The sequence below is a fragment of the Hemiscyllium ocellatum genome, chromosome 22 (genome assembly GCF_020745735.1).
Source record: "Hemiscyllium ocellatum isolate sHemOce1 chromosome 22, sHemOce1.pat.X.cur, whole genome shotgun sequence".
Taxonomy (NCBI): domain Eukaryota; kingdom Metazoa; phylum Chordata; class Chondrichthyes; order Orectolobiformes; family Hemiscylliidae; genus Hemiscyllium; species Hemiscyllium ocellatum.
In genome coordinates, this window is record NC_083422.1 from 2,832,437 (window position 1) to 2,961,649 (window position 129,213).

Genomic DNA, 129,213 nt, shown 5'->3' on the forward strand with positions numbered 1-129,213 from the left:
CCTACCCTTCATAAAACATGTTGACTATCCCTAACCAACTTATTTCTAAATGGTTATAAATCCCATCTCTTATAACCTTTTCCAACACTTTACCCAAAACTGAAGTAAGGTTCACTCGTCTGTAATTACTAGGGCTGTCTCTACTCTCCTTCTTGGATATGGGGGCAATATTTGCTATCCTCGAGTATTCTGGCACTATTCCTGTAGACAGTGATGACATAAAGGTCAAAGCCAAAAGCTCTGCAATCTCCTCCCTGGCTTCCTAGAGAATCCTAGGATAAATCCCATCCGGCCCAGGGGACTTTTCTCTTTGTGAAAATCAATCCTGTCAAGTCTAGTAGCCTGTATCTCAGTATTCTCGACAAAAATGTCTTTTTCCAGTGTGAATACTAACAAAAAATATTCATTTAGCTTTTCTCCTGTCTCCTCGGACTCCACACATATCTTTCCACTACTGTCTTTGATTGGCCTGAATCTTACTCTAGGAGAAAGTGAGGACTGCAGATGCTGGAGATCAGAGCTGAAAATGTGTTGCTGGAAAAGCGCAGCAGGTCAGGCAGCATCCAAGAAACAGGAGATTCGATGTTTCGGGCATAAGCCCTTCTTCAGGAATGCTTCATTCCTGAAGAAGGGCTTATGCCCGAAACGTCGAATCTCCTGTTCCTTGGATGCTGCCTGACCTGCTGCGCTTTTCCAGCAACACATTTTCAGCTCTGAATCTTACTCTAGTCATTCTTTTATTCCTGATATACCTATAGAAAGCTTTAGGGTTTTCCTTGATCCTAGCTGCCAATGACTTCTCATGGCCCCTCCTGCCTCTTCTGAGCTCTTTTTTTTAAATGTCCTTCCTGGCTAACTTGTAACTCTCAAGTACCCTAACTGAGCCTTCACATCTCATCCTTACATATGTCTTCTTTTTCCTCTTTACAAGAGATTCACCTTTTAAGTAAACCATGTCTCCCTTGCTTGACCACTTATTCCATGCCTGACAGGTACATACTTATAAAGGACATGCAGTAGCTGTTCCTTGAATAAGCTCCACATTTTAATCGTGCCCACCCCCTGTCATTTCCTTCCCCATCCTATGCATCCTAAATCCTGCCTCATCACATCATAATTGCTTTTCCCCCAGCTATAACTCTTGTCCTGCGGTATATACCAATCCCTTTTGATCACTAAAGTAAACATAACTGAATTGTGGTCACTATCACCAAGTGCTCACCTACCTCCAAATCTGGCTTGGTTCATTACCCAGTACCAAATCCAATGTAGCCTTGCCCCTTGTTGGCCTGTCTACACAATGTGTCAGGAAACCATCCTGCACACACTGGACAAAAATTGACCCGTCTAAAGTACTCAAACAACTATATATTTACAGTCATTAAAAAAGTTCAGGTCTCCCATAACAACTACTCTGTTACCATCACTCCTATCCAGAATCATCTTTGCTATCCTTTCCTCCACATCACTGGAACTATTCAGAAGCCTACAGAAAACTCTCAACAGGGTGACCTCTCCTTTCCCGTTTCTAACCTCAATCCATACGACCTCAGCAGATGTATCCTCAAACATCCTTTGTGCCACCATAATACTGTCCTTGACGAACAATATCACACCTTCCCCTCTTTTACCACCTTCTCTGTTCTTACTGAAACATCTAAACCCATGAATCTGCAACAACCATTCCTGTCCCTGCTCTACCAATGTCTCCGAAATAGCCACAACATCGAAGTCTCAGTTGCCAACCTATGCTGCAAGTTCACCCACTCTATTTTGGATGCTCTGGCACTGAAGTAGACACACTTCAAACTACCTTTCTGCTTCCTATTGCACTCCTGCGACCTCGAAACCTTATTTCTGACCTCACTATACTCAACCTCCTGGACACTGGAGCTACAATTTAGGTTCCCATCCGCCTACTGAATTATTTTAAACCCTCCCAAACAGCATTAGTAAACTACCCCCCACACCCAAGGATATTGGTACCCTTTTAGGGTGTAGGTTTGCTCGCTGAGCTGTAGGTTTGATATCCAGATGTTTCATACCTGGCTAGGTAACATCATCAGTGGCGACCTCCAAGTGATGCGAAACTGTTGTCTCCTGCTTTCTATTTATATCTTTCTCCTGGATGGGGTTCCTGGGGTTTGTGGTGATGTCATTTCCTGAGGGGTTGCTAGATGGCATCTAGATCTATGCGTCTGTTTATGGCGTTGTGGTTGGATTGCCAGGCCTCTAGAAATTCTCTGGCATGTCTTTGCTTAGCCTGTCCCAGGATAGATGTGTTGTCCCAGTCGAAATGGTGGTTTTTTTCATCTGTGTGTAGGGCTACAAGGGAGAGAGGGCCGTGTCTTTTTGTGGCTAGCAGTCCTTGCATGGAATTTTGTAGGTGACGTTGGTTTTGCCCATGGGTTGTACTGGGTCTTTTAAGTTTGTTAGTTTTTGTTCGAGAGTGTTGGTGGGCTGTGTGCTACTAAGAATCCGAGGGGTCTTAGTAGTCTGGCTGTCATTTCTGAAACTTCTTTGATGTATGGTAAGGTGGTTAGAGTTTGCATTGGTATCCCTCTGGTTCAGGTGTAGACCATCCTGTTTGTAGAGGTCCCACCTACCCAAGAATGAGCCCCAATTATCCAGATATGAAATCTCTCTCTCTTGCACCATCCCTGTCGCAACATGTTGAACTCCTCTCTCTCCCTATTACTCACCTCGCTAGTATGTGGTACAGAACAAACCAGAGATAACGACTCTTTGTTCTAGCTCTAAGCTTCCACTCTTGCTCCATGAATGTCTGCCTTAAATCCCCTTCCTTTTTCCTACCTATATCATAGGTCCCTATGTGGACCACGACTTTTGGCTGCTCCCCCTCCCACTTAAGGATCCTGAAAACACGACTGAAATCATCATGAACCCTGGCACCTAAGAGACAACACACGAACAGTGAGCCTCTCTTGTTCCCACAGAACATATCTGTCCCCCTAACTATGGAATCCCCAATCACGAATGTTCTGCTTCTCTCCCCCTACTCTTCTGAGCAACAGGAAGAGGTATCCTATGGCTTACCCCTGGTAAGTACACCCCCCACCCCCCCAAACATGGAAGCATCAACACGAATTTATGAAGGGATGTCCTGCTTATCAAATCCATTAGTTTTCTGAAAATATAACTATCATTCAGAGAAGGAACAATTAGTGAATGTGATGCATTTATATTTTCTAAATACTTTCAGTAGGATCCCACACAAGAGGTCAGTAAATATTGGATTTAGGGAAATGCATTAGCAAAGACTGAGAACTGAGCAGTGGTCAGAAAAGTGACAGTAGAATTAAATGGGCCATTTTTGGGTTGACAATTAACTAGTTGCTTCGAGGATCAATGCTTGATTGTAGCTATAACCAACCCATATCAATGTTTTGGATGTTGGGATTAAATGTAATATTTCAAAGTTTGCAGGTGACATGGAACGGGATGCGAATGAGTTGTGGGGAGGTGCATAGTCTCTTGAAATCTCCTTGAAGTATCTATGTGTAGAAATGTGACCTTATTATCCACTCTAGAAAACCTAATTACAAATTACTTTCTTACAAACTGGAAAATGTTCATCTTGAAGAAGACCTGTTCTTGAAAAGGTGTCCTTGTTCATTGGTCACAAAGTAAATGTGCTGGTTTCACACACAATTAAGGTAAACAGTATGTAGGCTTTATCACAAGAGGATTTGAGTAAAGATGTCTTACTGCAATACATATTAACTTAGTGCTACTATATGTAAGATACTGTGTGCAGCTTTGGTATTCTTACCCAAGGAAAGATAAGCTTGCCATACAGCGGGTGAAACAAAGGTTAATCAAACTATTTCCTGGTAATGGAGGAAAAATTAAATAGAACTGTGTGAAAGCAGGCCATTCGGCCCATCAAATCCACATCAACCCCTCCAAAGAGCATCCTACCATACCCTGTAACCCACATTTACCAAGGCTAACCCACCTAACTAGCACATCTCCGGACTGTAAAAGAAAACCCAGAGGAAACCCATGTAGACAGTCGCCTGAGGGTGGTATCAAACTCAGGGTCCTGGTGCTGTGAGCCTGGATCTTTATTCTCTAGAGTTTTGAAGAATTTCATTCAAATTTACAGGATTCTTCCAAGTATCGATAGGGTAGGGCAGGAAAGATATTTCCCCTGACTTCCATCTAGAACCAGGGACAGTGTCAGAATAAGCAGCAAGCCATTTATGACACAGATAAGCAGGAATTCTTTCATGCACAGGTGGTAAATCTTTGGAATTCACCACTCCAGAGGGCTGTCGTGGCTCAGTTGTCAGCTACGTTCAAGACAGAGATTAATAGATTTCAACACACCTAGAAGGATATCTGGACGGTGGAGGAAAATAGTGTTGAGAGTGGATGCTTTAGCCACCATCGGTCTAAAGGTATACGTGAAACCATTTGGGACTTTGATGAGGAGAAATGTCTTCACCCTAGGGTCCTAGGATAAGGTCCTAGGGAGTGTTGCTGAACAAACAGACCTTGGAGTGCAGGTTCATAACTCCTTGAAAGTGGAGTTGCAGGTAGATAGGTTAGTGAAGAAGGTGTTTGGTATGCTTTCATTTATTGGTCAGAGTATTGAGTACAGGAGTTGGGAGGTCATATTGCGGCTGTACAGGACATTGGTTAGCCCACTGTTGGAATACTGCATGCAATTCTGGTCTCCTTCCTATCGGAAAGATGTTGTGAAACTTGAAAGAGTTCAGAAAAGATTTACAAGGATGTTGCCATGGTTGGAGGATCTGAGCTACAGGGAAAGGCTGAACAAGCTGGGTGTATTTTCCCTGGAGCGTCGGAGGCTGAGGGGTAACCTTACAGAGGTTTACAAAATTATGAGGGGCATGGATAGGATAAATAGGCAAAGTCTTTTCCCTGGGGTCGGGGAGTCCAGACCTAGAGGGCATAGGTTTAGGGCGAGAGGGGAAAGGTATAAAAGAGACCTAAGTGGCAACTTTTTCATGCAGAGGGTGGTACGTGCATGGAATGAGCTGCCAGAGAATGTGGTGGAGGCTGGTACAATTGCAACATTTAAGAGGCATTTGGATGGAGATATGAATAGGAAGGGTTTGGAGGGATATGGGCCGGGTGCTGGCAGGTGGGTCTAGATTGTGTTGGGATATCTGGTCAGCTTGGACCGAAGGGTCTGCTTCCATGCTGTACATCTCTATGACTCTATAACATCCTTTTCCCAACCATAACAATAATAAGCAGGGTAAATTAGTAACCTCACAATAACTGATTACCACGTTATTTTTGTGAAAGCAACCCTGTACTAAATTTCATTCTGAACACTAACCACCTGGAAATCCCGTTCATACCATTCCCTAATCCAAAACATTGTTTGCAACTATTCTGCTGTTTGTCACTCAGCAGTTTTGTATCCATTTTGCTATTGGCTCTTTTATTAAATGAGTTGTAATTTAGCTAAAAGCTTACTACATGGCACTATATCAAATGCCTCTTGGATGTCCATCATTTACAATGTTATCCACGCTACACACCATGTTACTAATCAAAAAACTCAAGCATGTTAGTTAAACAGCATTTGACAGGAACAAATTCTTGATGGGTTTTCTTAGGTAGACCCTATTTGTCAACATCACTATTAATTTTGTCCAAAACCATTGCTTTCACCTCTGCTGACTGACCTGTAGTCAATGGGCTTAATCCTTAAACCCATTTTGAAACAAAAATTTTGAAAATTTGAAACTCTCCAATCCTCTACTGCCACCTATTTCCAGAAGGATTAATCTAAAAACAAAGAGGAAGAGTTGGCTTCAGAAACATAACACATTAAAATATTTTTCCTCGTGCAAAAAGTAAGTTTTTTTTTCCCCCATGAGCATCCAAAGAGGGTAGGCCCAGGAGGAGAGAGGTAAGGTCCACCTTAATCCTGGCCCTCAAGACCCTCTTAAATCCTGCCACAGAACTCCAATGTGTGTGCAGCCTGTGGCAGGACCATAAACAATAAGTGAGAGTTCCAATGTTTAATCTTACACTGAGTACAAAAAGGGGGATGCTCCCACCTTGAGAGCCAGTCTGGGGCCAGATGGACACTATGCAAAATCTTTAGCTGCACGGCAATGGGTCTCATCACAAATCGAAATATTCCTCCCATTCCTATAAAATGTCCCCCATGCCTCCATAACAATCTCAACCTCTAATTCTCTCTCCCAAAACCTGCAAAGCCGCTTAACATCTTCCGAAGGATCTCCCCCAGCATATGATAAAGTATACCAATAGAGAGAGTACTTTTAGCATAAAGTACCCTCTTCTCCATCATAGATCTGCAGGGGTTAGACAAAAGCATGGTCCCTTTCTGAAAAGAGCAGCAAGGTTTTTGCTAACTAGACCACATATACGAATAGTTTGGTTAAAGGACATCATTTTTTCACCTTGAAATAAACCACCCGAACAGGAGGTTCCCTAGTTGCCAAGAACCTCATCCAGGGTCCATCACCCCTGGTTCAAAACCTGGCATATCTGCTATAGTGCTAAGAAATGACGTTTTGGACATATTACCCTCCCTCTGCCGCATGATCCTCTTTGCCTTAACAGTATTAAAAACAATCGGATTATGGCAATTCCATGAACATCTTCATTTTATCTATGAATAAAAGGCTGATGAGGGCACATTTTGCCGGGGAGGCCTCAATATTTCGCCACATCGATGCCGGGTCTTTACAGGCCCAATCCTAACAAACGATAGAAGAAAATTTAATCGGTATCTTCTAATATCCAGGAAATCCACTCCCCCCTCCAAACCATGAGACAACTGTAGTTTAGACACCATGATAAGAGGCTGCCTACAGCACCAAGTAAAAGAACTAAACCATCCATTAAGTCTCTGGAATATTTGCCTTGGGAAAATCAAAGGGGAGTATTTGTATAGGATAGAGCAAACAGGGGAAAACATTCAATCTGATGAGATACCCGGCCTAGTCAGGATATTGGAAGCATCGATTTAAGCTTTCCTGATGAAGGTCACTTGCCCAAAACATCAATTCACCTGCTTCTCAGATGCTGTCTGACCTGCTGTGCTTTTCCAGCACCCCACTCAACTCTGATCACCAACATCTGCAGTCCTGACTTTTCTCTTATTGGAAGTGCTTCCCATTGCTGAAAACCTTGCTTAATCCTGTCAAGCAAGTGGGCAAAATTGGCCTTAAACAACCGATCAAAAGACAGGAGTAATAAAGATGCCTACAGAAAAACCTTCCTCTGACCTTTAAATCTCCACCTCAGATAATCTCCTAAGACCCCACATAGGCATAGCCTCCAATTTTGAGAAATTAATCTTGTAGCCCGAAAAGAAGCCAAATGAGTTCATGCATTGTATAAAATGGAACACAGAAATCTTTGGATTTGACAGAAAAACCGGAACATCTGCACATAACGAGATGTTATGCAATTTAGATCCTACTTTTGGGCAACTATATTAGGATCCTTACGGATCGCTGCTGCTAGCGGCTCAATCACCAATATGGAAAGTAATGGCAAAAGCGGACAGCCTTGCCAACTGCCCCTACAAATAACAAAATTACTAGACCTCACTTCATTGGTGAGAGCCACCGCCAGAGAATCAGCATAAAGAACCCTCACCCACTTAATTAAAAATTCCACTAATCCAATTCATTCAAGGATGTAAAAAGGCCACTCGACCAAACCAAATGCTTTTTCTGCGTCTAAGGAGACCACTAATCCCTGAACCGGATGTTACGACAAGCTTGAATCATATTCAGCAACCTCCTGACATCATTAGTAATGGAAGACAGCACAGTTTCCAATCTTAAAGCTAAAGCCTTGGACAGAATTTTGAAATCAAGAGTTCAGAACTGATATGGGCCTATAAGAGGCACATTCCTCTGGAGTCTTCCACTTCTTAAGAATGAGAGAAATATTAGCCCCTCTCAGGGATGGAGAGAGATGATCATGGCTAAACAAGTCATTATACATGTCCAACAACGGTCCTGACAATGTACTTATAAATTCCTTATAGAACTCACTGGAGAGATGATCAGGGCCAGGTGCTTCCCACTGTGCATCTGTCTCACAGCCTCCTGTACTTTTAAAGGAATGTTGAAAAAGGATACTTGTTCAGGAGTGATTCTTGGAAGATCCAAGTTCTCAAAGAAAGACTCCATCTTAGCCCAAGCATCCTCACAATGCTCAGACTGGTACAACTCAAAACAGAATTTCCAAAATGCTGCAGTGATTTTTAGAGGTCATAGGTGACTATCCCATTCCCATCCCTGAATGAGGTATGGGATTGGGGTGCATTCCTGCTCCTAGGAAGATATGCTAGATACCTGCCCAGCTTCTCACCTTGTTCAAACAGTCACTGTTTAGCAAAGGAGAGTTCATTCCTTGCTGTCTGTGTAAGGGCTTTTGCCCGAAACGTTGAATTTCCTGTTCCTTGGATGCTGCCCGACCTGCTGCGTTTTAATCAGCAACACATTTTCAGCTCGTGTCTGCGTAAGCACAGAGTTCAAGGTGGACCGAAGAGCCATAACCCACTGCAGCTTAACCAATGACGGCTTATCAATATACACCTTCTCAACAGTCTATATCTGCACCTCAAGCAGGCGTTGTTGGTCTCACTTCTGTCCTTTCTGACTGGCAGAATAATGATTATCCCCCTTGCATGGGGAGGGGTTTACTCCTCAGAGGGTTGGTGTGGACTTGTTGGGCCGAAAGGCCTGTTTCCACACTGTAGGGAATCTAATCTAATCTAAAATATTCAGTGAACTTACTATCCATAAGAATAAAGGGATCCATTCGCCAATGTTGACAGCTTACCACACTGCCCTTAACCTCACTCTCTAAATAGACTGCCACATGATCTGAAATAGTGAAATTTCCAATTACACAGGATGTTTCCAAATCCAAGGATAATGCAGGGGTTAGAAAAAGATCAATCCTGGTATGACATTTATGTGGATTAGAAAAGAACGTAAAGTCCCTAACCACAGGGTGGAATGCCTCCAAACATCCATCAATCTGAATTCCGCACATCAACTCCATCACCTGTTTAGACTGTGGAGAATGTGTAGAGGGGCCTCTAGGCATTCTTTCCACCGTGGGGTCCATAAGGCAATTAAAGTCTCCCCCTATAATAAACTGCCGCAGTGTAAGAGCCATCATGTTAGAGAAATCTAACAGGGTGCGACGGTGGGGGGGGAACAATACACATTCAAGATGCCATACTCTTCTCCATGTATTGAGATCTTAAGAATGACAAATCACCCATACTCATCTTTAATCTGTTCTAGCAACTTAGATGGAAGATTCTTCCTGAGGAGTATGGCCACTCTCCTGCTCCTAGTATTAAAGGAAGAGAAATATCCCCGATCAAACCCATTCTGCTGCAATTTCAAATGTTCATTATTGAGATGAGTCTCCTGCAGAAAGGCAATGTCCACCTTCTCCTTTCGGAGACTGAAAAATACCTTTCTCCTTTTAATTGGTAAAGGAATCCCTCTAACATTCCAGATACACCATTTAAAGGTCAGAATTAGCCATGGCCCCTTGTAACATTATTCAATCTCCAAAAAGGAAAAACCTGACTTATCAGCTGCTGACCAAAGAAAGTTTACAAAACTTAAAAAATACATAAACTAAAACCACTACGTCTAACATCCTAATAGCTACATCTACAAAAAAACCCAATTTAAACCAAATCCAAAACACTTAACAATGAGTTCTACCCCCTGCCCACAGGGATACTTACAGATCTCAAAAACACCTTTGTACTTCCTTCTAGCTTGAGCTGCATCCCAGACTCAGGCCAGGAAAAAGGAGAGAAAGATAATTATCTTAACAAGGAAATTAAAAGTAAACACTACCCATCCCCAAAGATACATTAACAATTAATATAAAAATAAGGTTCAGCAACTCCCTTGCAAACAAACAAGGAAGTGAAGATGAGGGGAAAAAAAAAGGAACAGTATTCACCACGTCCTTTCAGTTATCCAATCTATTTTATTGTGTCCAAAAAGTTTTTTTCTTTATCTGGGGAGTCAAAAGAACATGCAGACCCACGTGCAGAACGTAAAGCAAAGCACCAGACGGTGCCGTAGGGAATACTGGATGCCAAGGTCCCTCAGTCTTCTCTTAGTTTCATCAAAGGTCTTCCTTTTCTGGATTACAACTGCAGAGAGGTCCTGAAAGAATATAATCTTAGAATCTTGGTTGATTAAGGCCTGTGGATCTTTTCCCTTTATTCTGGAGCTTTCCATAATTTTATCTCTAGGATGGAGGATCTCGGAGACTAGGATTTCCTAGCCGCACTAGGACATGGTGAGGGCGCTGTTCCAAGCTGGGTCTGTGCATACCAACTCGATGGGCCATTTCAACTTTTACCTGGTCAGACACTGCCAATAGGGCCAGGAATCAAAGCAGCCAACTTTCGAAGAAGCTCGCTGGCTGGTCATTTTCTTCACCCTCCGGCAGCCCAACAACACATTTTTCCTCCTGTCTCTGTTGTAGAGGTCATCGACCTGCTCTATCAGTACCTATTTCTTCAGTATTCAAATTCTTTCCTTTACAGAATGAAATCTTGGTCTCCGAAGCCGCAGTCCTCCTTTCAACTTCTTCTGTTCTTCACCCTAGGCCTTCCAGCTGTTCCTCCTGTTTCTGCAGACTGGTTGCGACCGGATCCAGTCTAGTGCGGAACTCCTCTTTGATCGATGCCTTGATCATCTTTCACTGCTTTGCAAACTGGTAAGAGAACGACTCTGAAGGACTACTGGAGGGAGCTACAGCTGCAGCCATGGAGGTACCTGACTTCTCAGGTTAGTGTCCCGAGTGCTGGGACTTCCTGGAGCCTTTACCTTTAGTCATTGTTTTTTGATAAAAGAAACTTTATAAAAGAAATTATGTAGGATATATGGATTTAAAAGATCAAATCATAGAAATGGTTTAAGTGGGGAGGTGAGAATGCTATTTTGCCTGAACTGAGATGCAGAGCTCAGCAAAGCAGTCCCCTCCAATCCCTGCCATTTTGGATCCTGCCCATCTGCCTTCTAAATAACTGTTTCAACTGCAGACCAACCTTTTCTGATTCATGCGCAAGGACACCCAAGTCCCTCTGCACAGCAGCATGCTGTAATTTTTTTTAAACCATTCAAGTAATAGTCCTACCAACATGGATGACATTGCATTTATCAACATTGTACTCCATTTGCCAGACCTTTGCCCGCTACTTAAACTATTTCCCTCTGCAAAGTTTCATAGACCTCTGGACACTCATCTTCATGTCATCCGCAAACTTTGAATCACTACACGTGGTCCCCAACTCAAAATCATCTATGTAAATTGTGAATAATTGCAGTAGTCATTGATTACCAAGTAGAAAAGCCCTCATTTATCCCCACCCTTTGCTTTCTGTTAGTTAGTTAACCAATTCTCTGTTCATGCTAATACATTGCCCGTTACACCCTGCATCTTTATCTTATGCAGCAACTTTTTTGTGTAGCACCTTGTCGAATACCTTTTGGAACTCTAGTACACTGGATCTTACTGGGTCCCCACTGTCACTGTCATAATGGAATGGATGATAGCAATGTTTTAAGGAAGGGTTTTTTAATTCAGCCCATTAAGTCCACAGCAACCCCTGCAAAGAGCAGAGGACACGCAGGTCCTGGGCCTCCTCTATCGCCTCCGCTTACCATTCGACACCTGGAGGAAGAACACCTCATCTTGCACCTTAGGGCCCTCCAACCCCATGGCAATGTGGATTTCACTAGTTTCCTCACTTCCCCTCCCCCCACCTTACCTTTCAGCTAACCACCATCCTCATGACCTGTGCCATCTGTCCACCTTCCTTCCCACCTGTCTGCCCCAACCTTCCCATCAGACCTATCATCTTTACTCCCACTTTCATACACCTATTGCACTCTTAGCTATCTTTCCCCTGCTCCACCCCTCCCCCTCCCATTCATCTCTCCACCCCATGCCTGAAGGACTTTTGCCCAAAATCCAATTTTCCAGCTCCTCAGATGCTGTGCTTTTCCAGCACCACACTCTTGACTCCCTTCAAAGAGCATCCCACCCAGACTCACCCCTCTGCCATATCCCTGTAATCCATATTTACCACAACTAATCAACGTAAAGTGCACATCCCTGAACACTGTGGGTAATTAAGTAAAGCCATTCTACCTAACTGCACATCTCTAGACTATAGGAGGGAACTGGTGCACCCAGAGGAAAGCCACATAGGCAATCACCCAAGGATGGTATCAAACTCAGGTTTCTGATGCTGTGAAGTAGCAGTGCTAACAACACAGAACCACATATATCATCCAATCTTGGTGTTTTATCACGTTTTAGCCTATCTCAACTCTTTCACTATGATTTGGGCAACATCTTCATCAGTATACCTCAGGTATACCCTCTGCCTTTGTGCACTTAGTTCTACATTAACCTCAACCCTTTTACCACAGTTTCTATTTATATATCTGGGAAAGTTACCAAATTAATTCCACTATTCAAGAGAGAAAAGAAAACTGAGATTAGTTAGCTCAAAGATAACCATCAGCGTAAGCTTTAACTACCACCCATTCCTCCAATTCTCTCTCTCGTCTTCCATTTTGTTCTCCTCTCCCTTTCCCTCTATTTTGGGGTCCAAACTTGTTTAAAATCTACTACATCTAAAACAAAAGATCGTCACTCTAAACCATAAATTCCGTTTCACTTTCTACACGCCAGACGAATATTTCTAGAAATTTCTTTCGCATCCCCAGTTTCACCAGGGGGCAGGAAAAGCCTGATTGACAAGCTTTTAACCAATCCTCGATGAGGATAGCAAAGCGCTCAGGGGCCAGCGGGTTTTGAGCCAATGTCCTAGGTACACACGCGGATGATTGACAGACTGTAAACCAATGACCATGCAATATTAAAGAAATTGGCAGACTCTTGACCAATGAGTAACAAACGGCTTGCCGCGGTGCTTGGTAGGTAAATTCTCGCGAAGCTTGGCAGTCGGCGGGTAGGAGCTAGCGCCATTTTGTTGTGTCGCTGGGTGCGGTTGTTAGAGGGATACTGGTGGTGCCAACGTATTCTGTTTGTGTTCTGAGTACTCAGGTCGGAACAATTCGATACGATGGCACAGGAGGACGGTAGTCAGCACCGAGATGTTTTCAGTGCTGGAGAGGAGTGCGGCTCCGGGCCTTGTTCCCCGGGCTTTTCTTCCGGTTTGTGAGCGTCCTGCGTTTCGCGGCCCAACGAGTCTTTGGGATGTGTTTGGTGTTTTGGGGGAGGGCAGGAGCGTTGGTGTTTGGGGGCGGGGGGAGGGGTTGGTGGTTGGAGAGGAGATGGGAAGGGAGAGCGGCGATGCTGGTGGTGGGGGATGAGGAGGAGTGGAGAGCGGGCCCTCAGCCAGGCTGAGGCCTGTGTGCACGCGTGTCCTCAGCACTCGTTTCTTTCTCTCCCCCCCTCCCCCCCCCCCCCCCCCCGTGTTACCCTACTCTGAGACATCTGTAGCCTGGGATCAGTAACCAACTTGCGGTTTGAGAAATAAGAATCGGCACCTTCAACCGGTCCGAGCGCCCTCGGACTTCGGAGAACTACACAGAAGGAGAAAAAAAATTGCGGGATCGGTGATCCGCACTGGCACTGACCCTCTTCTGCCCCCCCGCCCCCCCAAACTACCTCTTGGTAGGGTAACGCTGCCTTGGGACTGCGCTGGAGTATTATATATGCTCGAGAAATTAACGACTGGAGATCAGAGTCGAGTGTGTGGTGCTGGAAAAGCACAGCGAGGCAGGAGAATTTTGTTATTTCAAATATGTACCTTTATTCGTAGAAAATAAGTCTTTGGTACATGGATAGTTAATAAACTCGCTCAGATTTATAATCCGAGGAGCAGGAGAATCGACATTTTGGATATCCAGAATGAGGCGTGAGACGCAGGGGCTGGGGACCCAGGTAGTTTGGAATGTGATAGGTAGATGAAGGTGGGGGTGAAAGTGATAGGTTGGGAAGAGTGGAATGGCTAGATTGGAAACAAGATGGACAGGTCAAGGGGGGTGGTGCCAAGTGGGAGGCTTGGGACTAGGATAATGGAGGGGGGGGGGTGAAGGAAGTGAGGAAACTGGTGAAATCCACCTTGATTCTGTGTGGTTGGAGAGTCCTGAGGCAGAAGATGAGGATTCTTTCTCCTGGTGTTGTATGGTTAGGATTTGGAGAGGGAGGAGGCCCAGGACCTAAATGTCCTTGGTGGAGTGGGAGGGGGAGTTGAAGTGTTCAGCCAAGGGGAGGTGGGGTTGGTTGGTGCAGGTGCACGTGATGTCTCTGCATTGGGGAGACAGGATACCAACTTGTGGATCATTTCAGAGAACATCTCGGAAACCTCCACCCGTCTTATCCCATTCCCAAGCCTTCAACTTGGCACTGCCCCCTTGACCTGTCATACGTGTCTAGCTTGCTTCCCACCTATCTACTTCACCCTCCCCTTCAACCTATGACTTTCATCCATACCTTCATCTACTCCCATTTACCCCTCAGACCCTGGCCCGTAAGCTTCGTTCCTGATGAAAGGCTTATGCCTGAAATGTCGATTTTTCTTTCTTATCGGATGCTGACTGACCTGCTGTGCTTTTTCAGCACTACACTCTTGACTATATGCTCACTGTCCTGCTGTGCAATTTGAGGTCTTCAGAGAATTTTAAAGCCTACAGTTGAGCTGAGCATACTTGAAGAGTGCTCTTTCTGTTTGAAATTCAGATCAGTCACATTTGCCATTCGAAACCAGGATCAGCTTTGCTGGAGTGCTCTGGGTGTGCTTGTTGTGCAGAGACAGTAACCTATCTTATTGCAACTTTAATGAATTAAGACACTGAAAGTGTACCTTCATTAAATAATTTGCTGATCCCCTAATAAAAGTATTTAAAGCCTGATACAAAATGTTAAGGATCTGGAGCTCAAATAATTTGTTCATTAAGTTTTACATCTCAGCAGAATTAATCAAACATGTTTGTTTCGCAGAAATCTTTACCAACTTGGAGCCAGCAGTTGAAGGTAGGTATTGACTTAATTTGTGCTAAATAGTATTGTTTGATCTCAGCTTTCGGGTATGTGCTATTCAGTGTTTGTGATTGCAGAGAAAGAGCCAGAGATTCCCACAAAAGAAGAGGATTACGTTGTCAGAGTCCGTGGCCTGCCGTGGTCATGTACGCCAGAAGAAGTGACGCGGTTCTTTTCAGGTAATCATCTCAAGTGATGAGACTGATTTCAGTTGCTACTGAAGGCACTGCATGTTGCACTATTACATGCTTTGTGCTCTTTTTGTTGTAGAGTGTGATATTCGAAATGGTGTGAACGGAGTGCAGTTTACCACTTCCAAAGAGGGCCGTCCAAGTGGTGAAGCATATGTACATCTGACTAATGCCGAAGATTTCAAAAAGGCTTTGGCAAAAGATCGGAAGTATATGGGCCACAGATATATTGAAGGTCAGTAATTATCACTCGACACTGAATAGTGTTTCAGATGCAACAAGATCAACTTTGTAACTGAATAATGGGTCAGTGTGCTGCTTGTGCTGGTGCTTCTGCACATTCCAGTAAGTTGCTGCTAACGGAAGTGATACACACCAGGCAACAGCTAAAGTTGGAAGGACAGAAGACTCGCTCATCACTGAAGGCAATATCACCATTCTTGGAGTCCATCTTCAGGAAGTGTCTGCTTAGCTAGTTTTTAGATGTATCTTGCTGGCTATGTAATCACATCTGTCCCTGTCTCCCCTACTTAGGTTGAACACCTAATCGAAACACAATGTTTTATTATGTTGTGCACCATTTAAAGCTGTACATTTCCAAGTCAGATACAATAGATTCTGTTATGAGGATGTGATACTAGTCATTGGAAGGTAATGAAGAACCAGATGTGCAGCCTAACAGATGGATTGCTGAACCTGGTATTGAGCCAGTAAGTTGAAAGCTGTTGTTTGTTGCTTCCAGATCAGACACTTGTGCATACGTTATTGAAGCTGTTGTCAATGCAGACCATACTAGAAATGTTCAGCTGGTCAGGCATCATCTAGAAAGAGAGATGCTGTTAATGTTTTAAGTTTGTAGTCTTTCATCAGAACTGGAATTTGTTTCAGGCTTTATGCAGGGAATCTGGGAACAGTGGGGAAAAGCAAAAGAAATAAACAGAAGATCTGTGGAGGGTTGGAGTGATCCTTGACGTTGGAAACGAGAGTATTCTTTTCACAAAGGTGTTCTCCAGTCTCATTTCTGAATTGTTTGGGATTGATTTCTTAACTGAATTTTTCTGAATATACGTTTCTCCCTAAATAATATGTCTATTTATAGCTTTGAGTGAGTCAAAGATTTCTTTTCCAGTTGCTAAATGAGCCTATCAGAATTGCAGTGATTATGTTTTCTTGTCAGGGATTGTCTTTTTGTTGGGATATTTGGGCTGCAGTTCATTTTTCTTTCCTGAGACTGTATATGGGAAAAATAATGGAAGTGGCTACAAAAAGTCCTAATGTTTCTTTCAAGATTGCTTTGGTGATGGTTCTCCAAGGTAAACCACCTTGGGATTGAGCCAAGGACTCACCTGGCATTGTAAACCCTAGGTTGCCATCCAACAATCCATTGAGGTGACTATTTAGATAGTTCTGGTCCAGGTTTTATGAGACAGGCAGTAACATGCTAAAGCTAACTTTCATCAGTCGGTCTGTTATGCCTCAGCAATAATGATACTTTGACCGCAGTATTACTCAAGTCTGAGAGCAGATTACTGCAAATGTAAGCATCTGCTGGGAACAAAACATGCTGGAGGTCATAACAGGTCAGACAGCATCCATGAAAAGCCAATGTTTCTAGTCTAGATTACTCTTTTGGTCCATATTCCACCAAACCTTTCCTATTTCAATATTTATTGAAATGTTACTTTAAATTTCTAATTGTACCTGCATTCACCACTACTTCTGATAGTTTGTTCCAAACTGTTTTTATAAAAAAAAGTCCGTTTTTTAAAAATCTTTCTCCTTCCCCTTAAAAATGTATTTCCAGCTTTGAATTCTAAGGAAAAGACACCTGCCATTCACCTTATCTATACCCATCATGATCTTTTTATAAACCTTTGAGGTTACCTATCAACCTCATACACTCCTGCGGAAAAATGTCCCAGTCCATCTAGTCTATTAATCTAACTCCTGTCAGTGCTCCATGCTAAACTTTTTCTCCTCAGACTGTGACTCCTGGTTCTGGACTCTTCCACCTCTGGAAACATCCTTTCTGCATCTACCCTGTCTAGTCTTGTCAGAATTTTATGTTTCTATGAGATCTCCCTCATTCTCAAATTCAGCAAATACAGTCTTAACAGATGCAACATCTCCTTGTATGTTAGTCCTGTTATCCCAGCAATCGGCCTAGTAACATTTGCTTCACTCCTCTCTACAGCAAAACCATCCTTCCTCAGGTAAGGAGACCAAAATTGTAAACAATATTGAAATAAAGAGGTGTGCAGGAAATATGATCAGTGTTTCCAGTGAAAATTGGTGGCATGTTAAATAGTGGGGAGAATAACTTTATTACAGGAATATATAGAAAGGCTGCTCAGATGACCTGAAATGGAACTTAATGCTGAAAGTTTGAGGTGATGCATTTTGAGAGGACTAATAGGTAAGGAAGCTGCTTTGAATGGTAGGACCCTGGGAAGTGCAGACTATCAGAGACTTTGGTGTGGACACCATTGATTCTTGAAGGTAACCAGTGTACAAGGTGATGACAAAGATATGTGGAATTCTTGCATATTAGTCAAGGCATTGAATACAAGAGCAAGGTGGTTATGGTGGAGCCATGTTGATGTTCATAACTGCCTGAAAGTGGCCAGGCAAGTTGATAGGGTGGTGAAGGCGGCATATGGCATGCTTGCCTTCATTGGTTGGGGAATTGAGTACAAGAGTCAAGATGTCACATTACAGTTTTAGAAGAATTTAGTTGGGTTGCACTCAAGTGTACTGCATTCATTTCTGGTCACCACATTAAAAGAAGGATGTGGAGATTTTGGTGAGGGTGCAGAACTGGTTAACCAGGATAATGCCTGGATTAGAGGGATAAAGTACAAGAAAAGTCTAGAAAAATCTGGGTTTTCTCCAGAGTGGTGGAGGCTGAGGGGAGACTTGATGATCAATGAGATGTATTGTTGATGGTCAGAATTCGGCCCCCCCCCCCCCAAAAAAAGAGTTGAAATGCTTGAAACTGGGAGTTTTGCATTTCAGGGGGAGAGTGGTGGGAGTGTGGAATGTTGGGTGGTGGTGATTGGCAGATACAACAGGGGCGTTTAAGAGCGAGCACATGAAGAATGTGAAAGGTTATGAACCAAGAGCAGGCAGAAGGGATTATTTTAGTTTGGTATCGTGTTCAGCATAACATTCTTGTGCTGTATAGTTCTACGTTCTATCTGTTGTAAGAATGTTTGACTCGAATCATCATTTCTCCCATCGCTTCCCAAAGTAGGCAGTAGGAACCCCAACTGTTGGAAAAAGTTTGGGAAGCATTGCTTTATCCATTGAAGCGTTAGGTAGTCCAATCTTTAATTGCAGTTTAACAGATGGGGTCCAGACATTTTTCTCTTTGTTCCTTCTAAAGCAAATGTACCCTTCCTCGAGTGAACCAGTCCAAGTGGGGATCTAAGCATCAAGACAGCCAGTGTCAACTCCTACTCTTCTCCCATCTTTCGTTGAGTCATCCCTGATGGTTTTCAGGGCTTGAAATGGGGTCACATTGTGGATAAACCTTGCAAAACACTGAAGTGTACTGTTTTCCCCATAGTTTTCAAATCTAATGGCAGTGAGATGGATTGGGTTCTGAAACATAGCGGTACCACCCATACTGATACTTCCAACGATGGTACAGTACGACTCCGCGGGCTTCCATTTGGCTGCAGCAAAGAGGAAATTGTTCAGTTTTTCACAGGTATTTTTCATTCGTTCACCTAATTAGATCAACTTTTTATTTTGTTAAAATTTCTAGTGGGTAAATGCTTTCAACGTTGTCATCTGAAATGTTAACTGCTGATACTTGTTTGTAATGTAAATTTAAAGTCTTAGCAACATTAACGGAAGCTGCAAATTAAACTGGAATTAATATTGGTTCTAGTTAAAAGTCTAAAGCAACAACAGTACTGTGTCTTTATGTTTGTGACATGTACCTAAATATAACTTCAGCAGAATGTTTCCATTCTGACTTGTGTATATAATACTTATTCATGTGATATAGTTGGATTTCAAAAATGTTTGTTTCCAACGTTTACTGCGTGTACCAGAGCAGTCCAGTTTTTGAGTTGTAATTCAAATGAGTTTTAAAGCTGAAATCTATTCTTTAATTATGTAGAAGTTGAACACTGAGAAATCAGTTTGCAAGTTGGGTCACTAACATAAAGTTGTTTTTAAACTGTCTTGAAGTTTTACATATAGATCATAAGCATTTTACATTTTATCTGTTGGTAACTGGGCTTTTAATCTTTTATATATTTGTAGATATTGTTGGGAATTGTGCATCATTTAATATTGTTCCCCTTGATGGGGTTATTTTGTCCTTGGGTTAAAGGGTTGGAAATCGTGCCAAATGGGATAACTTTGCCGATGGACTACCAGGGGAGAAGCACAGGGGAGGCCTTCGTGCAGTTTGCTTCAAAGGAGATAGCAGAAAAAGCACTGGGGAAACACAAGGAAAGAATAGGGCACAGGTGGGGATGGACGGACGGGTTGGTTATTCATCTTAAAGTCAAGTTTAAACGCTGGGTGCTGGTATATGACAATGAGGCTGGGACTACACACTGATCTTGCACTCAGTTAAGAACAATGTTCATACACAAATGAAAGATGGTCTTTATAGAGCTGTTCTATTATCCTAAGTTTCCTTGGTAAAAGCTACACATGTAGCTTGATTTGAGTTGTGCCAATTAAAGTAGTGATATGTGATGAATAAATTCAAGTAAATTGGTTTATCAAAAAACATTCAGCAAAATGATTAAATGTTTTGCCTATTTCTAAGTTTCACGGCTGCCTCAAATTCTAGGTGGCTTGTGATTTTTGTATCCTAGTAAAAGTCATATTTGGAGTGCTGTGTAAATCTTGTATGGCTGAGGTGGTTGAGCCGTTTTTAAAAATTGTGCATTGGCAATAAAAATTTCACCACCCCCACCGCTGATGCCCTGCCATCATTGCCAGCACGATGCTTGGTCACTTATGTAACTTTGTGCTTAGCACCTTCTTGTTACTGAACTGTATGTTTTGCTGCCTAACAATGTCCCTTCCCTTACTGTCACTGCAACCTTTGGTTGACTTTGCTGAGTGTGTCCCTCTCCAGTTTCACTCCCAGGCATTACCTGGAGCTCCCTTCAATTTTTCAAGCTGCAGATCAGTGAATGCCCAAGATGATCCATAATGCTTTATTGTAACTACAATGGTTGCGATTGTTTTGCTAAGCCATGTTTTCGTGCATTAGAACCCAATCTATTGTTGGTCTCCAAGCTTTGAGGAAATTACTTAACAGAAGAATGGTATAAATGTTAATCTATCAAAATAGTAATTTTGATTTTAAACAGTATGCTTGAGAAATCATTGTTTAAAATAAAGCATATGTAGGAATAATTGTTAAATTGTGTAGTGTTGGTGTGCACTAGAAACTGCTATAGATTGTTGTAAAGTAATCTAATATTAAATATTTTACATTCAGTTTCTTTATTGTTGTCCAAAGTTTTTTTTAAACAAGTTTTTGTCCTGAATAGTAATCAGTCCTCATTTGTGGTGTAGGTATATTGAGATCTTTAAAAGCAGCAGAGGTGAGGTCAGAGCGTACTATGATCCACCAAAGAGGCTGATGGGACAGAGACCAGGTCCCTATGACCGGCCAATGGGGCGAGGTGGCTATTTCGGCGCTGGTCCCCAGCGAGGGGGTGTTTATGACCGAATGCGACGTGGAGCTGGAGGATATGGTGGTGGTAAGTATTGGTTAAATGGGAATTTGTGCTTCTTAATGTGATTGGAATATCTATGATGTCTGTTGTATGTTTGTGCATATATACCACTGTGCTGGTTGAAACTCTTTAAAGTTGCTTTACTTTTGTCTAAAACTATGGTTATGAAATTCTTGGTTAGAGGCCCTTTGTGTATTAGTAAGGCACGCCCTGGATCAGAATTAACCACTAGTAACAGAACTGAGGTGGAGAATACAGAAATCAGAGATAAGAAAAAGGCTTCAGGATGAATCAATCCGATTACACAAACTTCCATTCTGGCAATCATATATTCTTAGTATATTTAGTCTGAATGTCAAGTTTCTGACATTGAAATTCTTTCAGCAGCACTGAAAATATTGTAACGCGGAAGGCCTGTGAATTTTATTTTTGTGTCTCTCAGACCAACATTCAAAAAGAACTGTCATTAAAATGGAATAAATGAGATTTCCACTAAAATTCTTGAAGTTTTGGTGTTAAGAGGTGCTGAAACTTGACTGGGCTCGAATTATACAGTCTACTCCTCATATCTACATCTCATTTCATCGCTACTAAAACTACCTTTTGAATATACCTTTTTGTCTTTCTCATTCAGATGATTTCACTGCAAAGTCTAGAGTCATCTTTAAACTTCTTTCCAACTTGAGAATGATTGATTTAAGCAACCGTTTTCTTTTACGTTAATAATTGGAAGAAGTAAAGATTTAAATACTTCTGTGTCCACCACATAAAACAAATGTAAAAGTTGAGGCTGTATGATGTAGGTGAGTTGGGATCATGGTGGGACTGTGGTATGTGCAACCTACAGATTGTAGAATTATGTAGTGTAGAAGGAACCTATTGTTCTTTCAAAACAGTGGTACAGATACAATCCATCCTACAGCTGTGCTATTCTCCTGTAAGTGTTTTTCTCTTCCAAATTCCTTTTTGAACCAGCTGGTTCAGCTTCCTTTTCTGGCCACATTAATTTTCCAAAATACATCAAAGGTAATGAACTTCCAGTTTCTCCCAAAAGCTATCTTTTTATATTTGAATTTGTTATATTTGCCATTTTAGAGATGTTTTGCAATTAACTGATCACAGAATTGAATTCTATGAGCAGTATGTGACTGACTAGTTTTAATGGTTTCTTTGCAGGGTATGGTGGGTATGATGATTACAATGGATACGATAACTACGGCTATGGCAGTGATGACTACGATTGTCCTGGGGCAATGAGAGGTGGCAGAGGTATGTATTTTTTAGAGATGAAGGGGCAAACTCAACTAATGGAGGGGGAGATAATGAGTGTAGGCAGGTTTTCTAGTGGTGTTGGCATAAAATGTGGGGCAGAGTTGCATGCATATTTCATATGTTTCTCCCTGATGTAACTTATGTTTTCCTCCCTCAGCCTCTGAGCTCAGCAACTCATCCTTGGTTATTTGAACCCCCCATCTCAATTTATCATGTTTGCTTACTCAAGCTCATTTTCTGCTCATCCTCTATAAATCTTAACTTTCGTGAAATTTCTTGCTCAAACTCATATTCACAGAATCCTCTAGACTTTGTCATCTCATGTAGGCTTGCAAGGCTCATCAGTGGACGACTTTTTTTTCCTCTCTCTCACATTTCATCCTAATGTAGTTTCAGGGCTGAGTACCTGTCCCCAGTTCACTTACTATCTAGCCTTTGGCTCTCCACCATTGATTTGTGCAACCATTGTCCCATCTTCAGCTTCTTACTGTTACTAAAAGAAAAAGACTGCAGATGCTGGAAATCTGAAACAAAAACAAATTGTTGGGCAAACTTCAGTCTGGCAGCATCTGTGGAAAGACAGCAGAGTTAGCATTTTGAGTCCAGTGACTCTTCTGATGCTGCCAGACCTGCTGAGTTTCTTTCAAACAAGAACAGGCATTGTTGAACTTATTCCTGCCTCTCTGGCTGTGTTCTCAATGCAATTGTCTCCTCTCCCTGTAGTCTCAGGGATGTTGAAGTGAGATTTAGCTTGAATATTCCCATGTACTTTGATATATGGCTGTATGTCACCACATCACTCAACTCCTACACTAAATTTACAGAATTGTCTAATGGAAGTTTTGGATGAGCAGAAGTTACCTCCAATTAAATATTTGGAAAACTCAGCCCATTTTTGGTCTTTGTTACTCAGTCCTTGGTTTAAGTTTTTTTTTATCATGCATCAACTCTTATTACTGAGACCACTCCTTGGAGTTGTGCATTAAACACCTGCCTGTTTGGTTGGGCTTTTGGTATCTAGAAGACCGTAAGATATAGGAGCAGAATTCGGCCATTTACCCATTGAGTTGTCTGCTGTTCGACTATAGACTGTTTATCCTACTTTGTTTTGTTGCTGTGTTGTTTATCTATTGTTTATAGAGTTAAAGGTCTATAAATCTGTGTTTTGAAAGGTATGAGTAACCATGGATATGGAGGAGCTGGAGATGCCAGCTCAGGCTATATGAGTGGACATTTTGTACACATGCGGGGTCTGCCATTCCGGGCAAGAGAAGATGATGTTGCTCATGTAAGTTCTCAGTAATAAATCACATCTACTTGTAAACTGTATGACTGTGTTTCTTTCTTTCTTGCACTTATTAAAATATCCTCTGTTACTTCAGTTGAAACCAGTGGAGTAATTTTGCCATCTTGTTCCTCTTGTAGTTCTTTTCTCCCCTGAATCCTCTACGTATCCACCTGGAATATGGAAGTGATGGTCGAGCTACAGGGGAGGCCGATGTTGAGTTTGCAACACATGAGGATGCAGTCGCAGCAATGTCTAAGGATAAAGCTCACATGCGTAAGTTTGTAGCATTAATGCTGTCATCTGCAACCGTTGAGATTTTGGGTAGCTGAATCGCATGGAAGAAGTTTCTAGGCTTTCTCACCGTTTCTGCTGAGTTTGGTTTTCTTTGTTCCATTGGGGGATCCAGAATTGTCTTCCATTCCTTAGTTGCAGATGTAGCCAAGGGATCTGTACTATCTGAAATCCAATAGACAACTGTGGGTGCTCTTGTACTAGGTGTGCATAGCTGTTCATATTATCTGATCTCGTGTGAGAGTAATGGCCACCCAGGTATTGTAGAATAAGTACCTGTTGAAGATTGAAGGAGAAATTCTTCCAGAACAATTTTATAACAATATGACCAGCTAGCGAGAAACCGGGTGGGACTTGGACAGGAAGATTACCTGGAATTGAAATGATTTAATCAAACTGAAGATTTTTTGTATTTGATAACCACTACCCAACTCATGCATCTGGAAGTGAATCCAGTGCCAAATCACGAAATGTTCTGACTCCCACTGTAAATTAATTTGCGTTCTAATCTATATATTATATAATAAAGACCTACAGATGCTGAAGATGTTAAAAAACCTGCTGGAGAAACTCAGCAAGTCTGGCAGCATCTGTGGAGAGAAAGTAAAGTAAATGTTTCATGACCAATGACACTTAGGGTCAGAGATATACAGCATAGAAACAGACCTTTCGGTCCAACTCTGCCAGCACCCAGGCCCGTATCCCTCCAAACCCTTTCTATTCATATACACATCAAGATGCCTTTTAAATGTTGCAATTGTACTAGCCTCTACCACTTCCTCTAGGAGAAAGTGAGGACTACAGATGCTGGAAAGCAGAGCTGAAAATGTGTTGCTGGAAAGGCGGAGCAGGAGAATCGATGTTTCGGGCATGAGCCCTTCTTCAGGAATGATTCCTGAAGAAGGGCTCATGCCCGAAATGTCGATTTTCCCCTGCTCCTTGGATTCTGCCTGACCTGTGCCTTTCTAGCAACACGTTTTCAGCTCTACCACTTCCTTTGTATACATGTACCACCCTCTGCGTGAAAAAGTTGTCCCATAGGTGTCTCATATCTTCCCATCTCTCCCTAAACCTATGCCCTCTAGTTCTAGGCTCCCTGACCCCAGGGAAAAGACTTTGCCTATTTATCCTATTCATGCCCCTCATGTTTTTATAAACCTCTAAGGTCACCCCTCAGCCTCCCGACGCTCCAGGGAAACAGTCCTATTCATCCTCTTAATAGCTCAAATCCTCCAACCCTGGCAACATCCTTAAATCTTTTCTGAACCCTTTCTAGTTTCACAACATCTTTTTCTGGCAGGAAGGAGACCAGAATTGGTTAGGCCGAGGTTGGAATATTGCGTGCAGTGTCCTGTACAGCTGTAACATGACCTCCCAACTCCTGTACTCGATACTCTGACCAATAAAGGAAAGCATACCACATGCCGCCTTCACCTATCCTATCTACCCAGGTGGGGGGTGTCCAGAACTAGAGGGAAAGGTTTAGGGTGAGGTGGAACGATGTAAAAGAGACCTAAAGGGCAACTTTTTCACACAGAGGGTGGTAGGCGTATGGAATGAGCTGCCAGAGGCAGTGGTGGAGGCTAGTGCAATTGCAACATTTAAAAGACATTTGGATGGGTATATGAATAAGAAGGGTTTGGACGAATATGGGCCTGATGCTGGCAGGTGGGTCTAGATACTCTGACCAATAAAGGAAAGCATACCAAATGCCACTTTCACTATCCTATCTGTTAGGAGTTTTCTACAGGCCTCCCAATAGTCCGAGAGAAGTAGAGGAAAGTATTGCGAGGATGATTCAGGAGAAGAGTGAAAGTAGCAGGGTGGTTGTTATGGGGGACTTTAATTTCCCAGATATAGACTGGGAAAGCTATAGCTCGAGTTCGTTAGATGGGTCGGTGTTTGTCCAATGTGTGCAGGAGGGTTTCCTGACACATTATGTAGACAGGCCAACAAGAGGTGAGGCTATACTGGATTTGGTTCTAGGTAATGAACCAGGCCAGGTGTTAGACTTGGACGTAGGTGAGCACTTCGGGGACAGTGACCACAACTCGGTGACTCTTACTTTAGTGATGGAGAGGGATAAGTGTGCACTGCAGGGCAAGAGTTATAGCTGGGGGCAGGGAAATTATGATGCGGTGAGGCATGACTTAGGATGCGTGGATTGGAAAAATAGGCTTCAAGGGAAGAACACAAATGATATGTGGAGATTGTTCAAGGAACACCTATTGGGTGTCCTTGTTAAGTATGTACCAGTCAGGCAGGGAGTAAAGGGTCTTGTGAGGGAGCCGTGGTTTAATAAAGAATTGGAATCCCTTGTGAAAGGGAAGAGGGCGGCCTATGTAAAGATGAGGCGTGAAGGTTCAGTTGGGGCGATTGAGAGTTATAACTCAATGCGAGAAGGGGACATGAAAAGTCTTTAGTTGGTCGGATTAGGGAAACCCAAAGGCTTTCTATAGGTATGTCAGGAATAAAAGGATGACTAGGGTAGGTATCGGTCCAGTCAAGGATAGTAGTGGGAAGTTGTGCGTGGAGGCGGAGGAGGTTGGAGAGACACTAAATCAATACTTTTTGTCAGTATTCACTCAGGAACAGGACACTATTGCTGATGTGAATATTGAGTCACAAGTGATTAGAATGGATGGCCTTGAGGTATGTAGGGAAGAGGTCTGGGGAATACTGGAAAGGATGAAAATAGATAAGTCCCCTGGGCCTGATGGCATTTATCCTAGGATCCTCTGGGAAGCTAGGGAGGAGATTGCGGAGCCATTGGCCTTGATTTTTATGTCGTCATTGTCTACGGGAATAGTGCCAGAAGACTGGAGGATAGCGAATGTGGTCCCCTTGTTCAAGAAGGGGAGTAGGGATAGCCCGAGTAACTATAGGCCAGTGAGTCTCACTTCTGTTGTGGGCAAAGTCTTAGAGAGAATTGTAAGGGATAGGATTTATGAACATCTGGATAGGAATAATGTGATCAAGGATAGTCAGCATGGTTTTGTGAAGGGCAGGTCGTGCCTCAAACCTTGAATTCTTTGAGAAGGTGACTAAGGAGGTGGACGAGGGTAAAGCAGTAGATGTGGTGTGTATGGATTTTAGCAAGGCGTTCGATAAGGTACCCCATGGTAGGCTCATGCAAAAACTACGGAGGTATGGCATTGAGGGTGCATTAGAGGTTTGGATTAGGAATTGGCTGGCTGGAAGGAGACAGAGGGTAGTAGTTGATGGAATAGGTTCATCTTGGAGTGCAGTTACTAGCGGTGTTCCACAAGGATCTGTTTTGGGACCATTGTTGTTTGTCATCTTTTATAAATGATCTAGAGGAGGGGCTTGAAAGCTGGGTAAGCAAGTTTGCGGATGACACGAAAGTCGGTGGAGTTGTGGATAGCGAAGAAGGATGTGGCAGGTTACAGCGGGATATAGATATGTTGCAGAGCTGGGCAGAAAGGTGGCAAATGGAGTTCAATGTAGCTAAGTGTGAAGTCATTCACTTTGGTAGGAGTAACAAGAAGATGGATTACTGGGCTAATGGTAGGCTACTTGCTAGTGTGGATGAGCAGAGGGATCTTGGTGTCCATGTACACAGATCTCTGAAAGTTGCCACCCAGGTAAATAGTGCTGTGAAGAAGGCATATGGTGTACTGGGCTTTATTGGTAGAGGAATTGAGTTCCAGATTCCTGAGGTCATGTTGCAGTTGTATAAGACTCTGGTGCGGCCTCATCTGGAGTATTGTGTGCAGTTTTGGTCGCCATACTATAGGAAGGATGTGGAGGCATTGGAATGAGTGCAGAGGAGGTTTACCAGGATGTTGCCTGGCATGGTAGGAAGATCGTATGAGGAAAGGCTGAGGCACTTGGGGCTGTTCTCATTGGAGAAAAGAAGGTTTAGGGGAGATTTGATAGAGGTGTACAAGATGATTAGGGGTTTAGATAGGGTTGACAGTGAGAACCTTTTTCCGCTAATGGAGTCAGCTGTTACTAGGGGACACAGCTTTAAATTAAGGGGTGGTAGGTATAGGACAGATGTTAGGGGTAGATTCTTTACTCAGCGGGTTGTGAGTTCGTGGAATGCCCTGCCAGTAGCAGTGGTGAACTCTCCCTCTTTATGGTCATTTAAGCGGGCATTGGATAAGCATATGGAGGTTATTGGGCTAGTGTAGGTTAGGTAGACTTTGGTCGGCGCAACATCGAGGGCCGAAGGGCCTGTACTGCGCTGTATTTTTCTATGTTCTATCTACTGTGATTCTACTTTCAAGGAGCTAAGAATGTGTGCTCCAAGGTCACTTCGTTCAGCAACACTCCCCAGGACCTTACCATTAAGTGTATAAGTCCTACTAAGATTTACCTTCCCAAAATATAGCACCTCGCATTCATCTAAATTAAACTCCATCTGCCACTTCTCAGCCAATTGGCCCATCTGATCAAGATCCAGTTGCGATCTAAGGTAACCTCCTTTGCTGTCCAATTCTGGTGTCATCTGCAAACTTACTAACTATACCTCTTAAGCTCACATCCAAATCATTTATATAAATGACAAAAAGTAGTGGGCCCAGAACTGATCCTTGTGGCACTTCACTGGTCACAGGCCTCCAGTCTGAAAAGCAAGCCTCCATCACCATCCTCTGTCTTCTATCTTTGAGCCAATTCTGTATCCAAATGGCAAGTTCTCCCTGTGTTCCATGAGATCTAACTTTGCCACCCAGTCTCCCATGGGGAACCTTGTCAGGTCCATATAGATCATGTCCACTGCTCTACTCTCATCAATTCCCTTGTTACTTTTTCAAAAACTCAATCAAATTTGTGAAACACTATTTCCCACATTGATTGTCCTTGCCTTTCCAAATACATGTGCATTCTGTCCCTCAGGATTCCCTTCAACAACTTGCCCACCACTGACATCAGGCTCACTGGTCTATAGTTCCTTGGATTGTCTTTACCACTTTTCTTAAATATTGGCTCCACATTAGCCAACCTCCAGTCTTCCGGCACCTCACCTGCTTCAGAACGGTTCTGGAGAAAGGTCACTGGACTTGAAACTGTACTAAATTTCTAGGAGCTATAAATCATTTCTCGGCTATTCCAAAGGATTGTTCAGAAAAACTGCATTATGGTACCTCTGGAGCAGCATATAGGTCATCTTCATATGGTTTTCTTCTTTTAAAGGGTTTTATAAACCAGGTGAGTTTATAAGTCAACACTTCAGTGTTTTTCATTGATATTAGGCATTTATTCAGTTTAACTTATTTTCAAAATTAAGGAATGTGATTTAATCTCTCGATTACTGGTCCACTAACTATATTGCTGTATCTTCAAAATTAACATTTTACGTCTAATGGATATTTTAAATGCCTGAAAAAGTACATGGGAAAATGCTGTGTAGTTTAGGTAGCTAACAGGATGTTTTACCTACTGCAAATTGTTGAGGGGAACCTTCCTGATCGAAGCTATAATTTAAGATGCCGATTCTGTTTCAGAGCATCGATACATTGAGCTGTTTTTAAACTCCACTGCTGGAGGAGGATCTGGTGGTTATGGCAGTAACTATGGAGGCCATGCAATGGGTGAGTTGAATTTCAAGCTTGGTCTGTCTGACTTGAAAAACAAATGTCCATGCATAAACCTAAAGGCCCTTTGTCTTCTGCAGGGAACCAGGGAGGCTATGGGAGCTCAGGGAACCATGGAATGTCCGGTTATGCTGGTTACGGTGGTCAGAGCAATATGGGCTCTTATGGTAAGGAAAGTTGCAGTCTATTATTTCAACTTGATGTGTTCATAATGTAATTAACTGCCATTGGATACTGTTGTTCTGCAAACAAGTTCTTCTCCCACATCCTCCAACTGTGGCTGAAATGAGTGGTCGAGCCGGTTTTGTCAACACTACTTATAGAGCACGGATACAGGCCCATTGACCCAACCCATCAATGCTGACCAGGTTTCCTAAATTGGACTATTCCCACTTGCTGTGTTTGGCTCACAACCCCTCTAAATCTATCTTATCCAAATGTCTCTTAAATGTTGTGTACCTGGCTCGACCACTCCTGTGGCAGCTCATTCTGTATATGCACCACTCTCTCTGCATGAAAAATTTCTCCCTTGGATCCCTTTTAAATTTTTTCCCTCATTTTTAAACCTATGCCCTCCTAGTTTTGGACTTCCTTACCCTGAGGAAAAGACTGGCTGTTTACCTTATGATTTTATAAATATCTGTAAGGTTACCCATCAGTCTTTTTTTGAAGTGGAGGAAGAAGGGGAAGGAATGTCCCAGTCTTTCCAGCCTCTCCTTTTTATAACGCAAACTTTCGTCTCTTCTAACATACCTTTTTAAATCTTTTTGCACTCTTTCCAGTTTAATAACATGTTTCTTAACCATAATTTTACACAGTACTCAATGTGGCCTTGTTTAGCTGTAATGACATCCCAACTCTCCTGTACTCAGTGCTCTGACCAGTGAAGGCAAGCCTGCCAAATGCCATCTTCACCACCATGACTACTGTGATGCCACCTTCAAGAAGCCATATAGCTGCACCGCAGGTCTCTCTTTGATAATATGGTAGGATAAGGGTCCTTCCATTAACTGTGCAAGTCCTGGCCTTGTTTGTTTTACTAAAATGCAACACCTCATTTATCTGAATGAAACGACTGCTCCCATTGCCCAGTTAATCAAATGCTGCTGTACCACCAATTTCAGTGTCATCCATTAATTATATTCTCACCTAAATTGTTCATATAATGATGAGCAACAGTAGACCCAGGACTGAACCTTGCTGCATACTGCTGGTCATAAGCCTCCAGCCTGAACAATAACCCTCTATCACTAACTTCTGTCTCCTAGCTTCAGGCCAATTTTGAATCCAATTGGCTAGCTCTCCCTGGGTCCCATGTGATTGAACCTTCCAAATTGCTTTCTGGAGCTAGCAGTCATTCGTGTATTTGGTGTCCTTAGGACTGTTCCACAGCTCAGTGCAGATTCAAGATATTTCTTCTATTTAAAATTTTATTCAAGGTAGTCTCCAGTTAATGAGAGCACTGGTTGTTCAGATCAATCAGCAACTTTTAAAAGGGGAGGGTGAGAAAAGAGAGATCGAGGGAGTAGATATTAATGTTCTAGTCTGACTCCAATAGACAATTGCCTTTGCTTCTTTCCTAGTGAGCCCAAATGATCAGTTTGTGGCGGATCCCCTGCTGTAAGATTGTCCATTGTATGAGTTAACAGATAAACATGTAGATCAGTTGGCAGATTTAGAATGCTGTGCAGTTCCATCATGTAGTTGTGATTGGTGGTAATCATCAGTAAGCATGAAGAAGGCTCCACAAATATTCCCATTGTCAGTTACAGATCAATACAAAAGATTAGACTAGACTAGCTGATTAAACTGTTGAAGATCACTTTTTCACTGCTGTTTAGTCAAATTCCAGAACTCCCTAACAGCAACTGAGGGTGTACCTTCAGCAATTCAAGAAGGCAATTCACCACTAGCTTAACAACTGGAATGGGCAGCAAACCATTCTTTAAAAGCAGAGGTCACCTTAAACACTATTATTAATCAATATCTCTAAATATTGATTCAATTTTAAAATATTTTGTATATTAGTTGTAAATTTTCATTCCTACAATTGTTCCAGTTCTATATAATTTGGCAGACGATTAATTGCAAACAAGGCTTTATGATTTAATTTTTCTTTCTAGGTCGTCACGGTGGAAACAGCAACGGTGCCGGGGGATACTACGGCAACTCTGGAGGCATGGGAATGGGGAGTAACATGGGAGGAATGGGGAGCATGGGTGGGAGTGGAGCCTGGCGGATGTACCAGTAGTTGTACACAGCCCTAAGGCAACTCTGGCCACGTGTAGACATTTTGTTTTAATAATCTGCAGGACGTACCGTTCTGAGTCAATACCCCTGTTCTGTTGCTATAATGGGATCTGTACACAATAGTTTGTTTGTGATAATGTTCCTTCAGATTTCATTTTTGACTTCAATTTCCTTTTTAGTGTAAGAAGAAAATTCTCAAATATTCAAGTGTAATAAAAGTTTTAAAACCTATGCCATGGTTCTATAGTTTGTAGGTACTGAGCTTATGATCGAGGTACACTAGTCACTGTATAAAACATGCCTATTGCTTAATGTAAAACTCAAGAATACCTGAGCATAGCAGTTTCTACTGTACACACATCTTAGTTGGGCTGCTGCAACATTCAGCAATCTTTTTTAGTTCTGAAAAAGCTAATACTTGTTGCTTTTGTTTAGATGTTTCCTGGACTAAATGTCTAGCCAGCAAGCATAACGAAATAATGTTTTGAGCCTGGCTTTTTAAAATTGTGCCAAAAATTAAACTAGCAACCACAATTGTCCAATGTTGAATGTTCTAAAATTTGCAAGTGTAGTCAGTGATGTGCTGTTTGATTAAATCACTGGAACGTAAGGTTCAGCAGAAAGTGTCCAGCAGGCTAAGATAAAAGGTAGAGAGGAGGGACTGGACACACTTTCTTCATTCCTGAAGGAGGGCTCATGCCCAAAACGTCAATTCTTCTGCTCTTTGGATGCTGCCTGACCTGTGCTTTTACAGCAACACATTCTTTCAGCTGAATGGTAATACATGAGTTGCTACAATTCAGTATACTTAAATGCACAGTTATGCACTGTAATGTGAAAACAAGTGAAGAATTTAAATGATTAAAAAGTATGGATGTCCTTGTGTACCAGTCAGTGAAGGTAGGTCCAGCAAATAGTTAAGCTAAATGGTAGAGTGGACCTTTACGTCTGCACTCATCCTTTTGCAACATAGGCATTGCAGTTAGATGGCTTTGTTGAAATCACACCTGCAGTTTTGGTCTTTCTATTTGCCAATGGGGAGACAAGAGATTGGTACTGGAGATGGGATGACTGACTACAGGCCTGGTCAAACCAGAGTTTACAGGGGGAGGGGAGAGAATCTGATTTAAATACAAGTTTTTCAACATGACTGGTTTAGCTGAGGACCCTAGTTTAGAAGCAGCAGTTAGTGTCAAGACAGTTTGATTGTGGAATCCTCTATGTGAAGAAATTCCCTAGCACAAATCTGTGCAGGCTAAGTTATTGTGCTAGAGGACAAATTTCTAAATTAAGTGTCATGGTGGGGGGGGGGGTGAAATATCACAATTGGAGGATTAACTAGGACTTTTTTTCCCCAACTGCCCCATAATTTTGAAGCCTGTTAGTGATTAGAACCAGATACTAGTAGTGTTTACAGTACAGCATATCTGATTCAATTATGGGTTCTAATTGCAAATTGGGTCAGTTTAGGAAAATAAGTTGCACAGCTGTGGAGAACAAGTGCTGCTTTTAGAGACTTGCACAGATATCAGCCTAAAGAAGGAGACTGATCAATTATCCTGCTCACAGGTTTGAGAATTTCTAATACATCTTCCTGTGAAGAGCAGTTTAGCTGTGAAAGCAGTATGCCTGCTGGATTTCAGATCAAATATTGTAGTTAATGAGCTGATGTGCTTTTAGAGTTGACAGTTGTAAAGGGTTTTCTAGTGGATTTCACAATCTGTTATGTGCATCCTCTTCTTTCTTGCCCATTATTTAACATTCCAAATTCAAAATCAATGTAAACAAAATTGGATTAGAATCCAAGTTCTCAGCCTCTGTTCACTCAGAAACATATCTCACCTTTGTTTGAGTGGAGTAATGGTTTTTGCTACATACTTCATATGGTCAGTTAAAGAGATCATAACCAGCAAAAACTCACCTTTGCCTTCAGTCTGTACTTGGAAAACTAGTGCTGTTGTGTATTTGAGTTTTTTTGAACAGGCAGATTTTAATATAAAATCACTTGCCACAACATTAATACACACATCACTTTCCACTTATGCTGTGATGTTAAACAACCAAATGAATCCAGAAGTGAAAAGAAATATTCTACCCTATTACCTGTGCCTCAGTGCAGTCAGAAAGGCAGTTTGACTTCTCAAGCAAACACTGAATTGGTGATTTAATTACAGTAATTATACTCATTGACAATTCCAAGCAGCAGTCTGCAATAATTTTCATTTAACAGTCTGTTTTGGAGGAGTGCAGCACTGCCCAATAACTTGAAGTATACTGGTATAAAACTATTAAACCAACAATATCAAACAAACTCATACAGGAATGTTGATCATTTCAAGCCCATGAAGAACTCTTACATTAAATGTCAGATGTACATATCATTTCAATCATGGTCTCTTGCAGTGTCTAGGCAGTATCCCCAGGTCACAGATTAGAGCCAGGGGAACAAATGAGAATACAGTACAGTTCCCCAACAACTCCATCTTGCTCACACCAGCACCTTAAAATTCAAAACATGAATGACCATTTCCAGCCACGGGCTATGTAAGAAACTGAATGAAACAGCCAGAGAGAGAGAGACCTGGCACGAGTTGCTAGTTACTGACAGCAACATAATTCTCCATTTCAATTTTCTTGTGGATAGGAGAACATCCAGTATTTGTACTTCACTAGAGGTGAAAGAGGTTCCATTAATAATGCTTGGTTGTTTTTAGCAGGTCAGTCTACAACAGTTTACACAAAAACAACAGCTCTGCCTACTTATTATTAGTTGCACAGCATTTCTGATGGGAAATGACAGGCATTTGTAGGAAAAAAGGTTATCTAAAGATGTAAATTCTGTCTAGCAGCACAAGGTTGGGCCTGGACGTTCACGTGGTGGAGGAACATCGTTGTAAGAGCAACGCATGGCAGGTGTCACACACACGCACAGGTTTTGGTGAGGAAGGTAGAGGGAGCTCATTGTCGGAGCAGGCGTTGCAGAAGATTTCCCCACAGTTTCTGCAGTGATGCTAAAGTTAGGATAAAGACAAATCACATTAATAGTGTTACAATTACATACTGAATATACATTAAGAAATCAAAGCTTTCACCTCATCAGCAACATTAGCCATCATAGTCAAAGCAGCAAACAGTTGGAAAAGTGTGGTCAGATAACAGTGGTTTAGATACAGCATTTTAGGGATAGATGATGTTCAATCAACCATATTGTATAGAATGGTGGGGTAGGCTCAACTGGGCCACTCCTGATTCTATTTTCTGATAATGCTGTACCAATATAAATTTACAGAGATGGTGAAATTGAGGGAGGAAATTCATATATTTAGGGCTTTTAGTAGTGGTAGTGGCAGGAATTAGCAATGGATCAGAGGCCAGGATTTGAAGGAAGCAGAATTGTGTAAGACTGCAGCATATTGTAGAGGTAAAAGGAAATATGACTGTGTTCAAATTGTAAAATGAAGATAATTTTACATTTTAGAGCAATAGGTCAGCCAGATCAGAGATGTTAGGTGAAGAGGGTTAATATGAAATAAAGACATTGCAGAACACTATTGAAATAGTTCAAAGCATGAATGAGGGGTTCAATAGCAGCTGATGTGGGACAGAGTTGGCAATGTGGTCATATTGGATGATTATAACATATGAAAGTGCAAGTTCATCTCAGCATCAAATATGACAATGTTAATTCAACCTCAGGCAATTTCCAAGAGTTGCATGGAGTCAGCTGGTAGGGAATGGAGCTAAAGTGACTTCAGTTTTGACAAAAATTAGTTGAATATTTTTACAAAACCAATCTAATGTCAGACAAATCACAGATACTACCATGGATGAAATGCTGGGGTCTCTTATGTGTACATGTGGAAAGGGAAGTGATTACTAATTATATTGATTTATAACATTGATAATGGACGTTTCAGAATTTAGGTGGGGAAGGGAACAATTGAAGGGATTCAAAAGAAAGTCTCAGACAGGATCGGTACAGATTCCAGAACTTGAGAGGATGGGGAGACAACATTGCTGGAGTAGAACTTCCCAAACTTCCAGTTACATTCCTCAGGCTAGAAAACTGAAAGCAGGAGTGGAATCTGCTGTGAGCTTTTGCTGGAACTAACTGTCCACATTTGGAGTGGACTTGCAGCATCCACAGTTCTTTGGTTTTCTTTTGTTTAAGGTACAGGGAAGTGCTGAGGAATGTGCCAATTCAGAACACAAACCTCAGGCAATACCAACACAAGGAGGGTGGAACACTAGTGGGAATAAACTGCAGCATGACAAACATTTCTAAAACATGTCCCTGAACTACAAAGTTAAACAGGAATGTCTAATTAATCTTAAATTATATGACTTGAGTATCTAGGAAGCATTCTTCAGAAGGCAACAAGCACTTTTGCCATTTCTTATTTTCAAAGCAAGTACACTTTGCTAATGCAGGAAACTGTTGTATCAAGTACTTCCAGGACAGGTACAGTATAGGATTAGGATAAAGTAAGCTTTCTCTACACTGACCCCATCAAACACTCCCAGGGACAATAATGAGTTACAGTAAAGTTGCCCCTCTACTCTTAAACTGAAAGCAAAACCACAACTACACTGTCCCCAACAAACACACCCAGGACCACGATAGCACAAGGCCAGATACAGAGTAAATTTCCCTCCACATCAGACACATTTGTTCTCTCTTCTTGAAATGAAAGTAAATCTTCCTCTACTCTTAAACTGAAACTAAAGCTCCCACTACACGTCCCATCAAACATTCTTTGGGCATCCTGCAGCCAGAAACTGAGCAAAGCTCACCTCCCACTTTAAACTCAAAGTAAAGCTCGCTATTCTAAAGCTGAAACTAAACTCACACTGCATTGTCCCTAACAAACACTTGCAATGCAGGTACAGCATGGAATCAGACACAGAATAAAAGGTTCCTTCACACAATCCCCTTTGAACACTCACTGGACACACTCAATTTGGGGTAAGTACCAAGTTAAGAACAGATTTCCACTGTGCATTCGCTAAATGCGATGTATTTTTCTGCAATTGGTTCACAACAGGTTTCATCAACCTGACTGCATTTGACCAAAGTTGAAAATTCATCCTGTCTGAAGTGAGAGTAACATTATTTGATGAAGTTATTTACAGGATCAGGAAGGAAGCCAAACAATTTCCCAAGGAGAAAGTGAGGTCTGCAGATGCTGGAGATCAGAGCTGAAAATGTGTTGCTGGAAAAGTGCAGCAGGTCAGGCAGCATCCAAGGAACAGGAAATTCGACGTTTCGGGCATAAGCCCTTCTTCAGGAATTTCCCAAGCCTGCATATAAACTGGATCATTCCTGAACTATATCATGACTGCAACAACCCACCTTGGTTCGCTAAATCTGAATACCTTCACCCACAAAACATTATCAAGTTTGGTTGTGAAATGTCCAATTGCTCCTGCCTCAGAATGTTTTGATAGTCACAAAGTGGATAGGAAATTCTAGGTGTCTGCTTTGAGCAGAAAATGACATCATCTATGAATGATCTCGCTCTCAGAGATATATAGCATGCAAACAAACCCTTCGGTCCAACCCATCCATGGATGGGTTTTGTCCAACCCATCCATGCCAACCAGATATCCCAACCCAATCTAGTCCCACCTGCCAGCACCCGGCCCATATCCCTCCAAACCCTTCCTATTCATATACCCATCCAGATGCCTCTTAAATGTTGCAATTGTACCAGCCTCCACCACATCCTCTGGCAGCTCATTCCATACACATACCACCTTCTGCGTGAAAAAGTTGCCACTTAAGTCACTTTTATATCTTTCCCCTCTCATCCTAAACCTATGCCCTCTAGTTCTGGACTCCCTGACCCCAGGGAAAAGACTTTGCCTATTTACCCTAACATGCCCCTCAATTTTGTAAACCTCAATAAGGTCACCCCTCAGCTTCCGACAAAAAATGCTGGAAATATCAGTGACAAAAGGAGGCAGGAGGAAGTGGTGTGCGATAGGGCAGAAGAGATTATGTTACAGAAGAGCTGGTGGTGCAGCATGGTCACAAAGAGTGGTAATACAACGAGAAAAGCAACAAAAGATATCTACAGATGGTATAAATAACAATGAATAGCTGCTGTCTATGTGAGATTTTAAAAAAAAGCAAAGAGAAGGGAAACAGAAATCAGGACAGGACGGTACAATCTAAAATTGAATCTAACACAGTCCAGAAGGCTCGAAGTGGCAAAGGTTAGCATGCCTTCCTCAAGTTTTATTGCTACACTGCAGCAAGCTGAGGATAGGGAGATCAGAGTGGGAGCACAGCAGAGATTAAAATGACAAGTCAGCAGAAGCCCAGATTCCCACTGAGCAGGAGTGCCCTACATATCAACTTGATCTTCCACCATGGAGACCATAGTGAACAGTATACAAACGAAAAATGTGTACTTATAGCATTATTTCACACGGGACTCATATAGTAGGAAGGAGGCAAAAGATTACATTGCAAACTTAAATGGGAAGGAGCAATGGGGTGGGGTGGGAGTGTAGAGGGGCTTATAGACAGGACAAGGGTGTCACAAGAGGAGCATTCTCTTCAGACCATTGAAAAGGTGGTGATGGGAAGATACATTTGACAGTAACATTGCACGAAAGGTAGCAAGGAAAATGACAGGATTATCTGTTGCATAAGGAGGCTGGGTGGGGAAGAGGAGGGTGAGGGGAATCCTCTTGTGGTTCTGGGAAGGACACAAAATCAGAACTGGGAAACAGTATGTTTATTGAGGTGGAGTGGAACGCCTCAGTTCAGGCACAGAGACACCATCTTAGAAGTGTCGTTGTGAAAGGTTTCCTCATCAGAATAGACGTGATGGAAGACAGAATTAACTGAAAACTTCACAAGGTGTAGGAAATGAAATCAAGGTAATAATTGGAGTCAATGAGTTGGTAGGCAAATCGCCAGAAACTGAAAAAGGAGGAGGGAAGAGTCAGAGATGGAACATGTGGAGCAGAGGTTTAAGTACAAAATAAGATTCCTGATGAAGGACTTTTGCCCAAAACGTTGATTTTACTGCTCCTCGGATGCTGTCTGAACTGCTGTGCTCTTCCAGCACCACTAATCCAGTATCTGGTTTCCAGCATCAGCAGTCATTGTTTTTACCTAATGAAACCTTCCAGTTCAGGGCAAGAACAGGAAACAGCACAAGTACAATGAAACATTTTGTTTTTATTTTGGATTTCCAGTATCCAGTAATTTGATGTAATTTTGAAGTTGGGCCTACTCCTTCCACTCTCTTCCACCACCGGAACTTTATCAATGTGTCATTTACCTTCCTTGTAGAGATGGAGAATTCCCTTTCACACAGTTTACAGCTAGTAGCATCCCTGTCTTTCAGCCACACCAAACCCTGGGGATCAGAGAAACAACATACAAGTTAGATGAGACCTGACTGAAAGCAATCTGTTTCTGCTACAGGTTGTAAAGTAAATGAAATGGCACCACTGACCAGTGGCTGAAGACCTTGTCCAGTGAAAGAGCAAAGTACGTAAACTAGCAGGTTGTATTGTAAAGATCTGTTTTATACGTAATTCACTCAAAGTGAAATTCATTGAAGACTACCTCACTTTCAATGTATATAATGCTGAACAAGGTGAGGGCACATGGTGTTCGAGGTGAGCTGCTGGGATGGATTGAGGATTGGCTGTCTAACAGAAGGCAGAGAGTTGGGATAAAAGGTTCTTTTTCGGAATGGCAGCCGGTGACGAGTGGTGTCCCGCAGGGTTCAGTGTTGGGGCCACAGCTATTCGCATTATATATAAATGATTTGGATGAAGGGACTGGGGGCATTTTAGCAAAGTTTGCAGATGATACGAAGTTAGGTGGACAGGCAGGTAGTACTGAGGAAGTGGGGAGGCTACAGAAGGATCTAGACAGTTTGGGAGAGTGGTCCAGGAAATGGCTGATGGAATTCAATGTGAGCAAGTGCGAGGTCTTGCACTTTGGCAAAAAGAATAAAAGCATAGACTACTTTCTAAATGGTGAGAAAATTAGTAAAGCCAAAGTACAAAGGGATCTGGGAGTGCTAGTCGAGGATTCTCTAAAGGTAAACATGCAGGTTGAGTCCGTGATTAAGAAAGTGAATGCAATGTTCCCACTTATCTCAAGAGGGTTGGAATATAAAAGCAGAGATATGCCACTGAGACTTTATAAAGCTCTGGTTAGGCCCCATTGGAGTACTGAGTCCAGTTTTGGTCCCCACACCTCAGGAAGGACATATTGGCACTGGAACGTGTCCAGCGGAGATTCACACGGATGATCCCTGGAATGGTAGGTCTAACATACGAGGAACGGCTGAGGATCCTGAGATTGTGTTCATTGGAGTTTAGAAGATTAAGGGGAGACTTAATAGAGACGTACAAGATAATACATGGCTTGGAAAGGGTGGACGCTAGGAAATTGTTTCCATTAGGCGAGGAGACTAGGACCTGTGGACACAGCCTTAGAATTAGAGGGGGTCAATTCAGAACAGAAATGCGGAGACATTTCTTCAGCCAGAGAGTGGTGGGCCTGTGGAATTCATTGCCACGGAGCGCAGTGGAGGCCAGGACGCTAAATGTCTTCAAGGCAGAGATTGATAAATTCTTGTTGTCTCGAGGAATTAAGGGCTACGGGGAGAATGCTGGTAAGTGGAGTTGAAATGCCCACCAGCCATGATTGAATGGCGGAGTGGACTCGATGGGCCGAATGGCCTTACTTCCACTCCTATGTCTTATGGTCTTATGCTGCAGGAAGGTACCTGATGTTGGGGAAATCAGTAAGGATTCTAGTTGGACAGTTTGTTTTGTTGGGGATGGGGATGTGGTGCAGAGAGAAAATTAGGGATTGTGGAAGTTAATTTTGACACATTGGGATTTGATAGCTTGAAAGATTATTCAGAAAGCCATGGAGTTTCTAGTTGGGATCTCTTGATTAATTCTGTGCTCAGTGATTGCTCACTCACTGTGCTTATCAACTAGAATACTAGGCAAACCCTCCAGCCCACCCCACCACTTTGTTCAGAGATGCCATTATAGACCTCTGGATTTGTTTTTTGAAACCACCAAATCACACATGTTACAAGTTTAAAAAGAACAATTATCAAGCATTAGCCACCAGAAGCAATTAATCTGTAGCAATTATCAGAGAGGGGAGAGAAAGGGGAGGAACTGAACTAAGAGAGAGTTGGAGAGGGAAAAACATCATGTTATCTCAACTTATTTGCCTCCAAACTACTCAAAATTAATAATTAATAAATTAATAACTGAAATTGAATAATTTCTTAGTAATACAGAAACTTAAACATTCCAAAGGGTGACAAAAAAATCATGTTGTCATCTAGCACTCAACAGAACTGGGACACAGAAAGGGAACACATTTACAGCATGAGAACAGCAATCTGATTACCCACACAAAGCAGGTGCCATAGGGGAATATATGCAGCATTTGCAAGTGAAACACACTTGTAGTCTATAAGCAGTGCTGGGCACTAAGCTCTGAAAGTATGGGTTGGCTGAGTACAATAAGCATTCTGCCCATACAGTCAAAGCACGAGCTGTTGTCACAGCCCGCCAATCTTTGGGATATATAGCATTATACCAGCACAGAAAATAATGTGTGCATACGTCACACCTTTTTAATAAAAGATTATGAAGATGACCAATCCCCATTGTATTTGCCATGGCAGTACCCTGACCAGAGTGTGCCTGTCTAATTGGGGGTAAATCAGCAAACATTGACAGTTGACAAGTTTTATTGCATTTCTACATAGACTATGGGCCAACTAATTAGCATACTCTTCCTAGAAATCATTGCCTCCTTTTCAATTTTGGTTTATGTACCTGTCCTGATATGTATAAGATGAAAAGCTTTATGACTTTGTCTCTCACTTTAGCAATGTTCAAATAGAGATACTCTCCCTCCACCTTGCCTCGCTCTCAGATAAGTTCTCAATCTCATACTAAAAAGTGGCAACTGAAACAAAGTCATAATTCAGTTCATGTTTAAAAACTAAACTGAAAATATATTATGGTGATTAAATCAGTAACAATCACAAAGCTAGAGGGAGTGAAGTCCTCAGCTTTGACTCCAGAACACAGACTGCTCCAGCAGACCCTGCTGACTACCACTCCCTCACCCTTCTCAATTGATGAGTGAGCACTGTCCTGTGTTAAACACAAATGGATGAATACTTTTAGACAAGGATACTGAATAGACTCTGGATAGGATTGTTCATTATCCAATTACCATGAATGGCTTGGCACTATCTGAGCTGACCAAATTGGCTGCAGACCCACTCTAAAGCATTTGTTGCAAGACAAAAACCTATTTCATCCTCACCAATCTACCAAGATAGTATTAGCAGCAGTGACTTCACACAGGCAAAGTCACATCTTCATAATGAGGGCACCCTCCACATATTGTTGGAATACAATGATTCCAACAGTTAAAAGCTAGATATCCATGGGCCACTGCAGCCCTCACTAACAGAATTGCACATCAATAACCTCTTGGTTCAACATTTTGCCCATTCTACCATTACCATAAGCCTGGAGGCTTCATTGAATGTGGTTCAATGAAGAGTGCAGGAAGAGCAGCACCAGAAATATCTAAAAAGCACATGCCATCCCAATAAAGTAACAGTGTGATAGACAGAAATATCAATCTCACAATCAATAAATCAGATTAATTGTTTCAGTCTTATCGTCTAGTCGAGTGTTGGACAATTATTGGGAGGAGACCGCTTCACGAACATTTCCATCCCTAAACATAGGGGAGGTCAGCCTGTAGTGCCGAGTGAATGGACTTCACTCAAATTGTGGCAAGGCTTACATGACATGACAGGCTACAAACAGAATTGTGGGCAACAAATACATCCTTACCTGATCAGCTCACGTATTCTATGTTCAGTTTGAACAGAAGGTCAGTAAAATTATGTCACTTGTCCCAACAGCCTTGGAAGCACCTGTACCTACAGTCACCATCACAGACAGTACGTTGGCCTTCTTAAGCGTGAACCCACAGAAAGCAACTGGTCCGAATGGAGTCCGTGGCCGTGCACTCAGATCCTGTACAGGCCAGGCAGTGGGATTTGAAATCCCCACCTGCTTCAAGACGACCATCATCATCCCAGTACAAAAGAAAAATCGTGCAAAATGCCTCAATGATTACCACCCAATGGCTCGGTCCTCCATAATTATGAAGTGCTTGAGAGCATAGTCATGGCTCATGTCAGTTCTAGCCTACCAGACTGCGTGGCTCCTTTGCAATTTGCCTACCAGTGCAACAGGTTCACAGCAGATGTCATCTCCTTGGCCCTACATTCATCCCTGGAACATCTGGTTAACAAGGAGACCTCTGGCAGTCTCCTAAACTTATTGACTACAGCTCCGCCTTCAACACCCTAATTCCAAATTCAGATCTAGGTCGTGGCTCCTCCACTGTATAAGTGGATTCTTGACTTCCTGACCCATAGACCAGTCAGTAAGGACAAGTGACAATAATCCTCAACACCAGTGCCCCGAAATGCAGCGGACTCAGTCCCCTACTATACTCCTTATACACCCGTGACCTTGTGGCCAAATTCCACCCCAACTCTATTCACCAGTTTGCTGACAACACCACTGTAGGTCGGATCTCAAACAATGATGAAATAGAGTTATAGGAGAGAGTTTGAGTGCTTAGAACCATGGTGTAAAGACAACAATCTCTCCAACAATGAAGGAGTGGGCAATGACTTCAGAAAGTAGAGTGCAGAGCATGCCCCTACCCGCTTTAATGCTGCTGAGGTGGAGATGGTCCAGAGCATAAAGTTCCTGAGAGTGATGATCACCATCAGTCTGTCCTGGTCCACCTTCATCAAAGCAACTGTTATTAGAGCAAAAACAATGCCCCAACTTCCTCAGGAGGTTAAGGAAATTCAACATGTCCATAAAAAGACACTTACCAATGTTTAATAGGATGCTTTCTGTGGTGCCTCTATCTGGATGCATCACAGTATGGTATGGCAACTGCTCTTTCCAAGGCCACAAGAAACTACAGAGCTATGAACACGCACAGTTCAACACACAAACCGGTCTTCCATCCAATGACTCCATCTACACTACCCGCTGCCTCAGGAAAGCAACCAACATTATCAAAAATACCTCTCACCCCGGTTATATTCTCTTCCATCCTCTTTCATCAGGCATAAGTTTGAATACAAGTACAAACAGATTCTCTGCCACTGCCATCAGACTTTTGAACAGATCTTTCAAATGTTAATGTCAACCTCTCTCACTCTCCAACTTCTCTGCAGTGGTAACACTGCATTCTGCACTCTGTTCTTCTCATGATGCAGTTTGTACGGCGCGATTTGCCTGTCTGGCCTGCAAAACACCACTTTTCTCTGAATCTTGGTACATGTAACAACAATAAATCAAATCATCAATGAGAGATGCACAACAAGGGCCTTGGGACCTGACAACATTCCAGCTGTAATGCTGGAGACTATATCCCCCCTAAACAAGGGCAGCAGATACCTGGGAGCAGCACTACCCTTGTTCCATTCAAAATGCACACTATTCTGACTTGGAACTGGATCGCCAATTCATTACAGTCACTGGGTGAATATTTTGGAAGTCACTCCCTAACAGCACTGTGAACGTATCTACACCACACAGACACTCGGTTACACCTTCGCCAGAACAATTAGGGGTGGGGTAATGGATGCTGCCCCAGTCAGTGACATCCACATCCTTGAGCAAATATAGAAGGCAAACAGAATTGGTCCTTGGATACAAGATTCTCCACTGATACCCCAGGGTTTAAATGATGACTCAAAAATACCCATAAGGATCTCCTTTTAAACGAGGCATGACTCCAGTCAGTCGAGAGTTTTTCTCAATTTCCAATTATGTTGTCTTTGTCAACTCATTTCTAGATTGAGCTTTTCTGACTGTATTTGAACCAAATCTGTAATGAGACCGGGATTTGAGGGATCTTTGTGAAGTTCAGAAAGTGCTACTTGATAGCATGATCAATGTTACTTTCATTCCATTTGCTGAGTACAGAGGAACACTGATTATCCGAATACCAATTATCCAAAAATCGGATTATCCAAAGAAAATCTCAAGGTCCCGATAGAAACATTACATCAAAGACTGGTTTCCAATAGGGACCACTTCTTTTGTTTACTGTGATTAAACAGGCACCATCTCCAAATGACTGACATCCTGCCCTCCCCCTCTCCCCACACTTTCCTTGGAGTTCTATACCGGAGTGTTGCAAATGTGGAACCTGTCAAAATGTATCAGTAAAAGGTGGCTGTGCGTGCGTGCGTGTGTGGGGACGGCAGTGTGCGTGCGTGCGTGTGTGGAGACGGCAGTGTGGGTGCTTGTGTGGAGACGGCAGTGTGGGTGCATGCGGGGGCGGCAGTGCGTGTGCGTGCGGGGGGGGCAGTGTGTGTGTGTGTGTGGGGGGGCAGTGTGTGTGTGTGTGGGGGTGGGCGTGGCAGAGTGTGTGTGGGGGGGTGGGGGGGCAGTGTGTGTGTGTGGGGAGGGGTGGGGGGACTGTGTGCGTGCATGGGGCAGTGCGCACGCGTGTGCGGGGCAGCATGCGTTTTTTTCTGGGCGGTGTGCGCGTGTGCGCGGTGCGGTGTGGGGGTTAGTGCGCGTGGGGCAGTGCGCGCGGGGCCACGTTGGGGAGGGGGGCGGTGTGCGCCTGTGGAGGGGGGGGGCGGTGAGCGCCTGTGGAGGGGGGGGTGGGGTGAGCGCATGTGGAGGGGGGCTGTGTGTGTGTGTGAGTGAGGTGTGTGTGTGTGTGTGTGAGTGAGGTGTGTGTGTGTGTGTGTGTGTGAGAGTGTGAGGTGTGTGTGTGTGTGAGTGAGGTGTGTGTGTGTGTGAGTGAGGTGTGTGTGTGTGAGTGTGAGTGAGTGAGTGAGGGGTGTGTGTGTGTGTGTGTGAGTGAGGGGTGTGTGTGTGTGTGTGAGAGTGAGGGGTGTGTGTGTGTGTGTGTGTGTGTGTGTGTGTGTGTGTGTGTGTGAGTGAGTGAGTGAGGTGTGTGTGTGTGTGTGTGTGTGTGTGTGTGTGTGTGTGTGTGAGTGAGTGAGGTGTGTGTGAGTGTGTGTGAGTGAGGTGTGTGTGTGTGTGAGTGAGTGAGGTGTGTGTGTGAGTGAGTGAGGTGTGTGTGTGTGTGTGTGAGTGAGGTGTGTGTGTGTGTGAGTGAGGTGTGTGTGTGTGTGTGAGTGAGGTGTGTGTGTGTGTGTGTGTGTGTGTGAGTGAGGTGTGTGTGTGTGTGTGTGTATGTGTGTGTGTGTGTGAGTGAGGTGTGAGTGAGGTGTGTGTGTGTGTGTGTGAGTGAGGTGTGAGTGAGGTGTGTGTGTGTGTGTGTGTGTGTGTGTGTGAGTGTGTGTGTGTGTGTGTGTGAGTGAGTGAGGTGTGTGTGTGCGTGTGTGAGTGAGGTGTGTGCGTGCGTGTGTGTGTGAGTGAGGTGTGTGTGTGTGTGTGTGTGTGTGTGTGTGTGTGTGAGTGAGGTGTGTGTGTGTGTGTGTGAGTGAGGTGTGTGTGTGTGTGTGAGTGAGGTGTGTGTGTGTGTGTGAGTGAGGTGTGTGTGTGTGTGTGAGTGAGGTGTGTGTGTGTGTGTGTGTGTGTGTGTGTGTGTGTGTGCGCGTTGGGGGGGGGGGGGGGTTGCTGTGGAGGCGAGTGGGTGTCTGTGTGCGCGTGCGTTCTTTGGAGACTTTCCCCACAAAGGCAGCTGCAGCACCAGTAATCTTGTTGTTGGTGTACAGTCTGGCTGCCCTGGAGAGGTGGCGGTGTTGGGATTGTTTGGACGGGATGGGTGGTGGGCGGGCGGGTGTTGGGCTGGGAGATGTGTTGGGTGGGGAGCAGGGGGCGGCGTTGATGACCTTGGGGTCGTGCGCTTTGTGCTGGGGTTAAGGGGCAGTGTTGGACCGGGTTGAGGGGCTGGGTTAGAAGGGGTTTGGACGTGTGGAGGGCTGTGTTGGGGGCGGGGTCTCACGTGCTGTGTGCTGCTGCAGTCTCCTGAACATGGAGCAGACTTTAAAAACTCCGAGCCCCACCCAAAGGAAAGGCATTTAAATCGATTTACCGAATAATCAATTATCTGAACGAAATAGAGCCCGCCCATCTCGTTCGGATAATCGAGGCTTCCCTGTAATATTTGGCTGAAACTAAAACAGAAATTGCTGCTGAAATTCAGCAGGTTTGGAAGCATTGTGGCCACGAAACGACACGACCAGCTATCCTTAGTAGCCACACACGCAGATGACAAGCAACATGAATTCGACTGGGACAACACTACTATTATAGGACAAGCAGAACAGAGAACAGCCAGGGAATTCCTAGAGGCATGGCACTCATCCACAGATTCAATCAAAAAGCACATTGACCTGGACCCAATATACTGGCCAGTGCAGCGGACAGCTGGAACTGACAACTGGAAGCGGCAGATTCAAACCACTATAAATGCCGGAGGAAACATCACAGAAGCACTTCACAGGACGCTCCCAAGCACTGAGGATGTCACCTAGACAGGGGACGAAACTTCTGCAACACAAATTCCCACCTTGGTGAACAGAACTACAACAACGAGCACCTGAGCCACAAATCTTCTCCGAAACTTCATGTCCCTTGTTGACAAAGATAGTTTGTTACACAAGTACAGCTCCCACCCTGGAAGGTATGCCAAGGAGTTGTATTTATTAAAGACATTATTTTTCATCTACATGTCAGTCAATTAACATAGTTCCAAATCTATTATAGTCTGCCTTATCCTTCTAAAATCAAGAACTTACAAATTCTTGTGACTCACCATCTCTCTCTCTCTCTCCCCAACCTAATATTGAATTTGAGCATATTGTGGTCACTTGCCTAGGTGTGGTCAAGCTTTCAAAATGAATATTTCCTGCACATTATCAAGTCTCTTGGTCAAGAAAGTTGCCCTGAATAATTTCAGAAATATGCTGCCTTTGAGATTACAGTCCGCTCCCTGCTGCACGTGTCCTAACTTATGCCAAGCTTCATTTGGCCATAACCCTTGTGGTCACTGACCTACATTAGTCCCTCTTTAATAATAGAGAGCAGGAGACAACAGCTTCACCTCACTTGCCGGTCGCCACTGATGTTGTTACCTAGCCAGGTAATGAAACGTCTGGATATCAAACCTACAGCTGTGAGCAAACCTACACCCTAAACCTCAGGCTTGTATCACAAGGTTTGTAGCTCAGGCTATCACTGCTCACCATATTCCAAATCCGGTTTGTTCACAGCCCTATACAGGCTCAGCAGTACATTTCTGCTATTGTATTTGAGCCTTCTCAAAATGAATGCAACATTGCATTTCCCTTCTTAACCACCAACTTGTCGACAGGACATTTTCTGGGTTATGTTTGTTCTTTGGGTTTGCTGCCAATTGTATTGTGTTTACCCTTTCATTCAAAGTCATTTTGCAACTTCTCTTTACATCCTGAATGCCTTGCTCAGGAGATATTAGATTATCAATTTTCATTGCTTTGTTGGGTAAAATGTGTAAATATACAACACATTCCTGAAGTTCCCAGATTTTGACCCAGGAACACTGAAGGAACAGCAGTAGGCTCACCTTCGGAAAAAATCTAATGAACAGAATTTATCTCCATTTGTACAATCAAGGATTAATTGAAAGGGGTCAGTATAGTTTTGTCAGAGGAAGATTATGTTTGACAAATTTGACTGAATTCCATGAGGTGGTGACTAGGTGTGTCAATGAGGAGTGCAGTTGATCTATATTGACTTCAGTAAAGCTTTGAACAAGATAATGGATGGGATCAAGTCATCTCTTGGGATCCAAGGAAAATTGTACCCAAAATTGGTTTGTGGTAGGAAGCAGAGATGCTGGTTGGAGACTGCTATTGTGAATGGAAGCCTCTTTCCAGTGGCATACCATAAGGTTCGGTGCTGGGTCCTCGATGTTTGTCATCTATATTAAATATTTAGACATGAAAACAACTTATCAGCAGGTGCCCAGATTATACAAAAATTGGTGGTGTGATAAACAGTGAGGAAGAAAGAACTAGACTACAGGATAATACAGACAGGCTGATCAAAAGAGTGACAAATGGATATTGAATCCTAAAAAGTGTAAATCGATGCATTTGGGAAGACAAGGAAGTACACAATGAATGACAGGACCCTGGCCAGGATTCAGGATCAGGGAGACCTGATGAGCATGTGAACAGGTCCTCGAACAGGATGACTTAAAGGTGGCATGTAGGATACTTGTTTTTATTCACTGAGCCATACAAGCCCTGGAGGGTGTTACAATGGAGCTGAATAGCGCAACCCAGCCAGACCCATTCCCCTACATTTACCCCTGCCCCTAACACTACGGGCAATTTAGCATGGACAATTCACCTAACCTGCACATTTTCGGATTGTGCAAGGAAACCGGAGCACCCGAAGGAAACCCACGCAAACGGGGAGAATGTGCAAAGTCCACACAGTCAGTCGCCTGAGGCGGGAATTGAGCCCGGGTCTTGGCGCTGTGAGGCAGCAGTGTTGACCACTGTGCCATCCACTAAGATACTGCCCAAGCCGGAGCACTGCTGCTATGGTGAGACACGAAACAGTGAGGAGTGCTTTCCTTAGAGCAGAGAAGGTTGAGTGGGGCCCTGTTTGAGGTCTAAAAGTTTATGAGGGGCGTACACAGTGCTGGGGAATAAACTTTTAGTCTTAATAGAGGGATCAATTACTGAGAGCATTGATTTTAAGGTAGAATGGAAGGGTTAGATTGGGGATTAAAAGGAGGAGTTTTTTTTCACCCAGAGGGTAACAGGGACTGGAACCATTACAACATTTAAGTCATATTTTAGATGAACATTTAAAGCCATAGCACGGCTATGGGCCAAATGTTGAGAAATGGGATTAGAGCAGATAGTCATTTGATGACTGGTGCAGACTCAATGGGCTAAAGGAACCTTTCTGACTTCTAATACAATTACTCACACTGCAATTATAAGTTTGGATGGTGTGTGGTTGTAAGTGACCTTACAGTTTGTGTTCCTATACACATTTACAGCCATTCATGGAGGAAAGTATGATCCCAGAGTCAAAGACAGTCAGAAAACAAGTTCTGATGAAGGGTCACTGGACCCGAGACATTTACTTGCCTTTTCTCTCTACAGGTGCTGCCAGACCTGCTGAGTTTCTCCATGACTTCTGTTTTTAAGTCAGAAAGCAAGGTTTCTAACATAACCGATAACAACATTCCTGTTCTAATAACATCTCCAGATCAGCTCATGTGTCATGAGTTAAAAGGAAAATATCAACACTATGCTGATCCCACACAAGTTCAGATCAAAACAAAGAACCAATAACTACTTCAGAATTTGCTGTTAAGTACAGAAAGTTTTGCATGATAATTTGTGATGCTAAATAGATAATCTGCCATAACAGAATAATACTATGACAGAAAATAGGAGGGGTAACATTGGGCAGATACGGTGTATTAATAACGTTAAGCAAACATTTCACATTAGAGAGGGGTGTGTGGAGATGGTGGTGGGTGTAGGTGTTCATCAGCCAAGATAGGAGGGCTCCATTTGGACATGGAGAGGTGCTGTTTGTCCAGCATATTGTGGAATAGGGGCGTAGGATTTGGTGTCCGTGCATGTATTTTCACCATGGGTTTGCAGTAGAAAAACACTGCTCTGGCGTTCCTTTGCCTCACAAATGATCAGACCACAGGCACTGCCAGGGCAGGGGATGCAACAGTAGTAACATTTTAATAAAATTACCTGCAATGCCTTGTTAGCTTCTTTGATTGTCTCGATTTTGAGTTTTGACCTATAAAAAGATGAAGAATGCATTCTAATAGGATAAGTTTTGAAAACATTCCAAAACAAAAGCACAAAACACCAAAATATAATCAAGCCCAAGCAGCTTCATACAGAGAGAGAACATAGACAATTGGTCATAGAGGTGAAGGGCCACAAAGAACAGAAACAGACCCTTTGGTCCAACCAATCCATGCTGACCATAATCCCAAACTAAACAGTCCTACCTGCCTGCACTTGGTCCAAATCCCTCCAAATGTTTTATTCATGTACTTATCAAAATGTCTTTTAAACATTGTAACTGTACCCTTATCCTCCACGTCCTCAGGAAGTTCATTCCACACACTAACCACCGTTTTTTAAAAAAACTGTCCCTCATGTTTTCTCTAAATCTTTCTCTTCTCACATTAAAAATATGCTCCCTAATCTTGAAATTCCCCACCCTTGAGAAAAGATATCTATACCCCTCATAGTTTTGTAAAACTTCTGTAAATTCATCCCTCAACCTCCTACACTCCAGTGAAAAAAGTTCCAGCCTCTCCTTACAACTCAAACCCTCCATTCCCATAAATATCCTGGAAAACCTCTTGAACCTTCTCCAGCTTAATAATATCCTTCCTCTAAGAGGATGGCCAAAATAGGACAGTACCCCAGAGGATGCCCACCATGCCTTATACAATCTCAACATAATATACTAACTCATTATTCTCAAATATTAGTGAGCTAAACATCTAAACCACCCTATCAATACTTGATACAAACTTCAAAGAATTATGTACCTGAATCCCTCGGTCTCTGTTCTAAACACTACCCAAGGCCCTCGTATGAACTGCACAAATTCTGTTCTTGTTTGTTTTACCAAAGTGCAATACCGCTTATTTATCCAAATTAACTCCATCTGCCACTCTTCAGCCCACTGACCCAATTGATTAAGAACCTATGGAAGGAGGAAAATCAAGGAGATGACAGATTGCAAGATGGGAAGCAGGGGTGTGAGAAGAGAAGGAAGAGAACAAGAGAGACAGATCTAAATTTGGGTGGTTGTGAGGGGAGAAAGGCAAATCATGGGTATCATAGATGCAGAACCAATATCAAAACAGCTGGAAACAGAACATTAGAACAGGAGGTTGCTCATTCTTTCAAGCCTGTTCCACATTTAATTACATAATGAAGGAAATAAGAGTAATAGCTTCTAGTATGAAGAATCAGACGTGGTACCATAGCTTCCCCAAACCCCACAAATGTTGACTGGGAGGCATCACACCCACCTCTCACACAGACCCTCACTGTACCCCAGAGATAAGCAACACCTTGATGAGGGCAAGGAAGAGACATATGCAAAAGCCCCAGTGTATCAACATGAATAGGATGGTTTACTCGCTGAGTTTGCAGCCCAGCTCTTGCAGAGCCTGCTCCTGCTCCTCACAGATCGTCTGCAGTTGTCCATTCTCTTCCTGCAAGTGAAGGAATTCCTGTGAAATAAATGAGCTCAGATTACATCAACTGGCTCCTACATAGAAACAGACAATAGGTGCAGGAGTAGGCCATTCAGCCCATCAAGCCAGCACCACCATTCAATATGATCATGGCTGATCACGCAATCTCAGAATTCCACTGTCGCCCTTTCCCCTTGATCCGTTTAGCCACAAGGGCCACATCCAGCTCCCTCTGGCCCCGACAGCTTCCTGTGGGAGAGAATTCCACAGGTTCAACAATTTAGTGATGAAATTCTTCCTCAGCTCAGTCCTGAATGGCTTATCTCTTTTTCTTAGACTGTGACCCCATGTTCTGGACCTGCCCAACAGTGGTAACATTTTTCCCACATCTTGCCTGTCTAGTCCCATCAGGATTTTATATGTTTCTATGAGATCCCCCTTCAGTCTTCTAAATTCCAGCAAAAGCTCAGTTAATCCAGTCTTTCCTCATATGTCAGGATGTCCTTCCTCAGTCTAAAAGACAAAAACTGCACATAACACTCAAAATGTGGCCTCACCAAGGCCCTGTATAACTGCAGCAAGACATCCTTACTCTGATACTCAGATCCTCTCGTTATGACGGAGAGTATGCCATTAGCTTTCCTCACCACCTCTCCATCTCCATGCCAACCTTCTGCCACTATACCACCATGACTCCCAAGTCTTGTTGCATCTCACCTTTTCCTAAACTGTCACCACTCAGATAATAATCTTCCCTCCTGTTTTTGTCACCAAAGTGGATAACCTCACATTTATCCACATTATATTGCACTTGCCAAGTACGTGCCCACTCAGCCAATGTACCCAAATCATACTGCAGCCTCTTAGCATCCTCCTCAGCACACACTGCCACCCAGCTTACTGTCATCTGCAAATTTGGAGATATGGCATTCAATTCTTTCTTTCAAACGTTATGTATATTTTGAACCGCTGAGGTCCCAGAAGTGAACTCTGTGGCACACTACTCGTCACTGCCTGCCACTCTGAAAAGGACCCGTTTATTCCAACTCTCTACTTCCTGACAACCAGTTCTATATCCATGTCAATACATTACCTCCAATACCATGAGCTTTAATTTTCCTAATATTGTGTGGAATCTTGTCAAAAGCCTCTTGAAAATGCAGATGATTAACATCTACTGATTCATCATTGTCTACTCTACTGGTCACATCCTCAAAAACATTCCCGAAAATTTGTCAAGCACGATTTCCCTTTAGTGAATACATGCTGTCTGGGACCGATTCCGTCACTGCTCTCCAAATGCTCAGTCATTACATTCTTAAATGATGGACTCCAGCATTTTCTCCACCACTGATGTCAGGCTAACGAGACTATAATTCCTCATTTTCTCTCTCACTTATTTAAAAAAAAGTGGAGTTACATTAACTACCCTCCAGTCCATTGGAACTCTTCCAGAGTCTACAGAATGCTGGAAAATGGTCACCAATGCATCCACTATTTCTAGGGCCACTTCTATTTGCTTTATTAATACAACTTTATACAGTGTTGCAGATACCTGGTTACCATGGTGTCCCTCTCAGCTCTTCTGATCAAGGAACAGGATACCCCTAAAGACCCAATGGCACAGCCAGATTACATCAACAGCAATCCCTACAACCCACCCAACTCTCCCCACTGTAGGCTACTCAATGCAGTAATTGGAAATTGTGTTACAAATACTATCCAGATATCAGATGGCCTGTAAATCTCTTGTATCCTAATATCTGGCACGATTCATTTGGTGTTCTCTTCCTCTAATACATTTGCTTTGGGTTGAGTGTAAGATAGGAAATCGTATATTGTGCAAATGGATTGCAAGAGACTATGTGAAACTTGTCTAATGGGCAGGAAACAGCAAGGAGGATAAGGGGTTCCTTTTCAGTCTGGCAACTTGTAACCAGTGGGGTTCCATAGGGATCAGTGCTGGGACCACAATAGTTTACAGTATTTATTAATGATGTGGAGGAAGGAAAACAAATGTACTGTGGCCAAAGTTGCATATGACAAAAATAGGTGGAAAGACAAGTTGCAAAAGGGATACAAAGTTTAGAGACATTTGTAGGCAAATGGACTATAATGTTCAAAAATGTAAAATTGTTTATTTTGGAAGGGAGAACAAAAGAGCAGAGTATTATCTAAAATGAGAAAAACTGGAGACAGCTGCAACACAAAGGGACTTGGGGATACTTATGAATCAAACACAAAGCTAGCATGTAATCAGGAAGGCCAATAGAGAACGTTGGCCCTTTTGACAAAGGAGTTGGAATATAATACTAGGGAGGAATATAATTACTGCAGCTGTATGAGGCACTAATGAAACTATATCTGGGAGCAGGTTTGGTTCCTTTAAGGAAAGGTATGTCATTGGAGGCAAATCAGAAGGTTCACTAGAATGATCTCTGGTAATGGAGAGATGGTTTCATGAGCAAAGGCTAAACAGGTTTGAATTCTACTCTTGGGAGTTTGAATGGAAGAACGAGAGATAATCTCATTGAAACAGAATTCTTAAGGAGCTTGACAAGTTAAATGCCAAGAGGACGTTCCCTCTGCTGGAAGAGTGTTAGGCCATAGGGCAAAGTCTCAGAATAAAGGGTCACCAATTTAAGATTGAGGTGGGAAGGAATTTCTTCTCAGAGAGCTGAGCACCTTTGGGACCACTTGCCACAAACAGCTAAGGGGGCAGAGTCCTTGTTTATAATCAAGGCTGAGGTGGACAATTCTTTACCAGTAGCGGAATCAAGGAAAATGGGAAAATGATAGAAAAGTGGACGCTTGGCAAGTCAGATCAGCCATGGCCCTCTTATGGCAGAGCAGGCTTGAGGGGCCAAGCGGCCTATTCCTGTTTCTATTTCTTATGGTCTTATGGAGAGTATGAAGAAAGACAATGAGAGTTAGTATAAGAGACAAAATAGAAGCAGCAAAAGGAGAATGCTAACTCACAATACAGGTAAATGAGAAAATCAGAATGGGGTATTAGAGAGATAAGGTAGATAGCAAAAACAAAATCAAGGCAGACAATACAGATACAGATTAACCAAGTTCAGCTGTCAAAAACAAGCAAAGAATGACATTTTAGAGAGTCACTTCAACTGTCAGCATTCAAGGATAGCTAAGATTTTCACTAAACAGGATAATCTTATTTTGTTCCCACATTGACAGAATGTATATGGATACAAAGAGAACCATCAAACTTAGCTGTCCTGATGTAATGAAATGTGAGTTTTGCATAAATTTCCAGTACCTTCTTTAGGGTGCTGAGTTGTAGTGTATGAGCCCTCAGTTCGGAGATGGTCTCACTCTCTCTCTGAAGATCATTCTGTAAAGCCCGTCTCCACTCCTTTTCAATCTTCAGATCTGTTTCCAGTTGCACCCTGTTAATTCACAGCCAACTCAGCCTTCAAATACAAGACATACACCCCTACAGACACACACACACACACACTCCCACATGCACCTCCTCACAGACTTAAGACACTCTGCACTCATTACACACACACACACACACACACTTTCTCACACACTCAACCCCCAACCCAGACAGACAGACACACACAAAGACCCGCATGCACACATATTTCGTGGGGTGAATTTGTACTTGCAGGGTTACATTGTACTTTGCTCAAAAACTGCATGAATTTATGTAAAACTCCGTTATCTCACTTTTTAGATTAGAATCAATCTAAACAGCATGGCATAGACAGAGAACACAGGGGACCAACACCTTCAACATTTTATCTAGCTATCACCATTGTTAGCAGCTAACCCGAGAATGCAACTTTTTTTTAAAAAAAGGCTTTGTGATTTACACGTGAAAGAAGTGAAACTATCACTATTCTAACAGATGAAAGGCTTAACAGACAATCAATTTTTCAATGTATAATTTCAGTTACATCACACTGTAAATTTTTGCTCTAAATTCTGTGTGTTAGGATTGAGCCCTCCACTACCACCTGGTGAAGGAATGTCGCTCCAAAAGCTAGTGTGCTTCTAATTAAACCTGTTGGACTATAACCTGGTGGTGTGTGAGATTTTTAAATTTGTACACCCCAGTCCAACACCGGCATCTCCAAATCACACACACAGCCACAGCATATAATGGATCGCTCCCAGAAGCAAGTTAGATAACATTTGAAACCCAACCCAGTTTAGCTCAATAAGGATTTTAGCTTAGACTGATAGTAAAAAATAGTTGTGTTTGGTAAGTGAAAAAGTTAATTCCTAGAAATAGTCTAGCAGTCTAAAATGGTAATAGGGACAACTGAATGCAATACCAAATAAAAGGCTTCTCAAATAAGCAGGGCAGACTCGAGACAATGGAAAAGTTAGTTTGCAGCTCCCATAGCATTTGACACCATGAGATTTGAATAAGTTGACAGTGAGAGACTGGAGCTCAGCTGTGCTGATAAAGGCACGGTACTCTCCATAATGAAGGAAGGTTTGAGAGGTTAGTTTTGGTCTTCCTTGAGTGTGGACCAGTGCAAACCAAGGGCTCATTCTGTTGCAAAGAGACCCAACTTGTTCCAGGCTCAGATACAAACACATATGGCAGGTAAAATAATTAATACCAATTTAGTAACTACTAACTTAGAATGTAGCCCACTAACAGGGACAACTGCGTCACTCCTCTGTGAGCAGCAATAACATACAGGTGCTCCCTACAGTGTTCTGTTAAATCATGCATTATATGGCAGATCAACCAATTTGTTTACTCACAGGTGACTTGAGATTGCTTTTCATACCATCTGATCAAAAGAGAAAAGGCATGCGACAACAAAGAGTGGCGTCAAACATACTGCAAAAGGACCAACTGTCACAGTTTGGAGATGCCAGTGTTGGACTGGGGTGTGTGATTTTTAACAATTGTCACAATGCGCCAAAGCAGTTATTAATGAGTCAGCGAGCTATAAGCAAGCTGTCCAGATCATAGAGGATAGGAAGTCACCGAAGGGCACTGAACCCAAGAAATATTCTCGCGTGGACATCCAATTAATACACTTCTCATGCACAAAGAAAACTGTCCCACTGTTCCCCCACTTTGATGATCATTTATGCTGGATTGTTACACCAGATACTGCAACCAATCCCTGCACTGGACCAAACATCTGCACCAATTAAGTGTATGACATCTGCACATGTCTGCAGTCTTGCTGTTTCAGGACCTGAGGCTGTAAGATATCAAGTCTGAGGAATTGTCAACTTTTGGTCAAATTAATTTTTCTAACACGTTTTTAAAAACTAACATTAATTACTGTTATGTAGATTGGAACTAATCAAAATAGGTTGAGTCAGGTCTTAAGATTTGAGCCAAACAGTGAAATTAGAAATAATTTTATAATGCAAAAGGCAGCAAGATTTGGGAGCCATAACGGACATCAGATGCTGGCTCAATTGCTTATTTTAAAAGCAGAGATTGATGGATTTTTGTTAGACAAAAGGACATAGGGAATAAAGTGTATGATTAGTCAGCTTGAAGATCAATCAAGCGGGTGGCCCAGTGATTAGCACTGCTACCTCACAGCACCAGGGACCCGGGTTTGATTCCAGCCTCTGGCGACCGTCTGTGTGGAGTTTGCACATTTTCCATGTGTCTGCGTAGGTTTCCTCCCACAGTCAAAACATACACAGATTAGGTGAACTGGCCATTCTAAATTTCCCTGAGTGTTCAGGGATGGGTAGGTTAGTTGCATTAGTCATGAAAAATGCAGAGTGATAGGGTAGGGGAATGGGTCTGGGTGGGATACTCTTCAGAAGATTAGTGTGGACTTTAGATTAGATTAGATTCCCTACAGTGTTGAAACAGACCCTTCGTCCTAACAACCCTCCAAAGAACAACTCACCCAGAAGTGGCCTGTTCACACACTGTATGGATTCTATGAATCATGATTGTTTTGATTTAAGAAACCATGCTTAAAGGGGTATATGTTCCAGTATTTCTCCCCAGACTTGCAATTCCCTGCTATTTTGGGAAGGTTCTTTGTACGTTCTACTGTAAAAGCAAACCCAACCTATTCGTTAATAGATTAATCTGCCATTTCTTTCTGTCCTATTCTTTGCTCTTGATTTATTTATTCTGGAAGGAATCGAACATTTACTTTCAGTATTCTTCCTTTTTTATAGATTTGTAGAAATTACAATTGATTTTCACTTTTTTTTGCTAGCTTACTTGCATATTCAATTTTTTAAAAAATCATTTATTGGCTGTCCATTCCTAGTTGCCCTTGAACTGATTGGCTGACTGGGCCATTTCAGGGAGTAATTAAGAGTCAACCCCATCTTTGAGAGTTTGAAATCACAAAAGTCAGACCAGATAAGGTTGGTAATTTAGATGGGTTTTTGCAACAACTGACAATGGTTACATAGTTACCATTAGTTGGCTTTTTTTAAAATTTCAGATTTTTATTGAAGTCAAATGTCACTATTAGACATGGTGGGATTCAAATATGCGTTCTCAGAATATTTGCCTGGGGTTCTGGATCACTAGTGATATTAACATCACACCACCATCTCCCACTTCCAATGCCTCTCCTTTCTATCCCTCCTTCTTCTACTCTTTATAAAAAGATTTTGGGCTGCTTCCTAACATTTCCCTGCTCTTCAGGATTATTATTTTTGACAATCTTAAAGCCCTTTATTTTAAAAATTATATTTTTTTTAAAACTCTAATTAGCTCTGCTTGATCATTTCTCCACCACAGAATTTTTAAATCTCTCAATAAAAACTTTATTCCTTTACAATTAACAAAGTATTTGTTGAAAAGTTCACCATTTCAGACATACTAGGTTATCCCAATTTAATTTCCGAATCTACCTGTGACCTCATACTTTGTAATTATTTAAGGCTCCAGTCCAAGTTCTATCATCTTAACCCTTCCAATGAGTGTCTGTGGAGAGACTATTTGTGGGGAGCAGCTGAAAGACAGCAGCCAAAAAAGGGATTGGGAAATTGAAGGATAAACGAAGAATAGGTTGACTGCTCCCAACTGCTGCAACTTTATGTAGACATTGTACCATTTAGAATATTACAGCTTTTCATGTCAGAGTTCCTCAACTGTCAATATTAACAATCAATGTCCAGCAGACGCAGTTAAAACGTTTATCTAAAAAAAGGTTCCATTTTGTTCATTGATCCCAGTTTCTGCCCCGGTGCTTACAGCTGTTGTTCCTTCTGTTCCATCTCTCGCTCTAGGTTCACCACTTTGTGTTCCAGTTCACGTTTGAACTTGTCGCTCCCCTTCTCTGCTGTATGCTGATCCTTTTCTGCTTGCTGCAATCTGGTGCAATTTAAATCAACTTTGGGTAAAACTGATGCTCACACCAAGGGGGAGGGGTGGAAAATAGAGCAAAAACAAAAAGAACCAAACAACAGGAGACAAGCATCGGCAAATTAAACAGTTGGGAATGTGATCCCAGCTTAGCAAAATCAACCAAGAAGCAGACACCACGGCTTCTGATTTACAATTTTTAATGACTCCTTAGTGAAAGAACAACCACAGTGTTTCCCAGCATATTGAACACAGCAATGTTACTGGTCTAGCAAAGATTGGAAAGTCAAACAATAGCACTGAAATCACAGGGAATGTGAAAATTAACCAGGAAGTGACACTTATGGCTAGCTCCACCTTATGCAATACACAGAAGAATCAAGCTCCCTATGAAGGAATTTCAATAATACAATATTGCCCACAACCCTTAAACACATCTGTCGCAGCACTGAGTTTTTTTTATTAACTTGCAAGTTGCTGAAATCCTAACACCACACTGCGGTAAAGCTCAAGCACTGATCCTTTCAGATTTTATTCAATCCAGTTGTCTCTTTTTTCTCCCAAATATGCTGACTAATATTTTCCTTTTTCTCAGTAAGGTGTCGGCTGGTTCACAAGCACCAGTCCCAGAGGTGCCTCACCAAGCATCACCATATAAAGGGCAGTCGATCACAAACTAGGAGCTGAAACAGCAATCCAACCCAAGAAATAACAGGACTAATACAGAGTTTGGGGGGTGGGGGGAAGCAATGAGCAGGTGGGGGAGGTGGAAAAGGAAGCAAAGGTGCAAAAGGTGCATGAAGGATGATGAATGAAGGTTGGGGGGTGGGTGGAGGCGAGAAAACAGAGTTCGAGGTTTTCCTGGGGCGGGGAGGGGACAGTGCAGGAGGATGGAGCTTGAAGACCGAACTGGGGAGCAGGAGTGTTCTGCCGAGCACAGCAAAAATATCTGGGGAATAGAGACTGGTGTGGGAAGAGACACACACAAGGAGATAGAAAGAGTGAAAGCACTGAAAATATAGGCCCTGGAAATAAAAACTGCACAGCTGAAATCAATATACAGTTTGATGAAACAAAAAAGCTTAAAATATGAAAATAAAGCAACCAGCTTGAAGATTCAGAGTTTTAAGAGTCAGCAAAGGATGACCAAAAAATTAGTAATGTGGGCTAATATAGAATGAGAGTAAAGTTTTAAGAAATTTAAAATTAGACTGTTAAATAGCACCTAAAACTAGTAAAAGAAAACAAATGAGTGCAAGTGTGAGTCTCTTCTGAGACTGAAGAATTTATAACGTACAAGAGGGAGTGGACCTCCACACAAGGAACACGCAGAAACTGAGGAGAAGCATGGATTTACTGAGAACAAAGAATTTAATGTGATTAATATTGGGGAGGAAGAAATACTGCAAAGATTAATAGGTTTACAAATCTGAAATTCCCTGGACCCGAATGTCTGGAATTTGTAAGCTATGTGAGATAGCTATTTGCAAAATCAGTCAATGTTACCAGAGGTTTGGAAGAGAGCAGATGCAATGGGAAAGAGATAGAGAGGAAAAAAAACAAATTCCAAGTGTTCAGCAAATCACTGTGTGGATACAAGCCATGTACAAATCATAAGTAGATAGAATTCAATGTGATTTATAAAGAGGAAAACTGTGCTCAGCCAGTATATTTGTAATGTCAAGAATGTAATCAGCAGAATAGATACAAGGATATTGCATCATTGAATTTTCACAAGATATTCAATACATTGCCAGGATTATTACATAAGGTTCCCTGGCTTAGCAGTAATATTTTAGCATAGATAGATCATCATTTGCAATAGCTTCTCCTCCTCAAACTATCATCTCTGGCATTCAAGGATTAATCCTTGGCTCCTTCCTACTGCATGTTGCCCTGGGAGACATCAAAATTCATGTTAGTTTCCCACATGTATGCCAATGTAGATGCATCTGCAGTCGGCCAACCAGTTCCTCAAACCTGTTCAATAAGATCATGAATGATCTGACTGTAACCTCAAATCCATTTTCTCACTTACCCTGTTAACTTTGCACTCCCTTGCTTAACAATTGTCTACTTCTGCCCTAAAAATATTCAAGAACTCTACTTCCACCAATTTTAGAGATAGAGCGTTCCTAAGACTCTCAACCCCGAGTGTGTTTCGCTAAATACCCAGCTCAACCTCATGACCACCACTCAATTTCTCCACTCTTAATTATCCAACATCCAGTATTGATAAATAGAAATTTCCTCCAAATAAATATGGGGAAGGCAAAACCATTGTTGTCTTCAGTCCCTCTGGCAAACTCCATTCACCAGCTACTGAAACCATCCCTCGCCTTGGAAACTGAGGCTGCACCAAACTATTCACAACAACATTAACATCCAAGATCAACTTCCAACCATGGAGATGGACTGCTTCTACTGTATACATCATCTGATTTCCCTATCTCCGCTGATACCACACTGGAACCCTCACCCATGCTTCTGTCACCTCCACATTCCAATACATTCCCTCTCAGTAACTCACTTTCTACCTCTCATAAATTTGAGGGGATCTAAATCTATGCTGCCCTTCTGCCCCACCCCACCTCCCCAATACTCCCAGTGCTCACTGACCCAAGTCCAGCATTAAAAATCACAACCTTGCTTTCAAGTCAATCTGTGGTCTGCCCCTCTCAACATATCAGTATCTCCTTCAGTCCCACATGCCCAACCAGTCAACATATTCTCACTTCACTCTGTCCACTGTTTCAGTAGCCTGGACCCGAGGATTTGGAATCCCTTTCTGGGCCTCTTTACTTTTAAAAGGCTCCTCAAAACACCTTGACCAAGCTCATCTGCCTAGTCTCTCCTTTTATGGCTCAGTGTGTAATTTGCCTTTATTATGCTGCTGTGAATGGCCTTGGAGGCCCTACAAATGTAAGCTGCCGTCACAATGGATTGAGGACAAGAGAATCAGAAATAAATAGATCATTTTCAAGTGGGTAGGTTGTAGCTTGTGTAGAGCCTTAAGGATCAAAGCTAAGATCTTATCTATTTTTATCCCTTATTGATAATCTTTAGATTAAAAAAAACCGAACAAAGTAACAAGATTTACTTATGATTGAAAAAAGGTAGGAAAGCAAGCTGTGTGGACAGACTCTACAAACTGAGAAAAGGAAGAAGGACAGGGTAGGCAGAGAGATGCAATGGCGAAGTGTATTGGGAGAAGGGTTGGGCTGAAAGACGGGATCACCGGGGGAGCCAAGAGACAGAGGGCCTGCAAGCAGAGTGAGAGAAAGACGCTGGGTTGGATTGCCGGTGCGTGCATTGGGGAGGTGGGGCGCGGGGGTGCCTAGAGGGGAATGGAAAGAGCCTAAGCAATGGGGGTGTAGGAAGAAAAAAAAAAGAGTGCCAAAAAAATGGCTTCAGCACACAATGAGAGAATGCAAGAGCAAGAAGAAGCAGTTCATGAAATCAAATCTTAGATGAGAGATAGGTTAACCCTATGTTTGGAAGAACATTTTGTCCCTTTCATAATCTGCTTTCTAACATTATTCCCACTGAACACACTAAGCTTACACCTTTAATTTGATTAGGAGTTAGGTTGCAATGAAATTCTAAATATTATTCTCTCTACCAACACACTTCAGACAAGAAATGGCAACAGTTCGGGTTTGATCTAATAAATCTTTGTCACTTAAGGTCATCAAATGGAACAAATAGGGAGAAGCAAAGAGGCAGGAAATAAAAATGAAAATAAAAGGGGAAGAAAGAAAGAGATGTTAATAGCAGTGACAGTTCCAAACACAGTAGCAGTAATGTTTCTCAATACAATGGGTAATGATAGGAATAAGTGGGAGCAGCGAAGGTTACACAACACATGTAGAAGAGGTACTGTCAGCTCTGCTCAATCAGCAATACCTTGCTCGCTCCCAGACCAACGAATCGCTTCACGTGAGCCCATCTAACCAAAGGACAAAACCTTTCATTTTCTACTGTCTATTGTTGGTACACTAAGTCTTCAGGCCTCAACCTATGGAAACCTTTGGTTGAGATTCCTTGCATTCCAATAGCTCTCCTCTGTAACCTGGATAGGAGCCTAAATGGTGGCAGTGACCAGGTTATTCCATCACCAAAGTATCTGTAAGCCTGACCTGCTCACACCTATTTTCTGATCCTGGAAGGTGCAAATATATATTTAAAATGTTAATGATTGGAAATAGATTAAAACTAACAAGCTGGGTAATCTCAGCGTTTTCACATTTCCAACCACTTTGTCTTTATTTTGGATTTGCAATATTTTGCTTTCATACTGGAATCAGATGAAATGCTCTCTCTCATTCAAAATTCATGCAAAACAGTTACACCCTTAAACCAATCTACAGCAAATTTTCCTTTTGTAATGGTACTCATCCAGGCCAGGCAGGAAATCCCCAGCTCTGATTGGAACTGTATTGTCTGGGGCATCAGGTACACAAATGACAGGAAATATCAATCCCTCAAGATATGCAGAAAATTAAAAGAGTCAAAAAATGGGGAGCTGGAAAAGCACAGCTGATCAGGCAGCATCCAAGGTGCAGGAAAGTCGACATTGAGCATAAGCTCTTCATCAGATCTCTCCTGCTCCTATGATACTGCCTGACTGGCTGTGCTTTTCCACTGCTACACATTTTGACTCTGATCTCCAGCATGTGCAGTCCTCACTTTCTCCTAGAAAACTAAGCATCCACTGGAAGAAATTTAGCTGGCTGGGTTTGGGAAGAGGTGATAGCAGGCTCCATTACTTGACTCAGGTGCTACATGAAGAATAAGCAAAAGGGTAAGGAATAGGAGCCAACACCTATGAAACTGTTTCGTTCCAAGAGCTGGGAAGAAGGGTCAGGAATTGACTGGGATGTTGTACCTTTGCTCCATCCGTTTCATTGCAGCTGTCACTTGGTTGGTCTTCTCCTCCAGCCGAGTCATCATCTCACGTTTCTGCTTCAAACCATCTTCAGAACCCTAGATTCCAAAGAAACACAAAGCAATACCTTAGAAATGGAGTTCATCAACTACCCAGAACTGAACATGGATGAGTGCTATGAGGACCAAACTGAATCAATACAAACAACTTAGTGGGTATTAAATGATTAAACTATTAGAAGAATGGCCGTCAGATAACTGAATATATCAGTTTCTAAGTCCACAGGCAAAACTGAAAAATGCTAGTAGGGAAGAGTAGCCTTAATATGAAGAATAAAATAATTTCAACGATGAGAGGATGCAACAAGATTTAAGCATGCAGACTTTCTGCAGAGAAAAGGGTTTCAGACTCTCAAGAGAGCTGTGCTTAGGTGCACTGGTAGTAACAGTGAGGTGTTAGATTACATAAATACATTGATTAGTTTTGTATGCAGATAGTTTTAATGGCAGATTTTAACTTTTGAACCAATCGAGAGACAGACTAGCTAGGTGAGAAAAGGAATGAATTTGTTTGCCATCCAACTTTCAGCAACAGCATGTCCTGGAACCAACAAAAGGACAAATGCATTTGATTTAGTCATGGGTAAGGAGCCAGATTTAGTCAAAGCCTAATGATGATTGAAATTATGATCAAGTGCAATGTACTGTTTGAAAGCAAGAAATATGAAATAACTACAAAGGTTCAAGATTCAGGGCAAGGCTGCCTTCAATAGATGGTGCTGATAAAGGAGGAAATGGTGAATATACTGAATACTTTGCTTTCAAGATTAATGCAAGTTAGCAGTGGAAAAATTCATGGCCATATTAAAGTAAAACTCAAGTCTAGACGGTTTCCATCCCAGGATTTTAAAGGAGGTGGATGAAAACATCACTGAATGGTTACCGGTCAGGAAATCAAAGATTTTGATTTGAGCTTTGGTCCTTTAGTTTATTTAGAAAAGCGACAGCCTAAACCTCATTGGGAAACTGTAGGAGCCTGTAATTAACAAATCCTGACTGAACCTTTTGAAAATTTTCAGCTGATCAGAGGTTGAGTGTCAATTTGTAGTGTTACATCATGGGGTAAACCTTCCTGCTTAATTTAAACCAGCAACACAAACGATTTATCCCATACAGTAATCTCTGAAAATTCGAAGGGCCAAGAACTATTTAAAGTAAAAATTAACAACTTTATTTCTTAAAGTATAACAGAGAATAATTAACTATTTACAACTTGTCCTTCTAACCAATCTTTTACTTTCCCTTCTATAAAAGGAGTCCAAGAAAACCCCGATCACGATTTACTGAAAAATTCAAATTTCAAAACCAGCCAGCTGTCAAACCTTCTCTTTATATCATCCACTGTAGATTTGCCTGCCAGGTCAGTATCAACGTTTTTCTCTGTTCAAACTGCTTCTGTAGAAAGGTATCCCTCACAGTTCTGACTAGCAGCCTACATCTGTTGGTTTTATGACAGTTGTCCTCAACTATTCAATTTTTCCCAGTCTTACAATCCGATGCTTTGGGGTTATATCATTGGCTTTTAATCTCGTCAATACACTCAATTCAACCTGATTGGAGTTTGGTATTTTTCAGGGTATAATTTAAATTGATTGGCCTAATTTGAATTTCTTTTTGTCTCCAGGCAATCAGCTGCTGGACCAGAAAGGTTACATTATATCTTGCTCAGAACGTTTGGTGTTCTCAGGTAGTTCTGCTCGCTTTTCACTTTCTTAAAAGGTACAGTACACCCACATCTTCATAATAGAAGCAAGTAAATGAAACATGCCTAATCTGACTGAATACAGGCATACTCTGGATTGCAAATGGTTTCTGTTTGACTGCATTCACAAGTCAACTTCTACACAAATCAGAACACAATGCAGGGACAATATAAAGCATCTATTCCTAAGTATAGGAAATGTTCGTATGTCAGATGAAACATAGACAAGCAGGAGGTTAGAAGAACACAGCAAGCCAGGCAGCATCAAGGGGTGGAGAAGTCAGCACTTCTGGTGTAACCCTTCTTCAGGCGTGGGGGTGGTGCGAGGGGAGCTACAGAGTAGGGATTGGTGAAACAAGTCGGGGATATGAATAGAACATAGACAGTCTGCAGAGTCTGGAAGCAGGCCACTTGGCCCATCAAGTTCAGTGGCCCTTCAAAGAGCATCCAATCCCCTACCCAATCCTTATAATCCCGCATTTCTCACGGCCAATTCACCTAGTCTGAAATCCCTGTACACTATGGGCAATTTAGCATGACCAATCGATCTGTGGGAAGAAACTGGAGCATTTGGAGGAACCGCATGCAGACATGGGGAGAACGCGAAAACTCCACAGAGGACAGTTGCCTGAGGCTTGAATTGAGCTTGGGTCTATGGTGCTGTGAGGCAGCTTTATTTAAAATGCAATCTCATACAGGGATGTATGAAGTATGAACATTTGTAAGTCAGATAATCATAAATTAGGGAACTCCTGTATTTTGAAGAGGTGATTGTAGTAGCAAATAGGGAAATGTGATTTTAATTAGGTAACACTCTCTTACGAGGCACTTACGGTTGAAGCTCACGGAACTGACTGCCAGTTATTATTCTAGATTATTGATCAATTGTCCAGAGACAACTTGTTGGGACAGTGGTAGGGATTGTAATTAACAGGACATGACTAGTGATGGTCCTCAAAGAGTATCTTTGTGTCCTCAAATCGTGACTGCTATCATCAACAACTTAAATAATGGGAGAGAAAGATACATTGCTAAATTAGTCAATGACAGAATGATGCTGTAATAAAACTAAGAACTGTGGATGCTGGAAATCTGGAACAAAAACAAACTGCAGAAAACAAAAACTCAGCAGGAATAGCACCTGTGGAAAGAAAGAAAAGTTAACACTTCAAGTCCACAAATCCTTCTTCAGAACTTCAGATACCAGACATTGCTTTGAAAATCAGACTGTAAACTCACTGATAGTTGAAGTCAATGATGCTCCTTCTATTGCAAGAGTAGAAGTGGGAGTGTTCACAAATGATTATACAATGTTCAGCATCATTTGTGACTCCTCAGATACGAGAGGAGTCCATGTCCACATGCAGCATATCTAGATTTCAGTTGACAAGTGGAAGACGATGACCATCTCCAGCAACAGAGAATCTAATCTTTGCCCAAAGACATTCAACAGCATTACCATCACTGAATTCCACTGTTAATGTCCTGGAGAGATGTTAGAGTTAATTTGTTCTGCTGACCTGTAAGAAATTGGATGTTCTGGGCCGAATGTAAACATTTACATCATCAGCTCTTGCAATTCGTAAGAGAGTGTTACCTAATTAAAATCACATTTCCCTATTTGTTACTACAATTACCTCTTCAGAATACAGGAGGTCCCTAATTTATGATTATCTGACTTACAAATGTTCATACTTCATACATCTCCTGCAGTTAAGAAAGAATAAGAACACTACAGTTAAGAGCCTAATCATGCCCTGCAGTTTAAAAATAATTTAAATCAGATCCTGCAGTTAAGGAATGATCTAATCACATGTTTCTGGAAATAATCAAATTTCATTGGTGTCATTGGTGGCATGTGACTGTGCTGTATAAAGGAGGACTGTTCCCTCGTTCAGAGAGGGATCTCTTGACATGGCTCCACAAGCCCCACGAAGAGTGTCAAGGATTCCTCCAAAAGGTTGTACTTGCTTAATAAATTTTCACTGCCCACAGAAGTTGGTGCATTGCAATTGCATCAAGTGTGTAAGAACTTCAAGAAAAAGAACCTAACACTGGAGTTATCACTGACCAGAAACTGAACTGGGCTTGCAATATACTGTGGCCCCCACAGCAAGTCAGAAGCTAGGAATCCTGCTTATCAACCAGCATTCCCACTAGGTTTCTTACCAGGGCCTGAGACTTGTGCACAGCAGCAAATTCCAGAATGAGAAGTCAATACCGTGATCAGCATACTGATGCCAATCACCGTGCATGGAACAATGGAGCAGCTGCACACACTTGCAGCTGGGAGGGAATGTTGCTCTCCACAAGAAGCAAGTCAGGAGTGAGATGGAATACTCCCCACTTGCCTGGATAAGTGTAGATTCTACACCACTCGAGCAGCTTGAAACCATCCAGGACAAAGCAACCACTTGAGTGGAATCACATCCACAAACCTGCATTCCCTCCACCATCAACACTCATCTACAGGAAGCAGTGCAGAATTTCACCGAGGTTCCTTAGACAACACCTTCAAAACACACAGCAAATATCACCTGGAAGGACAATGCGACATATGGAAACACACCACCTACAAGTTCCCCACCAAGCCACTTACTGTCCCAACTTGGAAACATTGCGACATTCTTTCAGTTTCATGGAAATCAAAATCCTGAAATATGCTCTGTAACGGTATGATAGGTCCACTTACAGCAAATGGACTGTAGCAGTTCACCACCACCTTAGGGAAACCACCAGCAATGTCCTCATCCCGTGAATGAATAATAAAAATAGGAATATGGGTAGAAACATAAAACTTGTTGGACTCATTGATATAGTAAATAAATGAGCATGTGATGAATGGATTTCAATATGGGTAAACACTTGATTTAGAAAGTACTCGGTCTGTCCTATTTAAATCATGAAAAAGTACAAGATCATTAAAACTCCATGAACAGGTGCAGAAAATAATTCAGGCCTATCGGAAGAAATGGAACACATTTCCATAGAATTTATGCTGCAGTTATATAAAACCACGTTAAGATTGCATCTACAGATCCTGACTACTGCAAGCAGTTCAGAGGACTACCCTGGGGTGAATATATTGACCTTGAAAGAAGAAACAGATTTACTAGAATGATAGTTGGACCCTCTGAGTAATTTCTACTTTCTACATTCACGAGAATGAGGTTGAAGTACCCACTTAACCTCAAGACTAGATTGCATGCAAGAGAGCTTTACTTCAACAGCAATTGGTCATCTCAGTATTCGTTTTCAAAGTGTTTTTAACTTCACACATTGGAAATCAACACATGGCACAAAGCTACTTACTTTGAGCTTCTGAAACATCTCCACGTTAATAGCTTTCACCTCCTCAAGCTGGTGCCGAAGGCTTATCAGTGCATCCTGCTTCTCATGGATATCCTTCTCCAGCAGTTTCATGGCCAGCTCCATCTCCTGCTTCATGTTAATCTGTACCAAAAGGTCACTCTCTACATCCTGCCAAGCAATAAAAAGAAGCCTCAGCTATGTCGCCATTCACCCATGAGAAACAGGGGACAGAAGTGAAAGGGACAGCGAAGAAAAGTCAAGGAAGGAGAGGTGATGTTAAGCGAGGAAAGAACATAAGAGGGAGATTGTGGTGGTGGTGGGATGCCAGAAAAGAGAGGGAGGGAGGAGCCATGGAATAATGGGGGTAACAGCATGAGGCAGGGAGATGGGAATAAGATCAACCAACTTTGTACAAGCTTAAAGAACAATTACATTTTAAAAACAATACCCCATTCACAAAACCATGATGCACTATGCTTGAATGCACTATGATTGTTTAAATCGTTTTCCCCATGGCACTTTTTACCAGTTGTTTTCATAATGTGATAATACTATGGTTTTAAGGGTGCATTTTGCTTGGAGAGGTTTTGAGCCACGGGTGATAAGCTGCTTTGTCCAAGCCAATTAAGTATAGCTTGAGAGGCTGTGGGTATTTATTTAAAAATCGGAACAGTAGAAGCAGCATGCATGTATGGAGACAAGCTCCCAGAGAACCAGGAGTTTAGTTTAGCTTTCAATAGTTAGGGGATTTTAAAGTTGGCCATGGAAGCTGTTACATCTCTCAACCAGAGCAAAAAAGCGGAGGTTCTCTCTCTCTTGGAATTTCTCTTGTCCTTTTCTCCTAAACTGGATAAAAGCTGCACGCGAGACAATCTATCTTCCTTGCCTTTGCCAAGGAATCCATAGAACCCCTATTGTGGAAACTGGCCATTCGGTCCAACGTGTCCACAACGAATCTCTGAAGAGCAACCCACCCAGAACCATTCCCCTACATTTACCCCTTCACCTAACACTACAACAATTTAGCATGGCCAATTGACCTAATGTGCAAATCTTTGGACTGTGGGAGGAAACCCACACAGACATGGGGAGAATGCTCAAATTCCACACAGTCACCCGAGGCTGGAACTGAACCCAGATCCCTGACACTGAGGCAACAGTGCTAACAACTGAGCCCCAATATATTACTACATCAGATCATTTAACAACTAAACAGCAACTGTTCCATTATTCTTTTCATAGAATTTCATTGAATCCCACAGTGTGGGAACAGGTCACTTGGCCCAACAAGTCCACACCGACCTTCTGAAGAGTGTCCCCCCCGACCCTCTAATCCCTTGACTAATGCCCCTAACCTACACACCCCTGAACACTATGGGCAATTTAGCATTGCCAATTCATCTAAACTGTACATATTTGGACTGTAGGAGGAAACCAGAGCACCCGAAGATTTTCCGATAGAGTTAAAGTTACCAATTTTTCCTCCTTTTGCTTGCACGTTAACTGTAGGGTAAGAATAAAGTGTGTTTTGCGAAAGACCAAGTAGTGTAACCAATCAAATTACATCTGGAACACGGCACCTTACACGTGCCTTTAAACAAAAGTTTAAGCTATCTCCTGGAAATATTTGAAGGGGGTTTGATCTGGTCCATAACAATAAACTCAAATAAAGGCCATTTAAAGGGCAAGACACTAGCTCATGCCTGAATCTCTCAATCTCAAATCAAAGTCAAAAATTATATTACTGGTATCTAGATAATATTTTATTGTTAATATTATTTAATCCTATCTCATTACACATTACCAGATCCAAAAAACCTTGGTCCCTGTAGGTTCCAGACACAAATCAAGAATCCTCATTCAGTTATGGACACTGCATTTCAGGAAGAATTTTTTTTGATCTTTTTGACTGGGGTAAAGCACAGATTCACCAGGATTCTTTTTTTAAACCAATACTTAAGGGGTTAGAAAGTTGTCCAAAATTGTCTCTTACTGATTTAGAAAACTGAAGAATAGTCTGGTCAATGTATTTAGAATGTCAGAATAATCGGAGGGGGTAACTGGTCAGAAACATCTCCCGGCATGGGAAATTCAGAACCATGGGTTTAATCTTTAAATTGAAAGTAATCTATTCGTGAATGATATCAGGAAACAGCTACTTTTCCTTCTAACAGTGCATTCCAACAGAAAGCCACTATCATAGGTATCATCACTATGAAGCCAGAAGTGACATACCCATTATTGCTGCCTCTCTCACCCCTCCGTTACCCATTTCCATTGCTATTCCACTAGCCTTATAGTGGACAGCTTGTGCATTTTCTTTTTAAATGTGTTAATGGGAAGTGGACATCTCTATCTGGCCAGGCGGCATTTAATAGTCAACTGCACTGCTGTGGAACTGGAGTCACATGTAGGCCAGATTGGATAAGGATGGCAGATTTCCTTTCTTAAAGGGCACTGGTGTATCAGATAGCTTTTCTCTTTATGAGAATTGACATTAATTAATATGTTGCCATTAGGTTAGCTTTTAATTCTACATTTTATTGAATTTAAGTTTTGCAGTGGCATTCAACACAAGCCCCAAGAATCGTAGCCTGGGTTTCTGGATTACTAGGAAGAGTAACATTATCACCGCATAACTCCTCCCTTTAGTTACTGAATCAGTGATTTAATAATTTTATATCTAATTCTGATGGATCCAATTCAAATCACATAAGAAATTGAAACAGAAGTAGCTAATTCCACTCCGAGCCTGCTCTGCAATTCAAATGGATCATGACTGAACTGGCATTCCTCAATCCTCTTCCCTGCCCTTTCCCCAGGACCTTTGATTCCCCTTCTGATCAAAATTCCTATCAGCACAAAGTTCTCTGCACCCACTGCTCTCTCTGGCAAGCAGTTCCAAAGACTCCCAACACTTAGAAGAAATTCATCTTCATCTCAGCCTTAAATTGGCACCCTTTCATTCTGAGACAACACCCTTTGGTGCTAGACAATCACTCCATACCAGGGATCATCCTAGTGAATGCCTCTGAATGGCTTTCAATGAAACAATATCTTTCTTTAAAATGAAGGGACTAATACTGCTCTCAGTACTGCTGATGTAGTCTCATCAGTACCTTGTACATCTGCAGTAAGATTCCCTTTTATACACCAACCCTTTTGAAAGGAGGGCCTTTCTGATTACCAATGCACCTGTGCTCATGTTTCATGCACAAGTATCCCCAAGTTCATTTGTTTTGTAGCTCTCTGCAGGTTTCTCCATTTAAACACTGTTCTTTTGTACTTTCTTCCAAAATAAACAATTTGACATTTTCCAACATTATACTTAACGTTTTGACCATTCACTTAACCTATCAATGTTTCTCTGTAAACTGCTTGCATCCCTCTTGAAACCTGCCTTTCAAACTATTTTAGTGAATTCTGCAAATCTGACGAAGGTACATTTGCTCCTTTCCTCAAAGTCATGTGTCATAAAGCATATTTTTCAATTCAAAAGTACAACTTCTAATGGCAGGGCTTGCATGTGTAGGGAATGGGTGCCCTGCAGTTACAGTGGCAGTGACAGCAAACAAAGCCTTCACGTCAAAAAGTCAATGAAATCCTCAAGCTCTCTATCCTAAATTGAGAGAATTCTGGGTTCTATACTCCACTCATGACTCTGGCCCAAGTACATTTCCTCCTCTGTCCTTTTCACCATCAGTCATAGCCACCCTAACCTTTTCTCAATCCCACCAAGATTATAACATTCCTTCCCACATTAATACGATTTGGTAAGACTTGGAAAACTTAACTGAGTAATAGACACAGTATCTATTACTAATTAACTGTTCCATCAACACATCCCTTGGCAAAAAGGTAAATTCAGACAGAGTCTTGTGTACAGTTTTCCAATCCAGGAGGAAATAACATCAAGGGAGATTTCAGAAAAATTCACAGTTAGGAATCATTTATTGAAGCTTGCAATCCTCCTGGGAGCCAAACAGCTTCTCTGCTAAAACACTAGAAAGCCTGGATCTGGGAGAACTGGCCACTCCCCTTCCATTGTTATAACTGCTTTAAAAAAAAAGGCCTGTCAACCTACTGACATAGGCAGTCTCTGTAACTACTTCAGCACTCCTGCCTTTACAACCTCTCAAAAAAAACCCAGGACGAAATAACTTTAACGTAAAAACATTGTCACAGTGACCTGTCATTACTGTGGGAATTCAACCCAATCACTGTCTAGAGGAAACTACTACATGAAAGGCAGTCAGCTAAAGGTCACACACCTGGCGCATACGTGACTCTTCTCTCAGCTGTCTCCGCGCCTCAGTGAACATGTCATCCAGTCCCTGTCGAGTGCCCTTGTAGGTCTCCAGCTCCGCAGACACATCCAGTTTCACCAGCTAAATAGATAACACCTTCTGTGAGACATAAATGCAGTAACAACAGGTAGATGCAAGAATACAGATGGAAAAGGATAGACTTCTGCCCAGTCCCTCCCTTCCTGCAGCTGCACACAAACTAAATTTATTCCTCCTCAAATCAGTGGTAGTGCAGTGGCAATTTTCATTGTAATGCAGGGCAGAAGTAGCAAACAAACTGATATTTCGCTTGATAGTCAGTATTCACATCAGCCAGCGTTAACAGGTCATGCAAGCAATGTCATAATCAAACACACATTCTCTCACTGTGCTTCACAAGCCTAACTCCTACACTTGCTTTCATTCATACATATTATCTGTTTCTTTCCCTACTCAAGCACACTTCACCTGTAAAGGACAGGAGGGAAGACTGGGGGGTAAAAACTAAAGAGGATTGACAAAAGGGTTTGGAGAAAGAGGACTCAGTTATGGAGTGGAAGGGGTTGCTGTAGAAGGGCCAAAGAAGAAATGATTGACAGAATTCACATAGGAGAGGGGCCTGGATTTAATGAGTAAGAGGGTATAGTAGAGTCAAGCTTCGGCGGATGTGAGAGAGAGGAAGTGAGAGAGGATATGGGAAATATGATTCAAAGAGGAAAGGGAGGAAGGTTTTAATGGGTATGGTTGAAGAGAGGGAGGCGAAGCTGGGACAGGTTTTGCATTTTAATTTTAGTTGTTTTTGAGAATCTTTGAAGCAACACTTGGACAGTCTGGAGCCCACACACACACCTCCAGATGTTGCTGGGTCTTCATTAACATTTGGATATTTTCATTGCGAAACTGAACGTTTTCTTCTTGCAATCGAATTATGCTGTTTTTAGCGATTGCCAACTAGGAGGAAAAGAGCAACAGAGAGTCAGAATTCAGCACAACTTGCTATTTATATTTGTGTATTGAAAGTACATAGCATCACCTTTCATTCCTATTCAGTCATACAGCATAGGAACAGGCCCCTTAGCCCAGCATATCTGCACCAACCAAGGAACTCCAAACTATACTGATCCCATTTACCTGCACATGGTCCATTGCCGAACATGCCCTGGCATTTCAAATACTGAGAGAGTATCTGCCTCCACCACGTTCCATACACTTCTACCATCCTCAGTGAAAAAAAAGTTTCCTCATGCTCCTCGAAGCTGCTTCCTCATCTTAAACTCATACCCTCTGATCTTAGAAACATCTGCCATGAGGAAAAGATTTTCCTGATCTACCCCTTGCCTCCTCCCAATTTTGTATGCCTCAATCAGATTGTATACCTCAGCCTCCTCTGTGACAAGGAATACAAACCCAGATTATCCAGTGTCTCCTCATAAAGACTTTTCATCTCAGGCCACATCCTGGTGAGTGTGAAATGGAAGAGATAATTGGCAGTAATAGTTTATACTCTCCAGTATGATCATATCCTTCTAATCGTGTAGTGACCAGAAGTGCACACAGTATCCCAACTGCGGCCAAACCAACGCCTTATAAAGTTGTAACAAGGCTTCCGTGCTCTGATATTGCACACTCTTGTTTAATGAAGGCAAGCATCCCATATGCCTTCATCATCACCCTGTCTTAACCTGTGCTGTCACCTTCAGAGATCTATGAACTTATACACAGAGATTCCTTTGATCCTCCATACTCCCTTAGGGAGCATTCATTGTATATGTCCTTCCCTTATTAGACCTCCCAAACTGTACTTATTGGGATGAAATTCTTTCTGCCACTGTTCTGCCCAATTTGCCAGCCAACATCAGGCTGTAGTCAGAGACCATCACACTCATTTTCCTCACAGTGTCAATAGTTCTTTAAAATGCTATGTGTACAAGCAGACCTGACATTTGGCCAATTCCAGCACATTATATCTGTGAGATCTTCACTTCTATTTGAAACTGTGAGCTTTGTGTAGATGTGTGTAATATAACAGCATTACACCTGGACTCTAACGGAATAAAGCCAACACAGCACCAGCATAACTTCTGGAGTAATCCTCAAGTACAGTTGGTCTCCACCACATAAAGAGATCCAGGTGTACAAGTAATCACAGAATGGAACAGAGTGCATTAGGGTATCATTGTGCCCAGCAAATGTCTACAGTCACAAAATGATGAGGCTCAATGATGAGAACTGAACTCTTCTCAATGCTTTATAAATATCAGCACTTCAAAAGGTTAATAATAATCAGTTCAAAATATTCACTGCTTAAAATGTAAAATAAGTCTGAAAGTGACTGAAAGCACTTAAACATTAGAGGATATTAAAGAAACAAACTTAGAAGCAATACCTCTTCAATTAATTTAGAGTTTGCCTTCTCAAGTGAGTCAACTCTGCCTTGCAGACTGCCAACTGTTGAACTGAAAAGTAGATGCAAAGAATTGTATTAATATATTCACTGAAACAACCCAGGGGTAAGCAGAGTGTGAAATGGAAGAGATAATTGGCAGTAATAGTTTATTGTGAATTTAATCTAAGAGATAATTCCAATCAGGGAATGGGGTTCTTGTCCACTTGGAGAACATTTTGGAAGCGTTGAGCCAAAAACATCCAGTTTTCAAGCTTTTCCAGAAAGTCTCAGACAATGCACACTTGAATTTGCATGTGCATTTTCAGTGTTAAAAAAAATTAATTCTTCTCTTTTGTATCAACGGCAACCGACCATGGGTAAAGGAAACATAGTCCACTTATCAAATGTGCAAAGCTTAGCAATTTCATTTTTGCAGTCGGTGTCAACAGCCACTGCCAACTCAAGAGTCATTATCAACAACATCCCCTGAACCCCAACTAATGCTCGAGAATCAACAATCTCCCCCAGCTAATGTATGAAAGGTCAAAAGATCCCTGCTCCCTCCAAGAAGCAAATGCCCAAGTGTCAGTGATGCCTTCAGCTAACACCTGAGCATCAATGATTTCAGATAATGCTTAACAGAATGTGATGCCATCACCAAATGCATCTTTTCCTTTGAGTATTCTTAAATGATGTTCCTTTCTGGTCCACTTCAGTCACCCCCATATCCCTTTCCTTTGGCAGCAGTGAGTGTACCAGCGATGCAGCATTTACCTTTACCCCATTCCTTCTCTATGTCTAAAATATATTTTCCAAGCGATACAGCAATTGACTTCTATTTCCTTCAGTTTTTTTGAAAATTCACTCAAAGGATGTGGACATCATTGATTGGTCAGCATTCACTGACTGTCATTAGTTGCCGCTGAGAAGGCAGTGGTAAGCTATTTTTTTTTAACCTCTTCAGTTCATATGCTGTAGTTACAGCCACAATGCCATGAGGGAGGAATTCCAGCATTTTGATCAAACACTGCTGAAGGAAAAGCAAAATATTTCCAAGTCAAGATGGTGAGTAGCTTGGAAGGGAACTTGCAATGGTAATGTTCCAATGTATCTGCCGCTTGTCCTTCTACATAGAACTAGACCTGCATTTGGAAAGTGCTGTTGAACAATCTTTGGCAAATTCAGCAGTGCATCTTATAGATTGTACACAGTTGAGCCTTGGTGAAGTGCCAATCAAACGGCTGTGTCCTGGATCCTGTCAATGGTGCTTTGGGCATGCACTCATCCAGGCAAGTGGGGAATATTCCCTCACACTCCTGGCTTGAGCCTTGTGGATCCTGGACAGACTTTGGGAAGTCAGGAGGTAACTTACTCACTACAGTATTCCGAGTCTACCACCTGCTCTTGTAACCAGCCATTCACATTCTGTGTTGCCACAAAACCTTTTATCATTTCATCTCTTATCTAGCACCCAAATACAGACATTCCCTTTTGTTCCTTAACCTTTCTGCTTCTTTTCAATTTGTCAAAAACTCAAGTATTTCCAGCATCTTTGGTTTTTATTCCTTTGTGCCCTTATCCTTCAAAGTACCCTGACCAAAGTATTCTTACACACAGTCAGGGTCTCACCTTCAATTATAAACAATCTTGGAAACAACAGCTTAAAATTATTTTCATTTTTGGATTGCGGACCAAGGAGAAGGTGTAAAGGGATGGCTGCAGTTTTAAAAGTCATGTTTACTGCAACATGTTGTGTCTGAGTGGGGTGCATATATGGAACGAACTTCCAGAGAAAGTGGTAGGGGCTAGTACAGTGACAACATTTAAAAGACATTTGGACAGTTACATGAATAGAAATGGTTTAGTGGGATGTGGGTCAAATGCTGACAAATGGGACTAGTTCAGTTTAGGAAATTGGTCGGTATGAATGAATTGGGCTGAAGGATCTGTTTGAATGCTGTACAATTGGCTGTACGTATGTATTTGTATTCACAGTTGCATTTTCTTGAAATAGAGAGAGCAGAAACAGATACAATGGAGTCAATAGGTTCTAAACTAAGGGACAACTGCTTAGCAACAATGTTTTGATTGGCTCCTGACTAAATAATCAGTCAAGCAAAGCTTCAAAAAAAATCTCTCATTCATGTGTAAGTACCAGCAAGTTGTCTTCCACTCATCATCTTCTGCAAATTTACTGTTGAAGGGGAAATAAAATACCTCCAGAAATACAATGATGAATTCTCAACCAGTGAACGAAAGAGCATATCAGTGCGTAAACAATCAAAACTAAACCAAAAGAAACAGCCTAGCTTGTAGTCTACATTGGTGCTAGCAAATCTTTTCCTTTTTTATAGTCATAGTGCTCTACAGAGCTGAAAATTTTTAATCTGCACCAGTCAAACAATTAACTCTAAATATCAATGATGTGCCTGTCTGATTATGAATGTAGTGATACCTAAAAAGGAGTGGAGTTTAACCTCTAGAAAATTATAAGTTAGCAATTCATATTTCCCAATGACCATTGGTTAAAGACAATTTAAATTGTTAAGTACAGAAACCTGGTGAGTACTTTCTTTTAGCCGGAGTTTGTCAGTCTGATAAATTGGAGACTTTGGATTGCTTTAACTATATCTTTGCACATGTGTGACAACTCAGAATAGTGGGTTTGATTACAGGGCACAAGCCCCGAGAGCTGTGACACTTTTTATTCCTCAGCCTCACAACCTTCTCCTTATTTAAAAGTTTCATTGTGTTCTAAATTTCTTGCATTTAATCAACACTCCTCCATTGGAGGCTACTCAGTCACTAGAAATAACCCTTTTCTGTCCTATCTCATCATGATTTGCTAAGTCTGTCTAAAATTATCTCTCACTTTAGCTGCAAATTACCCCCAATTTTTACAATTAAAACAAAAATACTGGAGGTGCTCAGTAGGACTATGGAAACAAAACTGTGTTAATGTTTCAGGTCGATGAACAAGTGCAGGTATTTAAGATAAATTTACCTTAAGCAATGGCATACTGTAGGAAAACTGTTTTCAATGCAACAAACACAAAATTCCTAACACGATCCCATGACCCTGATCAGCCTGACCTGGGCATTCTGCTCGACTCCCAATAACAATATTATGACTTGAGTCGAGAGTCAATTAGTTCAACCATACTTTTTAAGCCAGAGTTCTGAATACAAAATCACTGCCTTTTCATGGTCTTATTTGCTTATGCTCCATCTTGCAGCCATTTTCCACCATCTTAAAATCCTGATCGGACTGGACAGGCTAGATGTGAGAAGAATATTCCCAATGTTAGCTAAGTTCAGAAGTAGGGCTCACAGTCTAAGCATAAGGTGTAAGCCATTCGGACCAAGGTGAGGAAGAACATCTTCACTCAGAACCAGTTCATTAGATTTATTCAAGAGGGAGCTAGATGTGGCCCCTGCGGCTATGAGGATGACTGAGCGGACAGAAAGTGCAAGTGGGATACTGAAATTGCACGATCGGCCATGTTCAATTGTGGTACAGGCTCAAAAGGCCGAATAGCCTGCTTCTGCACTTATTTTCTGTTTCTAGCCCACTCACTCAAGACAAATGCCCATACTCTTCACTCAATTCTCATCTTTTCCCACCAGGCATGGAGTAAGATAGACTCCAATATATCAAACCCTGTGAAAAGCACTCTGCATATTTTACCAATCTGACACTTTTTAAAAATCTGCCTCTGCATTCCCTGTTTGAACCCCTTCTCCTTCGGCACAATGACTCAATGGTTAGCATTGCTGCCTTACAGCACAAAGGACCGAGGTTCGATTCCAGCCTCGGGGGACTGTCCGTGTGGAGTTTGTACATTTTCCCTTGTTTGTGTACTTTTCCATCAGGGGCTCTAGCTTCTTCCCACAAACAAAAGATTTGCAGGTTAGGAGGACTGGCCATGTTAAATTGTCTATAGAGTTCAGGGATGTATAGGCTAGATGGATTAGCCATGGTAAATGTGGGGCTGCAGACACAAGGTAGGGGACTGAGTCTGGGAGGGATACTCTTCAGAGTGCCTGTGCAGAATTGATGGGCCAAATGGTTTCTTTCCACACTGTTGTGGCAATAACCTTGTTAATTCTACATTCCATTAGTATTTGCACATATTAAGTTTGGTAGTTAAGAATCTGAATACTGCTTATGAAAAAAAACGATAAAAATTGTTTTCCCTTTACATTGCTATTTCGAGTCATAGATATGTACAGCATGGAAACAGACCCTTCGATCCAACCTGTTCATGCAGACCAGACATCCCAACCCAATCTAGTCCCACCTGCCAGCATCAGGCCCATATCTCTCCAAACCCTTCCTATTCATAGCCATCCAAATGCCTCTCAAATGTTGCAATTGTACCAACCTCCACCACTTCCTCTGGCAGCTCATTCCGCACACGTTTCACCCTCTGCGTGAGAAAGTTGTCCCTTAGGTCTCTTTTATATCTTTTCCCCTCTCATCCTAAACCTATACCCTCTAGTTCTGGATTCCCCCAACCCAGGGAAAAGACTTTGTCTATTTACCCTATCCATGCTCCTCAATTTTGTAAACCTCTATAAGGTCACCCCTCAGCCTCCAATGCTCCAGGGAAAACAGTCCCAGCCTGTTCAACCTCTCCCTATAACTCAAATCCTCCAACCCTGGCAACATCCTTGTAAATCTTTTCTGAACCCTTTCATGTTTCACAACATCTTTCCAATAGGAAGGAGACCAGAATTGCACGCAATATTCCAACAGTGGCCTAACCAATGTCCTGTACAGCCACAACATGACCTCCCATACTCAATACTCTGACCTTCTGGGGAATTGTCCTATTTAAAAAGAAATTCATTCTGTATGAGTTACAGATAGAAATCACATCATATAGTCATTTTGCTTCTTTCAATCTGCAGCCCCAGAAAACAACACCATCTTATTCCTCTACAAAACACTGCTCCAGGCTAACTTAATACTTATGGCTTATATTTTTTAAGCTCAAATAAACAAAGTCAAGAAAGAACCCACTCTACTCACTACTGCAGACTTACAGCAAGGCCACAGGTAAAACTATTCACTGATCTGTTTCTGTGCTGTGACCTCACCCAAAAAGGTTCCTCTAAGATCAGTTCTGAATTTCACTTGTTTGTTAATTTTCCTGGACGCACTCCGATGTCCAGCGATACATTGATTCAACAGCAAAGGCAGTGGCTGCGCAGGTCCACTGCTGTCTCTCTCTCTCCTTCACTGACCATGTGCTGCCTTTGTCTGTTCCTCTCCCTTTTAAAAAAAAGTGCCGCTGTTTTGACTTTTTTTTCTCCAAAATTCCAAAACAATGCAACAGCATATAAAACAATAATTGCTGCTCCAAGAATTCGAGGAAATCACCTCCAACACAAAATACTTCAAAAAGGAGCAGCCTGTTAACAGCCAGAATTTTTCCCATCCTTCATCTTGGATTACCCAGAATGCTGAGTGGCATGGATACGATAAATAGACAAAATCTTTTTCCTGGGGTGAGGGAGTCCAGAACTAAAGGGCATAGGTTTAGGGTGAGAGGGGAAAGATATAAAAGAGACCTAAGGGGTAACTTTTTCAGAGAGGGTGGTACTTGTTTGGAATGAGATGCCAGAGGAAGTGGTGGAGGCTGGTACAATTGCAATATTTAAAAGGCCTCTGGTTGGGTACTTGAATAGGAAGAGTTTGGAGGAATATGGGCCGGGTGCTGGCAGATGGCACGAGATTGGACTGGGATATCTGGTTGGCATGAACAAGTTGGACTGAAGGGTCTGTTTTTGTGTTGCACATCTCTATGACACTACGGTCAGTCATCCTTAACATTAATTATGCCTCTACTAAAGTGCCAACAAATCAGAACTCTTCTCTCATAAATGCTGTTTTCCCTCTGTTGTTTGTTTTGTGAAGTGTCCTGATGGGCGCATACATAAAGCTTCAATAAAATGTCTTTTTCAGCAATACTAGACCATACCCTCAGTCAGAATATTCTTTACAATACTACACTTGATGAACAGAAAGCCACATTGATGACACAGATTAAACTACTTCCAATTAATTCTGATGAAAGATGCTAAATGATAACCGTTGGGAACACATAACCACGATGTTGCTGTGGCAGAAATCTAACAAAGGCAACTATGGTCCAACAGCAAAATAAATAATTTCAATAGGTACACACTAATATACCAATATTGAATTACCACCTTCAAAGATTGATTAGTATCAGTCTCTGTTGCTCCCATTACCGTTCTTGGTTGGGGCAAGAATTTACAACTAACTTCAGTTTCACTATGCATACTGTCATAGCCCTTTAAAACCGAAACCACAGGGCTACTGCCTCTGGTATGAAGACAAGATCACGAATTCAGATAGGAACCTACCTCAGCTGTCGATTGAGTTCTTCCACATAGTTCTTCTGATCGAGAATTGCAGCAATCTGTCCATCTCTGAATAAAAAAGCACAATTCCGAGAACGTCACAAAAAGAACAAAATACACCACTAACTCTGAATTAGTTTCATAAAGCAAGGTGGAAGAATGAATGTAAAATAACTTTCACATTCATGGGCATCATCACTAAAGCTTGGTCTATGCAAACTCAGCTTCAACAAGTGATTCTAGAAGAGTTGTCAGAGATAATGCAGGGGGCAAGTGAGGACAGCAATACTCTTCAATATCTTACAGCTTGGAAGATCAGTGCAGTAGTGGACTTCGAGAGTCCTCGTCTCAGAGATAAGTGGACATTGCAACAAGGCTATGTGACAAAGACCACATCTTTCTACTAACGAGCAATTCATATGCAGTTGGTGAGAGTGAGTTTTATTTCTGTCTGCGAGCATTACCTTTCAAAGCATCCACTGCTGTCACTATCATTCTTCAGGTACATGGAGAAGTCGATAACTCCAACCTGTAGGGCAAGCGACGAGGAGGTGAGATTATACCTTTGGTTCAGAATTACCAGTTACTAGAATAACAGTATCTAGATTTCAGTTGACAAATTTCATTCCACAGGTTCTCCTCTTCTGACCACATCAAGTTAACTACCCAAACACATCCTCCAAATGAGCTGGACAGTTTAGTACTAGCATCTTATTATACAGGATGGGTTAGGATAGCAGTCAAGGCTGTCTCCTTCTCAGCCTCAGCCAACAACAATGCTTGTCAGGATCTCAGAATTATAATTCAGGAGAAAACAAAAACTGATGCCTCTTCACAATTTAGACACTTGAGTGGTGTGAACAGAACACCATGCAGCATCAAAGACAAAACCACAAGCCCTCTTAATTATGGGTTGGCCAGCCTCTTATTTTAAAGATTTAAGGGAGAGACTCTTTGTTTGCTTACAAGCTTGAATATCGGTTTTATTATTAACATCTGTCAGGTGTTAACTAAGAAACATACCTTGAACCTTGCAATATAACCTCTCATTCTTCACTTCAAGAGTAGAACATCTACATGGCACAGTCAGCATAAGGTAGGAGGAATCTTTTTCGTTTCCACAGGAATTAGATCAGTTTCCCACAGTGACAATGCAAGGTTGAAATGAAAATCGATGCAGTGGGAACACAGAACATTGCGATTAATACAGAACCAGGGGAGAATATGGCACAGTGAGATTAGTACAGATCCAGAGTGGAGGGCGGCACAGTGAGATTAATACAGAACCAGGGGATAGTAGGGGACTGTACAATTAATACAGAACATAATTGCTTGGGACAAGATGCGTTAAGAGCTGAAAATGTGTTGCTGGTTAAAGCACAGCAGGTTAGGCAGCATCCAAGGAACAGGAAATTCGACGTTTCGGGCCAGAGCCCTTCATCAGGAATGAAGTTAAAGAATGCTTCTGCACTTCAGTGCTGTAATTCCACAATTAATACGTTACCAAATAGCAGTTAGGAAACTCACTCCTTGCAGTTCCTAATACCTGGACAGGCTGGACAACACAGTCAGACTCAAACTGGTCATTGCGCAAACAGGGTCCCCTGCTAGGCTACAGAGCAGGCTGTGCTCAGATCGTTTCAACAATTTCCCACGGTGGGAAGTGCTCCATTTTTGCAAGGGACCAACAGTCTTAACAGGTGAAGTGAGTAACCAGCAAAGTTTAGGAAAAGTGCCCAACCATTTTCAAAAGTGTCATGTCAGTAACCAGACAAACTTAAAATCTGTCTGAAGATGCCAAATGAATAACCTGGAAAGCATAGGAAAATGCCCAGGATGTTTAGAAAAACTTACAAAAGTGTCTGAAAATGTGAATGAAAACTTAGAAAAATGCCCGAAAAAGTTTAAAAGTGTCAATTCAGTAACTAGAAAAACTGAAAAAAGTGTTGGAAAATGTCAGAGGACCAGCCTGGAAAAATGCCTGAAAACGTGCACCAGAAACCTATGAAAATCGCCAGGAAGTGTTTAAAAAGGATAAGTCAGTAACTAGGAAAATCTGAGAAAGATTTTGGAAAAGTGTGAAAAAATTCGAATTGTCAGCAGAGGAAACTTCCCACCAGTGAAAAAAATCTGAAAATGCATGTGGGAAATGTGTTCTGGGTGCCACATGACACGGGGGATTTCAGTCTGGGTGTCATCATGCTGTGGTTCAATGTCTGCAGCCTAAAAACTTAAACTCGCTCTAATTGTGGAAGTCAAGCTGCAAAAAAATCCAGAAGTGTTTATGGGGTCTGATTTCCAGATCGAAGCACTTGAATTTGGGATCCTGACCCATTCTGCCCCAGTCAGGTTTGGCCGCTTGACAGATTGGCAGGGTACCCAGAGATTTTCGAGAACATGATTTTTATAACAAAATGGCGGCATGGGACCACTTTGAAAAGTGCCTGATAAGTAGCTCCAAGGGGAATGGCACTTGAATTTAAGTTTGGGTGCATGCCCAAGAGCTCTTGGAAGTTAAATTGTGACACTTAGTCAAACATTTGTCAGACTTCTCTAACTTTTTCTGCCTTTTGTCAAAAATCGGTCAGAGATCTCTAGACACTGTCGGAGGGCAGGCATCCTATTTCCATGGTGAAGATCGGTAAAAACACCCCATAAATGGCCATCCCTCCACAGGCACCTTAAAGAAATGAAATAAAAAGTGATACAAACAGAGAGAGTTCAAGTTGCCTGGTTCCCTGAGGTATTGCAGGGAAGGTGGCAGGCTGACCCCAGTTTGCCCAGAATGTTGGCTCATTTGCATTGACTTCAAGCGCTGCATTCTTGTAGTGGGTAGCTGCTCTTCCTGGCTCTGCGGCCGAGGTGCTTGGCACCCAGGTTTCTATCCGGACCTGTCAGCGTAATGTGCAAGCGGCTTCGCTGGTGCTCTCCTCAATTGATTCAGCAATTCCTGTCGATGTGGGAGGGCTCTTGGCAGGCTAGCTTTCCTTTCAGGGGCTGGTGCTTTAGGGGTTCCTCACCGCTCTTCCCACCTTGACAAGTGTTTTTTGAAAGGGTCACAATCTCATGGCAGGGTTGGCCAGGCTGGCGCCCCTCTGCTTCTGACACGGACTCTGCTGCTCAGGCGCAACCAAGAAGCCGCCTCTTGTAGAGTCAGTGGTCCTAAATCAAGCGCTTGAGAGTGGGTCTCGCTAACGTGTTCCCCTCACACTGTCCTTGCTTCTCGAGTGAGACAGATGCAAGGGCTGTTGCTATATCTCCATTTTCCATGCGGCTTGACACTCCATTTCCCTCAGCACTGTAGAGGAGTGGAGTTAGGGAAGCAGCTCCGCACTCTCTCTCTCTCTCTCTCTCTCTGCACTCACCCACACGCTTACCCCCCCAACTGCGTGTGCGCTCACCCTTCCCTGCAAGGATGACATTCAGTTTGACCCGTCAGTTCAGGTGTCTTTCTTTTGTTTAGACCTGTGAAAGAGTTGAACCCGGTGCCGTGGGGAGACTTTGGCATGAGTTTGCAGGCGACAGCTCACAGTTCAGTGGTGATGGCGGCTTTGCTTATCAGCCCCTCTTTACCAGTTGCACACACTCTACCCTCCTGCCCTGCCATTCCATCTATCCACTCCACCCTCCCGCCACCCCCAACCTATCACCTTCATCCCTTCCCCCACTCACCTATTCTCCTCTATGCTACTTTCTCCCCACCCCCACCCTCCTCTAGCTTATCTCTCCATGCTTCAGACTCTCTGTCTTTATTCCTGATGAAGGGCTTTTGCCTGAAACGTCGATTTTACTGCTCCTCGGATGCTGCCTGACCTGATGCGCTTTTCCAGCAACACATTTCCAGCTCTTTACCTAGAGTAGGGGGAGTGTGCGGTCCTTCTGTGTTCCCAATGAAAGGGAGTAATCAGTCCTGTGTGTGGCGGCGGTGGTGGCTTCTTCGATCCTTTGTTAACCCTTCGGGCAGGTGGGAGTTGTGATGGTGGGGAGTGTACGTGTGGTCCTCATACTATGTTTAACGATGGATTACTCAGCTCATGCAAAGAAGATCACAGATAGCTGTGAGAATTAGTGTGAATTGAAGGATACTTGATCATTGCCACTTTGAGGCCCAGGGGTCATCGCATGGCCATGCCTGTCTGAGGGTCACTTTGCAATTAATTGCACTCATCTTGGCTGGCAAGACCATGGCTGCAGTGTCGCCGAGGACCTGCTGTCTTTGACCCCTAAGTGCAGACTCCGGAGCCCACCAGCATCGGAGTGCTTAACCTTCCCTGCACATTCCGCTCGTCAGGCTCGACACATATCAGGACACGGAGTGGAGTTGGTCTGAGTCACAGCAGTGGGCCAGCACAGCTATTACTGGTTCAAGCATAGCAGTTAGTAGATTGCACAGCGACACTGACTGCTTAGTCACTGGGACGCAGTGCTGCCCTGTGTGTTGAGCACCCGCGGGGTCTGTCTACACTCAGTACATTTGCACAGGGTGTCGCTCGGGTGGCCAGTTTGTGAAAAGAGTGAAGTGAGCTGCGGATTTCTAGGCTGTGAAGCCGCCAGCTTTGCATAGAGCGAGCTGGATCGACACCACTAACTCGACTTGATCGTTGATTGAGAGAGAGTGTTCAGAAGCACAGACGGTGCCTGGGAGCTGCAAGCCACTGCTGCTGCAGCCGCTGGTCTCAGTTCGTCCTTGACCTTCAGTTGCCAGTGGGGTGTTTGATCCTGTCTTCTGCTGGCACCAAGTGTGTAGCTGAGGAAGGAGGTTTCATTCAATGCAGTGACTTCACTGACTGCACCCACATCAATCGCTGGCTTTGGCTCTCCCGTTGAGCCCGATCATTTCTACTCGGTCCTGCTGTCTATCTTGGAGACACCAAGGGGTGGGCATGGAACGTGCTTCTGTGGTAGCGCCCAAAAATTTCTCATTTCGATCATCTGAACCTCATGTTGCGGGCCCCCCCCCCCGGGTTCCTTGGCGCCTGGCAGACAGTTGAATATTGGCTGTGGGAAAGTCGCCAGAATGCCAGTGTCGGGTCTTCTATCCCTATCACTATCAGGATGCCTTCCATACTCACCGGGTGTGATCCACTGGGTCACGAGACATCACCCACCTCCCAGAAAGTCCTGCCATTCCATGGCCGGCGATCAATGTGTGGTGCATGCACGCACAACCTTTTGCCACTTGTGTCTCGGTACTCCTCTCTCCCTCGGTCGGTCTCTGTCAGCTGGTACTCTCAATTGTGGGCGCTGAGGCGTTTCTGTGCCTCTGGCCCCAGCCCCATTCTCTTCCACTAATCTACTAACGCTCCGTAATTTGCCTCCCCATGCAGGGAGGGTCTCTGGTACTGCACTGCGTGCTGAACATGTTCCCACTCATCTGGAGGATGCAGGGGTTGCCATTTGTCTCCATTGTACAGCGGGACTGAGGACCAGAGGGATGCCAGATAAGTAAGGTAATATACAGAGGAACCTCGATTATCCGAATATCGGATTATCTGAAGAAGATATCAAGGTCCCAATAGAAACATTATATCAAAGGCTGGATTCCAACACTGATCGCGTCTTTTGTTTGCTATGATTTAAAGTGAACTCAGCTTACTGAAATGCTGCCAAGAACAGACCTGGACACTGCCTCCAAATGACTGACCTCCCACCCTCTCTCTCGCTTCACCCCCACCCCGCCCCACCACACTTTCCCTGGAGTTCTACAGAGGAGTATACTCTAAACCCCACTTCTCCAGATAGATAATCTCTCCAACATTGTTCTATATAGCACAAAGGTGAAACTTGTCAACAAGTTGCAGTAGAAAGTTGTGTGCGTGTGCAGCTGCATGCATGCATGCTATTTGGAGACTCACCTCAGAAAAGCAGGCGTTCGACAGGGTTGGGGAGGGCAGGGGTCAGGGCTGGACGGTGTTGGCAGGGGGGATGGGGCGGGTTACGAGGGGTTGAGGGTCGGGTGGGTTAGGGGATCAGGGATCATGCCTTCTCTCCTGAAAGGGGAGCAGACATAACAGAAAACTTTGAGCCCCAGAGGAAAGACTGAGTCAATTAACCAAATAATCAATTATCTGAACGAAAAAGTGCCCGCCCATCTCATTCAGATAATCGAGGCTCCTCCGTATTTGGCAATTGCTTTACCTGAAACACCATTTAAGTATTGTCTCCACCCACTCTCCTCCTCTAACTCAAAAACAGTTTGTGCGTACCAGATTGGTAAGGTAACTAGTTTTTTTTTCAGTCGTCTCTTGGGAATTTAGAAAAGTGAGAATGGAGGTTTGGGCGGTTGGATGTTCCTCCTGTAGAATGTGGGAGGTAAGGCTCACCACCGGTGCCCCCACTGACTTCATCTGCAAGAAGTGCACCCAACTCCAGCTCCGTATGTTAGGGAGCTGGACCTGGATGAACTGCGGATCATTCTGAGGGGGTTATTGAGAGGAGTTGCAGGGAGGTCATCTCAGCTCAGGTACAAGAAAAAGGCAGATGGGTTACAGGCGACGGACTGAAAGGGAACCAGACAGTTCAGGATTCTCTGTGGCTGTTCTCCTCAATAACAAGTATACCAATTTGAATACTGTTGAGGGGGTCGACTTACCAGTGGTAAGGCATGGGGTACAGGTCTCTGGCACAGAGTCTGTCTCGGTTGCTCAGAAAGGAAGGGGGGAGAGCAGCAGAGCATTAGTGATTGGGGGCTGCATTTTTAGGGCGGGGGGGCTGACAGAAGGTTCTGTGGGAATGATGGAGACTCTCAGTTGGTCTGTTGCCTCCCAGGTACTAGGGCTCATAATATCTTGGAACAGGTTTGTTTTCAGGATCCTCGAGGGGTGGTGGGGGGAGCAGTCCCAAGTTGTGGCCCATATAGGCACCAGAGGTAGGAAAAGGAATGAGGATTTAAGGCAGAAATTCAGGGAGTTAGGGTGTTAAGTTAGGAGTTAGGACTTAAGAGCGAGAAAACACAGAATTGTTATCGCTGGTTTGTTATCTATGCCACTTGCTCGCAAGGTTAGGAATAGGGAGAGAAAGGAGTTGAACATGTGGCTACAGGGATTGTGCAGGAGGGCAGGATTCAGATACCTGGATAATTGGGGCTCATTCTGAGGTAGGTAGGACCTCTACAAACAGGGTGGTCTACACCTGAACCGGAGGGGTACCAATATCCTAGCCAGGGGAGATATTTCCTAATGCTCTTCGGCAGGGTTTAAATGAGTTCAGCAGGGGGATGAGAACCTAAATTGTAGTTCCAGGGTCCAGGAGGTAGTGAAGTCAAACATTAAGGTTTCAAAGTCACTGACAAGCTGGAAGGTGATTTGAAGAGTGGCTACTTCAGCGCCTAGAGCATCCAGAATAAGGTGGGTGAACTTGCAGCATGGGTTGGTACCTGGGACTTTGATGTTGTGGCCATTTCAGAGACATGGGTACAGCAGGGACAGGAATGGCTGTTGCAGGTTCCAGGGTTTAGATGTTTCAGTAAGAACAGGAAAAGTGTTTTTTTTTATAAAAGGGGAGGTGTGGTACTGTTAGTCAAGGACAGTATTATGGTGACAGAAAGGACATTTGAGGACTCATCTACTCTGATATTATGGACTGAGATTAGAAACAGGAGAGGTCACCCTGTTGGGAAATTTCTATAGGCCTCCAAATAGTTCCAGAGGTGTAGAGGTAAGGATAGCAAAGATGATTCGGAATAGGAGTGAGAGTAACGGGGTAGTGATTATGGGGACTTTAACTTTCCAAATATCGACTGGAAATACTATAGTTTGAATGCATTAGATGGGTCAGTTTTTGTGCAACGGGTGCAGGAGGATTTCCTGACACAATATGTAGACAGGCCAACAAGGGGCGAAGCCACATTGGATTTGGTACTGGGTAATGAACCAGGCCAGGTGTTAGATTTGAAGGTAGATGAACACTTTGGTGATCATGACCATAATTTGGTTATGATTCTTTTAGTGATGGAATGGGATAGGTTTATACCGTAGGGCAAGAGTTATAACTGGGGAAAAGGCAATTATGATGTGATTAGGCAGGATTTAGGATGCATAGGATGGGGAAGGAAACTGCAGGGGATGGGCAAGATTGAAATATGGAGCTTATTCAAGGAACAGCTACTGCGTGTCCTTGGTGTGTGTGTACCTGTCAGGGACAGGGGAAGTGGTCAAGTGAGGGACTGTAGTTTACTAAAGAAGTAGTTGAACCTTTTATCAAGATGAAAAAGGCAGCTTGTGTAAGGATGAGACATGAAGGCTCAGTTAGGGTGCATGAGAGTTATAAGTTAGCCAGGAAAGACCTAAAGAGAGAGCTAAGAGGAGCCAGGAAGGGACATGAGAAGTCATTGGCAGATAGGATCAAGGAAAACACTAAACCTTTCTATAGCTACATCAACAATAAAAGAATAACTAGAGTAAGATCAGGGCCAATGAAGGACAGTAGTGGGAAGTTGTGTGTGGAGTCTGAGGAGAGAGGGGAAGTACTAAATGAATATTTTTCATCAGTATTCACACTGAAAAAAGACATTTTTGTTAAGGAGAATACTGAGATACTAGATGGGATTGAGGATCACAAGAAAGAGATGTTAGCAATTCTGGTAAGTGTGAAAACAGATAAATCCCCTGGGCCGGAACTGATTTATCCTAGGATTTTCTGGGAAGCCAGGGAGGAGACTGCACAGCCTTTGGCTTTGACCTTTATGTCATCATTGTCTATAGAAATAGTGCCAGAAGACTGGAGGATAGCAAATGTTGTCCTCTTGTTCAAGAAGGGATGTACAGACGTGGTAAATATAGACCAGTGAGCCTTACTTCAGTTATGGGTAAAGTATTGGAAAAGGTTATAAGAGATAGGATTTATAATCATCTAGAAAGGAATAAGTTGATTAGGGATAGTCAACATGGTTTTGTGAAGGGGAGGCTGTGCCTCACAAACCTTATTGAGTTCTTTGAGATGGTGACCGGTGGATGAGGGTAAAGTGACTGGTGTGGTGTATATGGATTTCAATAAGGCGTTTGATCAGGTTCCCCACGGTAGGCTATTGCACAAAAAACAGAGGCATAGGATTGAGGGTGATTTGCAGTTTGGATTGGAAATTGGCTAGCTGAAAGACACAGGGTGGTGGGTGATGGGAAATATTCATCCTGGTGTTCAGTTATTCTTGGTGTACCGCAAGGATCTGTTTTGGGGCCACTGCTGTTTGTCATTTTTTTAAAATGACCTGAATAAGGGCGTAGACGGATAGGCTAGTAAATTTGCAGAGGGAATTAACTTCGGTGGAGTTGTGGATAGTGCTGAAGGATGTTGTAGGTTATAGAGGGGCGTTGATAAGCTGCAGAGCTGGGCTGACAGGTGGCAAGTGGAGTTTAATGTAGAAAAGTGTGAAATGATTCACTTTGGAAGAAACAACAGGAATAAAGAGTACTGGGCTAATGGTAAGATTCTTGGCAGCATAAATGAGCAGAGAGATCTCGGTGTCCATGTGCATAGACCCCTGAATGTTGCCACCCAGGTTCACAGTGTTGTTAAGGTGGCATACAGTGGACTGGCTTTTATTGGTAGGGAGACAGTTTTGGAGCCATGAAGTCCTGCTGCAGCTGTACAAAATTCTGGTGAGGGCACACTTGTGGGTTATTGCGTTCTGTTCTGGTCACCGCATTATAAGGAGGATGTGGGAGCTTTGGAAAGGGATCATGGAGATCTACCACGATGTTGCCCAGAAATGAGGGAAGATCTTATGAGGAAAGGTTGAGGGACTTGAGACTGTTTTCATGAGAGAAAAGAAGGTCGAGAGGTGACTTAATTGAAACACATAAGATAATCAAAGGGTTAAGATAGGGTGGACAGTGAGAGTTTTTTCCTGGGATGGTGATGGCCAACACGAGGGGACATAGCTTTAAATTGAGGGGTGTTAAATATAGGACAGATGTCAGAGATAGTTTCTTTACTCAGAGTAGTAGGGGCATGGAATGCCCTGCCCTCATCAATCGTAGACTCGTCAACTTTAAGGGCATTTAAATGGTCATTGTATAAACCTGGAATAGTGTCGGTTAGATAGGCTTCAGATTGGTTCCACAGGTCGGCGCAACATTGAGGGTGGAAGAGCCTGTACTATGCTGTAATGTTCTAGGGTATTGCCACCATCGGTGTGTGACATATGGGTGGCTGGCTCTCCGGTGTCGTGGAGGCAGCATGGTGAAATGATTTCTGAGAGGTGGGGCGCACATGCTGGTGTGGCCTTGCCATCCGTTAACTGTGTACAACCTCAGATCAGACGTGACAACCCGCTGAATTTAAGCATATTACTTGGCAGCAGAAAATATACTAACCAGGACTCCCCCAGTAACTGCAAGTAAAAAGGGAAGAGCCCAACGCTGAGTCACTGCTCGCCTGACAGGAGTGGGAAATGTGGCATATAGAAGTCAGTCTTACCAGTGAATCCAGGTCTTCGCCCTTGACACACAGGTTGGCATCGATGACATTGAGTCCAACAAGCAGCCCAACAATCACCGCCCCTTCCTCTTCCATCATCACTGCATGCTCCTCATAAAACTCACTGTCATCAAAGGAGCACACAGAACAGTAACTTAGCATCTCACCTTTCAGTTTGGTCAATTACATTACAGGGCAATTTCTGAACATTTCACTTTCACCAAGTATTTCAATTAAGATTATGTTCAGATGTTCTCTCTCTTTGTTCCAAGTGTAACAACTTGCTGGAATTTGTTTACGAACAATACTTTGTACCTTGTCAATGTAATTCTCCGCCAATATGGGTGCAGCCTTCTCCACCACAGCACCACAGAGCCATGACCACTCAATGCTTCTTTTTTCTCACCCATTATGGCTGCATTTTTCAACTGTAGGAAATTCTGTCCCTCAGTCCCATTGCTGCTTGCAACCAGGATCAATTCACTCAGCACAGTGCAGGCCTTTTAGTTGAACACTGACTTAATGAGCACAGCTCAATCCCACGTTACATGCAAACTTACCAACACTGATCTGAAACAATCCCAACAATGGGGCCCGCTGGATGAGTCGCACTCAATTCAAGAAACAGGTTGATGGAGAACCATAAGTAGTCAGAACAAGAACAGGTCCTAAACCTGTTCTGCCATTCAATAGAATCAGGACTGATCTTACATTCCTCATGTCCACTTTCCTGCCTTTCCGCCATCATCCTAAATTCCCCTACTGATCATTAACTTATCTCAGCTTTAAATCTATAAAAATACTCTGCCCCCATAGCTCTGTGTTAAAGAATGCTGAAGATGCACCACCTTCAGAGAAGGAATTCTTCATCAGTCTTTAATTGGTGCCTCATTACAACCAACCATCACTAGGCACCTAGAAGTGAAAAGATGATGTTTGTCACCAGTGCACTTCTCTACACAAAATGGAAAGCTCTACCACATCATTGATTGGACAACTCACAGAAAGGAACCACAACGTGGAGCAAGCACAAGACAGAGCCCACTGAGGATCTCTTCTGAGGTTCACAGACCGCACTTTAACTTAATCTGCTCAGTTTTACACCCAGAGTTCAGTACAACCCATGAGGAAAAGGGATTGCCAGAGGGACAGTACATGCTTAAACTCGTACAATTCTCACATTACACATTAGACAAAGATAAGAGGAAGCACCTGAACAGGTCCCTTCTGATGATCATGCACCGCAGATAATCCGCCAGCTTTTTCTGCATCATAGCAAGTCGTAACCAAGCACGGGCTCGGCCCAAAGGGGTCCTGCATAAGGAAGAGGTCAAAACAGTCAGCTACATTATCAGCATTCCCTTCTTCAAGAAAGGAAAAGGGCATGAATGGCATTGGGAATAGGAAATTCCTTTCAGGTTACATGGGAGTGTTTCATTGTTGAGAGTATATTGGGAATTTTCATCTATTCTGTAGTGTGCCTACATAGAACAGTACAGGCTCTTCAGCCCTTAATGGTGTGCTGAGCATTTATCTTAATCTAAGAAGGGTGTGTTTGAAGTGGTCACTATACAGGGAGCTTTATTCTGTATCTAACCTCATGCGGTCCCTATCCTGGGAATATATTTGACAAGTATGGCACAGAGGAAGTTTTATTTTCAGTTAAAAGAGTAGGAGGAGATTTTCTCTAACTCCATGCCGTCCCAGTTCTAGCAGAGTTTGATGGGGACAATATTGAGGGAGGTTCACTTTCCATTTAAGTGAGTATGAAGCTTTATTTTCTATTTGAAAAAAGTCGAGGGAGATTTACTCTATAAGCCCTTCATGCCTGAAACGTCGATTCTCCTGCCCCTTGGATGCTGCCTGACCTGCTGCGCTTTTCCAGCAACACATTTTCAGCTCTGATCTCCAGCATCTGCAGTCCTCACTTTTTCCTAGGAGATTTACTCTATACCTAATTCCAAGGCTGTTCTTGTCCTGGGAGTGTTTGATGGGGGCTGTGTCGGGGAACTTTGCCGTTGGTTTAAAAGAGTAGATGGAGCTTTACTTTTGTATATCACTATCAGCTGTGTTTGTCTTCAGAGTTCTTGATGTGAACAGTGCAGAAGGAGTTTTACTCTGCATATAACTTTGACAGCATACCTGGATTGATATGGACAGTTGAGAGCAAGACTTATATTTTATTTAACTTGGGCTATGTCTGCCAACCCTCTCTGCAAGATAGAATTGAACATCAAAAACACTGGAGGGTGGATGAGTTAGAGAGTAACAACGATACACCACTATGGACAGTGCTGAAAAACCTACTCTCTATGTGCTTGCCTGCTCCTTCTAGTCACTGGCCACACCAAGCCCAAGCAAAGTCAGTAGATGCCAGCATATCCATCAATCTAGCTTCTGCTACAAACTCCAACCTGAAGAGGTAGAGCATGCCTTTGGCACTCCAAACCTGCATCAGATCCTTCCCAGTTCAAAGCTTTGCCCCGAAAATATCCCCGAAAGTATTGAAGTCCATTTCTCTAATGCTCCAAGACTCTTCATCCACTGAATTGCGTGGCACAGTAGTTAGCACTGCTGACTCAGCATCAGGAACCCAAGTTCAGTTTGAGCTTTGGGCAACTCAATGTGGAATTTGCACGTTCTCCCCATGTCTGTGTGGGTATCCTCTAGGTGCTCCAGTTTCCTTCCACAGTTGAAAGATGTTCAGGTTAGGTGGATTGGCCATACTAAATTGTCCATAGTGTCTGGGGATGTGCAGGCCAGGTGGATTAGCCATGATAAACATGGAGTGATAGGGACGGGGAATGGGAGTAGGTGGGATGCTCTTCACAGGTGGTTATTGTGGACTCGATGGCCAAATGGCCTGTTTCCACACTGTAGGGATTTTATGATTACCTGCCCCTCTTGCCAGTAACTCAACTATCCCCAAGGCACAACTCCCTGGTTAGCTGTGTCAAGCCCACTATCTCCTTACCAGGACTTTCACCATTTTATTTTTGAAATGAGTAAACAATCCACTGGGTCCTGGGTGGACAGAGCTGTTGAAGATTCTGCATCAGATGAAATAGGACTATGCAAAATGTTTTAAGCTTGATCAAATGGCCCAAAAGTTTTCACATATTGTTCTAGATGACTATATGCCAGAAGTGTGCCTAGCTGCAGAAGTTGGAGCTCTGGGTCTTGAAGCTTGAGCTGTGGTTGAAGACACTGTGGAACATCTGCAAGGTTGAGTGTTATGTGGATAGCACATTTATGGAGATGGTCACACCGTAACTAAAGGGACTTGAGGGAAGAGGGTGACCACCAGTAAGTCCAGAAAAAAAAGAGTTCCCTCAGGTCCCACTCACTAACCGGTATTCAATTATGGAACTTACTGTGTGTGCTGGTACCTCAAAGGAATGCAGTCAAAGCCAAGCTTCTGATGCCACATGTGGCTTGACTGATATGAGAGATAGGGGATTCTTTAGTCACGGGAGCTGACAAGCATTTCTGCAGCCAAAGATGTGACTCCAGCACGGTCTGTTCCCGGGTCAGGGATATCATTGAAAATCTGTAGGACACCCTGAAAGCGGTGATGAGTAGAGATCTTGGTAAATGTTGGTACACAAGGATATGGGCAAATTGAGGAATGAGGTCATGCATCAAGAATTCAGGGAGCCAGGAAATAGATTAAAAAGCAGGACCTCCAATAGTTGTATTCTTTGGATTACTCCTGGTGCCACGTTCAAGTGAGTTTACAAAGAGATTAGGACAGGTGAATGCATGGTTCAAGAGTTGGTGCAAGGGGGAGGGTTTTAGATTCCTGGATCACTAGGACCGATTTTGGGAGAGGTGGGGCATGTACAAACAGTATGGCCTGCACCTGAACCACTGGAACCAGCATCCTTGCAGGTAGGTTTACTAGTGCTATTGGGAGCAGTTTCAACTGGATTCGCAGGGGAAGGGGACACAAAATATCGATGAAACAGAGACATATCATGCCATAACAAAGGAAGCAAGTCAGAATGAGTTCAGCTATGTTGAGTGTCAAGAGAATTAGGCAAGGCTGGTCTTCAATGGTGAGAGTGTAATAGGTAAGACTGATGAGTTTATGGGATGGACTGACACATTGAAGTATGATATTATTGTCGTCATGAACATGATTGAGGAAAGGTCTGAACTGGCAACTTAACATTCCAGGCTATACGCCTTTAGGTGAGACAGTGGAGGGCGTAGAAAAGGGGTTGGTGTAGCACTATTAATAAATGGCTCAATTATTACAATAAGGACAGATATCTTGGAAGGATCCTCATGAGATTTTGTGGGTAGAATTTAGGAATGATAAAGTGGCAGCTAATTCACTGGGAATATATTATAGGCACTCAAAGATTCAGCAGGAAATAGAGCAAAAAATATGTAGACAGAGGTGTGTATAATTGTGTAATTATACTAGGGATTTCAACTTATGCAACATAAATCAGAATAGTGTTAAGGATTCAGAGAGAATGGATTTCTCGAAATGTACCCTGGGGATTTTTTTTTAATATCAATACGTAGAAAGCCTAACAAGGGATGGCGTAATGCAAGATCTGGAGAAAGTGCAGGAATATTTCAGAGATAGCAATCACAATACGGTACAGTTCAAATTTGTTCTGGACAAGAAAAATCATAGTCTGCAAAAGACACCTTTGGATTGGGGAAAGACCGGTTTTATTTTAAAAAAAGCAGAATCTGGCCACAGTAGACTGGGAACATTTCCTTGCAAGTAAGTTTACAGTGGAGCAATACAGGGCATTCAAGAGGAACTGGGCAAGAGTACAGGTCTAACACGTACCCTTTGGAGGGAAACATAGGAGGGAGAATGTCAGAGAACCCTGGGTGTCTGGGACAATTCAGGACTGGATAAGGTAGAAGAGCAGGTCTTTTAGCAAGTCCAAAGGAAGCAATTCAGCTATGATCCTAGACAAATACAGGAGTTCCAGGAAGGAACTTAAGAAAGCAATCAGAAGAGCAAAAAGGGGCACGAGAAAGGACTTGCAAACAGACTAGGGAGAATCCTAAAATATTTTATACATACATTGAAAGGTTAACCAGGGAAACAGCAGGTTAATGCACATGGAATTCAGGGAAACGTGGCAAGATAGATCAGAAACTGAGTCATATAACACAAAGCATAGTGGTAGAAGGTTGCTGAAGTGACTGGAGGCTAATGTCCAGCAGTGTACCATAAAGATCTGGAACCCTTATTGTTTGTTCAATACATAAATTATATAGATGAAAACGTGAAAGGAATGTTAAGCAAATTGGCAGACAACACCAAGACTGGTAGAGTGGTTAGCAGTAAAGATAATGGTTGTAGATTACAGGAAGATATTGATGGGCGGATCAGACGGGCAGATGAGTGTCAGATGTTAATAATCCTGTTAAGTACAAGGTGATCCACTTTGGAAGAAGCAGGATGAGGGAGTCAGGGCAGAGAGTATAAGAGCAAGGACGTAATGTTGAGTTGTACAGAACCTTGGTCAGGCCAACAACTGGAGTACTGTGTGCAGTTTTAGTCACCTCACCACAGAAGAATGTGATAGCACTGAAGGGGATAAAGGGTAGGTTCACCAAGATGTTGCCTGGGATGTAGAAATTGAACTACAAGGAGGGAATAGATAGGCTTGGATTAGATTAGATTTACCTACAGTGTGGAAACAGGCCCTTCGGCCCAAAAAGTCCAAACCGACCTTCGGAAGAGTAACCCGCCCGGACCCATTTCCCTCCAAATAATGCACCTAACACTGTGGGCAATTTAGAATGGCCAATTCACCTGACCTGCGCATCTTTGGACTGTGGAAGGAAACCAGAGCACCAGAAAACCACGCAGACACAGAGAATGTGCAAACTCCACAGATAGCTACCCAAGGCTGGAATTGAACCTGGGTCCCTGGTGCTGAGGCAGCAGTGCTAACCACTGTGCCACCCCATTGTTTTCTTTAGAGCAAAGACAACTGAAGGGGGACATGTTGAAGTCTATAAGATCATGAGGGGTATAGACAAGGTGAATAGAGAGCAGCGGTTTCCTTGATTGAGGGTCAATCACAAGAGAGCACAGGCCATCACTTACTCCATTCCCACCAAATTGCTGGCCACCCAAAGTCCTTGTATTGGCTCATATTGTTGATAGGCACGGTCTCTCTGGCATTGACCCCCCCCCCAATTCTGTTGTCCATCTGCTTTCCCCCCTACAAAAGAATGTATGTGCCTTTGCAATCTACGGAAACAGACCCTTCGGTCCAACCCGTCCATGCCGACCAGGTATCCCAACCTAATCTAGTCCCACCTGCCAACACCCGGCACATATTCCTCCGAACCCTTCTTATTCATATACCCATCCAAATGCCTTTTAAGTGTACTAGCCTCCACCACTGCCTCTGGCAGCTCATTCCATACACGAACCACCCTCTGCATGAAAATGTTACCCCTTAGGTCTCTTTTATATCTTTCCCCTCTCACATTAAACCTATGCCCTCTAGTTCTGGACTCCCCTACCCAAGTCGTAGGTAGATAGGATAGTAAAAGCAGCATTTGGTATGCTTTCCTTTATCGGTCAGAGTATTGAATACAGAAGTTGGTATGTACAGGACATTGGTTAGGCCACTGTTGAAATATCGCATGCAATTCTGGTCTCCTTCCTATCGGAAAGATATTGTGAAACTTGAAAGGATTCAGAAAAGATTTACGAGCATATTGCCAGGGTTGGAGGATTTGAGCTATAGGGAGAGGCTGAACAGGCTGGGGCTGTTTTTCCTGGAGCATCGGAGGCTGAGGGGTGACCTTATAGAGGTTCACAAAATTATGAGAGGCATGGATAGGATAAGTAGACAAAGTCTTTATCAGTTTAATTGCAATTGCCATAACAATTCTGCTTTGCCAGTCCAATATCCAGGGAGGAGGGACTGCGAACGTATGAGTGTTTTGTTTGGTTGCATTGAGTTATTACTATTTATTGGTTTGTTGCTGTTTATTATTTATTTAGTTAAATAGTTAGTTGGGGTTTTTAATACATATTTTTCTACATATATTTATACATTTGTACATGAGGGCGGGTTGGTATTATTTTTAATATTACAACAAATACAAAACATCTATTTTTCAATAAAAGTATACTTAAAAAAGAGCCATCAGTCCATCACAATTGTGCCAGTCAAAAAGAATGACTTAACTATTCCAATCTCATTTCCCTGCACTTGGCCCAAACTCTTATATACTTTGACATCACAAGTGTACATCTAAATGCTTGTTAATACTTTGCCATCTTTACAGGTAGTGAATTTCAGATTCCCATCACCCCTTGGGTGAAAAAGATTTTCCTTACATCACCTCAAAATTTTCTGCCCCTTACCATAAGTCTAATCGCCCGTCATTGATTGCTATCAAGGGAATAGGCTTTTCCCAACTACTCGATCAATGCCCTTCATAATTTTATACATCTCAATCACGTCCCCTTTCAGTCTCCTCTGTTCCAAGAAAAACAACCTCAGTCTGCCCAGTCTCACTTCATACATTCTGCAGTCTCCTCTACATTGGGGAGACAGGCCGCCTACTTGCAGAACATTTCAGAGAACGCTTCTGGGACACCCGCACCAACCAACCCAACCGCCCTGTGGCGGAACACTTTAACTCCCCCTCCCAATCCGCCAAGGACATGCAGGTCCTTGGCCTCCTCCATCACCAGGCAATGGCAACACGACGCCTGGAAGAAGAGCGCCTCATCTTCCGCCTAGGAACCCTCCAACCACAGGGGGTGAATGCAGATTTCTCCAGCTTCCTCATTTCCCCTGCCCCCACTTTGTCTCAGTCCCAACCCTCGGACTCAGCACCGCCTTCTTGACCTGCAATCTTCTTCCCAACCTCTCTGCCCCCACCCCCTCTCCAGGCTATCACCCTCACCTTAACCTCCTTCCACCTATTGCATTCCCAACGCCCCTCCCCCAAATCCCTCCTCCCTACCTTTTATCTTAGCCTGCTTAGCACACCTTCCTCATTCCTGAAGGAGGGCTTATGCTCGAAACATCGATTCTCCTGCAGCCTGACCTGCTGCGCTTTTCCAGCAACACATTTTTCAGCCCAGGCAACATCCTGGTAATCTTGAAACAAAGTAACAGATGCTGGAAATCACAATGGGTCAGACTGCATCCGTGGAGAAAGTGCAATCTCATGTTCAGTCTAGATGACTCTTCATTAGAGTTGAAGTGTGGAGGAAACAGCATTTATGCTACAGTTAGTGTGGGTGGTGGGTGTCGTATACCGGTGGAGAAAAGATATTGATCGTTTAGACTAAACGATCAGAATGTAAGAATGACACAACAATGGTGTGTCGAACTGCCAGAATTAAAGGATAAGAGTCCCACTGGGAATGTGAGAAGCAGAGAGAGGACAATGAGAACAGAATGTAACAAGCTAAAAGAGAAGGAAGAAATGGGAGTTGGTTCATAATTTGAAGGTGTTGAACTCAATATTAAGGCCATAAGGATGAAGTGCATAGTCTGAAGATGTTGTTCCTCCAGTTTGCGCTGTGATTAATTGGAGCACTGCACCATGCAGAGGACAGATACGTGGGCACACAAGCAGGATGGTGAGTTAAAATGATCGGCTGTGGCAAGGTTGGGGTCATGCTTGTGCACAAACTGGAGATGTTCCGCAGTCACCCAGTCCGTGTTTGGTTTCTCCAATGCAGAGTAGGCCGTATTGAGTGCAGTGAATACATTACACAAGAATGGAGGTGGTATAGGTGAAATGCTGCTGAAAAGGCCCTCAGATAGTGACCAGAGAGGTGGTAAAGGTGCATATGTTGCATCTTCTGTGGTTACATGGGAATGTGCTGTAAAGGGTGGTAGTGGTGGTCGCAGAAGAGACTAGGGAGTCCTGGAGTGAATGATCCTAGCGAAATGCTAGGGGGAGTGAGGGGAAGGTGTGTTTGATGGTGGAGTTCTGCAGGAGTGGTCTGAAATGACCAAGAAAAATCCTTTGAATGCTGAGGCTGATGGAGCAATAAGTGAGGATAAGGGGAACCTGATCACACTGTTGAGAGTGATGTGAAGGGCATAAGTCAGAAGCGATTGAGGGCCCAGTCAACCACAATGTCAGGGAAGAAACTAGTAATGTCAGCAGCATTGCTTTGGAAGGTGGCATCATCTGAATAGGAGAGACATATGTGAATGAACTGGGAGAATGGGATGGTGTCCTTGCAGGACGTGTAATGTGACGAGCTGTAGTGAAGGTTCTTTGGGAGTCAGTGGACAGTTTATTCCCTGAAATGGAGACAGAGGTGTCAAACTGATATGTAAAGGTTGTAGAGGAGTGGAAGTTGGAGGCAGAATGAACAAATTTTTCAAGGTCCTGACGAAAGCATGAAGCAGCACCAAAGCAGTCACTGATGTACTGAAAGAGGTTGTGGAGGAGGCCAGTGTAAAACTCGAACAAGGATCATTCCACATACCCCATAAAAGGCAGCCATAACCGGGACCCATGTGGATGCCCATAGCCACTCGGCAGAAGACTTGGGAGAAGTGAGATGAATTAAAGGAGAAATTGTTCAGTGAAATAAGTTCAGCCAGGCGGAGGAGAGTGGTGGTGGATGGGGATTGTTCAGGACTCTAGTTGAGGAAGAAGTCCAGAGCTCTCAGACCATCCTTGTGGGGAATGAAGGTACAGAGGGATTGGACATCCATGTTGAATAGGAGGCAGTTAGGGCCAGGGAACTGGAAATAGTCAATATGGTGGACAGCATGAGAGGAATCGTGCATATAGGTGGGCAGGATACAGACAAGTGGAGAGAGGATACAGTCCAGGTAGGAGCAAACGAGTTCAGTGAAGTAGGAAAGACCGTTATGATGGCTTACCTGGACAGTCTGGTTTGTGCATTTTGGGAGGGAGATAGAAGCGGCCTGTCTGGGCTTGACAGACTACCAGGTTGGAGGCTGGTTTCCCCAGAGATAATGAGGTCATTGAGCCCTGGCAACAGAACTGCTAATCTCCTCTGTACCCTCTCCAATGCAGTCACATCCTGCTTAGAAAATGGATTCCACAACTGCACACAATACTCTAATGCAAAGAGAGTAGTGAGAGAGGCAGGATAAGATGGGACCATAACTTAATGGGTTACTGAGAAGGGGGTAGTAGTGAAACTGGAGTAAAGGGGGTAGTTCAAATTTAGTAAAGACAGTCACATTTAATGAACTTTGGACATTATCTTGCAATCTTAATTTTCATTCCAACTGTCATCTTTTAGGGTGGACAGTTACATTTTACTGCTACCACTGACCTTCCTTTTGTTCACACTTCACTTTCTCAGCCTCTTATTTGCTTAAACCCTGTTATATTATCAAATCTTTCCAAGTTTTGATGAAGAGTTATTAACTCTTTCTCATGACAGACACTGCCTGGCATGTTGGGTATTTTGCATTTTCTCTTTTTATTTCAAATTTCCACTATCGGTAGTATCATAGTTTTGATATCAGCTTTGAAAAAGAATCCTTTATACAGGCTTGAGGGGTTGAAATGACTCTCCTGTTCTCATGTTTCTGCATTTGAGAAATACCTCAAGATGCTCCAGCATCCCACTCAAGAATAACATTCTCAAGAACCTGAACGACAAAGATTTGAGGCAATCCCTTGTGGGCTTATTCCCACAGGGATCACTGCCTAGTAATTGAAACTAAGATGAGATAGCGATGTCCCTCCAGGTCAGGCTGGATGGATCCCAGAGCTCAGGGTTGCAGCAGGATCTCCCTGACCCTCTTTCTGGGATATTACGGCTTTCCCTGTAGAACGTGAAATCTAAATCCTTACTTTAAGCCAGGCAGGTCCCGAACACTGGCTGCGATCTCGGCGGCCTCAGGACAAAGTTTCTCCACCAGCTCCAAGGGGCCCCACAACGACTTATTCTGACCCAGGAATGACTTCCTCACTGGTACAGAAGGGTAAAAAAGATCAAAGTTACAAATAGTATTACTATCTGGTCTCCCCATCAGTACCCTCCACTAACACTAATTCGTTTGGCTGAACTGGTCCTCAATAATTTCTCCTTTGAATCCTTCCACTTCCTCAGGATGAAAGGGATAGCCATGGGCACCCGCAAGGATCCCAGTTATGCCTATCTCTTTGCCGGCTACATGGAACAGTCCATCTTCTGTACCATTCCCCAGCCTTTCCTCCGCTACACTGATGACTGCATCAGCGCCACCTCGTGTTCCCACAAGGAGTTTGAACAGTTTATCAACTTCACAACACATTCCACCCTGACCTTAAATTCACCTGGACCATCTCAGACACCTTCCCCCTCTTCTTGGGCCTCTCTATCTCCATTAACAGGGACCAACTCAATACTAGCATTTTCTATAAACCCACCAATTCCCACAGCTACCTGGACTACACCTCTTCCCACCCTCCCTTATTCACAATTCCTCCACAGCATCTGCTCCCAGGAGATTGCCTCCTTCTTTAAAGACCGCAATTTCCCCTGCCACATGATTGATGACGGTCTCCAGCGCATCTTATCTACTTCCCGCACCTCCGCCCTCACCCCCCCCACCCCTCCAACCGCAACAAGGATAGACACCACCCCCACCCCCACCCCCCCGGCCCCAGCTCTTCACCTTCCACCCCGCCAATCTCCATTTACATTGCATCATCCTCCTCCATTTCCGCCACCTACAAACAGACCCCACCACCAGAGATACATTTCCCTCCCCAACCTATCCACTTTCCGTAAAGACCACTCCGCTCTCTCCGCGACTCCCTTGTCAGGTCCATGCTCCCCACCAACACACCTCCCCTCCCGGCATCTTCCCCGGCCACTGAAAGGGTTGCAAAACCTGCACCCACACCTCCCCTCTCACCTCCATCCAAGGCCTCAAAAGGAGCCTTCCACATCCAAAGTTTCACCTGCACTTCCACGTGTCATTTACTGTATCCTTTGCTCCTGATGCGGTCCCTTCTACACTGGGGAGATTGGATGCAGAGCGCTTCACAGAACAATTCCGGGATGCCCACACCAAACAACCCCATCACCTTGTTGCTGAAAACTTTAACCCCCAAGGACTTACAGGCTCTGGGCCTCCTCCATCGCCACTCCATAACCACCTGATGCCTGGAGGAAAAACACCTCATCTTCCGCCTCAGGACCCTCCAACCCTATGGCATCAATGCGGATTTCACCAGTTTCGTCATTTCCCCTCCCCCCCCATCTTATCCCAAATCCAATCTTTCAACTCAGCACCAGCCTCACGATCTGTCCTACCTGACCACCTTCCTTTCCACCTATCCATTCCACGCTCCCCTCTGACCTATCACCATTACCCCACCTCCATCCATCTATCACACGCTCAGCTACCTTCCCCCCCCAGCCCCACCCCCTCAGGTCCTGATGAAGGGCTTTTGCCCAAAACGTTGATTCTCCTGCTCCCAGGATGCTGCCTAACCTGCTGTGCTTTTTCCAGCATCACATTCTCGATTCTAATCTCCAGCATTTGCCGTCCTCACTTTCTCCAACAATAATACCAGATGAGGAACAGCAATCATTCTCTGAACGGTTGAATGTTTAGTTAACACTGACTGGATCACCTTATACGGAAAGGGTGAGCTCCAAAATAAAGTCAGACTGGGGAAGAATGGACTTGGAGAGAAGACCACAGAATTCTCACAGTTAGAAAATTAATACAAGTACCACCAAGAAATATTCATAATTGAGAGCAATGACCACCACATTGACATCAGAGAAAGCAACTCAGTGATAGCCCCTTCAGCCAGGCGTATTCAAAATAATAAGGGAGAAAACAGCATTTCTATCATTCCTGGGAAAACTGAAAACTTTTACCTTTTAGCCCATGCTTCAGGCAGTGTTCCAGCACTACAAAGAATTGTTGCAATGGGGCATAGTCTGAGTCCAGAGTCCGCCCAAAGCTCAGAGCTGATTCAATCAGTCCCTTGATGCTGAGGTTTGCCATATTGAGGAGATTCGTCCTTTCAATGGCCATTGGGTCCCTTAGCCCTGGGCAAGGAGAGAAGCAGTGGATTAGTGTCCAGGAGTGGGGAAGGAAAAGGGCAAGAGAAGCTGAGGGGTGGAGGTGGATGGTGGGGGGGTTAGCGGGCTGCCAGGGGTTGGGGTAGGGGTGAGGGTTAGGGGGGTTGCCATAAAGTGGGGGAGGAGGGTGAAGGTTAAGGGTTGGGGGGGTTGTCATGGGGTGGGATGGGGGTTAGGGGTTGCCGTGGGGTGTGGGTGGAGGGGTGCCATAGGGTGGGATGGGGGTTAGGGTTGAGGGGGTGCCGTGGGGTGGGATGGGAGTTAGGTTGTGGGGTTGCCATGGGGTGGGGGTGGAGGTTAAGGGTTGGGGGGGTTGCCATGGGGGTAAGGGTTGGGGGGTTGCTGCGGGGTGGGGGTGGGGGTTCGGGTTAGAGGTTAGGGGCGGGGAATGCGGGTTGGTTGATGCCCCCGGGAGGAGGGCGCGGTTTGGGGAAGGGTCAGGGAACACCGGCAGGCCCGGGCTCTCCCTCACCACGCGGGGCCGCCTCCAGGCCCGGCTCTCTGCTCGGAGCTGCAGCCGAGAAGGTTTCTGACGCTTTCCGGGCGAAGGCGAAGATGGGAGCCTGCCAGGAGGGCTCGGCCGCGGCACCGGCCCCTTGCCCGACTCTTGTGCCCGGGCTCTGCTCGTCCTGAAGCCGCAGGATCCCAAAAGGCCGTTCCCGATCACGGCTCTCCCCGTCCCCCAAGCCCGGCGGCTCCGCCGGCTCCATTCTGCGGCGTTAAACCCACCCTCACTCCCGGATCAATACTGGCTCAGACCCGACTCTGGGAGGAGCTTCCAGAACATTCTAACTGTTCACTCCCCTAATCCCAGACCGTTCACTCCCTATTCCTGATCTGGCCACTCCCCCAATCCCAGACCACTCCCTATTCCTGATCTGGTCACTCCCCTAATCCCAGAACACTCCCTATTCCTGATCAGGTCACTCCCCTAACCCCAGAACGCTCCCTATTCCTGATCCGGTCACTCCCCTAATCCCACACCACTCCCTATTCCTGATCTGGTTGCTCCCCTAACTCCAGAACACTCCCTATTCCTGATCCGGTCACTCACTCCCCTAACCCCAGACCACTCCCTATTCCTGATCTGGTTGCTCCCCTAACCCCAGACTACTCCCTATTCCTGATCCGGTCACTCACTCCCCTAACCCCAGACCACTCCCTATTCCTGATCTGGTTGCTCCCCTAACCCCAGACCATTCACTCCCTATTCCTGGTCTGGTCACTCCTTTAATCCCAGACTACTCACTTCCCATTCCTGACCTGGTTACTCCTGTAATTGCAGATCACTCACTCCCTTTTCCTGATTCTGGTCACTTCCCTAATCCCAGGCCACTCACTTACTATTTCCAGACTAGTCATTTTCCTTAGTCCCCGACTGCACACACCCTATTCCTGACCTGGTCACTCTGTTCCTGAATCAGCCACTCCCCTGATCTCAGACCACTTGCTCCCCTTTCCTGTACCGGTCCGTCCCTTAATCCCGGGTCATTCACTCCCTTAATCCAAGACTGGTCACTTTCCTTCGTCAGAAGTTGCACGATGCCAAGTTATGGCCCAATAGGTATTTCAAATCACAATCTTTCAGAACACAGCTCCTTCGTCACCTGAAAGCACTCTGAAAGCTTGTGATTTCCATTAAATCTGTTGGACTATAACCTGATGTCATGCAATTTATGATTTTGTCCACCGCATTCCAACACCAGCACCTCCACATCATGGCTTTCCTCAGTCCCAGACTGCACACACCCTATTCCTGAACTGGTCACTATCATTTATCCCTGCTGCAAATGTGTTGCTGGTCAAAGCACAGCAGGTTAGGCAGCATCTCAGGAATAGAGAATTCGACGTTTCGAGCATAAGCCCTTCATCAGGAATAAGGGCTTATGCTCGAAACGTCGAATTCTCTATTCCTGAGATGCTGCCTAACCTGCTGTGCTTTGACCAGCAACACATTTGCAGCTGTGATCTCCAGCATCTGCAGACCTCATTTTTTACTATCATTTATCCCAGACTGCTCACTCCCTATTCCTGGACCAGTCACTTTTGAATGCCAATCCAATCATTTTGCTAACCCTGGACAAGTTATTCCTCCAACTCAATGCCCTTAAGCCAGAACTTGTTATTCCCCAGTGCTAGACGCTCACTCATCTAACCAGACTAGTCACTCCCTATTTGCTCACTTGATCCCAATCATTCATTCCCCCATTTCTGGACTGACCCCTCCCCTCTACAAACACTGTCACTTCCCCAGACCATTTCCCCAACACATGTCTGAGATCTCTCCTTAATTCTGGATCAGTCAATTCTACAATCTTGGTCTGGTCACTCCCCTGATCCTGGATCGATCACTCCCCTAATCCCAGCCAGTCACTCCCTTAATCTTGGACTCTCCACTCCTCGAATCCTAGTCCAGTCATTTCCTTAATTCTAGTCTGATCACTCATCTCAACCTGGACTAGCCACTCCCCAAAACCCAGACTGATCAGTCCCCATAATAACAGACCTGGTCACTGCTCTGATTCTGGACCAATCACTTCCTCTAATCTCAAACAAATTGCTTCACCTAATCCTGAACTGGTTATTCTCCACATCGCAGACTTGTCAATGCCCCAGTCCCTAACTGGTCACTTCCCATAATCCTGGACCAGTCACTTTTTAAAATCCTGAACAGGACACCTGCCTAATATGAGATCCATCACTCCTTTAATCCTGGAGCAGTCATTCCCCTAATCCTGGACCCATAACCCCTGAACACCCCCAAACCACTCACTTATGTATTCCCAGTCCAGTCACTTCCCTCAAACTGAACCAGTCTTGCCCCATAATCCCTGATTCTGAACAGGTCACTCCCATAGTCTCAGTCCGATCATTCTCCAATATCAACGTGGTCACACTCTTAATCCTGGACCATTCAAACCTCTCAATCCCTAAACTATCACTCCCCTAATCCCAGACCTATCACTCTCCTTAATTTCAGGCAATTCCAAACAGTCACTCCCCGAATTGCACAGCAGTCACTTTGCCAACAATACATCTGTCATGCCTTTTTGGGCCAGTCAATTCCTCTAATCCCAGATCAGTCATTCTCCTAATGCTGAACTGGTCACTTCCCCTCATACTGGACCACTCACTCCCCTAATACTGAATCAAACATTCCCCCAACTCTGGACTGGTCATTTCCCCTAACCTAGACTGGTCAATTCATTCAACCCTGAAGTGACACTACAACCCCAATCCCAGATGGCACACTCAGTTTGTTATCCGCTGACCTGATACCCATGGATCTGCATTACGTATGAGGTTGGCCCCAGACTGCTTTGTTTCCCATTGTCTTCTTTGTTCTGCCATGGTCCTCCATCGTATGCAGAAGAGGTATGTAAGAATGGCACCACATTTTACATTATGCACAGGAAGTTTGTTTGTGCATCCTTTGTTGATAACTAGTGTAACTACTACATTCAATAAATGACTGATCACTCATCCTAATCCCCAACCAGTCTCTACTCCAATCCAGGACTGGACTCTCCTTCCCATTCCCAGACCAGTAATTGAGAAGAAAAAGAGAGCATTTTATCTAAATGGTGAGAGGGTGCAGAGCTCTGAGATTCAGATGGATCTGGGTGTCCTCATGCAAGCATCACACTAAGTTAGTCCATAAGTACAGAAAGTAATCAGGAAAGCAAATAGAATGGTATAATTTATCACAAGGGCAACTTAATACAAAATTAAGGAGATTATGCTTCAGTTATACAGTTGTGACTGCATCTGGACTAATGTGTACAGTATTGGTCACCTGTTTAAGGAAGGATGCAAATGCATTGGAGGCAATTCAGAGAAAGTTTATGAGACTAATACCAGGAATGACTGGTTATTTTGTGATGTAAAGTTCAATGGACTAAGCTTATATCCACTAGAATTTAGAAGGGTAAGCGTTGACTTGATTGAAGCATAGACGATCCTGAGGGGCCTTGAATGAGTAGGATAAACAGACACCCTGAGGTGGGGAAGTCCAGAATTTCCAGGTTTAGGGTGAGAGAGGAAAGATATAAAATGAACCTAAGGGGCAACTTATTCAGTCAGAGGATGGTGCGTGTATGGAATGAGCAGCAAGAGAAAGTGGTGGAGGCTGGTACAATTACAACATTTAAAAGACATCTGGATGAGTTTATGAAAGGAAGGGTTTAGAGGGATATGGGCCAGATGCAGGCAAATCGGTGTGACCTTGTTGGGCCGAAGGGCCTGTTTCCACACTGTAGAGAATCTAATCTAAAAAAAATCTAAAAATGGACTATGTTAGGTTAGGATATCTGATCGGCATGAACGAGTTGCTAAAGTTTAAAAACAGCTGTGAGGTCACACCTGGAGGGTTGCGTGCAGTTTTGGTCTCCTTACTTGAGGAAGGACGTACTGGCACTGGAGGGGTTGCAGAGGAGGTTCACTAGGTTAATTCCAGAGTTGAGGGGATTGGCTTATGAGGAGAGACTGAGTAGACTGGGATTATATTCAATGGAATTCAGAAGAATAAACAGGGTGCTTATGAACATGCCACATTTTCTAAGCCTCTTTAGGAAGAAGAGTTGTTATTGTTCCTTCTTGACCACTGCACCCAAGTGGGAAGACCAGGCCAGATTGTTGGTTATTGTCACTCCTAGGAACTTGACACTCAACCCGCTCCACCTTAACTCCATTGATGTACATTAGAGTATGTCTCTCTTCTTTCTTCCTGAAGCCAATGATCTGTTCTTAAGTTTTGCTAATATTGAGGGAGAGATTGTTTTCTTTGCACCACGACACCAAACATTTTATCTCCTTCCTGTATTCTGACTATTGCTTTGATGTCTGGCCTACAATGGTGGCGTCATCAGCAAACTTGTAGATGGCATTTAGACGAAATTTGGCCACACAAGTCATAATTGTACAGGGAATACATTAGGCGGCTGAGTATGCATCCTTGCGGGGTGCTGGTGTTGAGGATTATCATGGAGGAGGAGTTGCTTGTCTACACTGATTGCAGTCGGTAGATCAGAAAGCTGAGGATCCAGTTACAGAGGACGGAGCCAAAACCTAGGTCTTGGAGTTTGGAGATTACTTTGGAAAGAATTATGTTTTCCAGGCAAATGTCATTGGGGCAGATGAAAAGTAATGAGTAACTCTCCTCACAGCTTGTGGATCTGCAGCCTTTCGGTTAATGGGAGTTTGACATTCCCTGAGGCACCAGACACAGTTTGTAGTCAAGATTCCAGTGGTGCTGGAAAAGGACAGCAGATCAGGCAGGAATCATTAGGAATTCATCAGGAATTATGCCTGAAACGTCGATTCTCCTCCTCCTTGGATGCTGCCTGACCTGCTGTGCTTTTCCAGCACCACGCTATCGACTCTGATCTCCAGCATCTGCACTCATCACTTTCTACTACAAAGAGTTGATAGATTTAGTTAAGGAATATTACCACGCCAAGCATCTAATTCTGATGCGCTATCGGTTTGAGAACCAGTGGATTCTACATCGGGATATTTGACTAGGTTAAGGCGACTAGCAGAGACATGTGACTTTGGTTTAACCCTTAATGAGATGCTGAGAGACCGTTTGGTATTTGGGATTAATGATGTGACCATACAAAAGGGCCTACCATGTAAAGTCCAAATGGACTTCACACAGGCACCATAACTGGCTTTATCATTGGAAAATGCTACCAGTGGAAAATATGAGTTGCAGGATATTCCAATGGAAGTGGAAACACTCGCCAGTCCAAATGAGCTTGGAGAATATCACTTGAGTGAAGGCAATTGCATAACCTCACTCAGAACATATCCTGAATAGAGGGACTCGAGGTCAGCCCACAGCAAAACCCCAAAACAAAGCCAAGACTCAGACAAAAGATTAAAAGTCTCTTCAGGTTATGGGCCAGCAAGCCATTGTAGTTGCTGCCAGTATGCTGACTCGAAAGCAAAAGTGTCCCACTAGTAAGAGAACCCATAGGCCGGTATCCTGGAGAGTACACACCTGGAAGGTTCACCTAACATCTGGTTTGGAACAGTTAAATTGCTTAGCAACATCTAACTCAAGACCAATCAAAATGAGCGTCTCGTTAAATGTTCTAATAAGAAAGTAAGAACCAGGAACAGAAGTAGGCTGACTGGCCCTTTGAGCGTGCTCCACCATTCATTAAGATCATGACTGATCTTCTCATGTCCTCAATTCCACTTATCCAGCCTCTCACCATAACCCTTAATTCCTTTACTGTTCAAAACATTATCTATCTTAGCCTTAGAGCATTCAATGAGGAAGCCTCAACTATTTCACTGGGCAGAGAATTCCACAAATTCACAACTCTCTGGGTGAAAAAGTTCCTCCTCAATTCTGCTGCTCAATAAATCTGCTCCCTCTAATTTTAAGGCTGTGCTCTCTTGTTCTAGTTTCATCCATCAGTGGTAACTTCCTGTCTGCTTCCAACCTATCTAATCCCTTCATAATTTTATATGTTTTATTCTTCTGAATTCCATTGAATATAATCCCAGTCTACTCAGTCTCTCCTCATAAGCCAATCCCCTCAACTCTGGAATTAACCTAGTGAACCTCCTCTGCAACCCCTCCAGTGCCAGTACGTCCTTCCTCAAGTAAGGAGACCAAAACTGCACGCAACCCTCCAGGTGTGACCTCACAGCTGTTTTTAAACTTTAGCAACGAAGGACAAAATTCAATTTGCCTCCATATGCATTTGGAAAGTATAATAACGAGAAAAAAATACCTAGAGAGAGAATAGGATCCCTCAAGGACCAAAGTGGCCGTGTACATGTGAAATGGCAGGAGATGAGCACGATCCTCAATGAATGTTTCTCCTCTGTGTTTACCGTGGAGAAAGGTATGAAGACTTGGGTACCTGAGGAAGTTAGTGGTAATATCTTGGGGACAGACCATATCACAGTGGAGGAGATGTTAGACGTATTAAAACATATTAAGATAGATAAATCTCCTGGTCCTTACCAGATATATCCAAGAACCTTGTACGAGGCTAGAGAAGAAATTACAGGGGCCCTGACTGATATTTTTGCATCATTGTTAGCCATGGGCGAGGTCCCAGAAGACTGGAGGGTAGCGGATGTTGTGCCCTTATTCAAGAAGGGCTGCAAAGAAAAGTTTGGGAACTATAGACCAGTAAGCATAACATCTGTGGTTGGTAAGTTACTTGAGAAGAATCTGAGGGATAAGATTTACATGCATTTGGAAAGACTGAGTTTGATTAGGAGCAGTCAGTACAGCTTTGTGCATGGGAGACCATGCCTCACAAATTTGTTAGAGTTCTGTGATGAAGTGACCAGGAAAGTTGATAAGGGCAGGGCGGTAGACCTATTCTGTATGGATTTCAGTAAGCTCTTTGATAACGTTCCAAATGGTAGGCTGCTCTAGAAGGTTAGATCATATGGAATCCAGAGCGATCTGGCAAATTGGCTTGATGGAAGGAAGCAGAGAGTAATAGTGGAAGGATGCTTATCAGACTGGAGGCCTTTGGCTCGTGGCGTACCTCAGGTCGATACTGGGCCCATTGCTGCTTGTTACCTTAATCAATGATTTGGATGAGAACCTATATAGCATGGTAGTAAGTTTGCAGATGACACTAAAATAGGCGGTGTCATGGACAGTGGGAAAAGTTCTCAGAAATTGCAACAGGACCTTGATCAGCTGGGGAAGTGAGCTGAGAAATAGCAAATGGACTTCAATATAAGTAAGTGGGAGGTGTTACATTTTGGAAAGTCAAACCAAGATAGGAGTTTAATGGTGAACGGCAGGGCCTTAAGGAGTGTAGTGGAAAAGAAGGACCTTGGAGTTCAGGTGCACAGTTCTCTGAAAGTAAAGTCATAGGGAGACAGAGCAGTGAAGAAGGCTTTTGGCGCACTGGTCTTCATCAGTCAGGGCATTGAATATAGAAGTTAGGAAATTATGTTGCAGTTATACAGGATGTTAGTGAGGCTGCACTTGGAGTGTTGTGTTTAGTTTTGGTCACCTTGTTATTAAATTGGAAAAAGTGGAGATGAAATTTACAAGGATGTTGCCAGGACTTAAGGGATTGAGATATAGGGAGAGGTTGAACAAGCTAGGACTTTTCTCCTTAGAGCATAGGGGACTGAGGGGGCATCTTATAGAAATGTATCAGACCATGAGAGGCATGGATACAGTGAATGCACTCAGTATTTTTCCCAGGTTGGAGAATCGAGGACTAGAGGGCATCAGTTTAAGGTTAGAGGGTAAAGAATAAGAGGGAACCTGAGGGACAACTAGAATTCTTTGAAGACATTACAAGCATGGTGGACAACGGGTACCGAGTAGATGTGCTGTATCTAGATTTCCAAAAGGAATTCAACAAGGTGCAGCACAAAAGGCTGCTGCATAAGATAAAGATGTATGGGCAATGTATTAGCATGAATAGAGGATTAGTTAACTAACAGGAAATGTGTTGCTGGAAAAGCGCAGCAGGTCAGGCAGCATCTAAGGAGCCGGAGAATCGACGTTTCGAGCATGAGCCCTTCAGGGATAAATGAGTGCTTTTCTAGCTGGCAATCAGTGACTAGTGGTGTGCCTGAGAGATCAGTGTTCGGACCACAATTATTCACAATTTACAGAGATGATTTGGAGTTAGGTACTCTGTGTAGTGTGTCAACATTTGTGGATAACACTAAGTTGAGTGGTAGAGCAAAGTGTGCAGAGGACTGTGAAACTTTGCAAATGGAAATATATAGTTTAAGTATGTGAGTGAAGATCTGGCAGATGGGGTACAATGTTGATAAATGTGAAGTCATCCATTTTGGTAGGAATAACAATAAAAAGGACTAGAATGGTTAAATATTGCAGCTTGCTGCCTTGAAGAGGGACTTGGGTGTCCTTATGCATGATTCACAGGACGTTGACCTGCAGTGCAACAGGTAATTAAAAAGGCAAATGGAATTTTGTCTTTCATTGCTAAAGGAATTGAGTTTAAAAGCAGAAAGGTTGTGTTGCAGCTGTATAGGGTGCTGGTGAAACCACACCTGTAGTACTGCGTGCAGTTTTGGTCTCCTTACTTGAGAAAGAATGTACTGGCACTGGAGGGAGTACAGAGGAGATTCACTAGGTTGATTCCGGAGTTGAAGGGGTTGGCTTATGAGGAGAGACTAGAAGACTGGGATTATATTCATTGGAATATAAAAGAATGAGGCAGGATCTTTTACAAACACATATAAGTATGAAAGGTATGGATAGGATAGAAGTAGAGAGGATGTTTCCACTGGCAAATAGACAAGATGGCAGAGTCTCAAAAGTAAGGGGAGCAGATTTAGGACTGAATTGACGATGAACTTCTTCACTCAGAAGGTTGTGAATCCATGGCATTCCCTGCCCAGTAAAGTACATGATCATAGAATATAGAACAATACAACACAGTTGTATTGTTCTATATTCGGCCCTCAATGTTGTGCCGGCCTTTTTTCCTACTCTAAGATCAAACTAACTACATACCCTTCATTTTACTATCATCCATGTGCCTATCCAAGAGTTCCTAATGTTTAGGGTGTAGGTTTGCTCGCTGAGCTGTAGGTTTGATATCCAGACGTTTCCTTACCTGGCTAGGTAACATCATTAGTGGCGACCTCCAAGTGAAGCGAAGCTGTTGTCTCCTGCTTTCTATTTATAGGTTTGTCCTGGATGGGGTTCCTGGGGTTTGTGGTGATGTCATTTCCTGTTTGTTTTCTGAGGGGTTGATAGATGGTATCTAGATCTATGTGTTTGTTTATGGTGTTGTGGTTAGAGTGCCAGGCCTCTAGGAATTCTCTGGCATGTCTTTGCTTAGCCTGTCCCGGATAGATGTGTTGTCCCTTAGATGACACCTTTGTCATCACAAAACGAAACAAGATAGAAGAGACATTTAACATCATCAACAACACCCTCACAGACATAAAGTTCACCAAGGAGGAAGAAACCGACAACAAACTCACATTCCTGGACAGGACAACGGAGAACTACAAACCTGCGTATACAGAAAACCGGCAAACACTGACCAAATACTTAACTACACCAGCAACCATCCCAATACACACAAACAAAGCTGTATCAGAACACTATTCCAACGAGCCACCACACACTGTAGCACAGATGAACTTCAGAAAACAGAGGAGAACCACCTCTACAACGTATTCAAGTAGAACGGATACTCAAAAAATACAGTGCGCAGATTCCTCAAGAACAAACCACGACAAGCAGACCAAACACAGCCAGAAACCCTAACCACCTTACCATACATCAAAGAAGTTTCAGAAATGACAGCCAGACTACTAAGACCCCTCGGAATCCTAGTAGCACACAAACCCACCAACACTCTCAAACAAAAACTAACAAACTTAAAAGACCCAGTACAACCCATGGACAAAACCAACATCGTCTACAAAATTCCATGCAAGGACTGCCACAAACAATACATAGGACAAACAGGAAGAAAGTTAGCCACCAGGATGCACGAACACCAGCTAGCCACAAAAAGACACAACCTTATCTCCCTCGTAGCCCTACACACGGATGAAAAAAACCACCATTTCGACTGGGACAACACATCTATCTTGGGACAGGCTAAGCAAAGACATGTCAGAGAATTCCTAGAGGCCTGGCACTCCAACCACAATGCCATGAACAAACACATAGATCTAGATGCCATCTATCAACCCCTCAGAAAACGAACAGGAAATTATATCACCACAAACCCCAGGAACCCCATCCAGGAGAAAGATATAAATAGAAAGCAGGAGACAATATCTTCGCTTCACTTGGAGGTTGCCACTAATGATGTTACCTAGCTAGGTAATGAAACGTTTGGATATCAAACCTACAGCTCAGCGAGCAAACCTACACCCTAAACCTCAACCTGAGCTACAAACCTTCACAAACCTTGCAAAGAGTCCCTAATGTATCTGACGCTACTACCACTGCTGGCAGTACATTCCACACACCCACCACTCTCTGTGTAAAGAACCAACCTCTGACATCTCCCCTAAACCTTAATCTATCTCCTCCTCTAATGCCCCCTCGTGATAGGCATTTTCGCTCTGGCTATCCAGTCTATCTATGCCTGTCATCATCATGTTCACCTCTATCAAGTCATCTCTCATCCTTCTTCACTCCAATGAGAAAAGTCCCAGCTCCCTCAACCTTCATAAGATATACCCTCCAGTCCAGGCAGCATCCTGTAAACCTCCTCTGCACCCTCACTAAAGCTTCCACATCCTTTCTATAATGAGGCGAGCAGAACTGAACACAATATTCCAAGGGCTGAATAGAGCTGCAGCATAACATCGTGGCTCTTAAACTCAATCCCATGCTAATGAAAGCCAACAAACTATACGTCTTCTTAACAACCCGAACAATTGCCGTTGAAAAGTGTGGCACTGGAAAAGCACAGCAGGTCAGGCAGCATCTGAGGATCAGCAGAGCCAGCGTTTTGGCCTTCATCAGGAATCTGGGCTACAACTTCGGTGAACCCCAAGATACCTCTGTTCCTCCACACTGCCATGAATCCTTTAACCCTGTGGTCTGCATTCAAATTCAACTTTCCAAAATGAATCACTTCAACTTTTCTAGGTTGAACTCTATTTTCCATTTCTCATCCCAGTTCTGCATCCTGTCAATGTTCTGTTGCAACCTACAACAACCCTCCACACCATCCACCACTCCACCAATCTTCTTGTCATCGGCAAACTTACTAGCCCACCCTTTCACTTCCTTATCCAAGTCATTTATAAAAAATTACAAAGAACAGATGTCCCAGAACAAATCCCTGCAGAACACCACTGGTCACTGAGCTCCAGGCTGAATACTTACCATCTACTATCATTCTCTGTCTTCTATGGGCTGGCCAATTATGTACCCAGACAGCTACATTTCCCCCGTATCCTATGCCTCCTTACTTTCTGAATGAGCCTACCATGGGGAACCTGATCAAACATCTTGCTAAAATCCACTGCACCCACTGCTCTACCTTCATTAATGTGTTTTGCCACATCCTCAAAGAATTCAATAAGGCTTGTGAGACATACCTGCCCTCACAAAGTCTTGCTGGCTGTCTCTAATCAAACTATGCTTTTCCAAATAATCATAAATCCTGTCTCTCAGAATCCTCTTCAGTAATTTGCCCACCACTGACATAAGACTGACAGATCTGTAATATCCAGGGTTATCCCTATCCCCTTTCTTGAACAAGAGAACAATATTTTCCAAACATCTGGTATTACTCCATTGGACAGTGAGGACATAAAGGTCATTGCAAAAGATGCAGCAATCTCTTCCCTCACTTCTCATAGTAACCTTGAGTATATCCCATCTAGTCCAGGGGACTTATCTCTCCTCATTTTTCAAAATTTTCAGCACTTCCTCCTTCTTAACATCAAACTGTTTGAGCATATTAGCCTGTTTCATGACAAGGTCCCTCTCACTTGTGAATACTGAAACAAAGTATTCATTAAGGACTTCCCCTACCTCCTCTGACTCCAGGGACAGGTTCCTTCCACTATCCCTGATCAGCTCTACTTTCACTCTGAGCATCCTTTTGTTTCTCACATAGGTGTAGATCGCCTTGGGGTTTTCCTTAATCTACCCACCATGACTTTTTCATGCCCCCTTCTAGCTCTCCTTAATCCATTCTTCAATTCCTTCCTGGCTACTTTGTGAGCCTGTAGAGCCCTGGCTGATCTTTGCTTCCTCAATCTTAAGTAAGCTTCCTTCATCCTCTTGATGAGATATTCCACACCTCTTGTCATTTCTTCACCCTACAATCTCTTCCTTGTCTCAGTGGGACAAACCTATCCAGCACCGGCAGCAAGTGCCCCCTAAACAGTCTCCACATTCTGTCATGCATTTCTGGGAGTTTCTGTCCCCGATTTATGCTCCACACTTCCTGCCTAATACCATTGCAATTCTCCCACCTCAATTAAATAATTTCCCATTCCGAGTGCTCCTATCCCTCTCTATGATTGTAGTAAAGGTCAGGGAGTTGTAATCGCTGTCCCAGAAATGGTCTCCCACGGAGAAATCGGACACCTGCTCTGGTTTGTTGCCAAGCACCAAATCCAATATGGCCTCCCCTCTAGACGACCTATCTACATTTTGAGTCAGAAATCCTTCCTGGACACACCTGACAAAATCTGCTCCATCCAAAGGAGGTTCTAATCAATGTTAGTGAAGTTGGAGTCACCTTTGACGATAACCCTGTTACTTCTGAATCTTTCCAAAATCTGCCTCCCAATCTGCTCCTCCATGTCGCTGTTACTATTGCAAGACTTAGAAAACTCCCAATAAAGTGACTGTTCCTTTCCTGTTTCTGACTTGCAACCACACTGAGTCAGTAGACAAACCCTCTGTTTCTGCAGCTGTGAGACTATCCCTAATTAGCAAAGCAACTTCCCCACCTTTTTTACCTCCTCCGCCTCTTTTACCTCCCTCCCTATCCCTTTTGGAACACCTAAACCCTGGAACAACCAACAACCAACAACCACTCCTGCCCCGTGATATCCAAGTTTTCATAATGGCCACAACATTATAGCTCCAAGTACTGAGCCATGCTGTAAGTTCATCACTCTTATTCCTGACATTTCTTTTATTAAAATATGATAAGGAAGTGCTGGTATTGGACTCTGATGGACAAAGTTAAAAATCACACAACACCAGGTTAGAGTCCAACAGGTTTATTTGGAAGTACTAGCTTTCGGAGTGCTGCTCCTTTGTCACATAGCTAGTAGGGCAGGATCATAAGACACAGAATTTAAAGTACAAGAGACACAATTTATTGAGCACAATTTACAGCATAAGACAATTCTGTGTCTTATGATCCAGCCCCTCTAGCTATCTGACAAAGTAGCAGCGCTCCGAAAGCTTGTACGTCGAAACAAACTTGTTGGACTATAATCTGGTGAAATGTGATTTTTAACTTTGTTAAAATAGACACACTTCAGCCCATGACACTGACTGCAACTTTGCCCTATCAACTGTCTATTCTTCCTCACAGACTCTGTGCACGCTGTAACTACTACCTCATCCTCTGATACGTAGCTCCAGATCCCATCCCCCTGCCAAACTAGTTTAAGCCTTCCCGAAGAGCTGTCGCAAACCTCCTGCCCAGGACATTGGTAAGCCTCCAGTTCAAGTGCAACATGTCCTCTTTGTACAAGTCTCATCTTCCTAGAAGGTATCCCAATGATTCACATATCTAAGGCCCTCCCTCCTACACCAGGTCTGCAGCCATGTGTTCAGCTGCACTTGCTTTCTATTCCTAGCTTCATTAGAATGTGGCACCAGTAGCGATCCTGAGATTACTGCTCTGGCCGTCCTGCCTTTTAGCTTCCAACCCAACTCCCTACATTCACTTTTCAAGTCCTCATCCCTTTTCCTATCTATCTCATTGGTACCGATGCGTACTACAACTTCTAGCTGCTCACTCTCCCCTTTAAGAATCCTGCAGACTCAATCAGAGACATCCCTGACCCTGTCATGCAGAAGCAACATACTATCCAGGAGTCTCGTTCATGACCACAGAATCTCCTGTCTGTCCCTATGCCATTGAATCCCCTATCAGTAACAATTTCCTATTCTCCTCCCTTTCCTTCTGAACCACAGAGCCAGGCTCAGTGCCAGAGACCTAGCCACTATGGCTTTCCCCTGGAGGTTCCCCTCCAGCACCCCTCTGCCCCCACTAACAGTATCCAAAGCGGTATACTTATTATTGAGAGGAATGGCTACAGGAGATTCCAGCACTGTCTGCTTATTCCCTTTCCTTCTCCTGATGGTCACCCAGCTACCTTTATCCTGTAAATTAGGTGTGACTACCTCCCTATAACTCCTCTCTGTCATCCCCTTCAGACTCCCGAACGATCCAAAGTTCAATCAGCTCCAACTTCAGTTCCCTAATGTGGTTTATGAGGAGCTGGAATTGGGTGCACTTCTCACAATAGTTGACGCTTCCTCAGTAAGCGCAAACTTTGACACACTACACGTGGTCCCCAACTCCAAATCATCTATGTAAATTGTAATTAATTGCAATCCCAACAATGATCCCTGAAACATATCACTTGTCATTGATCACCAACCAGAAAAGCACTCATTTATCTCCATTCTTTGCTTCCTATTCATGATAATAGATTGTCTGCGGTGTCATGCAACTTTATCTTATGCAGCAGCCTTTTGTGCTGCACCTTGTGAAATGGAGGTTGATACCAGTGTGGCCATTTCAGTGATTGCAAAATTCACTCTAGATTCCAACCATATGTTGGTGCAAGACTTCAGCTAGACTGAGAACCTTGTTATGAAGTTGAAGGCATGTACTGTACCTTTAAGAGAAAAAAGAATGCTGTTTTGCAGTGAGAGCCTGTCATATGACTAGCTAGCAATCCCAGAGTGTCCTGGAAAATTGAAAATATATAACATTTGATATGAGTTGGTTGCAGTTTTGACAACAATTCAAATCTAGCCAATCAATTTAAATTGTGCCCCAGGATACTAAATCCCAATCGAGTTTGAATTTGTTGTTTTGCCAACATTGAACCAATGAGACAATCCGATGTTGGAGGTATAAGAAAGGGCAGGCAGTTTGAAAGTCAGTCAGAGTAACTGCCATCAAGAGAGTAACTGCTATTGAGAGAACAACTGCCATTAGAAACACTCTCTGTCAAAGGTATCTTTTCATATGAAACATCTTCACAGTAAAAAGAAAGAAGACAACCCAGGAAGATCTTCAGCCAAAAGAAGGAAGACACCAAAACCAACAGTCACTGCATGGTTTTGAAATTAAGGTGATGTAATTTTAATAAGAGTTTTATTGGAACAGTATACTGTTATAGAGTTGGAGACAAATAATGAGCAGTTAACAAAAAGGCAGGCTTAGAGTTGTGAATAGTTTTAGATTAGATTCTCTACAGTGTGGAAACAGGCCCTTCGGCCCAATAAGTCCACACTGACCCTCCAAAGAGTAACCCACCCAGACCCACTTCCCTCTGACTAATGCACCTAACACTATGGCCAATTCAGCATGTCCAATTCACCTGACCTGCACATCTTTGGACTGTGGGAGGAAACTGGAACACCTGGAGGAAATCCATGCAGACACAGGGAGAACGTGCACACTCGCACAGACAGTTGCCCGAGGCTGGAATCGAACCCGGGTCCCTGGTGCTATGAGGCTGCAGTGCTAACCACTGAGCCACCATGTTGCCCTGCCCCTTTTGTTGTTTAATATTCAGTTTTAGAGTTAAATAATAAATTGGTCTTATTTTCTTTAGATTGAAGAATTTGGGAGTTCTCTTTCACTCGTACTTTAACAGATTACAAGGCGAGGTATTTAGTTTAATTAACAGAAGGATTCAATGCCGTGTCATAATAAAGTATACTGGGGAAACTTTACAGCTTAAAAGTACAAGTTTGGTTTTGGTCTCTTCTCTGAAGCAGCTGATTCAGTTACCACTGATTGTAGTAAAAGGCTTGGGACCAAGCTTGATGGGATGAAATTGGCTGAGAAAGATTCACATAACTTCCCTGGGCCAAATGGACTATACCCAAGGTTACTACAGGAAGCAAAGGAAGACATTGCTGCACCTTTGGCAAATATCTGCAATCTCACTGTCCAGTGGTGTGGTACTAGATGATTGGAGGGTGGCAAATGTTGTTCCCTTGTTCAAGAAATGGGAATTACAGACCAGCCAGTCTTACATCGGTAGTGGGCAAATTATTGGAGAGGATTCTGAAGAGACAGAATTTATGATTATTTGGAAAAGCACAGCTTGATTAGAGATAGTCAGCATGGATTTGTGAGGGGCAGGTCATACCTCACAAGCCTTATTGAATTCTTTGAGGATGTGACAAAACACATTGTTAAAGGTAGAGGAATGGATGTGGTTATATGGATTTTATATGGATCAAAGGCATTTGATCAGGTTCCCCATGGTTGGCTCATCAGAACGTAAGGAGGCATGGTACTCAGGAAACTGTGACTGTCTGGTACAAAACTGGCTGGCCTATAGAAGACAGATGGTGGAAGTAGAAGGAAAGTATTTAGCCTTGAGCTCAGTAACCAGTGGATTACTGTTACTGGGACCTCTGCTTTTTGTGAGTTTTATAAATGACTTGGATGAAGAAGTGGAAGGGTGGTTAGCAAGTTTGCTGATAACATGAAGGTTGGTGGAGTTGTGGATGATATGGAAGCTGTTGTAGCTTGCAACAGGACATTGACATGGTGCAGAGCTTGACTGAGACCTGGCAGATTGAGTTCATCCTGGAACTGAAAAGTCTGGAGTTGAAGGGTTTTAGGCCAATTTGATTATAGCCAACAGATACTGCCTCAGGCAAAAGGCTTTTAAGTTAAAAAAAAGACACTTGTACAATGAAAGGAGTATAGCCAGTTCTTCCAACTCAGATTTTCTCTGGTTTGGTTTGGTTTGGTTTCAGCACAGTAGGATTGAAAAAGCTGCTGAACCCCAAAGAAGCAGGTCCAGGCTGATCCTCCTCTCTCTCCGGCTTCCCCCATGTAAGAGCCCGAATTTGATTTAACCTTTTATGGCAAGGGTGTTTATGGGGATTGTTGCAAGTATTTGGACAGCATCATTAAGTTGGGATAATCTGCTGGGTTTTCAGATAGGTTAAGTTATTCTGCATTCTGTTCTCTTCGTTTGTGTTTCATTTGGTAACCTTGTAAATGAATTCTGTTTTTTTTAAAACTAAGTGATTTGACCAGCAGTATCACTCCTAGAATATCCACTTCACACCTGCTTAAAACAACTAGCAAAGTTAGGGTCTCGGCTACTTTTTTCAAATGTTTTGTTGGAGTCTGGCCTGGTCCATATTAATGTCCATTGGTCCCTCAAAGTTGCCACCCAATTGATAGGGTTGTTAAGAAGGCGTTTTGGTGTGTTGGCTTTCATTAGCAGGGTATTGAGTTTTAGAACTACGATATTATGCTGCAGCTCTATAAAGCCCTGGTTAGACCACACGTGGAATATTGTGTTTAGTTCTGGTCACCTCATTAGAGGAAAGATGTGGAAGCTTTAGAGAGGGTGCAGAGAAGATTTACTAGGATGCTGCTTTGACTCAACACCGTGTCTTATAAACAAACTTTGAGGGAGTTAGGGCTTTTGTCATTGGAGCGAAGAAGGATGAGAGATGACTTGTCAGAGGTGAACGTGATGAAGAGAGGCATAGATGGACCGGATAGACAAAGACTATTTCCCATGACGGAAATGGCTATGGGGGGCATAATTTTAAGGTGTTTGGAGGAAGGTTTTGGACAGATGTCAGAGGTAGGTTCTTTACACAGAAAGTGATGGATGCGTGGAATGCACTGTCAGCATTGGTAATAGAGTCAGATACATTAGGGACATTTAAGCAACTCTTATATGGGTCCATGGATGATAGCAAAATGTAGGGTATGTAGGTTAGTTTGATCTTAGAATAGGATAAAAGGATGGTACAACATCGAGGCCAATGGCCTGTACTGTGCTGTAGTGTTCTGTGTTCTATGTTCTAGATTGCCTCAACACTTTTGATGAGAAAGTGACTGACTGAGTGAAGTCCTAATTAAATAATCAGAAGTTTTTCAAGGTGCAAGGTCTATCAAAAGAGCTAAGGCCACCTTGCACGTTGACCAGGAAGCAAGTCCACGATTCTGCAAAGCTCACCCCACTGCCTTTGCCTTAGGGGTAAAAATAGAAGCAGAAATCAGAAGGCTGAAAAGCGAAAGAATCATCAAACCAGTCCAGTTTGCAGAATGGGCAGCACCAGTTGTATTGATTATCAAGCCTATTGAGTCAATTTGCCTTTGTGGGGATTTTAAACAAATGGTAGACCACTTTTCGCTTTGAGGTTTTATATGCAAAACTGGCAGGGGGATTTATATATGTTTGCAGTTGCAGTTAGATGAAGATTCCCAGAAGTATGCTACATTAATACCCCTAAGGGTTTGTATCAATATATGACACAGCCATCTGAGGTATCGTCAGCCTGTGCAAATTTTTAGCAGACGATGGAGAACGTTTTACAAGGTCTACCCCAGGTCGCCATTTATCTAAAAGTTATGCTAATAACAGGGTAGACCAATAAGGAGCACTTCAAGAACTTTGATTTTTCTCCCACACAGATGTATGCTTTAGAAGGGAAAAATGTGCGACCCAGCTACCTGGGCTACAGAGTCGACAAGACCAGGTTGCACCTGTTGGAAAGTAATGTGAGGGTGATCAAAGGTGCCCCTGCTCCCATATCTGTACGGGAGCTTAGGTGTTTCCTTGGGCTGGAGAATTATTACTGAAAGTTCATACATAAGCTGGCCTCCATCCTGGCACCATTGTATCAACTCTAAGGTCAGCCTTAGAAACGATTGTGCAACCAAGCCATAACTTAGAGGAAAGTGAAGAAACTGCTATCAACCTCTCAGATGTTGGCACACTATGATCCCAAGCGAGATCTGGCATTGACATGCATTGTCTCCCATAAGACATAGGGATTGTATTAGCTCATTGGTAGCCCAATGGAAAGGGAAGCTCAATAGCTCATGCATCCAGGACTTTGGCTAATGCAGAGCGTAAATACACCCAGATAGAGAAGGAAGGTATGGCGGTCATATTTGGAGTTAGAAAGTTCCAATATCTTTACGGACGTGCATTTGCAGTAATAGCGGATCACAAATACTTGCTAGGACTACTTAACGAGGACAATGCAGCACCGCCCATAGCTTCAGGCTGGATTCAGCTAATACTAAGTGCAAATAATTACAAGTTGGAACATCATCTGGGAAGCCTAGTAGCAAATATGGATGCATTGAGTGGCCTCCCACTGACAGCTACAACACAGGTGATACTCAACTGAAAGAGTCTGTAATGGTTTTAAACTTTCTGGACACGCTTCCAGTCACAGCGGACTATCTGGCTTTGGACACAGAAAGATCTGGTCCTGGCAAAACTGAAATAACTAGTGGTGAGAAGGGAAATCAAAGGGCTGTCACAACCAAAATTCAAACCTTTTCAGATCTGGAGAGACTAGATCACAGTCGAGGATGATGTTATTATGGGGAGCAAGAGTGATTGTTCCAAATAAAGGTTGCTGCCACATACCAGCTGAACTCCACCAGAGCCACCCAGGTGTTTCCAGAATGAAGGCACTGACGAGAAGTTATGTCTGGTGGTCACAGTTGGATGCAGACATACCTGTGTTAGTGGGGCAGTGCCCAGAGTGCCAGCAAGGACAAAGATGGCCACCAGCAGCTCCCCTATATTTGAGGGAATGGCCAGGTAAACCTTGGACTCGGAATACGTCAACACTACAGGTCCTTTCATAGGTTCAATGTTCTTAATCATTGTGATGCCCACAGTGGCTGAACACGTGTATAGAGCTCATTCATGTTTGATAGAAAAATCAAACATTTTACTATCATTTTCTACGCAGTATACGATATAACAGTGGTGTACATATTCTGTAATGCATGGACACCCGGAAGAGTTGGTCACAGATAATGGGCCATTGTTTACCAGCAAGGAATTTGAGTATTTTTTAAAGTCGAATGGTATTCGTCATATAAGGACAACTCCGTACCATTCATCATCCAATGGTCTGGTAAAAAGAACAGTCCAATTCCAAAGACAGGCCTAAAGAAACAGCTTACAGTTTCACTAGATACCAAATTGTCCTGGTTCCTATTTGATCATAAGATCACCTCTCATGCAATTACAAGCATTACTCCAGCAGAGTTACTAATGGGGAGAAGACTCCACATCAGGTTATATCTGATCTTTGCAGTCCTGAGGTTGTGGGGGAGGGTTAAGCAGCATCAGATTTTACACCCTTGAGGTCTCAATATTGAATTCCACAATGTCAGAGCATGACTTCTGTCCTTAATTTCTTTTTCCATCACCCCACTTTCCTCCAGCCATATCTTGTTTGTATCTTGTTCACTTTTTACTCACTTTGTTCTCAGCAGACAAGATCGATTTTCTCCTTTTCACACCTTCAATTACATCTCATTTTCTCTTTTACCACTATTGTCACTCCCTTTGCCATTTGCTCTGGGCACCCTCACAATCTGTTCCACTTGCTCTTCCTCCCCCTCTGTCAAAAGCATAAAAATAAATACTTTCCAGCCCCATTCAGTTTTGATGAAGAGTCATGCTGGTCTTGAAACGTTAATTTTGTTTTTCTCTCCACAGATGATGCAAGACGTGCCAAGTTTCTCCAACATTTTATATTTTTTTTAAATTTCAGATTGCCATCATCCTAGTATTCTGCTTTTCATAGAATCCCTGCAGTGTGGAAACAGGCCCTTTGGCCCAACAGGTCCATGCCAACCCTTCAAAGGGTAACCCACCTTGACTAATGCACCTATCTACACATCCCCTGAACACTATGGGCAATTCAGCATAATCAATTCACCTAACCTACACATCTTTGGATTGTGGGAGGAAACCAGAGCACCCACGCAGAGAACATGCAAACACCACAGCCAAGGCTGGAATCGAACCCAGGTCCCTAATACTGCAAGACAGCAGTGCTAACCACTGAGCCAGTGTGACAAACTGCCTATCTTTGTGTCTGTACTAAATGACAAGGCAAATACTGTTAGCCTCTAAGCTCTGGCTGAAGGGGCAAAAAAGACAAAGCAGAGACATTGTGCTGGGAACATTCAACCCTTCGAGAAAGTGGGAGCATCTATAACATGCAGAGCTGATCATGTGGGGTTAACCTGACAATGTTATTGTGGAGACGAGTTGTGTGAATTTGTTTGAAGAACAAAAATCTTCAGTTAGATCATGACAGGAAAATGAAGATCCTTTTCAAATAACAGCACAACAATGACAGAGGGCGAGAATGGTCCACAATCACTTCAGAAGGTCTCAGAATAACTGAGAGTGAAGTGCTGCACTGAAAGATCTGGACACCAGGGGGTGCCAGAAAGCCTCTCTTGGCCTTCCTGTCTTTCCACAGTCCCAACTTTCTGCAGGTTGCAGGATCTGGGGAGATCACATTGGGTCAAAAGGCATGTGACTCACAGCTTTATTTAACAGAATCCTGCAAAAATAGGATATTGGGTAAGACAGGAGGCCGCACTAATCCCAATATTGAGTGAAGGCATCAGTGGAATTGTTGAGAGATGTAGACAGGAACAGGAGGGACAGAGCTTCTACAGATAATGGGGATGAAACCTGAAGCACTGACCAAGAAGTTAGGGTTAGAGGGATCTGTGGAGACGAACAGCTCCCACCAGGTACCTGGGAACATACAGGCAATAATGAGAGCTTGAAGAAATGATCAATTGTGTGGACAGGACAGGGCAACAACACCTAAAGAGTCTCAAAATTTCTGCATCTTCCTGACTGGATAGGACCATCTTTATTAGTGCCCAGGTGATACATGACAAGTTTCCCACATCCTGACTTTCTTTACTCTGGACTCCCTCAATCTGCTGGCAGTATTTGCTGAATTTCATTACCTTCTATCCATCAACATGTCTCCTAGGACCCTGATGCCATAATTGCAAAACTACCACTTGCCCTGTATTTTGGTTCCCATTTTCTTTGTTCTCATGCTTCTGACTGCCAACACCGAGAGAGAAATTTGCTACATTTGAGTGGTGGATTGAAAGGTCAAGGTAAGGCTTTACTCCATCCTGTGTAAAGTGACAGAATGTGTGTGTTGGTCATTGATGACGACTGGAACAGATTTGACTGCTTGCTGCATCCACATGGCCACACTTTCTATCGAGGGAGCCATCAACACAAATAGCTGAAACCTCCTGGTACTCATGGCTGAAATGGACACTTCCATTTTCTCTCTCTGAGTGGGGGTTCGCGAGTTTTCTCTGACAGATGCACACATACTTCATGTGTTGTTCCACAGTTTCCTTTTTCATAGATGATCCCATGATGCTCAGCATTAATGTGGCTGAGCAGAGTCTGGAATGTCCTGCACTCTGTCCTGTGGGACAGTGTAGTTTATGAACATCATGTGTATCTAAACTAATGGGGGGAGCACTTCACTGGTATGACAGTGCTCCCTCAAAGTGTGCAATCTCCTTTAGGACCCTTTTAGCATCATTTTATCCCTCCTTTATAATCTGAAAAATGTAGCCCCCTAAATTAACCGCTGCCCCACCTCAGTAAGCTCCATATTGTAATACCACCATTACAGCTCTGTCATACAGATATGCAAGTGAAGCAAGAGTGAAGTGACAAGAAACCTTCTTGTTAGCACCTGGAATGCACTGCCTGGAAATTTGGTGAAACAGGCTTCAATTAAGGCAATCAAGAAGGCATTGGATGATTATTTGGATAGAAATTGTATACAAGGATATGGGGATAAAGAGGAGATTAGCACAAGATAATGATGCTCAGTTGAAAAGTCCATGCAGGCAAAATGGCTTCCTTCTGTACTATAACAGTTATGTGATTTTAACCTATTAGAACCCCGCAATGTAATCTACCCTTTAATACCCCAATGCACTCTCCCATTATAAACCCCATTTTAACTCACCCACTGTAGACCCCAGCCTTTCTTTGT

At 43.3% G+C, this 129,213-nt stretch overlaps 2 protein-coding genes across 4 annotated transcripts; one reads left to right on the forward strand and one right to left on the reverse strand.

Moving 5' to 3' along the window:
* Positions 1–13,016: 13,016 nt before the first annotated feature.
* On the forward strand, positions 13,017–31,864 carry hnrnph3 (heterogeneous nuclear ribonucleoprotein H3 (2H9)). Of its 3 annotated transcripts, XR_009645861.1 has the most exons (14): positions 13,017–13,232; positions 15,025–15,057; positions 15,141–15,242; positions 15,334–15,489; positions 18,823–18,966; positions 19,600–19,738; positions 20,808–20,995; positions 22,148–22,240; positions 23,416–23,531; positions 23,669–23,804; positions 29,294–29,380; positions 29,464–29,550; positions 30,256–30,369; positions 31,507–31,592. XR_009645861.1 is itself a non-coding variant. In XM_060841833.1 (13 exons), exons 1-13 carry the CDS (start codon positions 13,142–13,144, stop codon positions 31,632–31,634), a joined length of 1,500 nt encoding a protein of 499 aa, XP_060697816.1. In that variant the 5' UTR covers positions 13,017–13,141; the 3' UTR covers positions 31,635–31,864. The 3 variants fall into 3 exon arrangements, 2 of the variants coding, with proteins under 2 accessions (XP_060697816.1, XP_060697817.1); XM_060841833.1 differs by lacking the exon at positions 30,256–30,369 and having other exon boundaries at positions 31,507–31,864; XM_060841834.1 differs by lacking the exons at positions 13,017–13,232; positions 15,025–15,057; positions 15,141–15,242; ... (1 more) ...; positions 19,600–19,738; positions 30,256–30,369 and having other exon boundaries at positions 18,888–18,966; positions 31,507–31,864.
* A 1,916-nt stretch (positions 31,865–33,780) lies between these two features.
* Positions 33,781–106,522, reverse strand: rufy2 (RUN and FYVE domain containing 2). Its single transcript, XM_060842305.1, has 18 exons — positions 106,150–106,522; positions 105,471–105,644; positions 103,445–103,562; positions 93,839–93,940; positions 92,627–92,750; positions 82,675–82,739; positions 82,214–82,279; positions 75,818–75,887; positions 74,281–74,382; positions 73,417–73,533; positions 69,146–69,313; positions 64,073–64,170; positions 59,074–59,193; positions 55,165–55,294; positions 51,826–51,920; positions 50,410–50,458; positions 38,932–39,009; positions 33,781–34,644 (listed from the first exon to the last, which is right to left on the reverse strand). The coding sequence occupies exons 1-18, from the start codon at positions 106,385–106,387 to the stop codon at positions 34,504–34,506; spliced, it is 2,055 nt and encodes a 684-aa protein (XP_060698288.1). The 5' UTR covers positions 106,388–106,522; the 3' UTR covers positions 33,781–34,503.
* Between the last annotated feature and the right edge of the window lie 22,691 nt (positions 106,523–129,213).

What these genes read in the sequence shown, in the direction of transcription:
- hnrnph3 (XM_060841833.1), top strand. Translation starts at nt 13,142, where the DNA reads ATGGCACAGGAGGACGGTAGTCAGCACCGAGATGTTTTCAGTGCTGGA. An exon ending in AAGGAAAGAATAGGGCACAG is followed by an intron (nt 19,739 to 20,807) that starts GTGGGGATGGAC and finishes TTTGTGGTGTAG; the next exon opens with GTATATTGAGATCTTTAAAA. An exon ending in GAGAAGATGATGTTGCTCAT is followed by an intron (nt 23,532 to 23,668) that starts GTAAGTTCTCAG and finishes TTCCTCTTGTAG; the next exon opens with TTCTTTTCTCCCCTGAATCC.
- rufy2 (XM_060842305.1), bottom strand. Translation starts at nt 106,387, where the DNA reads ATGGAGCCGGCGGAGCCGCCGGGCTTGGGGGACGGGGAGAGCCGTGAT. An exon ending in CGGGACCTGCCTGGCTTAAA is followed by an intron (nt 93,941 to 103,444) that starts GTAAGGATTTAG and finishes TTCCTTATGCAG; the next exon opens with GACCCCTTTGGGCCGAGCCC. An exon ending in GAACAGAAGGAACAACAGCT is followed by an intron (nt 55,295 to 59,073) that starts GTAAGCACCGGG and finishes GTGAATTAACAG; the next exon opens with GGTGCAACTGGAAACAGATC.